Source organism: Trachypithecus francoisi, unplaced genomic scaffold (assembly GCF_009764315.1).
Source record: "Trachypithecus francoisi isolate TF-2019V2 unplaced genomic scaffold, Tfra_2.0 Lachesis_group13, whole genome shotgun sequence".
Taxonomy (NCBI): Eukaryota; Metazoa; Chordata; class Mammalia; order Primates; family Cercopithecidae; genus Trachypithecus; species Trachypithecus francoisi.
The window spans coordinates 70,352,391-70,490,772 of NW_022681458.1; the positions used below are offsets into that span (position 1 = coordinate 70,352,391).

The window sequence follows — 138,382 nt, forward strand, 5'->3', positions numbered from 1 at the left end:
AGGAATGATCAATAAACCGTTTAATTAATACCTACATGATTAACAGCAGGCATTGAGATAAGTGTTAGGACTGAGGGTATGAATGAAGGAAGAAGGATACAATAATAAGACCTGGAAGGAATGTAGAAAAATGCTGAATTAAAGAGGTGCTGAGTTATTGTTTCCATGAAACCTTTTGTTTACCATCCAGCTTAAATTGATTTTTTTCTTTGTCTAAACCTCTCTTGCATAAATTTACCACACAATTAAGAATCCTCATATGTGCATTGTTACTTAATCATTTTAGATGATTATGTTCCCTTCATATTTCCTGCTTACAGATATCAATAATAAGAAGGCACATATAGTGTCTTGGAGATAGAGTAGAACTTCATAGCCATATAGAATTCCATATGATGAAGCATCCCACTCTCCCTGCAATGTTCTCTAGTATGTTTAAAGCAAAGAAGGATTTGTCTCATCTACTGAGCAGTTGCTTCTCTGTGATCCATGCTCCTCATTACCATTCTGTTAGGTCTTGGCTTACACTCACTTAGCTGCTGTTATCCATGTAGAACGCTGAGCCTACTGTTTTTGATGAGATGATGTTGCTGCTACTGCCACATGGATCTCAGTGAAGGGGTTAGCACTTCACCAAGGAAGGTTATATTTCCTATTACTGTGATTTTTCTTCCATGCCATCAACACAACACTTGCTCACAGATAGTGTTTTATTGAAGGGTTGGGATGATTAGAGGAATTATAACTGTTGACTCCCTATTTTATTTCCTATCCTCACCCCAAACCATCCAGGCAAGCCCATTCACTCAGGGTGACAGAAGAGCAAAGTAACAGGAGAGTGAGCAAACAGCAACTGTTTCTTCTTCTTTTAAAGCAGTGATAGCAAGGCATAGTACAGGCAAGAGACGTAGTTACTCCATGATTTGTTGTCTATATTGGCTTGACTAGAGTCAAGAATTCCATAATTCTACCCACTTCTCTCCTCGACTTGTCTCTCTTCACAAGATCTGTTTCTCCTTAAGGTCTAGCTGTTTCATACTGTTTCTCCAAAACTTTCTAACTTAAACTTCCCAATTATCCTTCTGATTCATACGATTTGATACTGATCAATATTACATTACTTCTCTAACATAATTCTTCAGGAGAAGTTTCTTCCTGGGCATATCCCAATTCCTAGCTTACTTGCCTTGTGGTCTGTAGACTTCTCTTCCTTAATAAGTACAACCCTGTCCTCCCCTTTTTGGAAACCTCCTACTCAAAAGAGTTGGTGTCATCCTATGATTAGTTCTCCTTCCCCCAACAGGGCAATGCAAGGACACAATGACCAATTGCAGGATATTCCTCACCTAAGTCTGAGTTTCTCAGTCTAGAATTACATCCTGGTTGCACTTCAGTAGAGGAGTTCCAAGTTAGGCTTTAGATTCCAAGTCTGGTTCTTTCCAAGGTACCTGTCAGTATGTTATGCAAATATACTTCACATTCTTTTTCTAGTTTTCCTGTGGGTAACTATTAGACCGAACACACATATACACCCAAATGTGCGTGATCCCAAGGACATATAATTAATTCTGATGTTAAGGAAAACATTTTATTTCTCGATGCAATATATATATATATATATAATTATTTTTTTATTTTTTTATTTTTTTTGATACAGAGTCTCACTCTGTCGCCCAGGCTGGAGTGCAGTAGCACAATCTCGGCTCACTGTAACCTCTGCCTTCTGGGTTCAAGCAATTCTCCTTTCTCAGCCTCCTGAGTAGCTGGGATTATAGGTGGGCACCACCACGCCTGGCTAATTTTTATGTTTTTAGTAGAGATGGGGTTTCACCATGTTGGCCAGGCTGGTTTCAAACTCCTGGATTCAAGTGATCTGCCCACCTTGGCCTCCCAAAGTGCTGGGATTATAGGCATAAGCCACCATGCCCAGCCTTCTCAAAGCAATATAATTTTCACAGATTCCCCTCCCCATAGAAGAGGTATATTATTTTCAAGCAATTTCAGTTCTTTCTCCTCCTCCCCAACAATGCAGAGGCCTATTAGTGGTTAAGAAATAAGTCCCAGTACAATTTCTGACCAAACAACAGAATTACATACATGGATAGCCATCTTTAGAAACACAAAGACCAACACAAATTTTCCCTGACCTTTTATTATGAAAATTTTAGAACATTTAGAAAAGTTGCAAGAATTTTTTTCAGTGAACTCCTGTATACACTGCCACAGTTAGAAATCACATTCCTATTCATCCACTTCTCTATCCATCCATAAATCTTTCTTTTTTCTTTAATGCATTTCAAAGTAAATTTAAAATACTAGTATTCTCTCCCCTAAATATATCATGGGCTAGAGTTCAATATTTGCTCAACTTGTTTTTCCTTTTGAAGGATATTTACACACATTTGTAATTAAATGTACAAACCTTATGTTTACATTCACTAAGTTTTGAAAAATGCATACACCTGTTATCTAAGTCCCTAGGCAAGGCATATACTACTATTATCACTTCACATAGTTCCCTTATTCCTCTTTCTAGTCAGTTACTCTGACAATCATGGCTCAAATTTTTTTTCACCAGTGATTTATTTTGCTGGTTCTAGAACTTTGTATAAATGGAATCATATGGTATATGCTCTTTTGTACTATATGAGTCTATGCAAGGCTTCTTTCACTTAGCATGATACTTTTGACACTTGTCCATGTTGTTGTGTGTATCATCAGTTTACTCCATTTTATTTCTCAATAGTATTCCATTCTCCAAGTATACCATAGTTTATCTATTCTTCTATTGATAGACACCTGGGTTATTTCCAGTTTTGGGCTTATTTCCAGTTTTGGACTATTATGAATAAAGTGGCTGTGAACATTCTTGTACAGGTCTTTTAATAGACATATATTTTCATTTCTCTTGGGTAAATATTGGGAGATAGAATTGCTTGGTCATAGGTAGGTGTATGTTTAGTTTTACAAGAACCTGCTAGACTTTTTCTCAAAGTAATTATACCAGTTTACACGCCCACTATAGTGAATAAGCACTCTGGTTGCTCCATATCCTTGCCAGCATCTGGTGTTTTCAGTCCTTAATTTTAGCTATTCTAGTAGATGTGTAGTGGTACCTTCTCACTGTGATTTAATTTGCATTTCCCTGCTGACTAATGATGTTGTACACTTTTTCATGTGTTATTGACCATTTGTATATCTTATTTCGTGAAGTTCTGTTCCAGTCTTTTGCCAATTTTTAGAACTAGGTTGTTTTATCATTGATATCATTGAGATTTAGGATATATCCTGGATATTAGTCCTTTATTGTATATATGTTTTGCTAATATTTTCTCCCAGTTAATACCTTGCCTATTCATTTTCTTAATGCTATATTTTGAGGAAAAGACATTTTTACCTTTAGTGAAATCTAATTTATCAATTTCTTAATTTATCATTATTGCTTTTTAGGTTTTGATTAAGAAAACTTTACCTACCTCCAAGTTACAAAGATAGATCTATCTATTCTATATATACTATATGTATATATAGAATATATATTATATACATTATATATATGTATATTTTAGAGAGACAGGCTCTCACTGTGTTGCCCAGGCTGGAGTGCAGTGGCTGTTCACAGCCATGATTATCACTACAGCCTTGAACTCCTGGCCTCAAGTGATCCTCCTGCCTCAGCCTCCTGAGTAGCTAGGACTCCAAGCACATGTCATGGCACCTAGCCACAAAGATACTCTTTTATGTTTCCCACTAAAACCTTTGTTTTTAAAGCTGTTGGGGGCAGCTTTATGACTTCAGCTTTTGCATTTAGGTCTATGATTCATCTCAAATTGAATTTAGTATATGGTTTGAGGTAGGGATTTACGTTCATTAATTTTCCCACACTGATATCTAGTTATTCTAGCACCATTTGTTGAAAAGATTCCTTGCCCCCACTGAATTGCTTTGGCAACTTTGTTAGAAATCAAATGACTTTGGCCAAGCAAGATGACTCACACCTGTAATCCCAGCACTTTGGGAGGCCAAGGCAGGAGGACTGCTTGAACCCAGGAGTTCAAGAACAGCCTGGGTAACATAGTGAGACCCTTTCTCTACAAAAATTAAAAATTTAGCTGGGTATGGTGGTGCATGCCTATAATCCTAGCTACTCAGGAGGCTTCCGTCTGAGGATTGCTTGAACCCAGGAGGTTGGGACTGCAGTGAGTCATGATCATGCCACTGCACTCCAGCCTGGGTGACAGAGTGAGACCCTGTCTTAAAGAAAAAAAAGAGAGGCCGGGCGCGGTGGCTCAAGCCTGTAATCCCAGCACTTTGGGAGGCCGAGATGGGCGGATCACGAGGTCAGGAGATCGAGACCATCCCGGCAAACACGGTGAAACCCCGTCTCTACTAAAAATACAAAAACTAGCCGGGCGAGGTGGCCGGCGCCTGTAGTCCCAGCTACTCGGGAGGCTGAGGCAGGAGAATGGCGTAAACCTGGGAGGCGGAGCTTGCAGTGAGCTGAGATCTGGCCACTGCACTCCAGTCCGGGCGACAGAGCGAGACTCTGCCTCAAAAAAAAAAAAAAAGAAAAGAAAAAAAAGAGAAAAGAAAGAAAAGAAAAATCAAAAAGAGAGAGAGAGAAGAAAGAAAGAAAAGAAAGAGAAAGAAGAAAGAAAGAAAAAAGAAAAAGAAAGAAAGGTTCAATGACTTTATAATTTTGGATCTATTTCTGGGCTCTCTATTCTGTTCCATTGATCTGTTTATCAATTCGTATGCCAGCCAGCAGCACTACACTGTAGCAATTTCTTAAGCTTTAGAGTAAGTCTTGAAGCCAGGTAGTCTAAGTCCTCCAACTTCGTTCCTTCTCAAATTTGTTTTGGCTATTTTGGGACCTTTACTTTTCTCCCACACAAGTTTTAAAGTGACACTTTATTCTTTACTTTGGATCAGGTCCAAAGTATTCTTCTTCACTGACCTCTAAGTAGAAGGGAAACAAAAATCATCCAAATAAATCCACAGGGGTACAGTAGGGGTGGGTAGCTGAGGGACCTGGCAGGATGTTTATTCTCCCAGTTACATATTTCTGATTGGAGTGAGAATATGTGGCAAGCCACACAGTCTTTACCCCCTCATTACCTAAAGCTGCCTTGGGTACTGGCACAGGACAACAGGTTTCAATATCATTCATTTCACATTATTCATTAAAAAATGAATAGTAAGCCAGCCGCTGTGGCTCACGCCTGTAATCCCAGCACTTTGGGAGGCCGAGGTGGGCAGATCACCTGAGGTCGGGAGTTCGAGACCAGCCTGACCAACATGGAGAAACCCCATCTCTACTAAAAATACAAAATTAGCCAGGCATGGTGGCACATGCCTGTAATCCCAGCTACTCGGGAAGCTGAGGCAGGAGAATTGCTTGAACTCAGGAGGTGGAAGTTGCAGTGAGCCAAGATCACACCATTGCACTCCAGCCTGGGCAACAAGAGTGAAACTACGTCTCAAAAAAAAAAAAAAAAAAAAAAAAAAAACAAAGAATGGTAGCACTTGTCTCAGTAAAATATTCTCTATACTTTGGAATGATGCTATTTCTCTTATGTTTCCTGTAGCTGCAACACAAGTTTTTTTTGTTTTTTGTTTTTTGAGACAGAGTCTTGCTCTGTCGCTCAGGCTGTAGTGCAGTGGTGTGATCTCGGCTCACTGCAACCTCTGCCTCCTGGGTTCAAGCAATTCTTCTTCTTCTTTTTTTTTTTTTTTTTTCTAGAGATGGAGTCTCGCTCTGTTGCCTAGGCTGGAGTGCAGTGGCACGATCTCAGCTCATTTCAACCTCCACCTCCCGGGTGCTAGCAATTCTCCTGCCTCAGCCTCTCGAGTGGCTGGGACTACAGGGGCACACCGCCACGCCTGGCTAATTTTTTTTATTTTAGTAGAGACAGGGTTTCACTGTGTTGCCCAGGCTGGTCTTGAACTCCTGAGCTCAGGCAATCCACCTGCCTTGGCCTCTCAAAGTGCTAGGATTACAGGTGTGAGCCACCGTGCCTGGCCTCAAGAGAGTCTTCTGTCTCAGCCTCCTGAGTAGCTGGGACTACAGGTGCTCGCAACCACACCTGGCTAATTTTTGTATTTTTGTAGAGATGGGGTTTCAGCATATTGGACAGACTGGTTTCCAACTCCTGACCTCGTGATCCACCTGCCTTGGCCTCCCAAAGTGCTGGGATTACAGGTGTGAGCCACTGTACCTGGCCGCAACATGTTTTATATAAACGCAAGGCACTCAATAAATGTCTATTAACTAAAATTTGGCTCCTTTTAAATCATGAAATTAGAGTGTTTGAAGAAGCATTAAAGCTCATCTAGTTCAATCCTCCATCTGATTATATAGTGTCCTACTAAATACCAGGTTATACATAATAAATATAGTGATAGAGTATTCACAGCCATATATGTCTAGAGCAGCTCATTCCATGAATTCCTTCCAAAATTCATTGAAAAGAAAACTGTTTGTTATTGCTTCACCAAAGGAATAAAGAAGGCTGTGATCCAAAAATAAGATCACCATCATCTCCACTGCATAATTTATAGGATTTAGAGTCAGAGTATGAGGAAGACAGTTCAGGAAAAGACATAACAGCAGAAGTACAACTATTTATTCTGATTTTTGATACCCCTTTCTTCCATTTCCACCAAAACAAGAATTTATTTCAATGACAGCAAATGTTCATATATGGAGAATAGTTGTACAGTATAGAGAAGCCCTAAAGTGTGTCATTTATAGTGTCTAATTATAAGTGGCTTGGGCAAAACCCCATAGCTACTAAAAATACAAAATTAGCTGGGCATGGTGGTGTGCACCTGTAATCCCAACTACTTGGGAGGCTGAGGCAGAAGAATCGCTTGAACCCAGGAGGCAGAGGTTGCAGTGAGCCAAGATTGCGCCACTGCACTCCAGTCTGGGCCACAGAGCGAGACTCCATCTCAAAAAATTAAAAGTGAAAACACACATAGGGTCGGGCGCGGTGGCTCACGCCTGTAATCCCAGCACTTTGGGGAGCCAAGGTGAGCAGATCATCAGAAGTCAGGAGTTCGAGACCAACCTAGTCAACATAGTGAAACCGTGTCTCTACTAAAAACACAAAAAATTAACTGGGCGTCGTGGCGGGTGCCTGTAATCCCAGCTACTCGGGAAGCCAAGGCAGGAGAATCTCTTTAACCTGGGAGGTGGACGTTGCAGTGAGTCAAGACGGTGCCACTACACTCCAGCCTGGGCAACAGAGCGAGACTCATTCTCAACACACACACACACACACAGACACACATACACACAATACACATGTGATTGGGATTGTGGAGAAACATTGACCATCTGTAAGCCCCTAGAGGGTGGGGGCTATAAGTTATTTGCATTATTTACAAGCAGGACCATGTCAGGCATATAATGGATACCCACACAAGTTTGAATCAATATGTAGTCTAATACAGTCATTTTGGCAAGACTCGGGTTTAGAAACATTGTTTTGGTTCCAGATAGAGTTACTACTTCTACTTCTTAGGTAGGGCTATAAATCGAACGGAGAATTACTTTCTGTTCATGTATGGACAAGCGATTCATTGCCAGCCCTGTCAAAGACAAATGGAGTTTTTTCTCATTGTACACAGGATTTGGGTGATTAGGAAAGTGGAGTGAGTCTACTAGTAAACCGTTATAATAGGACGCAAAGCAAAAATAAATTCAGCGTATTCGTCCCATGCCAATTTAGAAACATATTTCTCAAGTTATGTTTACTTAGGTTTTCCCTAGGGTGAGTGGTTCCCAATCTTTTTTTTTTTTGTCGGTATTTGCCATCAGTTGTCATTAATTCATTGTTATTAATGGGAAGTGCTCTTGGATCCGTGGAAATCTTGCCCAATATAGGCCCCAAATGTTCCTTTAAGCCTTGGGGAAAACGACTTTGGCTGGTCGGTGCCCAAAGCCACACCCACTAAGAGGCCTTAGGAAACTCGGGGCTTTTCTGGCGGCGACCTAGCTGTGGCAACCACGCGGCGCGTCAGGATCCCACGGGTCGCGCTTGTCCTCCCCGTGGGAGGCGCGTCCCCCTCCTCCGCCCGGCCGGCCGGTGGGCCCGAGGCCAGCTGCCTTTCTGACCTGGACACCGGGCCCCTCTCCGCACGCGGCGCGTCCCGAGTTCATTTGCATAGGGACGAGCGCGGCGACGGCGAGAGGGAGGGCGGGCGCGGCCGGGGAGGCGGCGCGCGCGCGCCCTGACAGCTCGGCCCTGTTCGCTCACTCGCTCGTCCCCGGCTTCCGAGCACAGCATGGCGGTCAAGGTGACTCCAACTCTCTGCTGCTGCTTTTATTGCATAAGAGACATTCCGAGCGTCCTGCCTGCAGCCCCCCGCTGCTTCCCATTTCATTCATTGCCTAGGTCTTAGATAGCTTGTCCTGGGGCTCCGGCTCGCTGCGGGGAGAGCTGTGCGGGGCTTGGACCGGAGGAGGGGATGCCCGGCTGGGGGAGGGGAAGGAGGAGGGATTGTGAGTTGAAGAGGCTCGTATGGTAACAGTGGTCAGTGAAGGAAGAGTAATGTCCTGTCCTAGGTGCATGGGATTGTGAGCCCGGAGTTGGAGGGCATCAGAAAGGGCGTGGGAGGAAGTGGGGAATAAAGCTGGGGATATCTAGGGTATCAGTGAATTGCGGTGGGGGAGGGAGTAAGTATTGAGTAATTTGGGGCCTCAAGGCCGAGGGCAATGGTTGGCTTTTGCGTAGCAGATTGCAGGGTATCGAAAGTATTTGTATTTGTGGCAGCTCTTATATTTTAGGTTGGATGGGGAGAGGGACGCGGAGATAATTACATGTTGGATTTGCTCTTCATGGAGAAAGGCTGCTTAGACCAAGTGATTAATTTGGGTGATTTAACTTTCCTGTTGATCCACTCCTGTTAGCTTCTTGATTTGAAGGGTAGTTACAACTGTGTTGCTGGTAGATGTGGAGTAAAGTAAAAGATCCTCATTGCCTTCCCTTTCCAGTCCGGAGGAAGCGCTGTCCGGTAGATTTGCTGTGTCTTAGGCTATTCACACGTTTTTCTGCCCTCTAGTTATAGTTATCCAGTTTGACAGTTCTTATCAGCAATTAGGGCTTTTAGTTTGTTTTAAACTAAATGATAAAAGATAGGAGCATTGATTGTTAGCCATGTGAACTCTAATCTGAAGAGATTGTGTGGTCTCTGGTGAAGCATTAACTGGCTTTTTTTTTTTTTTTGGCTTTTTTGCTTACAGGTGCAGACAACTAAGCGAGGGGATCCTCATGAGTTAAGAAACATATTTCTACAGGTAAATTGGCTTGCATAGTGTGCCTTTCATTGCAAAAACAAAAAACAGACATGTCCTTAATCCTAGTCATGCCTTAACTTTGAGGAATGTTCAGTTTTCATGTATTCTTTCAAACATGACCGGACAGTATAGCTTATACTTCTCTTATTAAGTTTTGATTAAAGGCCTTCTTTTAATTAAGGGTTGGTAAAAGGTTTTCCTCAAGTTACTGCTTTTTTTTTTTTTTACATGACTTAAGATATATATTTAAAAAAATAATTTCCAGCTTAAGCACAGAGACCAAGATAAAATTTCAAAATGTATTGGCACTCTTGTATGGTTAATAGTTATGATAACTAAAATTCTCTTCCTTGAAAGTTGCATGTTTACGAAGTTCTCCTGCTTATGAGCTATCCTTCATGTAATTTGACAGATAAGAATATTATAGCTATTCTTAATTTGTGTGTCTTACTTATATTGTATCCTTAAGCCTTTGGGGATTTTGTTACAAAATGTTACCTCTTAAGATTCTTGCAATAGTCTACCTTAACTTTTAAGCTTTTAGGATCAGTGACTTGGCTGTAGACTTAAAAAGAAAAGAAAAGAAAAAAAAAGGTTGGCTTAGTTTTTTGTTTTGCTTTCTTTTCTTAAATTTCAAAAGTTTCCTATGCAGGAAGTTGTACTTAAGAAGTAGATGTAAAGGGAGGCAAGCTAAGGTGTTTCACCAAATACTGCGTTTCTCTCTGAAATCTTTTGAGAACTTTCTATTCTGGACGTAGGTTCTTATGAAGACACTTTGACCTTGGGCAGGTCCCTGCTGGGTATTATTTTCCTCTGTGAAATGAGAGGTGATCTCCAAGGTTCCTTCCCATTCCAAAAGTCTGAGTCTATATTAGGAATAGATTCTAACATATGCTGATGAGCCTGGAATAGATGACGTTTTTGAGACATGTGGTTTGCTTAAGCTATGGTTGGGGAAGACGCTGCATAGTTGACTATACGTATGTGTAGTTTATGAAAAATAATTTGTGAAAATAGGAATCTTAAAGGTTGTAAAATCTGATAAGGAAGCATTTTTTTCCAGAACAGAAGTAATTATAATGACAGAAATGGTCCATTTATGATTTGAAGACTTTATTCCTTGCAGGCATTCTTGAAAATAGCCAAAAATATATCAGTATTCACCATATCATGTGATTATACTCAATTTGTGAAGAGTTCATGTGATATAGTTAATTTTATATTCTACACTAAGTAGATGTGGAAGAAATCAGTTGAAATGCTGCATGATGTAGTGAAAAGAATACTGTCTAGGTATCTGAGTACTGCCTAGGAATACGGAGTTAATTCCCAGCCCTGCATTTATCTGGCTGTTGTACGCTTAGGCTAATCATATGGCCTTCCAGAGTTTCAGCTTCTCATATGGGACTCAGTGGTACATAAGGGAATGGGAATTGAGGTCTTTCTAGCTTTAAAAATTCTGTGGGAAAAAAACGTACTGTGATTCTGTATGGATTTGTTTTTTGTTTTTGAGTGAGGGTAGAGATGGGTTAGAGGTATGAGGAGAATGGCCAGGACTGTCCCTAGCTCTTTAACAACTTTTTAAAAAATTTTTTGAGATGGAGTCTTGCTCTGTCACCCAGGTTGGCATGCAGTGGCGTGATCTCGGCTCACTGCAACTTCCACCTCCGGTGTTCAAGCAATTCTCTTGCCTCAGCCTCCCTAGTAGCTGGGACTACAGGCATGTGCCACCACACGCGGCTAATTTTTTGTATTTTTAGTAGAGATGGGGTTTCACCGTGTTAGCCAGGGTGGTCTTGATCTCCTGACCTCGTGATGCACCTGCCTTGGCCTCCCCAAGTCCTGAGATTACAGGTGTGAGCCACCGTGCCTGACCCTGTGTGTGTTTTCATTTTTGATTTTTTGAGACGGCGCCCAGGCTGGAGTGCAGTGGCACAATCTTGGCTCACTGCAACCTCTGCCGCTTCTTTGACAACTTTTAAATCTTAGCTTTTCATTTACTGTTTTACATATTATTATCTTTTTACACATTATTTTGATGATGCCTTTATTTTTATATTGAATATTTGTGGAATTTGTAACTGCTTATTTAGCACTAAGTATGAAACATTGACCCAAGCATTATTGATAGATAAGGGAGCGATAGAATGTAAATACTCACCTTCAGAAAGGTCTAACACAGCAAGAAAGATAACAATATAGGCTGAGTGCAGTGGCTCACACCTGTAATCTCAGCACTTTGGGAGGGTAAGGCCAGAGGATCCCTTGAGCCCAGGAGTTCAAGACCAACCTGAGCAATATAGTGAGACCTCATCTCTGCAAAAAATTTTAAAAATTGGCACCAAGCCTGGTGGCATCCACCTGTGGTCCCAGCTACTCAGGTGGCTGAGGTAGGAGGATTGCTTGATCCTGGGAGGCGGAGTTTGCAGTAAGCCAAGATCATACCACCGCACTCCAGCCCGGGCAACAGAGCAAGACCTTGTTTCTCTCTCGCTCTCACCCTCTCTCTCTCTCTCTCTCTCACGTACACACACACACACACACACACACACACTACAGTATTGCTAGTTGGATCAATTTGAGGATAGTTACCAAGTAAAAGATGTTTATTCCTGGCTTGAATACTTCAAACTAGAGTTATTTGAAGCTTTGCAGTACTGTTTAGAAACAGTTTTATAGATGCATATAGTTGATTAATATTTTAGCTATAATGGAAGACAAAAATACATGCTAACCATGTATTTCTTTAGCACTTAACATATTTACCCAACCAGTATTTACAAAGGGTTATTTGCTGTGTACCATGCACTTTTATTCAATACAATACTGTGGGGAAAAGAAAGATATCAGACTGTTACTGTGTCTATATAGAAAGAAGTAGACATAAGAGACTCCATTTTGTTCTGTATTTGAGATGCTGTTAATCTGTGACCCTACCCCCAACCTTGTCCTTGCAAGAGACATGTGCTGTGGTGACTCAAGGTTTAACGGATTTGGGGCTGTGCAGGATGTGCTTTGTTAAACAAGTGCCTGAAGGCAGTATGCTTGTGAAAAGCATCACCATTCTCTTAATCTCAAGTACCCAGGGACACGTACACTGCCAAAGGTCACAGGGACCTCTGCCTAGGAAAGCTAGGTATTGTCCAAGGTTTCTCCCCATGTGATAGTCTGAAATATGGCCTCGTGGGAAGGGAAAGACCTGAGCGTCCCCCAGCCTGACACCTGTGAAGGGTCTGTGCTGAGGAGGACTAGTACAAGAGGAAAGAAGGCCTCTTGGCAGTTGAGATAGAGAAAAGCGTCTGTCTCCTGCCCATCCCTGGGCAATGGAACATCTCAGTATAAAACCCGATTGTATGTTCTGTTTACTGAGAAAGGAGAAAACCACCTTAGGGCGAAAGGTGGGATTTGCTAGCGCAATGCTGCTCTTTATGCACTAAAAAGGTTTATGGAGATGTTTGCATATGCATATCAAGGCACAGCACTTTTCCTTAAACTTATGTCACAGAGATCTTTATTCATATGTCTTACTGCTGACCTTCTCCCTATAATGATCTTATTATCCTGCCACTTCCCTTTTTCTAAGATGGTAAAGATAATGATCAATAAATACTGAGGGAACTCAGAGACCGGTGCCGGTGTGGGTCCTCTGTATGCTGAGTGCCGGTCCCCTGGGCCCACTTTTTCTTTCTCTATACTTTGTCTCTGTGTCTCATTTCTTTTTTCAAGCCTCTCGTTCCACCTAACGAGAAACACCCACAAGTGTGGAGGGGCAGGCCACCCCTTCAAATACTGTTCAGTAGCAGACACCAAGTCAAACATCAAGAGAGAGAATAGAGCCAAGACCTAAATGCTGATGGACAAGTGATTGGACTAGCTGCTCTCTGAGGCCCATTCCATCTCCAATGGTCTGTGGTTGAGGGAATCAAGAATAGTGAAGGCAAAAGACTAACCTGTGGTAGAGCAATCAAATTGGCTTCCTACATCATAGTGGCTGTGTAATAATATTGACAATGGCTAATATTTATTGATCATTTAGAGTGTGCTTGAGATTGGCCTAGTGCTTTAAGGATACTTTAGTTTTCATAACAACTTTATGAAGCAGGTTTAATATCCTTGTTATATAGATGAGGTTAAATTAATGTCAGTTAATTCAGACTATGTGGTAGAGCTCAGATTCAAATCAATTCCAGAGCCCATACCCTTAACCCTTACATTATACTACTGGTAGGATATTGAAATGGGGTGACATTTGAAAGACAGAGGTATGTCAGGGCATAATGGCAGTGTGTTTGTTAAGAAATTTTCAAAAATCTCGTTACTTAGGTGATGAAATTTTAAAAGTTTCTTTGTCCTGTAACTGTCTGGAATAGTTAGCCAAGGAATTTGGATTTGAAACAGTAGGGAGCCACTGTGGGTTTCCGAGTAGGCAAATTAGAGTGGTGAATTGTGGCAGCTTTTTGTATATGTTGGATAAAGTATGAAGAGATTGGAAGTAGGTTAGGTGATCAGCTGAGAGGCTATTGAAATAATACTTGTGAGAATTAATGACCTACAGTGGCTGATGACTGGGGAAATGAAAAGCAAGGACAGTACCAGCAACTTGTAAGGGAAGAATCTGTCAACTTTGGTATTAAATGTGGAAGTAAGGGAAGAAGTAGTGAACCTGTCAGTTTTAGGATAGATGTTAACTGATAAGGCATCTATTTGGATAATTTTTTGGGGGGGTGGGGTTAGTTTGGTTTCTAAACAAATGTATCTCACTAAGTTAAAGTTGGATTTGGACAGATACAAATTTGTGCAGGTGGTAGATGAATTCCTTGTAGTTAAAAGGATTAAATATAAAGCAAGGCAGAGAGGATCAGGGGCTGATTTAAAAGTGATATCTCCAATTGAAGTGGGAAGGAGGAGGAGGAGAAATAGGGAGAATGGTCCCATGAAAGTTTAAAGTAGCAGTTTCACAAAAAGGGTGTAATTAAAGGTTAAAATGTAGATTATTCTGTTATTACTATGATTTAGTTTGGGGAGGATTTTGGGGTCATTTGAGTTTAGAATTATTTGAGCTACGTAAAGACTATAAAGAGATGTAATTTTAAATTTTAGAATACAGTTGAAAACTCTTTGTAAAATATAGATCTGTGGCATTAACTGTCTAAGTTCACAAATAGTCAATAAAAATTCCTACTTTCAAATAAGAATATTTCGTTAAACTTTTGAGTCATGGGTCAAAAGTCATTTGTAAAACAATAAAATGGCCGGGTGCGGTGCCTCACACCTGTAATCCCAGCACTTTGGGAAGCTGAGGCAGTTGGATCACTTGAGGTCAGGAGTTCGAGACCAGCCTGGGCAACATGGTGAAAACCTGTCTCTGTAAAAAATATAAAAAATTACCAGGTTTTTGTGGTGGCGCACGCCTGTAATCCCAGCTACTAGAGAAGCTGAGGCAGGAGAATTGCTTGAACCCAGGAAGGGAGGTTGCAGTGAGCCAAAATTGTGCCACTGCACTCCAGCCTGGGTGACAGAGCGAGACTCACTGTCTCAAAAAAAAAAAAAAAATTAAAAAATGCATATGTATATATTCTTATTTGAAAGTACTGGTATATCAGATGGGTGCGGCAGCTCATACCTGTAATCCCAGAGCTTTGGGAGGCTGAGGTGGGAGGATCACTTGAAGCCAGGAGTTCAAGACCAGCCTGGGCAACAAAGCGAGATTCCATGGCTACAAAAAGAAAAAAAAAAAAGAAGTATATATATATATAAAAATTTAGCTGGGTGTGGTGGTACATGCCTGTAGTCCTAGCTGCTCTGGAAGCTGAGATGAGAGGATCACTTGAGCCCAGAAGTTCGAGGTTGTAATGAGTTATCACCCACTCCAGCATGGGTGACAGAGCAAGACTTTGTCTCAACAAAAAAAAAAAGGAAAAAAAAAAAGAAACTGGCAACTGACTTATCTATATATCTATGTTTAGTGAAATTATATGAGAATTGGTGCGAGAGTTCATAAGCAGGGCTTTATAAGAGTAAAGCATTATTATTTTGAATATAGGGAAATAGGTTCATTTTTCCTGTGGTGTTCATTACTTCTCAAGTTTTGATGAGCTATGTTTCTATTAGTTAAAAAACATCAACAACAACAATATGCACTAAGATTCTGCCTTTTTCTGCCCACCTTCACTCTGCTAAGTTCATGAAATTGGAGTACAACAAATGAATTCTTATGTGTTAGGCTGTGCTGTAATTTTACAACCGGTTCAAGCTAAGATTTTACCATTACCACCCTTACAACTGTCATTTTTTGATTTCTCCCTTTCTTCTTTTAACCTCTCTCACCCACACACTGTCATTGATCCAATTTAGCTACATCAGCAGTATACAGTAGCAAAAGGAGACAATAGAAGCAGTGAAGAAGGAGGTGAGGTGGGACAGCAGGAACATCACAGGCCGTTTGTTATAAGTCTGAGAAATTTCTAAATGAAGAGTTAATTTTGTCTGTCCCTTGTGGCAAAGCAGATTTATCAAAAACATTTAAATGAATTATTTTTAAATCTCCCTCCTTTTAGTTAATAGGCTTCTTTGGTTTGCTGGTGTATTGTATAATAAAGGCAATATATGTTAAGACTGCAACTATATTTGCCAGATCAAAAATTTACTGAAATGTAGACCTCAAATATTATTTTAATTTTGTTCTTTTTTCATTATCACCAGTGTAACAATGAAGATCGTATCCCATACAAAATTATGAAAATGTGCTTTTTTCCTGTCTTATTTTAAGTTAGAGAATAAAGAGAAGATACTGTTAATGTAAAGCAAAGAGCGATTCCTCCTTAGAGTTTTTACAATAACGTATTACTTTTTAATGGAAAGATACGTTCTTTTATTCAAATAGTTTATGTATTTTACTTACTTTTGGCAGTAGGCTGGGGCTGAGAAGGCATTAAAGCAGGGCTTTTAGAAGGAGACCCTTACTCTTTGTTGAAATATACATTAGGGCTGTGTTTCCAAAAGTGTGGAAGGTGTACCACAATATTAGAGTAACAATAAGATTATCAAGTATTAAAGGGTGATACAGTATTTGTGGAAACAGACTCTGAAAAGCAATCTGGCAGTGGTTTAAAATAAAAAGAAAATATCATTTGAACAAACAATGGTATTTTCTTTTGGATTATTTATCCCAGAGAAATAAAAATATTTGTAAAAATATAAGACTAGCCGGGCGCGGTGGCTCAAGCCTGTAATCCCAGTACTTTGGGAGGCCGAGACGGGCGGATCACGAGGTCAGGAGATCGAGACCATCCTGGCTAACACGGTGAAACCCCGTCTCTACTAAAAACTACAAAAAACTAGCCGGGCAACGTGGCGGCGCCTGTAGTCCCAGCTACCCGGGAGGCTGAGACAGGAGAATGGCGTGAACCCGGGAGGCGGAGCTTGCAGTGAGCTGAGATCCGGCCACAGCACTCCAGCCTGGGTGACAGAGCGAGACTCCGTCTCAAAATAATAATAATAATAATAATAATAATAATAATAATAAGACTATAGGGCCAGATGCAGTGGCTCACGCCTGTAATCCCAGCACTTTGGGAGGCCAAGGCATATGGATCACGAGGTCAGGAGATCGAGACGATCCTGGTTAACATGGTGAAACCCTGTCCCTACTAAAAATACAAAAAAATTAGCTGGGCATGGTGGCGGGCGTCTGCAGTCCCAGCTACTCAGGAGACTGAGGCAGGAGAATGGCGTGAACCTGGGAGGCTGAGGTTGCAGTGAGCCGAGATCGCGCCGCTGCACTCCAGCCTGGGTGACAGAGCGAGACTCCGTCTCAGAAAAAAAAAAAAAAAAAAAAAGAATATATATGTACAAGGTTAACTGCAGCACTGAATTTTTCCTCAAAAAAAAAAAAAAAAAAAAAAAACCTGGGCAACGTGGCAAAACCCCATCTCTACAAAAAATACAAAAACCTAGCTGGGTGTGGTGGCATGAGCCTATAGTCCCAGTTACTTGGGAGACTGAGGTGGGAGGGTCACCTAAGCCTGGGAGGTTGAGGCTGCTGTGAGCTATGATTGCACCACTGCATTTCAGCCTGGGTGACAGAGTAAGACTGTCTCAAAAAAAAAAAAAAAAAAAAAAGCTATTATATTAAAGAGGAGTGATAGAAGACTTATGGAATAACCATACCGTGTAAGCTATGCAGATACTAAAAAGGATGAGTTAAGCCTAGACCACCAATTTAGAGAAATTTTTGAATGTACTATTAAGTGAGAAAGATGGAAATAAGTATATATAGCATGATTCTGATTTGTAAAACAAAGTCATTTTATATATGTTGTGTGTTATGTTTACGTATAATATGTTTGTGTATGATTTAATGAGCACTGAGACTGAGAAAGGTGTGAGAGGATAAATATTAGGTTGTTAACTTGGGGGAAGAATAAAGAGGAAAATAAAAATAGTCTCAATGTGTATGTATTAAGCTTTGAGCAAGTGAGTAATTTAAAAAGGAAGAATCTAGCAATTCAGAGCCTGAAGCTAGAAGAGGATTTCCCAGCATAATTTGGATTGAATAAACCCAGTATGAGACACACAGAAAAGGATCTACAGTTTCATTAACCATGTTATTATAATTGAGGGTCTTCACCAGTTCTCAGAACTTGAATATGATAACCTATTGATTGATTGATTGATTGAGACAGAGTCTTACTGTGTTGCCAGGCTGGAGTGCAGTGGCGTGATCTTGGCTCACTGCAACCTCTGCCTCCCGGGTTCAAGCAATTCTCGTGCCTCAGCTTCCTGAGTAGCTGGGATTATAGGCACATGCCTAGCTAATTTTTGTGTTTTTAGTAGAGACGGGGGTTTCACCATCTTGGTCAGGCTGGTCTCGAACTCCTGACCTCAGGTGATCCACCTGCCTCAGCCTCCCAAAGTGCTGGGATTACAGGCATGAGCCACCATGCCCAGCCTTTTCTAAATACTTTAGAAAGTATTTACCATAAACTATATAGCGTTCTCATTAAAAAAACAAACAGTATTAGGCTTTAAAGGCAGACTAGCAGGATGGTAAGACTTTGTCCTTGAATCAAGGAGAAGGATTCAAAAATAATTGAAAAGATATGAAAATTAGTGTTATTAAATGCCATGTGATGTTCTACTACCAATCAATACACTTTTTCTTTTTTTTTTTTTGAGATGGAATCTCGCTGTCACCCAGGCTGGAGTGCAGTGGCTTGCTCTGTCACCCAGGCTGGAGTGCAGTGGCTCAGTCTCGGCTCATTGCCAGCTCTGCCTCCCGGGTTCACGCCATTCTCCTGCCTCAGCCTCCTGAGTAGCTGGGACTACAGGCGCCTGCCACTACGGCCAGCTAATTTTTTGTATTGTTAGTAGAGACGGGGTTTCACCGTGTTAGCCAGGATGGTCTCAATCTCCTGACCTCATGATCCGCCTGCCTCAGCCTCCCAAAGTGCTGGGATTACAGGTGTGAGCCACCGTGCCTGGCCAATCAATACACTTTTAATTGCCTGCTATGTACCAGGCTAAGCAGTTTACTAGGTTCTACCTTTATAGAGATAATATAGAGCTGCTTAGTGAGGGTAGGGACAATACAAAGGACTTCAGTGAAGGTAGAACCTCACATTCTTTCTTTTCTTTTTGGTGGGGGACAGAGTTTTGCTCTTGTTGCCCAGGCTGGAGTGCAATGGTGCAATCTCAGCTCACTGCAACATCTGCATCCCAGGTTCAAGTGATTCTCCTGCCTCAGCCTCCTGAGTAGCTGGGATTATAGGTGTGTGCCACCACATCTGGCTAATTTCATTTTTGTATTTTTAGTAGAGATGGGGTATCATCATGTTGGCCAGGCTGGTCTCAAACTCGTGACCTCAGGTGATCCACTTGCTTCGACCTCCCAAAGTGCTGGGATTACAGATGAGAGCCACCATGCCCAGTCTAGAACCTAACATTCTATGGGTGAGGTAGACAATAAAAAAAGCCCACAGAGCAGACCATGAGGTCAGGAGTTCGAGACCAGCCTGGCCAACAAGGTGAAACCCTGTCTCTACTAAAAATACAAAACTTAGCTGGGCATGGTGGCGGGCGCCTGTAATCCCAGCTACTCAGGAGGCTGAGGCAGGAGAATTGCTTGAACCCGGGAGGTGGAGGTTGCAGTGAGCTGAGATTGTGCCACTGCACTCCAGCCTGGGCGACAGAGGAAGACTCAATCTCGGGAAGAAAAAAAACCGGCCCACAGATTGGCTGGGCACACTGGCTCATTCCTGTAATCCCACCTCTTTGGGAGCCTGAGGCAGTAGGATCACTTGAGGCCAGCAGTTTGAGACCAGCCTGGCCAACAAAGTGAGATTCTGTCTCTACAAAAAAAAAAAAGAAAAAAAATTAGCCAGATGTGGTGGCATGTGCTTGTAGTCCTAGCTACTAGGAAGGCTGAGGAAGGAAGATCATGTGAGCCCAGGAGTCTGAGGTTACAGTGTGCTAGGGTCATGCTACTGCACTCGAGCCTGGGTGATAGAGTAAGACCCTATCTCTTAAAAAAAAAAAAAAAAAAAAAAAAAAAAAAAAAGCTTACTACAGATTGTGACACGTGCAAGGAAATAAACAGAATGATGAGAAGGGCCATCGTTTTTAAAATCATTTTTCAAGAGAGTGGTCAGTGAAGGGCCCTTAGGAGGCAATATTAAGAGCTAAGAGGGAATGAGGGTGAAGTGGTGGAGGAAATTCCAGAGGGCTCGCACGTACAAAGCTTAGATATAGAAAAGGGTTTGATGTGTTCAACAAACAGAAAGGAATGACCAGTGAGAGCTGAGGCAGAAGGAGCCACATCCAGCAGGGCCTTGTGTAGACCATAAAGAAAACTTTTGATTTTTTTCTAACACCAGCATGAAAACCACTGAAGGTTGTTCACTTTGTGAGTGGAATGATTACATTTACAGTTTAAATAGATCATACTGCAGTAAAAACTGTTTCTTATACATTTCTGTGCTTGTTTATGGATGACTGCTTTGAGTAGACAGTGATTCTTTCCATTTATTTTATTTTATTTATTTATTTGAGACAGAGTCTTGCTCTGTCGCCCAGGCTGGAGTGCAATGGTGTGATCTCGGCTCACTGCAACCTTCACCTCCCAGGTTCAAGTGATTCTCCTGCCTCAGCCTCCCACGTAGCTGGGATTACAGGTGCCCGCCACCATGCCTGGCTAATTTTTGTATTTTTAGTAGAGATGAGGTTTCACCATGTTGGCCAGGCTGGTCTCAAACTTCTGACCTCAGGTGATACTCCCGCTTCGGCTTCCCAAAGTGCTGAGATTATAGGTTTGAGCCACTGCGCCCGGCTGATTCTTTCAATGTAATGTCCTCCCGTCTATAAGAGTTCCTAGAACATCTTGAGCTGGATGAAACTCCTTTTCATCCAGGAGGCAGCAGAATGTACCTGGAGCATACATGGGATTTGTAGTCTAACCTGGGTTTGAATCCTCATTTGAAACCTTTTGGCCTCAGGTGTTTACTTTTGGAGCCTGTTTTCTCATCTGTCTAAGAAGGGATTACTACATCTAGCACATAGAGATGTTCTAAAGATTAAATAAAATAATATGTAAACTATGCAGAACCAAGTAAAGCTTAGTTCCTTGTCTCTTTCCTTCTCTTCTAAGTTGAGATTAGGGTGTTTGTTTGTTTCTTGAGTAAGATCTGAGTCCTTTGTCTTCTCCAGATGACTGTGCTGGACCTAGTCAAGAGACTAAGATGTTAATATGTATTTATGATTATGTACATATAATCAGTTAATTACTTACATTCTTGAGACATCCATCTGAAGTTATTGACAAATACCTATTTCTCCCAAGTCTATGAGGTTCTAAGATGTTGTATAGTCACAGTCTAAGGCTGGGAGACCCGAGAGACCATGGAAGATGTTTGACGTTTTCTTCTGAAACTTCATTTGCTCAGTCTGGACATGAAAAAGAGTAACAGTCCAACCATAGGCTCTGAAATCCCAAGACACAGACTTGAAATACATATTATTTTTTGTGCGTAACTTTCTTTTCTTTTTTAAATTCACCACCTCCCTGTTCTGTGCAGCATCTTCCATGGAAACCATTACTATGGCCAGCACTGGGTTTCTAGAACTGGAAGAAACATACATTTTGAAAAGATGTTAGTCAGTACTATTTCAATCTTCAGTGACAGGAATTTTGGTTAAACATGCGTAGGCCTCGAATGTATTGGCTCTAGCCATGAGTGGATCAGGAGCTTAACTGCTATCACCAGGGATCATGTACCTCTCATCTCTTAGTTTTGGTTTCTGTTGTGCTAGCTTCATTCTCAAACAGGCTTTGCCATATGGAGCATCCCCAGATTAAAATCCTACCCATTCACCTGGAAGCCTGGGGTGACTCAGGGAGGCTGGGAGACAGAGATGGCAAGAGATTCTGTGCCTCCAAGTCAACACTGCTGTATTTGGTAGCTTTCTAGAACATTCCAGTGCCGCTGTCATACTATCTGCAAAAATGCCTTCAGTGAAATGAGAAAAAATAACCAAAATTAGGACCCCTGAAGAAGAAATGTATCCTCACCTCATTTTTTCTTCGGATACCTCTCAGTCTTCTTTCTAGTCTTTTTCTTATGGTGATCTTCCTCTCCCCATCTTCTTTTCTGTCCTCACCCTACCTCTCCCATCCCATGGCTGATTATTTTCAGCAGCTCTATTCAACACAGATTGCTATTGATTGTCCTACAAAGAGCCAGGTACTGTGCAAGGTGCTAGAGGTATGAAGATGAATAAGGCATCCCTGTTTTTAAAGGACTCATAGCCTAGAGTTACTTAAATTACACATCCCTACATTAATACATTTTGTTTTGTTTTGTTTTGTTTTTAAATAGAACATTCTGTATAAAGCTGAAGGCTTGAAGTCCTTCCTGAGCTCTACCCCAAAAGCCAATAATTCCCTGCCACCTAAGAGGTAACCACTGTTCTTCATCGTGTTTCTTTCTGATCTTTCCCCATACATTTACATAGAAAATATGGAATTTTGGCCGGGCGCGACGGCTCACGCCTGTAATCCTAGCACTTTGGGAGACTGAGGCGGATGGATCACCTGAGGTTAGGAGTTCAAGACCAGCCTGGCCAACATGGTGAAACCCCATCTCTACTAAAATACAAAAATTAGCTGGGCATGATGGCGGGTACCTGTAATCCCAGCTACTGGGGAGGTTGAGACAGGAGAATCGCTTGAACCTGGGAGATGGTGGTTGCAGTGAGCTGAGATCATACCACTCCACCACAGCCTGGGTGGCTGAGTGAGATTCCGTCTCAACAACACCAACAACAACAACAAAAAGAAAATATGGGGTTTTGTGGTTTTAAAAAACATAAACAATAATAGCTAATGCTTACTGTGTCACTGTTATGTATCAGGCACTATTTTAAGTGTTTTATGTAAATCATCATATTTAATCCTCAGAACAACTCTATAAGTTAGGTACTATTAGTATTCCCATTTTACAGATGAGGAAACTAAGCCCCAGAAAGGTTAAGTAACTTGTTCAAGGATATACAATAAACGGAAGAGCCTTGCTTTATATATTTTAATGCAATTTGCCTTATTAACTTATTATTATTTGGAGATACAGGTATGTTAGTGTGTAAAGAATTGTTTAATTATTTTTCTGTAGCCTTTTGAAAAACTTTGTTATGAAAAATTTCAAACATACACAAATCTAGAGAAAATAGAATAATGATAGATAGATACCATAGATGATTAGAGGGAGAAAGGAGGGAGGGGAACAGGGTGGAAAAACTATTGGGAACTGTGCAAACTCTCTGGCTGATGGGACATGTACCTACACATGTACCCTCTGGATCTAAAATATGAATTGATATGAGCCTGGTGTGGTGGCTCATGCCTGTAATCCCAGCACTTTTGAAGGCCGAGGTGGGTGGCTCACTTGAGGTCAGGAGTTCGAGGCCAGCCTGGCCAACATGGTAAAACCCCGTCTCTGCTAAAAATACAAGAATTAGTGTGGTGGCGCATGCCTGTAATCCCAGCTACTAGGGAGACTGAGGCAGGAGAATCACTTGAACCTGGGAGGTGGAGGTTGCAGTGAGCTGAGGTCGTGCCACTGCACTCCAGCCTGGGTGACAGAGGGAGACTCCATTTCAAAAAAATAAAATATGATTTGAAATTAAAAAAAAAAAGTTTGTTGTAATTCTAACTGAATTAATATTCTTTAAAATCATACAAAAAAAAAAGAGAAAACAGTATAATGAATCACCATCTATCTGTCATTCCAGTGTCACCAATTATCATGGCTAACCTTGCTTCATCTGTATTACAGCCACACTGGCTTATTTTGAAGCAGTTCTCAGACATCATCTTGCAGTATCCATAAATAGTTCAGTATGTATCTCCAAAAGATAAGGACTCTGAAAAACCAACCAAATCATAATACCATTATCACACCTAAAAAATGTCTCATCATCAATTTCTTTTGAGTGTTGAAGTTCTCTGATTGTTTCATAGATTTTTAAGTAGCTTTGTTAAAAACAGAATCCAAGCTACGTTCATACATTGCATTTGGTTGATCTGTTTCTTAGATCCTTTAATACTTTCTGCACCCTACTATGTTAAAGGTCCTTATTTCTCTTTGGTAAAAATCTTGGTATTTAATCAAGGCTTATCAACATTGAGGCATTCCATCCCCCTAGGAGCAGCACCTTCATTGTCAAAATGACATGATTTGCCCAAGCTTATACATATATATGCTTCTTGTATGTTCCCATGGTTACATAGACCAAGAGACGAACGTATTTATTTAAGAAATGATGCAAATTAATTACTCAACTTAATCTGCCCTGGGAAGCATTCTAGTTCCAGTTATTGGGTTCTTTGGGTCATTATTTTATTTCCAAGGTTTTTGGTTATTTTGAGTGGAAAATTGTGTTGGTAGATCTTCTTTATTATGGTAGCTTCAGTTGATTTCAGTGATTAATAAGGGTCTTGACCTCCCGGCTGTGTTAGAAATTGCATAATTCAGTAGCTGACAGTGGGGCTTACTATAGTGGACAGTGAAAATATATTAAAACAACAACAAAAATAAGCACATAATATTCGTGGAAGCAATCTGAGTTAGGAAAGCAGAGCACTGAAGAATTTTTTTTTTTAGCAAAATCAGTAAAATGTTTTGTTTCTAGTTTATCCAAAATATGCAACTGAAAGTGCTAATCAAAATTAGATATATACAACTGCTTTTCCCTAACACTCAGGTAGTTGATTTTAGTAACATCGGAAAAATTTTACATTGCTAATTAAAATCCCTGTTTTAAAACATTAATATGGCTTAATAAAGTTGTTAAAAAGTCCAAGTGGCCATATGTGTTTAAAATAATTTTTTTCTTATAAAATATTTATGATAGAATGCTCTTTTATTCTAATTGAACTCACATAATAAGATAAGGCAAATTACACATTGTACTGTTTAACAGAGTTTGTGTGTCAGATCTGCTGTGGTCTTTGCTCCTTACACAGAGTGCTTGTGTAGTGAAAGGGCATGCATTCCCTACTAAATTTGGCTTCCGTTGGAAGTAAGAGCCGCAATAGTGAAGGACAGTAAGAGAACTAGCTTCATATGCTCAGTTCTTGCTTTGGTACATATCGTCTTCTTTTATTGTTCAAATAATTCATTTTTCTTTGTGGGAAATGCTCTATGAAATATCTGTAGTTACTAAGCTTCATGACATTGTCATTTGAGTTACTGAAATTAAAAGGATGTTAAGATCTGAAAATGTCAGTTCATCTCAGTTGGAACAAAGTCATGGAGGAACAGTTTGTTTTGACTCATATTACAGCCACATGTTGGTTAGACAGAGATAAAGCTGCCTAGACCAGTCAGGACTGATCTCATGGTAAGCCCAGGAATACTGGCAGCCAACCCAGGGAAACTTTGGCTTGGAGAGAGATGAAAGGTTAGAACAGTAATTTCTTCATGTTTGGGCAAAAGCAGAAAAATTCACTAAGCAAGGAGGGAAATTGAGATCCTATGCTTTTCTGTTTCTAAGCATTTTACAGTAACTATTTCAAATTATATTGTACAATTTTGAAGTACTTTGGTGTTCAAGGTGTCATTTTTGCCTCACAATAGGACAGCAGTTTTTCTGCAAACCCATGTTAAAGAAGAGGCTCCAAGAATCTGCATGTTTTGCCCAAAAATTCTTGAGTTAATGGCACAGGAGTTTAGAACCCAAGTTTTCTGACCCAGTTTTAGTGTCCATCATGCCATCATCTCTGAGCTACTTGACAACAGGCACTGTGTCTTGTTGATCTCTGCATCCCCAGTACTGGGCACCAGGCATAGTGGCTGGCACACAGTTTCAAAATCAATGCAAAATAACCTGAAAGATTTGATCTTAGCAGATTTTTGGCTTAAAAAGCAGTGTTTCTAGATATATTGCCTTAGTTTTGGTGTGCATACTTGAAAAATCCTTAATCTTGATATACCATATAATTTTTAAAAAGTAACCAGTTTTCTAGTCCTAACGCATCAGAATTTTTCTTTATAGTCTCTGGAATATCTTTTAGAGGTATAAAACATCAAAGGATCTGTTTATGAACTCAAACTATTTAAACAAGTAATTGGTATCATTTAGAGTATTTGGGCTTTATACTCATTCAAATCATTGAATTTTAAGGTAACCTTTTTTTCTTAGTGGAAATTTAGGGTTGTGTGTCAGTCTTTGTAATGTGTAGTTAATATAATATAGGTTGCATACATCCTTTTCCCGCCCCCCCCATCCCCCCCCCGGGACAGAGTCTTCTTCTGGTCCCCCAGGCTGGAGTGCAGTGGCAGGATCTCGGCTCACTGCAACCTCCGCCTCAGCCTCTTGAGTAGCTGGGATTACAGGCGCCCACCACCAGACCTGGCTAATTTTTGTATTTTTAGTAGAGATGGGGTTTTGCCATGTTGGCCAGGCTGGTCTCAAACTCCTGAGCTCGTGATCCACCCACCTCGGCCTCCCAAAGTGCTGGGATTACAGGTGTGAGCTGCTGTGCCCAGCCAGTTGCATACATCCTAAAGGTCACATAAGGTTAAATTTGGTAAGTTGCAAAGGAGTTACTGCTATCCAGTTTATTATAGTCAGTTGAAGCCTTGGTATGTTGATCTGTTGGCTTGGTAGGCAACATTTTTAAATGGCATGATCTTCTCATTTGGAGCTAGAGGTAGTTCAGTGTAATTATGATACACATCTGTATAGGAAACCCTGCCATCTTTTATAGACAATAATTTTGATTAAATATATAAGGATTCTAATCTCTCATAAGATCTATTTTATTTCTCAAGCTTTAGAATGCTAAGGCTTTCCCAAGCACATGCTAACTATACTCAATGTAAATTTAAGTATTTCTGGAAATGTCAAAGCTGTATGTTCTTTTACATTTCAGATACTTGAGTTGGACTTGGAAAAAGTTTAATAAAGAAAATGGACCAGCTATTTCAGATACTGTCAACTACTTTATGTCAATGTCTTCCATGTGTCCTTGACTTCTTGCCCAAGAGGGAATACAACTGCTTAAGAGATATCTTTGAAATGGCAAATGATGAACTCTAAAGTTACTTGGAGTGTAGGCATACTTGGGTAATTTCATCTAAAGTCATTTTAGTTCATCCTTTGAAAAGACAGGAACAAAATGAAAGTTATATTATGAAACTATTAAATTGCTTGATATACTAAGTGTGTATGTGTGTGTGTGTGGGGGGCAACCTAGTGGGACCCCATCTTTACAAAAAAATAAAAATTGAAAAACTTAGCTGAGCATGGTGGCACATACCTGTGGTCCCAGCTACTCAGGAGGCTGAGGTGGGAGGATCACTTGAGTCTGGGAGGTCGAGGTCTTCTGTGAGCCGTGATCCTGCCACTGCACTCCAGCCTGGGTGACAGAAAGAGACCCTGTTTCCCAAAAAAAAACAAAACCCAGACCCCTGATTTAAATATATCACCAATTTTTGAGGTATCAGCTTTATTAGCATAATACCTAAAATATTTTAGCATTTTTGACTGTGGATAGACAGATTCTAGTTTCAGATATAAACTCCCTCTTTGGTTCTGCTGTTCAGGCAACAGGCTTACAGACATTGCCAAGTAATTGTCTCTAATTTAATGAGTTAATTAGTTAACTGTCTCCTGTAGAAGTCAAGTACTGACTCCTTATGGATGGGAGAAGACTTTTTACCTCTAAGCTGTACACTCTATCTTTCAGTTAAAATTAAGTTAAAATAGACTAGGAGAGCTGGAGAAAACACTGGCAAAATACCTCAGGGTAAGTGGTTCTTTGGCATCATTTATAACCCCGGATACTGGCACAGCCTATTTCAGTACATGTCAACTAAAGCATTTGTTTTCTTTGTTAGCCTCTGTGTCCTTTGTGCTTTGTGCTAAGGCTGCTCTATTTCCTGATAGTTTTAAAGTCAAGAATGTTGACATCTTGGCGATTCCATACCTACAGTATACTTTAAAATTTTTTAAATTTTGGATTCAAGAGGTCCATGTGCAGGTTTCTTACAAAGGTATATTGTGTGATGCTGAGATTTGGGCTTCTGTTGATCCTGTCATCCAGATAGTGAATATGGTACCAAACAGGAATCTGTTCGCCCCCTGCCCTTTCTCTCTCTCCCCACTCTAATAGTCCCCAGTATCTATTGTTCCTGTCTTTATGTCCATGTGTACCTGTTACAGGTAGAGGGTCTTGACTGCAAGTTCTCCAGGTTCTTGGCATTTTTAACAAAGAATTGGACAAAACGCCCAGCAAAGCAAGGAAAGAATGAAGCAACGAAAGAACGAAAGCAGGAATTTATTGAAAATGAAAGTACACTCCACAGCGTGGGAGCCAATGAGCAGCGGATTAAGGGCCTGGATACAGAATCTTCTCAGGTCCAAATACTTCCTAGAGGTTTCCCATTGGCCACTTGGTGCTTACCTCATGTAAATGAAGTGGTGGCCCACGATCGGTCTGATAGGTTGCTTTTTGCAACCAATCAGAGCCTGAAGTGAAGTTGTAAAGGACACACTCCTGTGCAAACATCTGATTGGCTGCAGGAAGCAACCAATCAGAGGCTAAAGGAAAGTTATGAAGTTACGAAGTTGTACTTATATGCAAACTGCCTGCAGTCAGTCTGATTGGTTGTGAACAGCCAATTTCCAATCTGCCGTGCAGAAAAGGTAGGGGTTTGCAAAGGGAGTAGCCTCTGGTCCTTTTGTTACTTAGGTGTGGAAAGTTAGGGTTTTCCTTTCAATTTAGTTCTAGGAAGTTGGTGTGAAACGGCCTCCAGACCCTATTCTCCTGCCTCATACCCAATATTTAGTTCCCGCTTTTAAATGAGAACAGGTGATACTTGTTTTTCTGTTTCTGCGTTAATTCTGCTTAGGATAGTGGCCTCCAGCTGCATCCACGGTGCTGCAAAGGACATGATTTCAGCCTTTTTTTTTATAGCTGCATAGTATTCTATGAAGTAGATGCCATACATGCAGAGCACTTTTGTTGTGTGTTTATGTTTTCTATTTAGTGGTTGTAGTCCTGGAGGTCAAATTCAGATATTAGAGAATAGACACCTCTGTGGCAAAAAGAACAATTGTTGCCAAATTTTGTTAATACAAAATCTCTGAAATGTTTTCATGTGCTCCCCCCTTTTGTTATCTGTTAATGAAACAAAGAAGCAACACAAGCACTTGTGAAGAGAGAGAACAAAGATCACCATAATCCCATCTCTAGTATTTTCTTTTTTTAAGTTTGAGATGGAGTTCTGCTCTTGTTGCCCAGGCTGGAGTGCTTTGGTGCAATCTCGGCTCACTACAACTTCTGCCTCCCGGGTTCAAGAGATTCTCGTCTCAGCCTCCTGAGTAGCTGGGATTACAGGCACCTGTCACCACGCCCAGCTAATTAGTATTATTATTTTGAGACAGAGCTTCACTCTTGTTGCCCAGGCTGGAATGCATTGGTGCAATCTCGACTCACTGCAACCTCCATCTCCCGTGTTCAAGCGATTCTCCTGCCTCAGGCTTCCAAGTATCTGGGATTACAGGCATGCACCACTACACCCGGCTAATTTTGTATTTTTAGTAGAGACAGGGTTTCTCCATGTTGGTCAGGCTGGTCTTGAACTCCTGACCTCAGGTGATCTGCCCACCTCGGCCTCCCAAAGTGCTGGGATTACAGGCGTGAGCCACTGTGGTTGGCCAATTTTTGTATTTTTAATAGAGATGGGGTTTCACCATATTGGCCAGGCTAGTCTCGAACTCCTGACCTCAGATGATCTGCCCATCTTGGCCTCCCAAAGTGCTGGGATTACAGGTGTGAGCCACTGTGCCTGACCTAGTATTTTCTTACTTTGTATTTTGTGTTTAGTTTTTCCTTCTTTTTAATTTTTAGCAGGAGTCAGGCCCAGGATTCCTTGTCAAAGGATTTGAGCGTTTTTATGATTATATATAATGTATACTTGTGTGTATGTACCTGTATATTGCTAAGTTTCTTTTCAAAAGGACTGAATTTGACAAAAGCAAGATGTATAGGACAGTATAAATAGTATGCTATCATTTATATAAAATGAAATGGATAAGAATTTCATATATACACACATATATTTGGGTGTATATATATTAACATATACATAATTTACTCGTTTATGCATAAAACATCTCTAGAAGGATACATAAGAAATCGATTGCCTCTGGGGTGGGGAATTGAGTGGAAACAGAAGTAGGAGGAAGACTTTTCACTGTATATTCTTTGCTACCTTCTGAATTTTGAATGGTATGAATGTAATACTATTAAAATAATAAATAAAAGGCTATTAGCAATAGGTAAAAGTACCCACTGTTTTTTCTTTTTCATGCCCACTGTGTTGGTTCAGGCCTCAACCTCTTTCACCTGTTATCTTTTATTTATTTATTTTTTTGAAATGGAGTCTTGCTCTGTCGCCCAGGCTGGAGTGCAGTGGTGCGATCTTAGCTCACTGCAACCTCTGCCTCCCGGGTTCAAGTGATTCTCCTGCCTCAGCCTCACGAGTAGCTGGGACTACAGGTGCATGCCACCACACCCAGCTAATTTTTTGTATTTTTAGTAGAGACGGGGTTTCACCATGTTAGCCAGGATGGTCTCAATCTCTGACCTAGTGATCCGCCTGCCTCGGCCTCCCAAAGTGCTGGGATTACAGGTGTGAGCCACTGCATCCGGCCCTCACCTGTATCTTTGTAATAGCCACTTACTACTCTCCCTGTTCCAAGTTAGTTCCTCTCTCTTCCACTCACCTTTCATGTTGCCATCAAGGATAGCACAGATCAGATATGTCTCTCCTTCTTAAACTTTTAGTAGTGTCCCACGGCTCACAGAATAAAGTTCAGACTCTTCTGTTTAGCATTCAAAGTCTTCCACCATTTGGTCTCAAACTGCCTTTTCTTTTTTTTTTTTTTTTGAGACGGAGTCTGGCTCTGTCCACCAGGCTGGAGTGCAGTGGCCGGATCTCAGCTCACTGCAAGCTCCGCCTCCCGGGTTCCCGCCATTCTCCTGCCTTAGCCTCCCGAGTAGCTGGGACTACAGGCGCCCGCCACGGCGCCCGGCTTTTTTTTTTTTTTTTTTTTTTTGTATTTTTAGTAGAGACGGGGTTTCACCGTGGTCTCGATCTCCTGACCTTGTGATCCGCCCGCCTCGGCCTCCCAAAGTGCCGGGATTACAGGCGTGAGCCACCGCGCCCGGCCTCAAACTGCCTTTTCTACTACATGTATTTCTATATGCTGTCTTTATTATCGTATCTCTCTCCAACTAACCCTTCTCCCAGAAAAAAAGGGTATTTTTTGTTTCAACATCTGTTCACATTAGTTTTTTGTGTTTTTGTTTTTAGTTTGAAGTACCCATTCTCTCCACTTGCAATTGAAATTGGATTTAACTTTTAAGTTCCATTCCAAGTGTTGTCTTTCTCCCTCCATTCTCTGGCCCCATCCCACCAGTCCTGGGAATGAGTCACTCCTTTTTGGTTCCCATAGTATATTTCTCATGCCATTGTTTGCAACTCATATTCTAGTTACTGGTGGACAGAACTAGTAACAGTAACTAGTAATTGACTAGTAACTAACTTGTCAGTCTCCTTATATTCTGTTTTAAGACTTCCTTGTATCCATCCTTCCTTCCAATTGCGGCAGTCTTCCTCATATTGTGCCTTTCCTCACTCCTGCCTGTGCTTAACTCTGGTGGTTTTGTGATCTTGGTGGAACATGTCCAATTATCTCGTACATGTTAAGAAGAGGAAGAAAAGAAGCAATTGACAGGAATTGATGGAATCTACTTACTATTAGTATAAATATCTTTCAGTTTGCTTTTTCTTTATCCTATGTTTATATACTTATTGTTTTGAAACTTATTGTTTTTTTTTTTTTTATTTTTAAGACAGAGTCTCATTCTGTTGCCCAGGCTGGAGTGCAGTGGCGCGATCTCGGCTCACTGCAGCCTCCGCCTCCCGGGCTCACACCATTCTCCTGCCTCAGCCTCCCGAGCAGCTGGGACTACAGGTGCCCGCCACCACGCCCAGCTAATTTTTTTGTATTTTTAGTAGAGATGGGGTTTCACCGTGTTTGCCAGGATGGTCTCGATCTCCTGACCTTGTGATCCTCCTGCCTCGGCCTCTCAAAGTGCTGGGATTACAGGCGTGAGCCACCGCACCCAGCCTATTGTTTTCTTTATCCTATGTTTATATATTTATTGTTTTGAAATTTTAAAGATTATTTTGTCTTCATTGTGTAAGTGTGTGAAATATCTAGAGGCCTGGGAGGTCAATAAACTTGTCTAGGGACTCACAAAGGGTTAGTGGTAGAGCCAAGGTTTAAACCCAAAACCCCTTCAAGAATGGCTTTTATAGTCATGTGTAGAGAACATGACTTTATTTTGGGGTAATATTTCTTGAATGCTTTTGGTAGCACCAATTAGTGGAAAAAAAAAAAAGTCCACGTTGGGCTACTTCTTTTTATTTTTGTTCTGTAGCACAAGTCATCAAGCAACCCCTGGGCTACTTTTTTTTTTTTTTGAAACAGGGTCTTGCTCTGTCTCCCAAGCTGGAGTGCAGTGGTGCAATCTTGGCTCACTGCAACCTCCGCCTCCCAGGTTCAAGTGATTCTCCCACCTCTCAAATGCTTTGAATGCTAACCAGAAGAGTCTGAACTTTATTCTGCAAGCCATGGAACAATACTAAAAGTTTTAGAAGAAAGGAGAGACATAATCTGATCTGTGCTATCCCTGATGGCAACATGAAAGGTGAGTGGAGGAGAGAGGAACTAACTTGGGACAGGGAGACTAAGAAGTGGCTATTACAAAGATACAGGTGAGGGCCCGGCACGGTGGCTGACACCTGTAATCCCGGCACTTTGGGAGGCCGAGGCAGGTGGATGACGAGGTCAGAAGATCGAGACCATCCTGGCCTAACATGGTAAAACCAGTCTCTACTAAAAATACAAATTAAATGATTCTCCCATTCCTCTCAGTCTCCTGAGTAGATGGGACTAAAGGCACAGGCCACCACGCTTGGCTAATTTTTGTATTTTTAGTAGAGATGGCATTTCACCATGTTGTTCAGGCTGGTCTCAAACTCTTGACTTCAAGTGATCTGGCCGCCTTGGCCTCCCAAAGGGTTGGGATTACAGGCATGAACCACTGCATCTGGCCACTGGGCTACTTCTTATGCAGGCTGATATAGCACTTGTGGTGGTAGTCTCTGTGGCGTTTTTTGTTTGTTTTTCATTCTTTTGGACAGGGTCTTGCTCTGTCACTCAGACTGGAGTGTGGGGGCACAATCATGGCTCACTGTAGTTTCGACCTCCCAAGTTCCAGTGATCCTCCCTCCTCAGAATCCTGCATAGCTGGGACTACAGGTGTGCACCACCATGCCCAGCTACTTTTTGAATTTTTTGTAGAGACCTGGTCTCTCCATGTTGCCCAGGCTGGAACTCCTGAGCTCAAGGGATCTTCCTGCCTTGGCCTTCTAAAGTACTGGAATTACAGGTGTGAGCCACTGTGCCTGGGCTAACTCTTTTCTTATTGAAAGAACAGGTGGCTTTGTTTAGTCACATCCACAAATGGAGACACTTGCAATACTTGACCAGAAAGCAAACCAACAATCATTTGCCCTGATTCTTCTTCCCCATCTTGTTTCCCAGAAGCAACCACTTGTAACTCTCTTAGTATTTCTTTTGGTATTTCCTTTCACATTTCTGTATTGATATGTCTAGACATTTTTGACTTTCTGTTACAGTAGCTGAGGTCCTAGCTTCCTTATACTACTTCCTCTCACATTCCTCTCAGTATATTTATAATTTTTTTCTTCCAAGACAGGGTCTTGCTCTGTTGCCCAGGCTGGAGTACAGTGGCATGATCTCTGCTCACTGCAACCTCCACCTCCCAGGCTCAACCAATCCTCCCACCTCAGCCTCCTGAGTAGTTAGGACTACAGGCACATGACATCATGCCCAGCTAATTTGTGTATTTTTGTAGAGACGGAGTTTTGCCATGTTGTCCAGGCTGGTCTTGAACTCCTGGGCTCAAGCAATCATCCGCCTTGGCCTCCCCAAGTGCTGGGATTACAGGTGTGAGCCACTGCACCTGTCCTATTTATAATTTTTATTAAATTAACATTTGATATCTGTATTATTATGACTATAAATACTGTTTATTTTGAGCCAAGTCATAGATTATGATATTTTCTATTTTTGTACAATAAAAATAATTTCTCATAGTTAAAAATTACCAAACTTTTGATTTGCCTAGTTATTTGTGTACCTATTACCAATTCATTCATTTGCCAAATATTTACTGAGTGCCTACTATAAGCCAGGCATCATTCTTGGTGTTTGGGATATATCAGTAAACAAATTAGACAAAGATTCTTTCCCTTGTGACACATTCTAATTGGGAGATAGACAATAAACATAAGTAAAATATAAAGTATGTTAGAAAGAGGTGCTGAGGGAAAAAAAGCAGGACTGTTGAGGAGCATGATGCCCTTGATTCATGATTCTTTATATGTGACCTGGTTTTTCTCTCTGAAAACTTGTGGAATTTTCACTTCATTTGGATGTTCTGCAATATAACAATGATGGGCCAGGCCCTGGTGTAGATGTTAGTTTTAATTTTTCGTGCTTGACATTTTGTGAGCTCTTGTATTCTTCAGTTCTGATCTTACTGCTTTGTTGATTGACTGAAGTAATGATCAATCTGATGCAACTCAAGGAGAAGAGCTTTGGTTGTTCATGTTTGGTTATCCCATAGGATATAAAGCACTTTAATGAGTTTCTTTGATGCAAGTATTATTATTACTTTATTTTATAAAATTATTGATGTAAAAATTACTGATGTCAAAGAATATTTTAATTTATTTCCTATTTCCAGCTGCTGGAACTTGGTATGATGAAAGGTCTTGTTTGTTATTCCTTTTTCATTCATTTCACTTCGAAGGTTTGGCAGGTTACATGTCTCCCTGGTGCTCTTGTAGACGGGGAGCCTCTGGGAGTCACTTTCAGGTCCTGGCTGCCCTTTCACTTTTCTTAGTCTTTTCATATCTTTTATCTCACCAATATATGTATTTTTAATTGAGATAAAATTCACATAACATAAAATTCACCATTTTAACCATTTTAAAGTATACAATTCAGTGGTTTTTTTTAAAGTATATTTACAATGTTGTATGATATTACCACTATCTAATTCCAGAACATTTTCATCATCCCCAAAGAGAAATCTGATATCTAATAAGCAGTTAACTCCCATTCCCCCTCTCCTTTCAGCTCCTGGCAACCAATATTCTGCTTTCTGATTCTATGGTCTTGCCTATTGTGGACATGCAACGTCAATAGTGTCACATAATACGTGGCCTTTAGTGTCTGGCTTCTTTCACTTATCATAAAGTTTTCAAGGTTCATACATGTTGTGCATATGTTAGTACTATAAAATGTTTTAAAATCAGACTCTGAATATTTGATTTTTCAGTATCCAGAGAAAAATTCTGCATTTATTATCTTTATTTTGATTTTAATACTGGCCTTTAATTTACCTTTTCACAAAACATCTATTGGATATAAAATGATATTGGATAATTTTTCAGTATACATTATTTATTTGTTTTTTTAGTATGCCAGTACTGAGGTTGATGGAGAGCATTACATGACTCCAGAAGACTTTGTTCAGCGCTATCTTGGACTGTATAATGATCCAAATAGTAACCCAAAGATTGTGCAGCTCTTGGCAGGAGTAGCTGATCAAACCAAGGATGGGTAAGTATCTTCATGCATTTTCTGAAAACTAATGTTCTGGAATATATTGTTAAAAATTTAAAAAACTGGCCGGGCACGGTGGCTCACGCCTGTAATCCCAGCACTTTAGGAGGCCGAGGCAGGCGGATCAGCTGAGGTCGGGAGTTCGAGACCAACCTGACCAACATGGAGAAACCCTATCTCTACTAAAATACAAAATTAGCCGGGCATGGTGGCCCATGCCTGTGATCCCAACTACTCAGGAGGCTGAGGGAGGAGAATCGCTTGAACCTGGGAGGTGGAGATTGTGGTGAGCTGAGATTGAGCTATTGCACTTCAGCCTGGGCGACAAGAGCAAAACTCCATCTCAAAAATAAAAAAATAAATAAAAATTAAAAAAACCCGCAGGCTTACCTATGAGTATCTAGAATTTTAATATTAGTAAACATGTAATTAGTAATTACCAGTTTACTCATTAGTAATTAGAAAATATGTATTTAAAATAAATATATTATTATTATACTTTTGGGATACAGAAATCATTACGAAAAATGTATTCAAAAAAATTTTTTTGGAAAAATAATGGGAAGCTTTATGTTGAAAAGAATGAAGATACCAGGCAAGTAAGTATTCTACTTTATAGGTCAAATTGTGAGCCAATAATTTTTAAACCACACTAACTGGAGATCTATGTTTTGTTTTGTTTTGGTCTACATTAAAGAAATATATATATATATAGTTTTTTTTTTCTTTTTTTGAGATGGAGCCTTGTTCTGTTGCCCCGGCTGGAGTACAGTGGCGTGATCTCAGCTCACTGCAACCTCCACCTCCTGGGTTCAAGTGATTCTCCTGCCTCAGACCCCAAGTAGCTGGGATTACAGGCATGCGCCGCCACCCCTAGCTGATTTTTGTATTTTTAGGAGAGACAGGGTTTCACCGTGTTGGCCAGACTGATCTCGAACTCCTGACCTCAAGTGATCTGCCTGCCCTGGCCTCCCAAACTGCTGGGATTAGAGGTGTGAGCTACCATGCCCAGCCTTTAAAAAATGATATATACTAGTTGTATAATTAAACTATGTATTTTATTCAAAGTTTATAAAAATGGTGTTATTTACTGTGATTATCAAGGATACAGACGTTTCTTTTTTTCGAAAAAATATTTCATGGGAAAAGCCACATTTTGTGTTGAATAATCTGAGCAGAATGAGTTCCAAATAACCAAGTATATTTCTTTCATTCATTCAATAGATATTGAGTGCCTACTATGCCTCAGGTGCTGTTCTTCGTGCTGGGATTATTAATATATCAGTGAAAAAGCCACAAAACAATAATAAGTGAATTATGGTTTGTTAGAAGGCTATAAGTACTATGATGAAAAATAAATTAGGGGAGAGTTTAGGGAGTGATATTTAGTCATTTATCTCTCTGTTTATTTGGCAAACATTAATTGAATAGCCACTGTTTGTCAGGCACTGTTGGGCCTTACAAATACAAACATAAATTAAATGAGGCTTCTGGCCTTCAAAAGAAGGTACTAGCTTAGTGAGAAAGAAAATGACTAAACAAATGAGGTGCTGTCATAGCTATATGAGAGGTGCAGAGGTAACCCAAGAAAGCATGGTTAACTGTTTTGTGTGGTCAGGACAGCATCACAGAAGAGGTGATACTTGAGTGAAATCTGACAGGATGAGTACAAGCTTGTTAGTAGTTGGATAAGTAGGGACAAGAATTCCAGGAAAGGGAACAGGAATGGCATGAAACATTAAGGGGCACGTGTGTGTGCGCACACGTGTGTGTGCATTAGTGAATGGCAATGGAGGAGAGTTGTGTTGCAAGTACTTTGATGTGGCTGTGGCGTGGCGTGGCATTGCTTTGTTGCTGGGGGAAATGTAGTTGGAGTGATGAAGGCTTTTGACTCTGTCCTGCAGGTATTTTTGGCCTGCTAGTGTATGGGTGTACGAAAACAGAAATAACAAGGGGCATCTTGCTAGAGTGTCAGTTTACTCAACTAAGGGGAGAAAAGCAATCATTATTTGTATTAAAATCATATATGGCTGTATTATGGAGTGAATGTAATACTTGCATGAATTAGATAAAGAAAATTTTGGCTTGTTATGGCAGTTTCAATCTACATCTCCAGGCCTCCAGGGCCTAGGCTCTTTCTCCTTCCTGTTGAGGTGCTTATGTGACAACCTTTGAAAACTAGGCAGTAAGTAGTCTAAAAATTATTTCCATTGCCACAGATGTAAACAGATTTTAGAAATGGTAGATTGGAATGGGACAAGACTCATATGCAATAGAATCAATTTAGGTGGCTATTGTAATAGTTAAAGTAGAAAGATTGGTGTCTAAGTTCTTTGAGTTCAGGATTAGTAATGTATTCAGTTTTATTGTCCCATAGAACCTTGCACAGTGTGTGAAATTTACTATGTGTTCAATAAATGTTTGTTTTGGAAAGATTTTATGTCATTTATAAATGGCAGGTATTGGGGAACTTGTATACATTTTAGTTCTACTCAAAATATATCAGCTGATAAATCACTGTGGATCATTCAATCATAGGATCTTTCAACAGTGATTAGACAATAAAGCATATGAAAATTAATTATACCTATCAGAATTCCTTCTTCAAAATTAATAAAGGTAACATATATTTAGCTCTTTTAGAAATTATCAGAGTATTTATTATTAATAATTTGGTCTAAGACCTGATTTCAGAATATCCATATATTTTCAGATGTTTCCTTTTGTGACTGTCTGCTCTATTCTGTCTCAGTAGTGTATCTTCTTTGAGGCTTCATATGGTTCTCCTAGGTTGAGTTGCATTGTTAAAGTAGGACATTTTCTTTTCTATTCTCTCTCTTTTTTTTGTTGGAGACGGAGTCTCACTCTAACACCCGGGCTGGAGTGCAGTGGTGTGATCTCAGCTCACTGCAACCTCTGCCTTCTGGGTTCAAGTGATTCTCCTGCCTCAGCCTCCCAAGTTGCTGGGATTATAGGTGCATGCCACCATGCCCGGCTAATTTTTGTATTTTTAGTAGAGATGAGGTTTCACCATGTGGCCAGGCTTGTCTCGAACTACTGACCTTGTGATCCGTCTGCCTCGACCTCCCAAAGAGCTGCGATTACAGGCATGAGCCACTGCACCCAGCCCATTTTTCTTCTTATAATCATCTTTTTAAAAAGATATTCTCTGCTGAGCACAGTTGCTCATACCTGTAATCTCAGCACTTTGGGAGGCTGCCGTGGGAGGATCACTTGAGGCCAGGAGTTTGAGACCAGCTTGGACAACATGGTGAAACCCCATCTCTACAAAATTAAAGAAAAAAATTAGCCAAGTATGGTGGCGTGTGCCTGTAGCCTTAGCTACTTGGGAGAATGAGGCAGGAGGATTGATTGAGCCCAAGTGTTTGTGGCTGCTGTGAGCTATAACTGAGCCACTGCACTCCAGCCTGAGGGACAAAATGTGAGACTCTGTCTTAAAAGAAAAAAGATATTCTCTTTTCTCCCTCTTTCTGTTTTGTACCCCTTAACCCAGGGCAGTGATGAAATATTAGAATAGCTTACTTGGTACATTGTTTCCTGCCCCAAAATGTGTTCCTTGGTTCTATGGTAGTTTTTTGATGATGAGTCCTATAGATATGTTACGTGAAATGGCAACATATAATATTGCTTATAACCACTCAAGACCAAGTCTGAATAAGTGGAACTAGTATAGACAAGTTCAAGTGATTTGGTTGAGTGTGTGAGAAAAGCTGGTCTAGGAGTGGTTGAAACATGCTCTTTTGTGCTCTGCAATCCTTCCCCCATGTTTTCTAGGATGTTAACTGTTCCTTCTCTCTCGTTCCACATCTCCTTTCCCCCACTAGATAGTACAATAAGTAGGAATGTTTGGATATGGGTGCTTGCTGTAGGAAGCCGTGTAACATACAGTACAGCATTATATATTATAAATAGCACAATCAGTTGTCTAAAAGTAAAAGCCAGTAGTCAAGTATTATTTGTGGGATTGTGGCTTAAATTTTGAAGTTCTGGTATATAATGAAAAGCAAAATGATTTTATGCATTTAATACAGATCTCAGAGAGTGTAATTGTGTGATCTAATCTAAAATATTTAGACAGTTGCTTGCTTGAAATTGTAACTTGTAGAACCATAGTTTCTATATTTAGTCCTAGTCAGAATTTTATCTGGAGGTTCTGTTCTCCTGTGATGTAGAAAACTAGTTTTCTTTTCTACTAGTTTTTCCCCCAAGTGTTTTCCTTTATGTTACACAGGCATATAGAGAAATTTTTTATGCAGAAATCTTGATTGTTTTAAAAATTGTAAAATTAACATATTAATATTTTGTCATTTTATTAGTTCCTATTTACTAAATTGAAAAGGGGCTTCGTAGAAAATAAAAAACACCAAATTCAGAAAATATATTTTTCAAAGTTATAAAATGAATACGTGTTCTTTCTAAAATGTCAGACAATGGGGTAATATGGTAAAAAGTGAAAGTACCTCCTTATCCCCATTACAAGAAAAACGAATAGAGTGTGAACTAATCAGTAGTTTCTTCACTCAACAGTTAGTAGCTTGTGGTTTGCATATGTTCTATTAAAGTCTTGATTGGGCCCTTCTAGCAATAAAGGAATCCATGGCAGGATAAAGGGAAAAGGAGCCTTAAAAATATTCTGGAGCCAGGCATGGTGGTTTACGCCTATGATCCCAGCACTTTGGGAGGCCAAGGCAGGAGGATCTCCTGGGGCTAGGAGTTCAAAACTAACCTGAGTAACATAGCAAAACCCCATCTATACAAAAACATTTAAAAATTAACTGAGCATCATAGTGCTTGTCTGTAGTCCCAGCTACTCAGAAGGCTGAAACAGGAGGATCACTTGAACCCAGGAGTTCCAGGTTCCAGTGAGCTCTGATTGCGCCATTGCTCTCGAGCTGGGAGACAGATTGAGACCTTGTTTCTTAAAATAAGTAAATAAATAAATAAAATTCTGAAACATGCTTGCTTTAAGCATTGCAGACTATTTCTTGTTTTCAGAAAAATATTGTTGCATTGTGATGCAGTAAGTATATAATGACTGTGGGCTTAAAATAGAGGAGAGTATCAGAGAGACTGTCAAGTGGCCTGTTTTTCTCTCATTCCTCCCAACATTTTATTATGAAAATTTCCAAGCATTCAAGAAAGTTGAAAGAATTTTATAGTGAACACCCATATATCTACCACCTAGACTACCACATAGATTATATTTATTATTATTTTATTATTAATTATTATTATTATTGAGACAGGGTCCCACTCTGTTGCTCAGGCTGGAATGTAGTGGCGTGATCATGGCTTACTGCAGCCTCGACCTCCCGAGCTCAAATGATCCTCCTACCTCAGCCTCCCAAATAGTTGGGACCACAGGTGCCTGCCTCATGCACAGCTAATTTTTATTTATTTTGGTATTTTTTGTAGAGATAGGGTCTTTCTATGTTGCTTAGGCTGGTCTTGAACTTTTGGGCTTAAGCAGTCCTCCTCCCTTGACCTTCCGAAGTGCTGGGATTACAGGCATGAGCCACTGCAGCTGGCCAGATTCTACTATTAACATCTAACTATTCTTGCTTTTTCATAAATCCATCCATCCCTCTATCCTTCATCAGTCCATCTTATTTTTTTATACATTTCAGAGTAAAGTGCAGACATTGATACAGTTCTTAAATATTTTAGCATGCACATTATTTACTAGTGTTTAATACATGTTTTGAGGGTTTTTTGTTGTTGTTTGTTTTGAGACAGAGTATGTCTCTGTCACCCAGGCTGGAGTGTAGTGGTACGATCTCGGCTCCCTGAAACCTCCGCCTCCCGGGTTCAAGCAATTCTCGTACCTCAGCCACCCAAATAGCTGGGATTACAGGCATGCGCCACTATGCCAGGCTAATTTTTCTTTGTATTTTTAGTAGAGACGGGGTTTCACCATGTTGGCCAGGCTGGTCTCCTGACCTCAAGTGATCACCCGCCTCAGCCTCCCAAAGTGCTGGGATTACAGGTGTGAGTCACCATGCCCAGCTTTTGAGTGTTTTTCTTTAAATGTAAGACTCACACACAGTAAGAAAATGTGAATCTCAAAGGTGTATTTGCTGAACTTTGACAAATGTACACACCTAGGTAACCTCAAGTGACTTTTTTTAATCGTGTTAAAATATACGTAACATTTACCATTTTAATCATTTCTAAGTGGACAGTTCAGTGGCTTTAAGTACATTCACATTGTTATGCAACTATTATCGTATGCAAGGCCAGGCGCAGTAGCTCATGGCTGTAATAATCCCAGGACTTTGGGAGGCCGGGGTGGGCGGATCACCTGAGGTTAGGAGTTCAAAATCAGCCATGGTTAACATGGTGAAACCCCGTTTCTACTAAAAATACAAAAATTAGCTGGGTGTGGTGGCACGCACCTGTAATCCCAGCTACTGGGGAGGCTGAGGCAGGAGAATCGCCTGAACCCAGGAGGCGGAGGCGGAGGTTGCAGTGAGCCGAGATCGTGCCATTGCACTCCAGCTTGGGCAACAAGAGCAAAACTCCGTCTCAAAAAAAAAAAGAAAAATTATCATATCCATTTGCAGAACGTTTTTATCATTCCATACTGAAACCCCATACCCATTACATAATGACTTCTCATTCTCTTTCCTTCCACTCCAACCAGCCTCTGATAACCAGTACTCCACTTCTTATTGCTGCTATTTTAGCTGCCTCACATATGTGGAATAATACAATATTTGTCCTTTTGTGTCTGCCTTATTTCACTTAGCATAATGTTTTCAAGGCACATCTGTGTTGTAGCATATGTCAGAATTTCATTCCTTTTTAAGGCTGAATAATGTACTCAGTTGATTTATTTATTTATTTATTTATTTTTTAGAGAGAGAGTCTCACTCTGTCACCCAGGCTGAAGTGCAGTGGCACAATCACAGCTCATTGCAGCCTTGAACTTGTCCACCCAAGTGAGCCTCTTGCCTTAGCCTCCTGAGTAACTAGGACTACAGGCATGTGTCACCATAACAGGCTGATTTTTGACTAATTTTTAAGTTGTTGGTGCGTTTGTGTATTTTCATGATACATCTGAATATATATCTCATGTGATACAGATCTGAATATATCTGAAGGTAACTGAGTTTTTTTTTTTTTCTTTTCTTTTTTTTTTTGAGACGGAGTCTCGCTCTATCGCCCAGGCTGGAGTGCAGTGGCCGGATCTCAGCTCACTGTAAGCTCCGCCTCCCGGGTTTACGCCATTCTCCTGCCTCAGCCTCCCGAGTAGCTGGGACTACAGGCGCCCGCCACCTCGCCCGGCTAGTTTTTTGTATTTTTTAGTAGAGACGGGGTTTCACGGTGTTAGCCAGGATGGTCTCGATCTCCTGACCTCGTGATCCACCCGTCTCGGCCTCCCAAAGTGCTGGGATTACAGGCTTGAGCCACCGCGCCTGGCCGGTAACTGAGTTTTGAGGGATGGCTGAGTATTACCCCAATAGCTTCTTATAATAATGGTCTGCTTACTAATGCCAGATACCCTTTCTGGTTTTCAATTATAATTTTAAAATTGGGAGAGGGTTAGGAGATATACAGTAATGGAAGAACACCAAATTGAAGGCAGGAGTTAGGAGTCTTCAGGTAGCCTCACTGATTTGCTGAATGTCTTTGAGGAAGATCACTTAACGTTTGCCTTTCTAAGGGTCCTTCTGGCTCAAAAGTTGCGTGAATATATGATTTGCCTTTTGAATATGCTGGCAGACAAAATGTAGATAATTTAGTAAATTCCATAGACTTTCTATTTTAAACAAAGGGCTACTTAATTGGAAACCTATGTGACAGGAGTCTCAAATCCACAAGGACAGTGTGGTCTGTAGATTATGACTGATGAGCCCTGTTTGGTTGCTTTTCTGAAGGAAGAAGACTGCTTGTCTTCAAGGGGCTGGTGCTACTTGGGACTAGAAACCTAGTGTTGTTTACACTTGCAGTTTATCAAAATAAACCAGAAAAATTGAGTATATATGGGAAATCGTGTGATTTCTTAATGTCAACTAATGCAACTAAAAAATAGTACTTTTCATGCCAAAGAAAACACATCTTTGGACCAAATTCAGTCTGCCAGCTAATACTTTGTGACCTTTGCTAGTTAAGGAAGAAGTTTTTGGCCTCTTCTCATAAATATAGAAGGTTTTATATTTATGAGAAGGTTTTATATTTATAAGGTTTTATATTTTTATATTGGTTTTACTACTGAGCATGAAATTTGTTTTAAAGGTACATATTCTGTATTTCAGGGTAGGTGTATTTTTTATGTCTTGATGCTATTTTGTAAAAACCAATATGTTATGCCTTTTTAAAGAAAACCCATAATCAGCCTATTTTTTATTTTTAAAATTATTGGCCAGTCTGTTTTTTTTTTCCTCAAACAGAAATCACATGAAAGATATACTATAGAAAATCCTTGTGTCAATTAACACATTTTGAAATATATAGAATAATTAACACTGGACAATCAAGGAAAGATGAGTTTCATAGGAAAATACTTCATTGAAGACCAGTATGCAGATCTGTGTGCATATGAGACACATTTTTATAATGCTGTTACTTGGACACTCACTACTAATGAGCAGCAAGATGGTATGGAATCTTTGTAGCAAGCTTGCTGTGAAAGATCTAGCATATGCTGGCTTTGTAAGGTCACTGAAGGCAATTTCTGTGTAGTTTTGACCACTGGTTAATTTTATAACCTTGAGTATGATAGGACACGTTAAGTTCTAGAAACCCAACATATGAGTTTCTCCCACTTTTTGTTAAGTTTTGTTTTGTTTTGAAATGGGTCTCACTCTTTCACCCAGGCTGGAGCGCAATGGCTATTCACAGGCACCAGCATTGCGTGCTACAGCCTTGAACTCCTGGGCTCAAGTGATCCTCATGCCTCATCCTTCTGAGTAGCTGGAACTACAGGTGCAGGACATTGCACCTGGCTCCCACCGTTTTTGTTTTCATTTTTCCTTTTAACATTTTTATTTTTAAAAAATTAAAAAAATTTTTTTTGAAACAGGGTCTGGCTCTGTTACCCAGGCTAGAGTACAGTGGCATGATCTCGGCTCACTGCAACCTCTGCCTCCTGGGCTTAAACTGCCCTCCCACTTCAGCCTCCAAGTAGTTGGCACTACAGGTGCACACCACCACGGCTGGCTAATTTTTGTATTTTTTGTAGAGATGGGGTTTCACCATATTGCCTAGGCTGCTCTTGAACTCCTGAGCTCAAGTGATCTGCCCGCCTCGGCCTCCCAAAGTGCTGGGATTACAGGCGTGAGCCACTGTGCCCTACCTCTAAACGTTTTATTTTAGTTTAATTAATTTATTTGCTGAGACAGAGTCTGGTCTGTCACCCAGGCTGGAGTACAGTGGCATGATCTTGGCTTATTACAGCCTCTACTTCCTGGGCTCCAGCAATCCTTCCACCTCAGCCTCCTGAATTGTTGGGATTACAGGGTGTGTGCCACCATGCCCAGCTAATTTTTTATTTTTACTTTTTGTAGAGATGGAGTCTCCCTATGTTGCCCAGGTTGGTCTTAAACTCCTGTACTCAAGCAGTCCTCTTGCCTCATCCTCCCAAAGTGCTGGGATTACAGATGTGAGCTTCTGTGCCTGGCCAAAATTTTTATTAGTAATATTTCAAACATGTATAACACAGAGAATAATGTAAGTTCACCTGCTTTTAATCATTACCCAAATAATTATTTGTTTTTTTATATCTCCATCTTTTCTTCATCCTCTCGATTATTTTGAAGTAAATTCTAGATGACGTATTTCATTTGCAAATGTCTCACTGTGTATCTCTAAAACACAAGAATGCTTAACAACAACCAAAAAACCTCCTAAAAACATTGATTTCTTAATATCATCAAGCATTTGCGTTATGTTGGTATTTCCATTTCCCAAATTGTCTTATAAATTAAAAAACTTTTTTTTTACTTTGTTTAAATTGGAATCCAAATAAGGATGTATATTGTGATTCATTGTTATATCTGTTAGGTCTTTTAAGATTGAGATTCCCTGTGCCTCAGCAGCACATATAATAAAATTGGAATGATACAGAGATTAGCATGGCCCCTTAAAAAAAGAAGAATCCTCTTCATAGCTTCATTAAAAATTATTTTTCAGCAACTATGGAATGTTTCTTCTGTCATTTCCTACAGTCTGCATTTATGTGGTGGTGGTGAATATGTTCCTTTGTTCGTTGTATTTTCTCTAAATCAATGACTAGTTGTAGAGCAGTGGCTCTCAGCAGGGGTGATTTTGCTCTCCAGGGGATATTTGGCAATGTCTGGAGACATTTTTGCTGGTCACACTGGTCACAACTTGGGGATGCTATTGGCTTCTAGTGGATAGAGGCCAGAGTTGCTGCTAAACGTGCTACAAAGCACAGGAAACCTGCACAGCAAAGAATTATCTAACTTAAAATGTCAACAGTACTGAGGTTGAGAAACTGATCCAGAGACTTGATCAGATTCAGGTTTAATTATATTTTGCCTGGTTCTCTCTCTTTTCATGATGTTAGGAGCTATTGATTATTGCCCAGTTTCATTAATTTGCTAGGGACTTACAAAAGTGTAATATTCTAATTCTCCCTTCCTTATCTGAAGTACCTCTATAAAAATAAACTACCCTTTATCAATTAATTGGTTACCCTGAGCTACAGTTCATATAGTAAAGGCAGATTAAATGCCTGATGCTTTCCCTTTCTTCACCAGCCAATGACATTTTATATTTTATTCCAGGTTGATCTCCTATCAAGAGTTTTTGGCATTTGAATCTGTTTTATGTGCTCCAGATTCCATGTTCATAGTGGCTTTCCAGTTGTTTGACAAGAGTGGAAATGGAGAGGTGACATTTGGTAAGGGAAAAAGAAGATTATAAGTGATAAGTTAATGATGCTGGTCCAGTCTTCAATTGCTAAATCTAGTAACTAAACATAGATTACTGCTTATTTAGGACCTGATCCACAATTGAGTTTCCTAAAAGGATTTATGCAGATAAAGATGGCTTTATTTTTTCAAAGCATTAAACTGTTGCCAAAGATGAGAAAGTGTAGGAATGCTGTTGCTTTAGCTCATTGAGTCACTGACACTTTCACATTCCTAAAATAAATGGTGTAAGATTTTCTTGTTCTGGGCCAGCCTGGGCAAAATTCCTTACGAGGTAGATTTTGAACAACTTGAAACAATTTTCTCATTCTTTAAGTGATTTTTAGATAGGGAGTTTAGAGCTTCTCTTGTAGCATCCTTGGAAAATTGCTGCTATGTCATTGTAACACCAAGAATGGAACTGAAGGAGTATATCAAGGCAAAATTAGTGTTCTCTGAACCTGAATTTTAGATTTCAGTTTTAGGAAAGAGGCTAGAATATTAAAATTGCCATCTGACTTGGATGTAGAAATTTATTTAAATCCTCTAGTAGACGCATAATCTAACACATTGTTGATGTTTCACAGGTGTATACACTAGGATTTTTATTTGTAACTATATATTAAAGACACTTTTTTACAGAAATTAGTATATGTTTAGTAAAAGTATTGGCTAATTTTTCTTGGAACAATTTTTTAAATAAAAACCAGGTAGTAGTTCAAGGACCTTGAGTACTGTCCCCACCTTTTAAAAATATTTGAATTGTTTTTGTTGTGGCAAAAAACACGTAAGATAAAATTTACTGTCTTAACCATTTTAAATGTACAGTTTAGTAGTATTAAGTATATTCACATTGTTGTGAAAGAGATCTCCAGAAATTTTTCATCTTGCAAAATTAAACTTAAGCCCCCTTTTATAGTGTGAATTGGCATGGATATTTGTAGAAATACCCTTGAAAAATCAGACTTTCCCTGAGCTATGACACTAAACACTTATTCAATCAGAAGGACCAGTAGTGCCTTGACTGTAATTTTGGTGAACACATTTTCTAGCTTGGCATTGATTGTTTTCTTCTTCCTTCTGCCCATTGACTCAACTATCTTTTGTATGAGAAGACTTTCCAAGAAAATGCTATGCAGAGTTTTTGTTTTGTTTTGTTTTTGTTTGTTTGTTTGTTTGTTTGTTTGTTTTGAGACGGAGTCTTGCTCTGTCGCCCAGGCTGGATTGCAGTGGCGTGAACTTGGCTCACTGCAACCTCTGCCTCCCGGGTTCAAGTGATTCTCCTGCCTCAGCCTCCCAAGTGGCTGGGATTACAGGCATGTGTCACCATGCCCAGCTAATTTTTGTATTCTTAGTAGAGACGGGGTTTTACCATGTGGGCCAGGCTAGTCTCGAACTCTTGACCTCATGATCCGCCTGTCTCGGCCTACCAAAGTGCTGAGATTACAGTCCTGAGCCACCGCGCCTGGCCCGCTATGCAGAGTTATTTAGATTTTTGCATATAAATCTTGGCATCCTCCTCCTTTGGAGCAAGCTTCAGCCATCTTGCCTCCTGAAGAATGTTGGCTTTCCTCAGAAACACCTAGATTCTGTAGTTTAAGGCACAAAACCTCCATCATCTCATTCAGCATTAACCATGTACTACTAGTAATGCTGCGTTTTCTATTTTCAGTAGGTATCACACATGCTCACATATCTCACAAATGTGATGCAGAAATGCTTGGAAAATAACTCGATTCAGATGTCTGAGTTAGTGAGAGTGCCCTGTGCTTATATCCTGTGTGCATTAAGAATTAGATCTCACAATCAAATTCTAATTTTTGTCCCTCTACCTTAATATCATGGTTCTTTGTGTCTCCTCCATTTAATTACTTTTCCTAATTTCTATTATTATAAAATTAGTAACTCAAGTCACTTCATCCAACAGACTGTCAAGACCAACTTAATAATAAAGACACATGCCATTGTTGATAAACAGATTAAAATGAGTGTAGGAAGTAGCTAAGTTTATATATGCCTTATTTAATGTAAATGAAAGCTTGTAGTTATTAGATCTCAACTTTAGGGTTTTTTTTTTTTTTTTTTGGAGGTGGAGCCTCACTCTGTCACCCAGGCTGGAATGCAGTGGCACTATCTTGGCTCACTACAACCTCTGCCTCCTGGGTTTAAGCGATTCTCCTGCTTCAGCTTCCCAAGTACCTGGGATTACAGGTGCCCGTCACCAGGCCTGGCTAATTTTTGTATTTTTAGTAGAGATGGGGCTTTGCCTATGTTGGTCAGGCTGGCCAGTCTCAAACTCCTGACCTCAGGTGATCTACCCACCTCGGTCTCCCAAAGTGCTGAAATTACAGATGTGAGCCACTGTGCCCAGCCAACTTTAGCTTTTTATAGGTCTTCTGTTTTTCTTTCAGACTATTATTTATGAGTTAGAATTTTTAGAAATATAGTTAGGATTAAACACAAATCAGTTTTAGTTTTTATAGTACCGGGTATAAACTGAAGAACATATGAGCCCTCAAGAATCTTGCTTTCATTCTTTTCCTCCATAATCTAGAGACAGGAATATTATTATGGAATAAGAAAAAGATGAAGCCAGGTACGGTGGTGCATACCTGTAGTCTCAGCTCCCAAAGGAGTGATTTCAGCTCCTTGGGAGACTGAAATGGGAGGATCTCTTGAGCCCAGAGTTTGAGGCCAGCTTGCACAACATAGTGATACCCAGTCTCTAAAAATTAAAAAAAAATTTTTTAAAGCCGTACCCTGTTTCTGTTCTGGGTTCCCTGGCTAGCTGGTTGGCTCTCTTGATGGTGCTCACCTATTTCCTAAGGACTTTGACCATTTTACCTTCTGTCCCTGCCTTCCTAGTTTTAAGGATCCACTTTGAGACAAATTTTCTTAAGTAGAATGAGAGAAATAATAAAAGAAAGTTTCCTTTCATATTTTTAAGAAGAAAAATATTGAAATCTTGTTAAATGCCATTTAACAAGATTTCTAGGGACTGCTTATTTCAAGCCATATTCAAGACTACAGAATTTCTACATAAGGAAATAATTAACTTGGAGTTTATTTTTATAGGATTTTGGATCTGGGGTGAAGGTCAGTTTTCATGTTTGTACCCACTTAATAAAATGAATTGTGCTTATGTATTTATAGGCACATGTTTAGGTAAATGGGAATTTTAGATCAATTCTAAATAGAGTTAAATCCTTTTCCACCAAATGGCCTTCTGTTTTCTAGTTTGGAGCTATTTATAGTTTTCTCTTGTGCACATGAGAGAAAGTTGGAAGACAACATTAGATGCAAGGTGTAAGGAAGGGGAGAAAACCTGTTATGCCATCAGCATCTCTTCTAGACTATGATGATAATGTTATCTCTGTACTTCCTATATATTCTCATTTATGCTTTTTTTGATATGATTTTATACTCATCAAATTATATACTTAAACTGTGTGCATCTTTGCAAGTATTTATATAAGTAGTAATATTGAACATTTACTTGAGTGCTTATATGAGGTTTTTTGTTGTTAAAGATACCTCTGCTGTGGGGAGAAGCCTTAGATTGAGGCCTTGGAAATCTGTTTCAGAATGTGAAAGCTCAGGAAAGGGTTCTGGAGTTTTTTTAAGAGTGAATAAAATATTAGTTAATTGTTTCCTCTTTGATGTTTCTTTAATAAAACTTCTAATGCATGCTGTGGATAATTACTTAATGGCTTGTATATCTGTTACTGCCAGGTGGCATGAGCCTTGTAGAGGCCATTGCATGACTGGTGTGTGCTAGCTACAGTGTAAGTTTGCCTTGGTCTCACCATTATCCACAAGTGTACTGGAGATCCTGTTCAGTACTATTAGATTCAGGTAACCTAGACAAGCAGTTATACTACATTGTGTTGTCAGTAGCTGCTGTGCATTTAAAATCCAAGTTAAAAAAAAGGCCGGGCGCGGTGGCTCATGTCTGTAATCCCAGCAGTTTGGGAGGCCAAGGTGGGCAGACTACTTGAGCCCAAGAGTTCCAGACCAGCACGGGTGACAGAGTGAAAACCCATCTCTACTAAAAATACAAAAATTAGCCGGGCATGGTGGCACATGCCTGTAGTCCCAGCTACTTGGGAGGCTGAGGCAGGAGGATAGCTTGAGCCTGGAAAGTAGAGGTTGCAATGAGTTGAGATTGTGCCATTACACTCTAGCCTGGGGGACCAGAGTGAAACCCTGTCTCAAATTTTAAAAAAAGGCCTATTGCCTTACTAAAGATTTAATCTTTTTTTTTTTTTTTTTTAAAGGGGCCAGGTGCGGTGGCTCACGCCTGTAATCCCAGCACTTTGGGAGGCCAAGGTGGGCAGATCACAAGGTCAGGAGTTTGAGACCAGCCTGGCCAACATGGTGAAACCCCGTCTCTACCAAAAATACAAAAATTAGCCAGGCGTGGTGGTGGGTGCCTGTAATCCCAGCTACGTGGGAGGCTGAGGCAGGAAAGTAGCTTGCAACCGGAAGCCGGAGGTTGCAGTGAGCTGAGATTGTGCCACTGCACTCCAGCCTGGGTGAAAGAGTGCAACTCTGTCTCCAAAAAAAAAACCAAAAACAAACAAACAAAAAATCCACAACAAACTGTTGTCTATTTACTAATAAAATGAGTATGAAACATGTTATATGTTCTGAGTTCTCTATTAAAATCAACATTGTGTTCCAAATTTGGTGTTTGCCTAGGGATGGACACTCTTCAAAGTAAGTTTTTCCATGGACACATCCTCACCCTCTTACTGAAGAAACCTCAGAAAGCAGAGATTCCTTTAAATGTAGTACTATGTTTGACAGTTAATACATATAGCAAATAAAAATGTGTTCCATTTCTGCCCCTGAAATAGGCTGTTTTTCCCTGAAGGAGAGAATAAATTGGGGTGGGTTAGGCACAACCTCTGTTATTATTTTAAGGAGCCAGGAGATGGAAGTGTAGTTATGAAAAATGTACCCTTTCTCACTGGAAGCAAAGCTATAGACATGGAATAATATGAAATTCTGTGGTGGCCAGGTGCAGTGGCTCACGCCTATAATCCCAGCACTTTGGGAGGCTGAGGTAGGAGGATCACCTGAGGTCAGGAGTTCAAGACCAGCCTGGCTGGGCTGGGTGCAGTGGCTCATGCCTGTAATCCCAGCACTTTGGGAGGCTGAGGCAAGCGGATCACAAGATCAAGAGTTTGAGACCAGCCTGGCCAATATGGTGAAACCCCGTCTCTACTAAAAATACAAAAAAATTAGCCAGACATGGTGGTGTATGCCTGTAATCCTAGCTACTTGGGAGGCTGAGGCAGGAGAATTGTTTGAACCCAGGAGGCGGAGGTTGCAGTGAGCCGAGATCAGGCCACTGCACTGCAGCCCAGGCGACACGTAGCAAGATTCCGTCTCAAAACAAAAAACAAAAAACAAAAAACCCAGCATGGCCAACATGGTGAAATCCTGTCTCTAGCAAAAATATGAAAATTAGCTGAGCGTGGTGGCATGCGCCTGTAATCTCAGCTACTTGGGAGGCTGAGGCAGGAGAATTGCTTGAATCTGGGAGGCAGAGGCTGTAGTGAGCCAAGATCATGCCACTGCATTCCACCCTGGGTGACACAGTGAGACTCTGTCTAAAAAAAATAAAGGAATTCTATGGTGGCCAGGCATGGTGGCTCATGCCTGTAATCCCAGTACTTTGTGAGGCCGAGGCAGGAGGATCACTTGAGGCCAGGAGTTCAAGACCAGCCTGGGCAACATGGTGAAACCCTGTCTTTACTAAAAATACAAAAAAATTAGCCAGTTATGGTGGTGTGCCCCTATAACCCCAGCTACTTTGGAGGCTGAGGTGGGATAATCTCTTGAACTCGGAGGCAGAGGTTGCAGTGAGCCAAGATCACACCACTGGGCCGGGCGCAATGGCTCACGCCTGTAATCCCAGCACTTTGGGAGGCCAAGGTGGGCGGATCATGAGGTCAGGAGATCGAGACCATCCTGGCTAATAGGGCGAAACCCTGTCTCTACTAAAAATACAAAAAAATTAGCCAGGCGTGGTGGCGGATGCCTGTAGTCCCAGCTACTCAGGAGGCTGAGGCAGGAGAATGGCATGAACCTGGGAGGCTGAAGTTACAGTGAGCTGAGATTGTGCCACTACACTCCAGCCTGGGCGACAGAGCAAAACTCTGTCTCAAAAAAGAAAAAAAAAGATGACACCACTGACTTCAGCCTGCATAACAGAGAAAGACTTTCATAAAAAGAAATGAAAATTCTATGATAATAAATATGTACTTTAATTTGGTAAGAAGTAGAGCTCACCCGAGTATTCAGATTAAATCAGGAAGAATTTTTGATATTTTTTTTCTTTGTGTTGTTTTTGGATATTGCAGAGAAGTTTTTTGGGTTTCGCTTTTTTTTTAGTACTCAAGGCTATTAGAGTAGCTTAAGAGTTCAAGGTTAAAAAAAGATGGATTGTTATTAGTTTTTATGCTATTTGATAATAGACTGTTGAAGCATCTAGCTTCAATAATAATAGTATGTATGTATGTATGTATTTATTTTGAGACAGAGTCTTGCTGTGTCGCCCAGGGTGGAGTGCAGTGGTGTGATCTTGGCTCACTGCAACCTCCACCTCCCGGGTTCTAGTGATCCTCCTGCCTCAGCTTCCCGCGTAGCTGGACTGCAGGCATGTGCCACCATGCCCGACTAATTTTTTGTATTTTTGGTAGAGATAGGGTTTCACCATGTTGGCCAAGCTGATCTCAAACTTCTAACCTCAGGTGATCCCCCTGCCTTGGCCTCCCGAAGTGCTGGGATTACAGGCGTGAGCCACCATGCCCAACCGATAGATAGTCTTTAAATATGAACTCATCTTTCCTGAGAAATAGACCTTTACATATATTTGACAGCAGGACTACTCTATTGACTATGCAGTAGTCCCTTCTAGAGGTAGGTAAAGGGCTAATAGAAATACTTTCTCTCAGAGAAACAGGAGGTCATTCAGAAAACTAATGACCATCTGAGAGTAGAACCCAGAAGTCTGGGACTGAGTCTGCATGCCATGTTGGTTGGGACTTCCTCTACAAGTTCCTGTTGTTGGTCTTTTTGTTGTTGTTGTTTGTTTTCCTTTGTTTTCTTTTTTGGCTCCCAGTTGTGCCTCCTCTTTCCTCCCAATTTTTCCTTCACTGAAAAACTCACTTCTACAAGCCTCACCATTGTTTTTGTTCAACTATATACAAGGATATTCACCATTCATGGTGGGAGTCCTAAAAACCTCTCTGACTTCACTTTAAGAACTGTGCAGGTGAAACTCAGCTACTGAGGAACTATTCCCCCGACAATAAGAATGTTTGGTCTCAAGCCTATAAGTTGGTTGTAGTGGCTCCTGCTGGGCTGGAATCCTTGGAATAAGGATGTCATTGGGCTGATGGTAGGTGGGCTGTGTCACAGGGCTGATGGCTTGTATACCTACAGGAGGAGTTCTCTGGCCACACCGTTGGTACAGCAGCTCCTTCCAGGCTCATTCATGGAACAGGCATGGTGGCAGTCTTGGAGAAGAGTGCCAGCCCCGGTCAGAGGTAATTTTGTACTGCAGAAAGGTGAACAAGACCAGTAGGAAGTGCCCATAAGAACCAGGGGAGGGATGAGGGTGGATGAGATGGGGAGACACAGTATGGGCTGCTGGGGAAATTAAAACCTCTGTTAAGACATATTTACATAATATATATGATTTAATGTGTATTTCATCTAGTCCAATCATCATAAGTGACTGATACAGCTAAAGTGACTAATGTTACACATCTGTGAACATTTTTACTTAATCACAGTTGTCACCATTACCTGCTCTCCTGACAAATCATTGTGCTCCTCTCCTTTGAGCAAAGAGAACATAATGACAGGCTACTTTTGTATCTGGCCCCAGTTCCCTTTTCAATGGAAGTATAAACCATCCCTTTCATAAGCCCATGCTCTGCAGGAAGTGAAAAAGTTGTCTATTGTTCTCTATATGTCAGAAAACTAATGGATTCCTGGTTCTCTTAGCTATGCCAACCTAGTATAAAATACTATATCGTGATTTTGCTGCCAATAAGTTGTGACTGTCATTTCCCTTTCTTCCAGGCCAGAACTATGCTACAGAAATAGCATTCTTAAACATGGCAAAAAAGATCCTTGTTTGCCACTGGAAAGATGGGATTCTCTCTGGGGGTGGGTGGAACTTGCTATGCAGTTTCAGTTAGATGTATTTGATGTATTTGAGACTCTTGGTGTTCCCTTTCATGTCATGCAGGATCTGATAAAGCTGGGTAACATAAAAACACCAGTTGTTTGAGTTATTACCTCATACAAGTATAAGCTCTCCAGTTCTGGAGCTTTTATATAATTTTATTTATCACATTCTGATAAAAGTAAAGTGGCAATTTATGAATTGGACTTGAAAACAATAGTTTTAGTAATTATGTCTGTGTATCTGAATCAGCCTCAGGCACTTGGTAGTAGAAACAATAATAACAGAAGAGAAGTAGAACACATTTCCAGAAGTGCCAAAGTAGGTTTGTAATCTTACTAGTTCTAGTAATTATAGTAGTCCATGATGTGGCTTAAAAAAACCCTAAAAGTATCAGAGTAAATAAACCACAGCATGTAATAGTGATCATAACAAAACCGTATACAAAACTCTCAAGTGACCACTTTGGGAGAAGTAGAAAATGTCCAAATACTCATGGAAAATGACACTTCTGTATTTGGGGAGATCACTATGACTAATTTAGTCCATCATTTTGATTGTTTCAGAGACATTCTAAGATCTTATTTAGAGATGGCTAAGAAGTTTATGAAATAGGATATCTAAAGTTTTTATTACAGAGATATTTTCCAGATGTAAATTATACATTATAAATTTAGTTCATAAATATCTTTTTTGTGATAATAGAAATAATTTTTTGTTTGTTTGTTTTTGTTATGTGACAGAGCCTTGCTGTGTCACCCAGGCTGGAGTGCAGTGGCATAATCTCGGCTGACTGCAATCTCCGCCTCCTGGGTTCAAGCAATTCTGCCTCAGTCTCCTGAGTAGATGGAACTACAGGTGTGCACCACCATGCCTGGCTAACTTTTGTATTTTTGGTAGAGGCAGAGTTTCACCATGGGGGCCAGGTTGGTCTCCAACTCCTGACCTCGTGATCTGCCTGCCTTGGCCTCCCAAAGTGCTGGCATTACAGGTGTGAGCCACTGTGCCCAGCCAAAAAATTTTTTATAGTTAAATTTTCTTAGCTTGGATGCTTTTGCATTTTGGACTTTATTTTATATAGTTTCGCATTTGAAGTTCTGATATTTTCTTATTATATAAAAGGGATTCAATTTCATTCTACCATTATATAAAAATTATCTAGGTAGTAATATATACATTTATTATCAAATAATTGTATTTTAACTTTTGAAATAACCTTTAAAAGGTTACCATGAAATAACTATTCCCTTTAAAAATTGTAATGTTACTTAATTAAATAAATGTAATTTGTTCTAATGTGCTTTCCATTTTTTATTTTTTTTAACTTGAAGATGAAACACTTCTTTTTGTTAGACCTTAAAAGTAATAAATTAATTAATTTGGGACTAGAAACAGCTAATTAAGTTAGATCCTAAAAATCTTTAATGATCTGCTACAATATTTGTAGCCCTGAATATTTTCTGCTATCTTTATTATTTTAATTGTTTTATAAACTTTAACATCTTTTACAACTTGGAAATTTCACATAGATTTAAGGATCATCTTTTGTGTTGGTTCGAAACCAGGATCCCACAAATTGCTATTGGGTTAATTCTTCGCTTTTTAAATTTGTATTTATGTAAGGTGAAAATGCTTGACCTATTTGAAAACTCTGAAGTATTTGTCCCTACTTAGGGAGGAAATGAATCCTGCATTCCATTTGAAAGAAAAGATGAGAATCCCATCTCCCCAGTGACATCCAATGCCTTCTTCCAACTTTGCTGATTGCTGCAATCTATTCAGAGCTATTATATTGACTCTAGGCTGGTAGAATGTTCAGTTCAGAATTCTTACATTCCCCTATCCCAATAGTAATGCTTTTATAAAGAAAAAGTGTATGTATATAAAACTAAAGGGAATCCATTAAACCATTTACAATATGAGATCAGTATCTTCTTTAAAGAATTTGCAGAAATTAGAGAAAATAGCATAGTTGGAGATTATAAAACCTTAAACGTGTATTTACTGATTCTGTAGTATAACTGATAGCTATTGATGGCAAAACCCTTTCACTAATAAAATTGGCTGAAATTTGAAAATAATTTTGTTCTTAAGACATCAGTAAAACAGGCTTCCTGCTTTCTTAACTTCGTTCATGATTTTTTTTTTTTTTTTTTTTTTTTGGCATGAGCTTCTAAATTAGTTTATCCAAGTCTATGCTTGTTAAAGTACCAGTCATTTGTGAATTGACTTTTATTGTAAGTATAGATCTCTGTAAGAATGTAAATGACGTTGTTAGTGCATGAAGACAAGCTGTCAGAGGGTTTTGGGTGTATGTTACACAGTGCGACTAGTTCCTATCTAAAAATTAGTGTACTGTATTTAACTCTTTATTTAAAAGTGAATCACTAATTTAACTTATCTTAAAATATTTTAATAGTTCAGACTAATAATCATGGATTTTATGGGGATTTCGAAGCTTTGTGTCAAGACCATATTTTTAACAATATCAGAAGCTTTTAATAAGGTGCTTGCTGCTGAGCTAATGATACGCTTTTGGTAGTTTTTCTTATACCTATCTTCAATAGACATTCAGGCTAGTGTGAATGTAATAATCAAGCCTCAATCAAACCATACTTAGTATGACAAATATTGCATTATACTGTAATTTAGGTATTCATGCTTCTGATAAAGGGTTTAATTCGACTCCTTGAGGAACTGGGAAAACACTATTGATTTTGTACAGGATGTAAAGTAGCAGCCATTTATAATGTGAGAGAAATCACTTTCTAATTAAAATTAAATAAAGAAAAATTAAGAATCTCATGGCCTTATATGCAATGGTACATAATCTTAAGTGTAAGATTATATTTTTTTGTATCAATTGTGTTCCTGTGCATGGTTTCTGGGCACAAAAAAAATTGCAGTTATTTTAATAGAAGCAGATAATACTGACTTTTAAAACTTCTCTTAATTTTTTTCTGTAGGAACATTGCAGTGGGATAAAATACTTATTCTAGATGTAATTGATTTACTTTTGTTTTCCCTTTTAAGAAAATGTCAAAGAAATTTTTGGGCAGACTATTATTCATCATCATATCCCTTTTAACTGGGACTGTGAATTTATCCGACTGCATTTTGGGCATAACCGGAAGAAGCATCTTAACTACACAGAATTCACACAGTTTCTCCAGGTAAGCTTAGTTTTCATAACAGGTATCAATATATACTATTCTTCTTCTGTCTCCTTCCCTTTTGTATTTATTAAGCTTATTACAAAAATAGAAGTTATCCATGGTATTTCACCCCTAGTTTTTAAATCTTCCCCTCGCCAGAGGCAACTTCTTTAAACTCTTAATAACTATTTCTTTCAGTGTTTATTTCCATTTATTTAAATGGTAAAGCACTTCTACTTTTTAATTTTCTACTTTTAAGTATTTTTTAATTGTATCCTAACTATAGAAGATTAGAAGCTAGTTCTTTCACGACCGGGTGCAGTGGCTCACGCCTGTAATCCCAGCACTTTGGGAGGCCGAGGTGGGTGAATCACAAGGTCAGGAGATCGAGACCATCCTGGCTAACACAGTGAAACTCCGTCTCTACTAAAAATACAAAAAATTAGCCGGATGTGATGGCGGGCACCTGTAGTCCCAGCTACTCGGGAGGCTGAGGCAGGAGAATGCCATGAACCTGGGAGGTGGAGCTTGCAGTGAGCTGAGATCGCACCACTGCACTCCAGCCTTGGTGACAGAGCAAGACTCCGTCTCAAAAAAAACAAAACAAAAAAAGAAGCTAGTTCTTTCACTTCTCTCCTCTCCCTGTCTATCACAGACTTGGACTTCTGTCCCCTTTCCCCCTAATATAATTATGTCATGATTCTGCTTAGGTCAGTAATCCTATGAGTTATTAGAATTTTGTAAATACTATTGGTGGCTGAAGTTATTACTATTATATATTTTTTTGAGACAGTCTGGCTCTGTCGCCCAGTCTGGAGTGCAGTGGTGTGATCCTGGCTCACTGTAACCTCCAACTCTTGATTCAAGCAATTCTCATGTCTCAGCCACTCAAGTAGCTGGGATTACAGTAGTGTGCCACCATGCCTGGCTAATTTTTATATTTTTAGTAGAGATGGAGTTTTGCCATGTTGGCCAGGCTGGTCTTGAACTCCTGGCCTCAAGTGATCTGCCCACCTTGACCTCCCAAAGTGCTGGGATTACAAGTGTGAACCACCGTACCTGGCTTAATGTTATTGTTCTTGGAGTTTCTAGTTTTCATTTGTTTAGTTTTCTATGTACTAATACTAAGTCATTCTCAAACCTTGGCCCTATTATTAAGATCTCTTTTTAATACGTTTAAAACACATTAGGTATTCTGTTAATTTCATCTTCTTGGAGCTCTCCAGGAGCTTTCTTTCTTTTTTAAAAAAAATGAGGTAAAATTTGCATAAAATTAATCAATTAAAAGTGTACAATTTAGGTCAAGTGTGGTAGCTCACGCCTGTAATCCCAGCACTTTGGGAGGCTGAGGTGGGCAGATCACTTGAGATCAGGACTTTAAGACCAGCCTGGCCAACATGGCGAAACCTTGTCTCCACTAAAAATACAAAAATTAGCCAGGCGAGGTGGCAAGTGCCGTAATCCCAGCTACTGGAGAGGCTGAGGCAGGAGAATTGCTTGAACCCAGGAGGTGGAGGTTGCAGTGAGCTGAGATTGCACCACTGTACTCCAGCCTGGGTGACAGAGCGAGATTCCATCTACAAAATATTAAAAATAAAATAAAAGTGCACAATTTAGTGCATTTAGTACATTCACAGTGTCTTGTATCTAATTCCAAAACATTTTTATCATCCCAAAAAGAAACCTTGTCCATTAAGCAGTCACTTTCTATTTCTGCTTTCCCCGAGCTCTGGCAACTTCCAGCCTACTTTCTGTCTCTATGGGTTTACCTATTGTGGATATTTAATATAAATGGAATTGTACAATATGAACTTTTTTTTTTTTTTTTTTTTTTTTGAGAGACAGAGTTTTGCTCCTGTTGTCCAGGCTGCTGTGCAATGGCACGATCTCAGCTTACTGCAACCTCTGCCTCCCGGGTTCAAACAATTCTCCTGCCTCAGCCTCCTGAGTACCTGGGATTACAGGCGTGCGCCACTATGCCTGGCTAATTTTATATATTTTTAGTAGAGACAGGGTTTCACCATGTTGGCCAGGCTAGTCTCGAACTCCTGACCTCAGGTGATCCACCCACCTCAGCATCCCAAAGTGCTGGCATTACAGGTGTGAGCCACCATGCCTGGCCAAACAATATAAACTTTTGCATCTTTTTTTTTTTCCACTTAGCATAATGTTTTTAAGAATTATCTATGTCAGCCGGGCGCAGTGGCTCAAGCCTGTAATCCCAGCACTTTGGGAGGCCAAGACGGGTGGATCACAAGGTCAGGAGATCGAGACCATCCTGGCTAACACGGTGAAACCCCCTCTCTACTAAAAAATACAAAAAACTAACTGGGCGCGGTGGCGGGCGCCTGTAGTCCCAGCTACCCCGAGGCTGAGGCAGGAGAATGGTGTAAACCCAGGAGGCGGAGCTTGCAGTGAGCTGAGATCCGGCCACTGCACTCCAGCCTGGGCAACAGAGCGAGACTCCCTCAAAAAAAAAAAAAAAAAAAAAAGAATTATCTATGTCATCGTATATAGCAGTGCTTTATTCCTTTTTTGGGGCTGAATACTATTTCATTGTATAATATAGTATAAATGTACTGTATTTTGTCTATCCGTTCATCAGCTGATGGACCTTTGAGTTGTTCCCACCTTATGGTTATCGTGAATAGTGCTGCTGTGAACATATGTATACAAATATTTGTTTGAATACTTGTTTTCAGTTCTGTCGGCCATATACATAGGAGTGGAATTTTTGGGTCATATGGTAATTCTGTTTAACTTTTTGAGGAACCACCTGACTGTTTTCCACAGCACCTGCACCATTTTCCTATTGCTTCCTGACCTAGTTCAGGGCCAGAAGCCAGACTGTGTAAGCTTGCTGCATGGGAGTAATTCTGTGATCGCCCTTCACTTTTATCTTGGAGAATCCATTTGCCATTCTGTTACGTTGAACCTCCTGTTTGCTGCATGTTGTCTCTTCTTTTATGGTAGTTTACTTATTTATGGTAGAATACTTCCTGCAGTGGCTTCCTGAGGAAAGTAGAATAAAATATTTTTGAGACTTTTCATATGTAAAAACCTCTTGTTCTAGCTGAGGGCAGTGGCTCACACCTGTAATCCTAGCACTTCGGGAGGCCAAGGTGGGCAGATCGCTTGAGCCCAGGAGTTCAAGACCAGCCTGGGCAACATGGCACAATGCCATCTTTACAAAAAATACAAAAATAAGCCAGGTGTGGTGGCACATGACTATAGTCCTAGCTACTCAGGAGGTGAGATGGGAGGATCGCTTGAGCCCAGGTAGGTAGAGGCTGCAGTGAGCCATGATCCCACCACTGCACTCCAGCGTGGGCGGCAGAGTGAGCCCTGTCTCAAAAAACAAACAGTCCGGGTGTTTTGGCTCATGCCTATAATCCCAGCACTTTGGGAGACCGAGGTGGGCTGATCACTTGAGGTCAGGAGTTCAAGATCAGCCTGGCCAACTTGGTGAAACCCCGTCTCTACTAAAAGTGCAAAAATTAGCCAGGTGTAGTGGCAGGTGCCTGTAATCCCAGCTACTCGGGAGGCTGAGGGAGGAGAATCTCTTGAGCCTGGGAGGCAGAAGTTGCAGTAAGCCAAGGACAGGCCACTGCCCTCCAGCCTGGGCGATAGAGCAAGGCTCCATCTCAAAACAAACAAACAACCAAACAAACAAACATATCCCTCTCGTTCCACCATTACACTAAGATGGTTTGGCTGGTTATTGAATTCTAGTAAGAGTTTATTTTCCTTATAATTTTGAAAGCATTGCTCTTTTGTTTTCTAGTTTCCAGTGTTGCCACAGTGCCATTCTCATTCTTGATTTAGTCTTGAAACTTTTTTCACCCCGACTCTGGAGTGTTTTAATATTTTTTTCTTTTCTTTGATGTTTATGAAATTTCATGATGGTATTCCTTGGTGTGAGTTTATTTTTATTCATTGGTCTGGGCTTTTCATTCATTGGGCTTTTCTAATCTGGAAACTTACGTCCTTCAATTCTTGAAAATTTTATTACTTTTCTTATTGTATTTTCTTAGTTTCTAGGACTATTAAATGTTACATTTATGACCTTTTAGTTTTCTTTTCTCTCCTATTTTCCTTCTGAGCCTTCTATTTTGTATTTCTGCTGTATTTCTAATTTTCAGGAGCTCTTTTTGGTTTTTCTGAATATTCCTTTTAAAAAATAGCATACTGTTCTTGTTTCATGGATGTACTCTTTTCTTTCACTTCTTCAAAGATATTAAAGACAGGTTTCTTTATTGTTGTTTTTTTAAAGCTTTCTTCTTGCATAGTGTCTGCTTTCTCCACATTTTTTTTTTTTTTTTTTTTGGGGTCAGGGTCTTGCCCTGTCCCCCAGGCTAGAGTGCAGTGACAGGATCAGAGCTCACTGTAGCCTTGGCTTTCCCAGGTTCCAGCGATCCTCTCACCTCAGCCTCTTGAATAGCTGGGACTCCAGGCATGTGCCACCATGCCTGCCTAATTTTTTGTTTTTTTTGTAGAGATGGGGTTTTGCCAGGTTGCCTAGGCTAGGTCTTTTATTTTGGATTAGGGAATCAGGGGAAAATTATCTGGTCTCCAATCTGGAATATTAGATCTGGCTTTTGATGTTTTGGTTGCTGAGTAATAAGTAGTTGGAGGTCTCAATGTTCAATTTTGCAGAAGGACTTTCAGTTTATTACCTTTTTTCACTGTAGTATTCTCCCTCTCAACTGTGTGTAGTCTATGCTGGTTCAGAGGTCCTTTGTTAAACTCCTCAGACAGTAGACCTCTAGTCTTCTGCCAAGGTTGGGAAAGGGTGGAGGCCTTGTTTGGAGTAAGGCAGGTAACTAACTGCTTCTTAAACAGACTTCCATTTAAGCCCCTTGTTTTCAGCTCTACCTTCACTATCACTTCCAGAGGTACCAATGCAGCTAATAACTGAATCTTTGGGGGGTCCTATCATGTACATTGGTTTCCTTTTTGGCTTTTTCTGCTTAGTTTTTTTGAGTCCATTAAGTCGGTTGTCATTTGCTTTTCTGCTTTCTGATCTTAAAAATATAGTTGTTATCTTCTTTTCTGTTGTCTTTGTCCTTGCGTTTCTGTTTTATTTTGTTTTGTTCTTTTATTGTTAATTAAGTGAAGAGAGGCGTTTTGGAAGACAGTGGAGTTAAATGTACAAGTTCAGTCTCATCCAAAGTCACACTGTTTCTGAAGTTCTGCTAATTTTCATCTCATAATTAGATGAAATGCATTTTCAAGGGCATGGGATCTTTCCCTTCAGCATAACTGCCTTTCTTTACCTTCCCTTTAATTCTCCTATCCACCCACCCACCTACCTACCTACCTACCTTTTAAACCCAGGATTTATTTATTTTACCTTTTATAAGCCCACAATATTGTTTTTCTTCATTAGGACGATCACAGATTTGAAAATGTGGGCTTTAGGTGTGGGTATTTGGAGATGCCAGTGCTTGTTCTAACACTTTCCCTTTTAGGGCTTATCTAACTCACCTTATAAAATTCTCAAACTTGAAAAGTTGAAAATATATGCATTTGAGAGCTGACTTTTTTATTTTATTTTATTTTATTTATTTATTTATTTATTTTTGAGACGGAGTCTTGCTCTGTCGCCCAGGCTGGAGTGCAGTGGCCGGATCTCAGCTCACTGCAAGCTCCGCCTCCTGGGTTCACGCTATTCTCCTGCCTCAGCCTCCGGAGTAGCTGGGACTACAGGCGCCCGCCACCTCGCCCGGCTAGTTTTTTTGTATTTTTTAGTAGAGACGGGGTTTCACCGTGTTAGCCAGGATGGTCTCGATCTCCTGGCCTCGTGATCCGCCCGTCTCGGCCTCCCAAAGTGCTGGGATTACAGGCTTGAGCCACCGCGCCCGGCGAGAGCTGACTTTTTTAAAAAAGAAAATGTCTGCCTGACTAGTGTTTAAGATTCTTCCAAAGATTACTTTCTCTCTCTTTCTCTCACTGTTTTCCTTGCATTTACAGAGGCTATTTTACAATATCTATTATACCCTGATGTTTTAATTATACTATGTAAACTGAGAGCCGCATGTATGTAATTCCTTTTTTTTCTGTGTTTAACTTCTCATTTTTAAGTCATTAATTTTATTTTTTAAAACCTTTTTATTTTGGAAGACTTCAAGTATACTTAAAATCAGAGAGAATAGTGTAATGAACGTCCTGCACCTATAACCAGCTTCAATAATTACCACTTCTTGGCCAATCTTTTTTATGTATACCCTTCACCCTGCCTCCTGCAAGATCATTTGGAAGCCAGATGCACATACTCTATGATTTTTTCATCTATAATCCTTCAAATATGTGTCTTTAAAACATAAATAAGAGTCCTTTAACTGTTGACCTTTTAGAAAACAGACAATCTATTCTACTAACACTACTCCTTCAGTGAGCGTTCTGCTTCATCTTGAAGGTAAAGGTCCACATCTTGTTTAGTACTGAGTGTTATTAATAAGGCTAAATTGTACCCATGGCTACCATTTGGTATTTCTGGGAGGTTAAGACATATAGGGAAGAAAAAGACATAAGAAAGACATAGAAAGGAGGTAGAAGGAAAGAGAAAGGTATATAAGACAGGGGGTGAACCTGTGTCTGCTTTTGATGCTCTTTAGGAATATCTTTGCCATGGGGACCATTTTCAATCCATCTAATGATGTAGATGTATACACTTTATTTGAAGGGTGAAGTGATTGGAACTGAGGTCATGGGAAAATGGAGTGAGTTATCACAAGTCCATAGGAAATATAATTAAATAAAAATGGTGAGACTTCTATAAAAAACATTTTTAATGCCAGGAAAAGGTAAAGCAACATTAATTTGTAGTCTTTGATAAGTAAATGTGAATGAAAATTATGTAATCTTATCTTTAAATAATATGTATATACTTAGATATGACTATTATTTCCAGAGTTGCAAAGAGTATGACGGTGGCATCCAATAGCAACACCATTATTATGTTTGCTAACAAGTTTTTTGGATTTAGTCATGGATCCCCACAACAGAAATGCTCTGATTTTGACTTTTATGTGGTATACAGGGGATTGCTGGCACATTTTGTTGTTTTTGTGGATATCACTTATTACAAAGTTTGATTGCCCAATAGTTCAAAAGTTCAGAGATATTCTGGACTGTCTTACAGTTTATGAGTAACGGTGCCCAAAGCCAGTGATAGCTCAACACTACTTTTGCAGTTTGTTATTCCTGACTTTCATTTTAGAATGACTGAATATTGCACTTACCAGTTGGTAGAGTTTCTCACTGAGTTTATTTGAAAAATTTGTTTGAAAAAATGGTCTCTAATTCATTTATAGAATGAGAGAGAGAGAGAGAGAGACTTTGATTGCAACATTTAAAATTGAAAAACTGAAAATGAACCTAAACTCTTAATTCATGAAGTACTCTTTGATGATAGGTAAGCCTTCAAGCAGGAGAGATAAATTACTGTATATTTTAAAGGCTGAAATGAAGCACCGAAAACATTATTCTCTGTTTTCAGTAATGAAAACTTGTCAAGTAAAATCTAAGGGTTATTTTTTCCTACCTTTCCTTTATTGACATGCTCTCATTCATTCTTTTTCCTGAGGAGTAATGTGTAGTACATTTTTAAGAACAAAGAAATTAAAAGCTTTGTTATAAATTCAGATCTGTGCATTGTTTGTTTTGTAGCATGTGTGGGAAGGATATCTGTCCTTCCTTCCTTTCCAGACCATGTACTTGGAATGTTTTAACCAGCTTAATGCCCTGTTTCTAATTTCCTCACAGGAGCTACAGTTGGAACATGCAAGACAAGCCTTTGCACTGAAAGACAAAAGCAAAAGTGGCATGATTTCTGGTCTGGATTTCAGTGACATCATGGTTACCATTAGATCTCACATGCTTACTCCTTTTGTGGAGGAGAACTTAGTTTCAGTAAGTAAAAAGCAAGTTCTTTAACTTTCTGTTTCCTCAAACCTTTTGATCCATTGAGTCCTGGATTGCCTCCAGGGACTCATATGACTCTCAACTATTCAGATTTCATGCTTGGTTGGTAGAAAGTAAACAAGTGTGTGTGTGCGTGTGTATGTGTATATGTGTGTGTGTGTAAGGGAGGTAGAGGTGATGGTGAGTTATCTTTTCCCAGATCATAGCTTTATTCAGAGCCACCATCTTGCTCTCATGTATTTCCAAATTGTTTATTTCCATTTACAGAGTCCAGTTCAAGGGAAGCAAGAGTTTATAGACAAGGGTGAGCAATTACTTTTTCCAGTGGGCAGTAACTCTCCCAGACACTACTGCCTTCATCTTGACCTCTTTCCACACCACCAGGCTCCCAAGGTCTTGCTACAAAGATGGCTCCTTCTTTTGTTGCCTTCAGGGTGCTATCTGCCGGAGGGATCGTCACTGGCTTCTGCACTGTTCTAATAACCATACCCATGGCAGAAGGTATGGAGGAAGTATGTGGCCATCAGCCTCTGTGGCTCACTACTCCTCTCTCTGCCCCTTCACCTGTGCATTCAGTCTGTATGCACCAGACATAGTTTTTTGTTCTGTCAAACTGCTAATCTCTATAAAGTAATCATCTGGACCAATAGCAAACTCATGTCATACACTTCCTCACATAGAGTGGTGAAACTTTCCTCACTTACCCGTTTTCTTGTCCATGCATTGTACTTATGTGTAAGTTTTTGATTACTGCTTGTTTTGAATGGAGGGAAGCCAATGAGTGCCTTTGTTGTTTCAGCTGAAGATCATTATCCCTGATTTAGACTGGGGTAGAAAGATCAACTTCTGTTCTTTTTCTTCAGTGAATCTGAACATGGAGCATGTCACTTTCTCCTACACGTTTCACCTCCTTGACACCTTCCCCCACTCCCCTGCCCTCACCTCCTACCCCAAGAAAAAAATGAAAGAAGGAAGGAAAGAAGGGGATAAAGTGAGAGAGAAAGAGAGAAAGGAGGGAAGGAGGGAAGAGGGGGGAGGTGAGGGGGGAGGTAAGGAGGGAGAAGGGAAGAGAACCCTAGAGGGAGGGACTCAGTACCTTAGTGGGAAGGGACTCATTTAATCTTTTCCAACTAGGTTAGATAGACCTACTATAATACCCTCAGTTTACCAAAAGCCAATTCTAATCCTCAGAGGAATATATGAAATAATTTGAGTCCAACTTTTGGGTTGCTGATATCCAAATTCAGGCTAACAAACAAATATAAACTGTATTTAGGTTAAGGCATGTGTGTGAGGGGTGGTGGGGTGGAATATATTTGCTCATCATTACCTACACTATTTGTATTAGACCTTTATGATTAAAGTTGTCACATTGGTATTTACATAAGCATTTCTTTGCATTTTTAAAGGAGAATGTTTTCAATCATATGGGTTCCTCTGACTTGTGGCTTGGGAATGAAGCTTTTGCAAACTATGCAAAAGATTCTCTTTTGAGTTTATGTCCAAGTGGTAGGCAGAGAACAAATTACCTCTTCATCCTGCAGAGGTAATGAAGACTACGTTGCCCCCCATCTCATGCATGAGAGAGCCTCTTTTGCACTATTCCATTGAAGACATAACTCAACAGTGAATAAATTCTCTCCAGATTTTCTACATTTTTTGGAGTTTTGATAATTGTACCCTTCATGATCCAAATTTAGAGCTTAGCACAGACTGTTAAGTATTTTAATTATAACAATGGCCTTAACAATTAGGAAAAGTTGATGTAATAAAATTGTCTTAAAATTTAAAGTCATCAGTTGGGTTTTGTGTATGTGTATGAAGGAAGAAAACAAGGTTAAAAAGTGTTCCATAGATTGTACAGTGATGTTTTGTTTATCCAGGACTAGCAAGAGTTTCACAGTTGAGGGTCTTGAAGATCCTGTTTAAATAACTATTGTTTTGATCTGTGATAATTATATTTGTTGTTTTTGACCTTATAGGTAGATGAACCATAAAGTCCAACTTCCAGATGTTGCTTTCTTCCTTCAGACCTTAATTACATAGGCTTCCCTGAGGACATGCAATGCACTGTTTCAGTGTGATACTTTCCTTGTATTTATGGACTGGTTGTTAGCATCATTTTAATAATGAAGACTCCTTTGAATCCTCTTTGAGAAAAGTACAGTGTCCATAAATGTTTGTCTTTTTGTTTTTGTTTGTTTTTTAAACTTTTTGTGTTGTCATTTTCTAGGCAGCTGGAGGAAGTATCTCACACCAGGTTAGCTTCTCCTACTTCAATGCATTTAACTCTTTACTGAATAACATGGAGCTTGTTCGTAAGATATATAGCACTCTAGCTGGCACAAGGAAAGATGTTGAAGTCACAAAAGGTAAGATTTTAAAATATATATAAATAAGAATCTCAGCATTTTCACTTTTCTTCATTGAGGCATGATGTTAATCTAAGCTTACCACTCTAAAGCCAGATCTAGAAAGTATGTTACCATGTATATGTATGCTTTACTTGGGCTCCAAAAATCCAGGTGGATTTAATGTGATACTGAGGTCAGGAATGGAAAAGTGGCTTTGACAGTTTTGAAAAGAACCTTGGCCCAATCTGTCAAACAGGTCAGTGGCACTGTGGCAGCAGCTTGTTTGTACTAGGAAGGAGTTGCCACAGAAAGATGGGCAAGCCTACTCCTTTTGGTGAGTGGTATTAGGATGCTTTGAATGACTGGAGAACACCTACATTTTTTGCATTATAACTCTGGAGACCAAAGTGAATAAGCAAGATAAGAGGAGATTCTAAAGAGATTGTTTTATTCTTGAAGTTAATTTATCTTTTACTAGCCTTCAGAAATGCATATTCTTGTAGAGTTGAACTTAAATATTTAAATTCAATTTTAGATTTTAAAAATGATACTAAAATGCCTGTAGCTTTCAGGTTGTATTATAGTTGGTGAAGGTAGAACTTTGTTTTATATTAAGAATCATTCAAGACTTTAACATTTTTCTTTCTCTGTTCCAGAGGAATTTGCCCAGAGTGCCATACGCTATGGACAAGTCACACCACTAGAAATTGATATTCTATATCAGCTTGCAGACTTATATAACGCTTCAGGGTAAGTATTTCAATAATTCTTCATGATATTTATTATAGAGTATCTCTAAAATGTGAAGCTGTGGTGTCCTTTTAGTTCATTCTAACATGAGTTTATTCCATGTATTTGAATAGTTTATATTCAGAATATAAATTCCAAGAAAGACAAGCAGATGTAACAAAGGAGAAGAAAGAAACACAAGAAGACAGATAGAGATAGAAGAAGATGGAGGGAGGGAAAAGGAGAGAGAGAACAAGGGAGAGGAGAAAGGAAGGGAAGGAAAGGGGAGGGAAAAGGAGGCAGGAGTGAGGTGAGATAAGGGAGTAAGGGGTTGAGGTGCATAAGAGAGGGAAATGGGAGAAGAAAAAAATCTGACAGAGAAGAGAAGGGAAATGAGAAGAAGAAAGGGAGGGAAAAAGATTGATTTAATCTGGGCTCTCTGGAGGTGTTACTAATTTCAAGAGATTTGTGGAAATTTGCCCAAATTTTTAACTTTATAAAATAGACTAAGATACATGGAAGAATCTTGTAATCTTTTTGGTTCACTGTAAATGATCCTTCACTAAACAGTATATGCCATTTTGTATTGGAGAGTATCATTTTCTTTCTTTTTTTCTTTTGTTTTTGAGATGGAGTCTCTCTCTGTCACCTAGGCTGAAGTGCAGTGGCACCATCTCGGCTCACTGCAGCCTCTGCTTCCCAGGTTCAAGCAATTCTCCTGCCTCAGCCTCCTGGGTAGCTGAGATTACAGGTGCATGCCACTACACCCAACTAATTTTTGTATTTTTAGTAGAGACAGCGTTTCACCATGTTGGTCAGGCTGGTCTCGAACTCCTGACCTCCTGATTCTCCCACCTCAGCCTCCCAGAGTGCTGACATTACAGGCATGAGCCACTGTGCCTGGCCGAGAGTATCGTTTTCTTGAGATATGCCTGTGACATTGTCATCAGAGTTACCATCATAGACAAGCTCAGATGTTTTATGCCTTTACTTTATAAACATAAAAGAACAAAGCACACGCAAATCCAAAAGAAAAACCTTTGTCTATGGGCATCCAGAAGGATCTGTGGGAAATGGGACTTATGGCTGTTTTTGTTTTGTTTTGTTTTTGAGATGGAGTCTCGCTCTGTTGCCCAGGCCGGAGTGCAGTGGTGCGATCTTGGCTCACCACAACATCTGCCTCCCGGAATCAAGCTATTCTCCTGCCTCAGCCTCCCGAGTAGCTAGAACTACAGGCGTGTGCCACCATACCCAGCTAATGTTTGTATTTTTAGTAGAGATAGGGTTTTACCATCCTGGCCAGGCTGGTTTTGAACTCCTGACCTCATGATCCCCCCTCCTTGGCCTCCCAAACTGCTGGGATTATAGGCGTGAGCCACTGAGCCTGGCCAGCAACTTACAGTCTATTAAGAGACATGATTTTTAAAAGTCACCTCTAGTAGTTCTTTCAGTATGATAATATCTAAAAAATGAGCGTTAACCCTACAACTGAGTACTAATAGAAGCTGGGTCTTCATAGGTGATTCGTTGCTTTCAGGCTTTCTAATGAGTTGTGGGACTGAAGATGATACTAAGTATCAGCCAGTCTTTGGTGATTGACATGTAATACCAGGCCACATCTCATTCATCTGTAATATATATATATATATATATTTTTTTTTTTTTTGAAATAGAGTTTCACTCTTGTTGCCCAGGCTGGAGTGCAATGGCATGGTCTCAGCTCACTGCAACCTCCGCCTTCTGGGTTCAAGCAATTCTTCTGCCTCAGCCTCCTGAGTAGCTGGGATTACAGGCACCTGCTACCACACCCAGCTAACTTTTGTATTTTTAGTAAAGACGGGGTTTCACAATGTTGGCCAGGCTGGTCTCAAACTCCTGACCTCAGATGATCCACCCGCCTCAGTCTCCCAAAGTGTTGGGATTACAGGCGTGAGCCACTACGCCCAGCCTGTAATTCGTTTTTTTAAACAAAGGTTTTGATCTTCCTTCATGATGACACATTTCAAAAAGTAGTTCTCAAAATTGGATGTAAAGTGACCTTATAGCTAGTTCATGGAATTTAAGGTTTTGGGAAACAGTAGTAATTAACATTGTTACCAGTAGAGGGTCTTGACTATGAGTTGTTCATGTTCTTGGCATGTTGAACAAGGAAATGGACAAAACCCGCAAAACAACAGAAGACAAAAGCATAGATTTATTGAAATGAAAGTATACTCCACAGAGTGGGAGTGAGCTGGAGCAAGCAGCTCAAGAGCCCTGGTTGCAAATCTTCTGGGGTTTAAGTACCCTTTAGAGGTTTCCTGTTGGTTACACCCTATGTAAATGAAGACGTGGCCCGTGACCAATCAGAGGCTGAAGTAAAGTTACCTATGGAAATGAAGACTTGGCCCATGACCAATTGGAGGCTGAACTGAAGTCTCAGCCTGCAACCAATCAGAGGCTGAAGTGAAGTTACAACCTATGCAAATAAAGGCTTGGCTTGTCTGACTGAAGTGAAGGCTCCTTGTGTCCAGACCCTTCCTGTGTTTCTTTCTTCTCATCTGTTATATCTGCTTGTCTTTTTTTCTTGGAATTTATATCCTAAACTATTCAAATAAACTGTTCTTCTGCCTCATCTCCCCCTGAGAGGCATGATCCTCATAAATCCTTATGGGAGGCAGAAGGACCAATTGTCTTTCTTCTGTAACTACTTCATGCTGATTGGGGCACAGTCCCTACCTATTGGGGACCATGGAACTCTAGCACTGCTCTGTCTAGTGGAGATAGGGTTACTTCTTGATGGCCGGGGTGGGCGTCATCATCTGGAACTGGCTGGAAGCCCTGCTGCATGATCATTTGAAGCTTATTCATCTCTAGGTGAGAAGAAATAATCTGGTAAAAAGAGTTAACAAACATGATCCAAAAAGTCAATGCAAGTATAATTATTAACAATGGGCTGGCTAAGGGAAGGAGCCATGAAGCCCAGCTTAGTGCCCTTGACCAGGAGCCCTATGATGTGGACAGCTGTTGTTATTTTAGAAGTCCTGTCAGCTAATTTTCGAGTGGCATCCCTAATTAATCCTGATTGGTTGATATAAAAACAACATTCTTGTAGGAAAACACATAAGCCACCTTTTTGAGCAGTTGGAGATCCAGTCCCCTTCTATTTTGTAAAGTGACTGCTGCCAAGGAGTCTATTTGATTTTGTAAGGTGACAATACTTTGGGCAATGTCTTCCAAGCTGTCTGAAAGATCCTTGGACGAGCATTGGTAATAGGATAGGGAAGTTGGAAGCCCGCTAACTCCCATTGCTATTCCTGCAGTTATTCCTAGCCCTACCAAAAGGGGTATGAATTGGATGGCTCATTTGTGCTTGGCAGTTGCAGTTAAAGGTATAATGAGAGACTGGTTATTGGGAGCTATGTTGATTTTGAGGGGGTAAATATACAAGGGTACAGGTTCCAGTCCAGTTGGCTGATAAACATAAGTACAACTAGTTCCACACAGGAAAAAGGATCTTTGTTTTTTGAGACAAAAATTGTTGTCTGTGGTGAACATATGGGTTAGCTTGTTTTCACTTTCTCAAGTGATTAAGGTCCCTGCTAAGGTGGCCCCGGTTAAAGGCTGGAAAGGACCTTGGGAAGTATCCTGAGTTGCCCCAGCAGAAATTTTCCAGTGGAGGTAGTTACACTTAGTGTCCACCAGCAATGACTTAGAGGTATTTTCGTACTGGAGAATGAAAAGACAACTAGATGTCTCAGGATTAGTATAGTTTTTCCCAAGGGAAAGTGTGAACACAGCTACTGGGCCTATCTTGGCAGTACTTAGACTGTGTATCCTTTAAAGTGTCCTGAACTACAAATGGTTTCCATGAAACCATACAGGTTTACCAAATGATGCACTCTGGGTAACTGCATAGCTTACATGACCATGTGAAGGGTTAATCTCTAGGGTGTAGATTTTAAGCCAATTAGAGCTCCTTTGTATGAACATCACACACACAACACTTGTAGACAGGAGAAGATCTAGTTGTTGTAAGTTTTTCTTTCCCTTTAGTTTTTTTTTCTTTTCTTTTCTTTTTTTTTTTTTTTTTTAAGACAGAGTCTTGCTCTGTCGCCCAGGCTACAGTACAGTGGCACGACCTCAGCCCACTGCAACCTCCGCCTCCCGGGTTCAAGCGATTCTTGTACCTCAGCCTCCCGAGTAGCTGGGACTACAGGTGTGTACCACTATGCCTGCCTAATTTTTGTATTTTTAGTAGAGACGGGGTTTCACCATGTTGGCCAGGCTGGTCTCAAACTTTTGACCTCAGATAATCTGTCCACCTTGGCCTCCCACAGTGCTGGGATTACAGACGTGAGCTACTGGGCCCAGCCTCTTTCCCACTTTATGAATCCTATCACAACTTCCACAGACGATCTATGACATACTTAGACTTTCTGACTTGTCTTGTCTTTCCCTCTTTCCTAAATAATTAGGCATTCTACTTTAGGACAAGAATTTGCCATACAAGATCCTTTCTCATATAAAATTTCTTTTCTTCATAACCTTCCTTACCATAAATACATCTTCATAGCTGTAACTTTCTTTATATCTCTCCTACTAATTTCTGAAGCCCCCAAAAGTCAAAAAGGTCAGGTAATGTGATGCAAAACTGAGCAGAGCCTTAGATTTTGAGGGGGACCTGTCTGCCTACATTTCTTAGGATTCCATGAGGAAAACGGGGGTTTCTCCTAAAATGAGGTCTGTGGCACCTTCTGTTTTTCCCAAGGAGTCCCAGGCTGTCAGAAATTACCTTAGGTCCTTTCATGGGCATCAAGAGTGGCAAGAAGATAGACTGGGGAAATAGTCCAGTCAACTGAGAAGAGAAGCAAAACTTCATTGTAAAGATGGATAAACTGAGGCACGGTGCAGTTTAAAAATTCACATTCTCATAGAGCTAGGCTCCGCAGCTCACTGCTCAGTCACTGATGCACTTGTATGGTAGCTCATGGTGTACTTCACCAACAGTTTTCCTGCCCCCTCAGAGCTTACAACCTGGGTTTCATTTCCTGCTCTATAGCTATATAATTTAACAATTTTCCTCTCAATGTGTTGGATTCTAATCCTATATATCTCAAATTTTATTAATATTACTGAATTTTTTTTTCATTCAAGAGAATTAAATCGTTTATTGATTACACATGATAATGGATGATACACAAGCTTCATTCCCATCTATAATTTTATCTGGTACCATTATTCAATTTAGATATATTGCATAGGATGTGCCAACAATCACTTTTATAACCAATAATTCCATGATTTTGCTTGGGTAATCCCTTTTAATGGTGAACTTCAGGTCACAACAGTAACTGTCAGTTCAACTACACCAAGGTTTCCAAAGACAATGGTTTCTCCACCCAAGCAGGTTGTATATAAATTCCAAATAGAACCTGGCATCACCCTGAAGGGATGTCTAACTTCACACTGTTGGGGAAATTTACCAAGATGGCTTCATAGTAGACTAACTTTACACAGCACATTAAAAAAAAGACATTTAGGCCGGGCGCGGTGGCTCAAGCCTGTAATCCCAGCACTTTGGGAGGCCGAGATAGGCGGATCACGAGGTCAGGAGATCAAGACCATCCTGGCTAACATGGTGAAACCCCGTCTCTACTAAAAAAATACCAAAAATTAGCCGGGCGAGGTGGCGGGCGCCTGTAGTCCCAGCTACTCTGGGAGGCTGAGGCGAGAGAATGGCGTAAACCCGGGAGGCGGAGCTTGCAGTGAGCTGAGATCCGGCCACTGCACTCCAGCCTGGGCGACAGAGCGAGACTCCGTCTCAAAAAAAAAAAAAAAAAAAGACATTTATTCAGCATCACGATCAGACTATTGCATTTAGCAATCAACAGCATGGGTGCAAAAAAAAAAAAAATCTACATTAAAACCCTTTGTTGGGATGCTTTACACTTTCCACGGAACAGAAACTAAAATAACCTGTTATACAATTAGTCACAAATACAGTCCTCAAGTTTTTTGCTCATACACATGAGTATTTGTCTAAAACATGTCTTCTTTGTAGCAGTTAGGCCCTGCCACCACTGTGCTTGGCTGAGTTCACAAATCTGTTGTAACCTGTAGCTTCCCTGTCACTTCTCTGGCTCTCTTCTCCTGCTAAGCTTTGTGTCCTAATTAAAATCTTCTGCCACTGCCATAGCTACTGCTGCTGCTGGAACCGCCATAGCCACCTTGGTTTCATGGTTTTGCAAAGTATTGGCCTCCACTGCCATAGGGGCCAGAGCTTCTGCCTCTAAACTTTCCTTCCTTCATGGGTCCAAAATTTGAAGACTGATTGTTGTAATTGCCAAAATCATTGTAGCTTCCACCACCTCCAAAATTGCTTCCATCATTACCAAATCCATTATAGTCATCCCCACTGCCACCATATCCACCACCACCACGGCTGCCACCATAGCCACCACGACCACTGAAGTTTCCTGCACGACTGAAGTTATTCCCACCGAAACCACCTCCACGACCACCATCAAAGTTTCCAGAACCACTTCGACCTCTTTGGCTGGATGAAGCACTAGCCATCTCTTGCTTTGACAGGGCTTTCCTAACTTCACAGTTGTGGCCATTCACAGGATGGTATTTCTGAATGACAGTCTTACCCACGGAGCCATGGTTGTCAAAGGTTACAGAGGCAAAGCCCCTTTTCTTGCCACTGCCTCAGTCAGTCATGATTTCAGTCACTTCAATTTTCCCATACTGTTCAAAATAATCTCTTAGATGATGTTCTTCAATGTCTTCTTTAATGCCACCAACAAATATCTTTTTCAGTTAAGTAGGTACCTGGTCTTTGAGAATCTTCTCTTGAGACAGCCCTCTTTGGTTCCACAACTCTTCCATCCACCTTCTGTGGCCTTGCATTCATAGCTGCATCCACCTCCTCCACAGTGGCATAAGTGACAAACCCAAAGCCCCTGGAATGCTTGGTGTTTGGATCTCTCATTACCATACAGTCTGTGAGCGTTCCCCATTGCTCAAAATGGCTTCTCAGGCTCTCATCAGTTGTTTCAAAGCTCAACCCTTCAATGAAGAGCTTCCTCAGCTGTTCAGGCTCTTTAGGAGACTCTGACTTAGACATGACAGCAGGGAGAAGAGAGACTTTAACAATGCTTCTTTGGCGGCGTCCACAGGCAGAAAAGAGCAAGCTGACGAACGTATCAATATTACTGAATCTTAAAGGGAGCCATGATGTCTTTAATCCTCAGAAACATTAACCTGGCCAGGTGTGGCGGCTCACACCTGTAATCCCAGCACTTTAGGAGGCCAAGGTGGGTGGGTCACAAGGTCAGGAGTTCGAGACCAGTGTGGCCAACATAGTGAAACCCTGTCTCTACCGAAAATACAAAAAATTAGCCTGGTGTGGTGTGCGCATGTAATCCCAGTTACTCTGGAGGCTGAGGCAGGAGGATCGCTTGAACCTGGGAGGTGGAGGTTGCAGTGAGCTGAGATTGCGCCATTGCACTCCAACCCGGGCAACAGTGTGAGACTCCGTCACAAGATAAATCAATCAATCAATCAGTCAACCAACCTGTAAACAAAGGAATACGTGAGGTTAAACAGTATTCAAATTTCCATATGCTTTAAAACATTGAGAGAGTATATTGAGAAACACACCTAAGAAACTGCAGTCAATCTACTGTTAACAAAAATTTAGAGAATATCTCTTCAAAATAAGCTATCTAGTGGTATTTATACATATTCTTACATATATCACCTGTGTTTTACATGCTTGTAACATTAAACATAATTGAAAACTGTCAAGATTGTAGGGCTTATACATTTCTGTGGGCTTGAAAATGATGCAATATAGATTATTTGTTTCTATAAAGTAGTAAAAAGTACAAACTTATTTTTTTTTTGAGACGGAGTTTTGCTCTGTGCCCCAGGCTGGAGTGCAGTGGCGCGATCTCGGCTCACTGCAAGCTCCGCCTCCCGGGTTCATGCCATTCTCCTGCCTCAGCCTCCTGAGTAGCTGGGAGTATAGGCGCCCGCCACCGCGCCCGGCTATTTTTTTTTTTTTTTTTTTTGAGACAGAGTCTTGCTCTGACCCCAGGCTGGAGTGCAGTGGCCGGATCTCAGCTCACTGCAAGCTCCGCCTCCCGGGTTCACGCCATTCTCCTGTCTCAGCCTCCCGAGTAGCTGGGACTACAGGCGCCCGCCACCTCGCCCAGCTAGGTTTTTGTATTTTTAGTAGAGACGGGGTTTCACCGTGTTAGCCAGGATGGTTTCGATCTCGTGACCTCGTGATCCGCCCGTCTCGGCCTCCCAAAGTGCTGGGATTACAGGCTTGAGCCACCGCGCCCGGCCAATTTTTTGTATTTTTAGTAGAGACGGGATTTCACCGTGGTCTCGATCTCCTGACCTTGTGATCCGCCTGCCTCGGCCTCCCAAAGGGCTGGGATTACAGGCGTGAGCCACCGCGCCTGGCCAAAAGTACAAACTTCTAAATGGAGTAATCACTAACAAGAGAGTTCACACTGAAGGTAGTAATACTAGGAACAAAAGAGGGCTCAACACTGCCTTCAGGAGAGGAAGGGTCCAGATTGGTATATTTTCTAAAGGCTTCCTCCAGCCTGCCATAAAACACGGCTAGATTTTCCTCCTTGCCTTGTGCAACCTCCCTTACTTTATCATAATTTACTGCCTTAGTTATTCCCTTTTTCATTCCTCCAAGGAGAGCCTTATGAAATTTGGCCTGGTTGTTCATTCCCATGGGGGTGTTATAGTCCCAGTTAGGATCAGTAGCGGGGACTGTGTCTGGGTTTGGGCGATAACCCTGAGGGTTTTGGGCAAGTAAATTGTCTGCTTCTTGGCAAGTGGCCTCAAAGATTCATTCCTTTTCCAAGGGGGTGCAACAAGTTGCTAGAATGAATTGAACATCTCTCTATGAGAGATGAAAGGCCAAGGTCAAAGCTTGGAATCTATCTGCAAGTTTTCTGGGGTTCTCTGAATAACTTCCTAGCTTTTTCTTTACATTGTTGTATGTCATTTATGGAGAAGGGGACTGACACTCGGACCAGCCCCTCGGCTCCTGCTACTTCCCTAAGGGATAGCAGGGCTATAGAGGTAGTTGAGTAGGGTGTTCCCCTCTGAATGTGAGGGGGACTTAGCAGGGCCCTTGGCTTTAGCTCTTGGATTTGAGCTTCAGAAACACTTGGCAAGGGGTTATATGGGAGTGGTTACCATTGCCCCAAGAGACAGGTGGCCCTTGCATAAAGGAGGTCATCCACAATATCCGGTTCTGCCTTAGAACCTTCCTTTTGTGGGTAGGTTCTGGGAGTTTTGCAGATGGTTGGGTTTTGACATATGGCCATAAAGGCCTGCACGTGTAGGATTTCTGACCATTTACACTGCCTTTTGCAAAATAGGTCTAATTGCAGGATGGTGTTGTAATTAAGACTTCCCATTATTCCCGGCTGTCCAGCTAATTTTGGGGCCATACAGTATTACAGTAAAAAAAAAAAAAAAAAAAATCAGGTTTTTTCTCCTTAGATTGTCAGGGTCAAATTGATTCCAGTGGTTGAGAATGCAGCCAAGTGGGGAATCAGATGGAATGGATGGAGAGTTGCCCACAGTGGTCTGGAAGAAAGAAGAGAACCTAGCTTATTTGGTGACTCATATTTTACCGGGGCATCCCCCTGCAAAATCTCTGGGCCTTGATTGGGGTCCTCAGGGGTGTCCCCCTTTAGGGCCCCATCTTAGTCTGACCTTAGGTGGGTGCTGGTACCACTTTGGGAAGGTTCTCTCCACCACTGATGACCCACTGTGAGCTTTCCTTTTGTCCCCGCATGAAGGCCTTGACTTCTAGCATCCTTATAATTTGATAAGGCCATTGTTTCCTGTTCTACTGGAGTGATAGCCATGAACTTTAATAATAAGAACTAGAGGTTGGATGGATTTCTTTTGTTGTGTGGATTACAGGTAGTCTCAGGGGGGAAAGGTAGATTTGGAGCATGAAAAATGAAATAATAGGGTTGGCTATTCCACTCAGGCCCTCAACAAGAGAGGAAATGTTTAAAAATCCACCATCATGACAGTGGACCCCATATAAGGGCAGGTCATTCTATAAAAGTAATAGGGTGATGACAAAAGAAACTAGATGTAGAATGTATTCTAAAGATTGTGGGTCCCAAAAGTCCTCAGCAAGTTGAAGGGAAAGTCAGAATGCCTAAGAGATATCTTTTGCCATTACAAGCTAACTCTAGGAGAATTTGGCATAAGGAAAGAGGGCTTAAGTTGACTGAAACGTGTGAGTTTGTTCTAGAAGAGCTGCCACTGTCAATTTCATCATATGTAGGGATTAGGGACTGTAACCAAGAAAGAAAAGAGTACTTACCCATTCTGGGCAGGGCAGCTATCTCCATTCATTTCTTGGCCTTCAGGTAACACCAGAGAGTGGCCCTGGCTAGTTGCCCTCAATTACCAAGGATCTACTAGGAAACAGCCTCTGAAAGACTGAAAAGAAGAAAAGGACTCAGGTCCCTCACCCAAACCAGGCAGTGGTGGTCAGGTGCTTCCACATGGATACCTTTCAGTCTCCCAGGAGAGTGGCCCTGGCCAGACACCTGCTGTTGCCTTCATGCTTAGATGCTGTCTTGGAGAATCCTGTGTTGGAAAAGGGAAAGACAGCGGAAAAGGTTCCCCTCTGTGGAGTGGAGGGAGCCCTGCATGGAGATAGCTCCAGCCTGTGTCTGAAAAGAAAAAGGGAAAAGGAAAAGAGAAATAAATCCCCAAATTTGGGCTTACCTCCTGGCTGACTTGCCAAGGTATGTTACCAGTGGAGGGTCTTGACTATAAGTTGTCCAGTTTCTTGGCATGTTGAACAAAGAATTGGACAAAACACACAAAGCAATAGAAGACAAAAGCATAGCTTTATTGAAGCAAAAGTATACTCCACACATCAGGAGCAGGCTTGAGCAAGCAGCACAAGAGCCCTAGTTGCAAATCATCTGGGGTTTAAGTACCCGTTAGAAGTTTCCTATTGGTTACACCCTATATAAATGAAGACTTGACCCACAACCAATCGGAGGCTGAAGTGAAGGCTCAGCCTGTGATCAATTGGAGGCTTAAGTGAAGGCTTAGCCTGCAACCAATCAGAGGCTGAAGTTATCCTACGCAAATGAAGAGTTGGCCCATGAGGCTGAAGTGAAGGCTCCCTGTCTCCAGACCCTATTCTCCTGCCTAAAAATGGGTCAAAACTCAAAGGCTTGGAAAGAACATATCGTTGAAAAAAAAAAAAGAAGTCTCCCTCCTACCCTTGTTCCTTTCCTTGGAGGCAACCAGTATTTATCAGATTTATATGTATCCTTCCCAGATACTTCGCACCTGTGCTTTAAATAGATATCCTTAGGGGACACATTTAGTGGGTACGGACAGTCAACCTCTATATTTTGCTTCTGGCAGTAATTATTTGATTTTAATATCTATCACTGGAGTCTTACTAAATTCATGCACTCCACATTATTTCTCTGGAGTCTTGGTTTTTGTTGATGAAAACAGAGTTAAAAGGTTTTTTGGTCACTAAAATGATTTGTGTAAATAGGGAAGTAATGATTTTAAACTATAGTTCGGAGTTTTTTTTGTTTTTTTTTTTTTTGGAGAAAAGATGATTTTGGCATGAGCAGTTTGTCAGTGTCTAACAATTCTTTCCTATATTTTTCCTGAAGGCGCTTGACTTTGGCAGATATTGAGAGAATAGCCCCATTGGCTGAGGGGGCCTTACCTTACAACCTGGCAGAACTTCAGAGACAGGTATGAGTAGTCTCATAAATATGATCACCTTAAAAAGTGCTGAACTAGTAGCCTGAGTAGGAGCTGACAGCTTCTGAATGCTGTAAAAATTAAAAATTACTTTCCAGAGAAAGACTTTACTTAGCTTAAAGATTACCTTTATAGAACTACTGTTACCCCCACTTTTATAGAATATATATGTGTATATATTTTTTAGATGGAGTCTGGCTCTGTTGCCCAGGCTGGAGTGCAATGGTGTGATCTCGGCTCACTGCAACCGCTGCCTTCTGGGTTTGAGATTCTCCTGCCTTAGCCTCCCGAGTAACTGGGATTATAGGCATGCGCTACCACAACTGGCTAATTTTTGTATTTTTAGTAGAGACAAGGTTTTGCCATGTTGGGCAGGCTGGTCTCAAATTCGTGACCTCAGGTATCCATCCACCTCGGCCTCCCAAAGTGCTGGGATTACAGGCATTAGTCACCACGCCCAGCCTGTAGAATATTTTTATGAGATAACTAGATTTATGTTTGTGTTTTGTTTTTTGTTTTGTTCAGATAAGGAAAATAAGAGTTCAAACATACATCGGTTTGACCCCCTTCCCCTTAAAATTAGCATTCTTTTCATTTGCCTCGTCACATTTGAAGATTATTGTTAGGTTTACTTTGTATCATTAAACTGGCATTTATAGGGTTTCTAAAATAAAAAAACTTCCCTCAAATGAAATAAATGATTCACTCGGATTATACCTTACAGATTACAACCTGGGAAAAAAAAAAGTAGTGAAACCGGAAAGAAAATCTTGTCTGTTATTACATTTTTGATAAATATTAGTTTTGTTTTTTATAAATGTTAAGAATGATTAAAACAGTAGCTTCTGAGTCCTATAAAATTAATACAGTCCCATTTCTGATTACAAATTATCTTGATAAGAAAAAGAAATGAAGAGTGCAATGGAACAGTTTTTAACAAATCTTGTTTTAAGTTGAAACCTCTACTTCCATAGCACTCACGAAGTTTCAGTGGTAGCAGATGATCACATTGCTTTTGTGTGTGGGTAAGGGTTAGGAGGGCCAGTCATTGTCCTCCTGGTACTTTCCTGCTCTAATAGACATGGAACCTGCGTTCCTCATAATTCTCTAGGAGAGTGTGATGCCATACTAGGGTAGGCAACGTGGGGAGGGCATGGATAAAGAAGACAGGATACAGAGAGAAAGACAGAGAGAGCGCGCGCTACTAAATGTGCATGCTGTAGAAAGAGGCTATGTCTGCTCTTTCTTCATTGCCGCCACATTGGTGAGTAGCCAGGGTTGGTTTGCTGTTATTGTTCACCTTCACCAAATGTGTTAATGAAGCATCAAGATATGTTTAAGTGTAGTTCACTTTGGGAAGACTTGGTAGGAAACCTTTCTTCTACTTGAGCTCCATGGAATGATGATTCTGCCTGTGAAACTAATTAGAATTTCCAGTTCTACTTTACATAAGGAACAAAAACATTTTGTAGTCAGGTTGAAGCAAATTGAAAATGGAAAAGAAACCATTATATCTACGTTTTATGTTAATACTTTGTTTACTTGATGTGTAATAAAGCTTCCTACAGATTAAAATGTATTGTAACTCATTGCAATTTAGCTTCTTTAGTATCAGAAAAACTCATCTACCTGCTGCCATCCAAGTTTATTTTCAGGCCGGGCCCAGTGGCTTATGCCTGTAATGCCAGCAATTTGGGAGGCTGAGGTGGGCAGATTGCTTGAGCCCAGAAGTTCCAGACCAGCCTGGGCAACATGGCACAACCCCATCTCTACCAAAAAAAAAAAAAAAAAAAAAAAGCAAAAAATTAGCCAGGTGTGATGGCATGTGCGTGTAGTCCTAGCTACTTCGGAGACTGAGGGGGAGAATCACCTGAGCCCAGGAAGTTGAGGTTGCAGTGAGCCATGATTGTGCTACTGCACTCCAGCCTGGGCAACGGAGTGAGACCCTGTCTTAAAAAAAAAAAAAAAAAAAAGAAAAATGTTTATTTCCATTATGAGGTCTCAGATCCTTTAAAAATAGATGGATTTATTTCAATTCAGTGATTTTTAAAAAATAACATTTTATAAAATTACAACATTTAATAAAAGGAAAGAAGGTGAAAAATTTTTAATAAAATTAAAAAAGACATTGAAATATTTAAAGAGCTCTTACTGAATTTAATTTTATTTTTTGTAGTATATACATTTGTGAAAATTTGCTCTTGAATTTTGAAAAATTGCATTTCAAAAGAAGATATTTTGCAGTGTTACATGTGTCTATTGATATAACTCTCCCTGAAGGTGTCCTTAATATTTGTAATTGGGAAATATTTCATTTAGCTTATTAAAAACATTGTAAACTGAATTTGAAAGTCTCAACTCATTTCCTCCTCCTCAGTTTTTCTGCCCACCTGTCTTGCCCCTAGCAATTTTCCTAGAGGCCATATCTGAAGCTTGTTTTGCAATCTTTGGCATCCTGAGTCTGTGTCCTTCACATTTCTTCATCCTTAGGAAAGTGATGTAATTTTGCTACTGCTGTGAATTCTTTTTAAGACAGATTCAAGATGATTTGCCTGTCTTCAGTGGCGGTGCTGATGCTTTTATGCTGGGGTGGTTGGCCTCAAGGGTCTTGTCAGATATTTAGGAAGTAGGCAGTGATAAAAACCACCATTTTCTTCTTCCCTGGGTCTCTGATTGGTATCCAGAGTGATGGGGAGTGCTTTCTCTGACTTTCCTTAACCGGTGAGATGGTACAGGGATCTAGAATTTCTAGAGAGCTGGTAGAGGTCTTAGGTATTCTTACATTGTCCCCAAAGGAAGAACCTCAGAGTCTCAGGACACTTTTTCTTTTTTTTTTTTTTTTGGTGGAGACAGAGTCTCACTCTGTCACCCAGGCTGGAGTGCAGTGGCGCAATCACTGTTCACTGCAGCCCTGACCTCCCTGCCTCAGGTGATCCTCCCACCTCAGCCTCCTGAATAGCTGGGACTATAGGCATACACCACCATACTCAGCTAATTTTTTTTCAGTAGAGACAGGGTTTAGCCATGTTTCCCAGACTGGTCTCAAACTCCTAAGCTTACATTAATCCACTGGCCTTGGCCTCCCACAGTGCTGGGATTACAGTGTGCATGAGCCACTGCGCTCAGCTAAAATGTTTAATGTTTCCTCTCACATAGAAGACAGTCTTTCTACTGAGGCTTAGGTACAGAGAAATAAAAATTAAGATCTTAAGTATATATTTTCCTGTACATTATTATAGGAACAAAATCTGAGAAAATAGAACTCAACCGAAATAATAAATAATTATTAAAGTTTTATAGAAACAGATTTGTGAAGGTTAAGGATTCAGATTAATGTCCACTAATGGCCATTGTGAAATCTGACCTTTACTGTCCTTGAGATCTGATACAAGTTTATTTGGGCCTCAGTTTTCCCTTTAGTAAAGTGAGTATCTTCATGTATTTCTGAGAAGCCTTCAAGCTCCTGCATTCTGTAAAATGGTATGTATCAATGGATTTTATTTTCAGAATTCTGAATTTATCCTCCTTTTTCCTTTGTAACATTTAAAATTTTGTAAGGAATTCAGGCTGGACTCAAGTAGAATAATACGAAAATATGCTTAAGTTCTTATAGCAACCAAAGTAATGGAATAAACTTTCTTCAATTTTCAGCCTTGAAAAAACATTCTCAGTTAACATATTTCAGGTTTATGAGGCATTCTAAGGCAGCCATATAGACTACAATCCTAGTGACTCAGTTTTTAACATTCTTTAGTTCACAGAATTACAGTAATGCTAGCCATAGCTATTCCCATATTACTTCCAGAAGATATCTTGATGATTCTCTTGTGATTTTTCCTATATTACCAAATTAGTAGTACATAATTACTTACATTTATTATGCAGAGTATTCTCTTATATGAATCTATTAGAAACCTAAATATAAAATAGGAAGAAGGATATATGTTTTGTTATCTCACCTTATGAAAGGTGTTATGAAAACACTTGTTTATGATGGAGAATCTGTGAGTCCAGAAATAGAAGTTATGAGGGAGACAGTAGTTAAGAGGTTGGCCACTGATTATGTAACATCCTCTCATTCTGTTTCCTCGTTTATTAAATAGGGACAGTACGCCAGGCACAGTGGCTTGTGCCTATATAATCCCAGCACTTTGGGAGGCCAAAGTGGGCAGATTGTTTTGAGCCCAGTAGTTTGAGACCAGCCTGGGCAATATGATGAAACTCTGTCTCTACAAAAACATACAAAAAATTAGCCAGGCATGGTAGAATAAGCCAGGTACATGGTAGCACCTATAGTCTCAGCTATTTGGGAGGCAGAGGTGGGAGGATTGCTTGAGCGCAGGAGTTTGAGGCTGCAGACAGCTGTGATCATACTACTGCACTCCAGCCTGAGTGACAGAGCAAGACCCTGTCTCAAATAAATAAATAAGTAAATAAATAAATAAGGATAGCAGTATTCATCTTTACAGGATTATTATGAGAATTACATGAGTAATAATACACTTACATTAAGCCTAACACCTGGTAAGCATGCAACAAATGTTAACTGCTACTATTGTGCTTATTACTATTATCAAATATGAGAAGCCTATATAAGCAAACTCCAAGATCGGCTGAAACATATATGTGACACAATCGCTTAATCTACTCTCATCTACTTCCATTAGGTAAAAGGGGATGAGAAGTGAGGAAAAAGTATTCATGTATCTTTGTATTTTTTTAAGTGCCTGAAATGTTTTATATTTTAATTTTTTGATACTGGTTGAAATTCTACCAGGCCTATTTTTAAAAATTTTTAGTTAATGGTGGATATTCAACAAAGAAAAAAAATCACTACCCCATACCATACACAAAAGTCTTTTCCTGTTCCTAAATGTGAAAGATTAAAGAGGGTAACACGAGAGATTCTATTTATGATCTGGAGATAAGCAGAGATTTTGTAAATAGTACAGAACACCAGTCATAAAGAAAAAGATTAATAAGTTAAACTTCATTAGATTTAAGAACTTTTATCAAAATATACCACTAAGAGTGTGAAAAGACAAGTTACACAATAGGCAGAGATATTTGCAATACATTTAAATAATAGAGGATCTGTATCCAGAATATATAGTATAATAAACTTCTGCAAATTTATAAGCAAAAGGCAGGCAATGCAATAGAAAAATTGGCAAAATGCCTGAAGAGAAACCTCACAAAAGAGGATATCCAAATGGTACGGAAAAATAATAGAAAAGTTTACTACCATTAGTACAAGAAAACACACACTAAAACTACAATGGGATGCTATTTTATACTATCCAGATTAATCAAAATTATACTCTGACAATGGCAAGTGTTGTTCAAGAGGTGAAGGAATGGAAATTGCTAGCATCACAACTTTGGAAACTATTTGTCAGTACCACTGCAGTTGAACAAACACATACCCCGTGACCTGTCGGTTCCTCTCCTAGGAGTAGTCCCTAACAAAAATGTTTACACAAGTGTGTTAAGAGATATGTACAAGAAAGTTTAGGCCGGACGTGGTGGCTCACACCTGTAATCGCAGCACTTTGGGAAGCTGAGGTGGGTGGATCACTTGAGGTCAGGAGTTTGAGACCAGCCTGGCTAACATGATGAATCCCCATCTCTACAAAAAATACAAAAAATTTAGCCAGGCATGGTGGTGTGCACCTATAGTCCCAGCTTCTCGGGAGGCTGAGGCATGAGAATTGCTTGAACCCAGGAGGTAGAGATTGCAGTGAGCCAGGAATGTGACACTGCACTTTAGCGTGGGCAACAGAGAGAGACTGTGTCTCAAAAAAAAAAAAAAAAAAAAGAATGTTTATAGCAGCATTACTTGCAATTGCAAAAATATTAGAACAATCTAAATACCATCAGTAGAATGGATAAATATGTTGTGCTATTAAGATGACCTACAGTGAGAGAAATGGAAATTTTGATTTGAGGGAAGTGAGATAAAAGAGAAAATGGATTGCAGAAAGAAGATGATGTATATTTTTGAAGCATGTTAATAGTTTGGATATTAAAACCAGGTTATAGACCAATTTTGGCCCTATGTGAAAATGGGAAAACCCTCTCTTTTTCTTTACTGTATATTACATAATTACTTTTTCAACTGTATGGGATAAATGATCTGTGATGGACCTGCTTGGGTATATATGTACTTTCTTTAAAAAAGTTTTGTTTCTATGGGAAATTATATTAAAGCTATAGGCCACTCACTAAAAGAACTATGGAATATAAGCTGGATTGTGTCCTGTCAAAACATTATTAGAATTATTAAGAATTATTATTTTAACTTTTAAGTTTGGGGGTACATGTGAAGGTTTGTTACATAGGTAAACATGTGTCATGGGATTTTTTGTACATATTATTTCGTCACCCAGGTATTAAGCCCAATACCCAATAGTTATCTTTTCTGCTCCTCTCCTTTCTCCCCTACTCCTCTCTCAAGTAGACTCCAGTGTCTGTTGTTTCCTTCTTTGTGTTCATAATAAGCTCTTATCACTTAGCTCCCACTTGTGAGAACATAACGGTATTTGGTTTTCTGTTCCTGTGTTAGTTTGCTAAGGATAATGGCCTCCAGCTCCATCCATGTCACTGCAAAAGACAGGATCTCATTCTTTTTTATGGCTGCATATTATAATTATTTTAATCTTTATTTTGTGTATAGCATTCCTTAGACATAGGACTTTGTTTTCTTTGTGTAATTTGCATTTCTGTGGCCCTTCTTTGAATTTTGGATTCATGAGCACAAACAGGAAGACATTACAGTCCATTTAGGAATTCCTTTTTTTGGAACATTTTACTTCTTTCACCTGTGATATTTTACCACAAAAGGAAGTCTGTTCTCAAAAAGAAAATTAGGTTTATGTATTAGCTATTATTTATTAGTCATTTAACTCATTTAAATTACTAGATTTGAAGACTTACTGTAGTCTTTAACACAACTTAACTCCCTTTTTACTGAGAGAAAAGTATGTATTATTTAGCATTCAGCATTCTCTTCATCTCCTTCTCCTAACTGTCATGGCTTTAGGTTTTAATCTTACTTTGTAAGGCCAAGAATATTGAATTCAAATTCCAGACTATTGAAGTCATAGATGTAATTTGCAGACAGGAAAATTTTGTTTTGTTTTCCCTAGCCTTATTTTGCCATTCCAGTCATACATTTTTGTTTTTATAGAATCTAGCCTTTTTCCCCCCTTCCAATGCTCGAGATAAAAACTTTAGCTATTTTTCCCTTTTATTCTACCCATTAATAGTGTGTCATTTGAAAGAGGTAGTTCTCCCTATTGAGTTGGCAGTGTGGTTTGACTTGTTAACTGACATAATCTTGCCTTATCTAATGCATCATCCCTGCTCACTGCAGCCTCAACCTCCCAGACGTAAGTGATCCTTCCACTTCAGCCTCTTGAGTAGCTGGGACCACAGGCATGTACTACCATGCCTAGCCATTTTTGTATTTTTTGGAGAGATGGAGTTTTACCATATTGCCCAGGCTGGTCTTGAACTCTTGGGCTCAAGTGATCTGCCTGCCTCAGCCTCCCAAAGTGCTGGGGTTACTGGTGTGAGCCACCTCACTAGACCTAATTCTCACTTACAAAATGAGATACCTATAACAAAAAAATGAAGAGAACATCTCTTTAAATGAGGTCTCAACTTATTTCCTATCACACACATATGCTTAGGGAGTAGGTTAAAAATCATTTAAGATTCTCAACTCTTGTTTTGAAAAACACTTAATTAACCTTGTTAAATATCAAACTTTATGATCATAATCATAACCTTAAGGGAAAGAGCGTCTTTTCCTTTGGCACATTTGCTCACGGCAGGCAATCTTCTTAGTGCTGAGTGTTTTCCTTCAGCCTAAATGCTAAAAATTCAGTACACAGTCATTAATAGGGATGACAGCGATAGCATTTCATTTATGAATATTCATGAAGTGAAATCCATAGCATTAATTACATTAATTTACATACCTGAATACAAGCAGGCCATAAGTGATAACTAAGCCTTAAAAAAAATGTTGCTGACCATATATTGTATATTTTCTTTTAAATGTTATTTAATAAGGGTGAAGGTGACATTTCTGTCAAAAGGCATTTGGGTATTTATAGTTAGAAATGTTTTTAGCAAAGAATTAAAACACAGTATAATCCTTCAGTTTTCACAGGATTTTGTAGGGCTTATAAACGTTCTTTAAAGGAAGAAAGTATAAAGAAAAATACATGTGGTTGAATACAGGAGAAACCTTTTATATGAATAAGGTAATTAGTGGTTACTTGATGCTTATTTAGGATCATAGGCTTTTTATTCTATGAGTTTTAATTCAACATATTTTGAAAGGATACATGATTGAAAATAATTCATAATCTATGAGAATGAGATTTATTTTCATCCAGTTTTGTGATTGAGAAACTCTTAAGTGGGGGAAATAACGTTCTATATACATTTTTTTTTTTTTGAGGCGGAGTCTTGCTCTGTCACCCAGGCTGGAGTGCAGTGATGTGATCTCAGCTCACAGCAACCTCCACCTCCAGGTCCAAGTGATGCTCCCACTTCAGCCTCCCAAGTAGCTGGGATTATAGGCACCTGCCACTACACCTGACTAATTTTTGCATTTTTAGTAGAGATAGAGTTTCACCATGTTGGCCAGGCTGGTCTTGAACTCCTGACCTCAAGTGATCCGCCCACCTCAGCCTCCCAAAATGCTGAGATTACAGGTATGAGCCACTGCGCCGGCCCAGTACATTTTTAAAGAAGTTAAAAACATATGCCAATGTGTTTAGTAGGTAGCATAATAGCTATATAGATTTTAAAATGTAAGCTAAAATGCCTATCTTTGTTTGGGCTCCTATTACAAATTACCATAGGTGGTTTAGATAACAAACATTTATTTCTCATAGTTCTAGAGGCTAGAAAGTACAAGATCAAGGTGCTGGCTGATTCATTTACTGGTAAGGGCCCTGTTCCTAGTCTGTAGACAGCAGGCTTCTTGTTATATCCTTGTTATATGAGGGAGAGATAGAGGGAGGTCATCTTTCTTGTGTCTTTTCTTATAATGGCACTAATCCTATCATGAGGGCTCCATTTTCATGACCTAATTACTACCCAAAGTTGCCACCTTCACATACTATCACACTGGGCAGTAGGGTCTCAACACATGAATTTTGGGGAGTCACAAGCATTGAATCCATAGCAATGCCATAACTTGAATTCCTTCAAAGTATATGAGATTAAATATCATCACTGCCTTGAAAGGACAGATTGTGTTTATGTTTTCAACTGTTGTCTTTGAAACAAAGTATCAGAATTAACTGGTTAATCAATATTTTAGAAACTCATTGAAGCATATTCAGTTAATTATACTGAAGCATATTCAATATAGTGGGCCCTCTATCTGCTTGAGTGCCATGTCCTTGGATTCAACCAACTGTGGATGGAAAATATTTGGGAAAAAACAAAATAAAAAATAACACTACAACAATAAAAAATACAAAATTTAAAAACACAGCATAACAATTATTTACATCTTATTTACCATATAGTAGGTATTAGAAGTAATGTAGAGATGATTTGAAGTATACCAGAGGATGTGCATAGGTTATATGAAAATACTACACCATTTTAGATCAGGGACATGAGCATCCATGGATTTTGATATTGGAAAGCAATATCAGGAATATTTTTGTGCCAGGTGAGGTGGCTCATGCCTGTAATCCCAGCACTTTGGGAGGTTGAGGTGGGAGGATTGCTTGAGCTCAAGAGTTTGAGACCAGCCTGGGCAACATAGACAGACCCCATCTCTACAAAAAATTTAAAAATTAGCTGGGCATGGTGACATGCACTTGTAGTTCTAGCTACTTCAGAGGCTGAGGCAGTGGGATGGCCTGAACCTGGGAATTTGAGGCTGCAGTGAGCCGTGTTTGTGCCACTACATTCCAGCCTGGGCATCAGAGTGAAACTCTGTCTGCAAAAAAAAAAAAAAAGAATATTTTTGCATTAATTAATACGTGAAATATAAAATTACTTAGAAACATTTATCTCATTCTTTTATAATTTCTATTTTTGTATATACTTTAAAATACATCTTATATATAATTGTATAATGTATATTAGATTTTTGTATATATAATTAAGACATTGGCAAGTATGTTAACTATTTAGTTTATTCTGTCATTTCATACTGTTTACATAGTATAGAAGGTCTTTTCATAATGAAAATATTAAAGAACAAGACGGACACACTAGTATAGACAAGTTATCTTAGATCCTTTCTTTATGCTATGGGATACCTGTGAAATAACATCTAGTGGAATTTTTCTCATTATTATTACAGATTTTATGTTAGAACTATGACAGTAGTCATTAGAGATGATAGATTATGATCGATATTCTCTGATTTAAGAATCAAGTTAATTTTTATACACTTTAGAAAGCTTTTTAAATTTTAAGTCAAAGAAGGAAAAAAATTTTATAACTGAAATGCTTGTTTACCTGAAAGATTCACTTCTGTAAACTGATAGTGTATTCCCCCAAGAGTAGCAGATAAATGAGGCATTAATAGGCTTGTAAAAATTGGGGTAAGGGGCCGGGCGCGGTGGTTCAAGCCTGTAATCCCAGCACTTTGGGAGGCCGAGGCGGGCGGATCACGAGGTCAGGAGATCGAGACCATCCTGGCTAACACGGTGAAACCCCGTCTCTACTAAAAAAATACAAAAAACTAGCCGGGCAAGGTGGCGGGCGCCTGTAGTCCCAGCTACTCCGGAGGCTGAGGCAGGAGAATGGCATAAACCCGGGAGGCGGAGCTTGCAGTGAGCTGAGATCTGGCCAGTGCACTCCAGCCTGGGCGGCAGAGCGAAATTCTGTCTCAAAAAAAAAAAAAAAAAAATTGGGGTAAGGGGGAAGCTACTGTGTATTTGGCTTAATATGGTTTTTAAATGCTGATGATAGAGTTATCTATTTTTAAATACATTGCTTTCGTTTTTGGCTGCATGAATATCCTATTTTCTTCTTTTGGAAAAGATACTACTGCATTACCAATATCACTTTTAGGTTTTGTTTTTTCTTGTCTTAAAATAGTCAAATTGTAGTTTTTTTCACTTGCTGTGTGCTCTTTCAAGATTTTTTTTTTTACTTGCTTTCTTCTTCTCCGCAGCAGTCTCCTGGATTAGGTAGGCCTATCTGGCTCCAGATTGCCGAGTCTGCTTACAGATTCACTCTGGGCTCAGTTGCTGGAGGTGAGTGACATGTCTGTGTGCTGTTTGAGGCTTGTGTTAATGTAATATTATCTCACTAGACTGTGGCAGATCAGCAAAGGTGTAGTTCATTGTTCCCATGGGTCATGACTTCAGGGCTTTCTGAAGTGTTCTTTATTTTTACCTATGATCAGGGGACTTGTAATAGCAATGACTGTGGACCATCTGGCTCCAGTCTGTCTTCAGGACAAAACCTCTGTAATGATGTGAAAGTCTGGGATATAGTGCTGCACTCACCTTAATCATACTGGCTAAGGCCAGTATAAAAAAATGGAAAATGAGACTGTGTTTATGGGGCAGGTTAAGAAATTGAGATTTGCTATTATCCTTATCATACGCAGGAACGGAAAACCAAATACCGCATGTTCTCGCTTATAAGTAGGAACTAAATAGGAACTTATGAACACAAAGAAGGAAACAGACGCTGGGATCTACTTGCTGGGGAAGGTGGCAGGAAGGAGGGGAGCAGAAAAAATAGCTATTGGATACTGAGATTAATACCTGGGTGATGAAATATGTACAACAAACGCCCATGACATGTGTTTATCTATGTAACAAACGTTCATATATACTCTACACCTACAATAAAACTAAAAATAAAAAATAAAAAAGAGATTGAGATTTGGGATATGAATCCCAGAACCTCATGAAATAAAACAGCCTCTCAAAGTGATTCACTTGTGCTTTTCTGCTTATATGTTTTCCTTTCCCTTATCACTTGTTTGACAATATCTGGACTTGATGTTTATTTGCAAAAATGAACTTCCCTTCCCTCCCTGTTCACAGTCAAAATTTGAGAGACTGTTTTTGCTTAAATACTCTACATAGAAAATGTGTACAATCTGAAGTTGCTTTGTTGAGAAGAAACTAGCAGGTGTGATTAAAATGCTTACGATTTTTTAAGACAAGCCTGAACTCAAAATACTTTTTTTTTTTCTTTTCACTCTCAGTTTTAGAAGTTGCAAACCAGGTTTCGGCTTTCAGCAGTCAAAGTGTGTAATACTCTCGTTCATGTAAATAAATTTTTCAGTCCCTGAGAAATTCTAAAGCACAGCCGTATTTTCTTTCAAACCAAATTCTATACATAGGGATAGGATAATGTTGAAATGTGTCTCCAATATTATGGTTGTAACTATGATTAATTTACCGAGATGCTTTATTAAACTAAATTTTAAAATTGTAGCCATCTAGTGTACGGATATAGTCATTTTAAGAAGTAACTGGCATAATATTTAGGCATTTAATGGAAAATATAAGTAAATGTTTTATATAATAGTTTAATGTTATTATTATAGAAAACTGAGTGTTAACTATCTAATTTGGGAAGTGACTCGATAATCCACTCTGTAATTTATGAACCTAAGATATCAAAGAGCATTCTTGACAGTTGTTCTCTGAAGCAGCTGTATTTATGGATTTCAGTGGTTGCTATAGCCTGCTATCCCTAAGGTGTGTGTGAGGGAAAGAAAAATACTAACATAAAGTCTCTTTTGTGAGAATACATATTGTGTTTTATTTCTTCATCCTTTAAGATAAGATTTGTCATCCTTATGGACTCTCCATTTAATTGTGTTCTTTTTTAAGCCTAAAAATTGTTCTGTTTGTAGCTGTGGGAGCCACTGCAGTGTATCCTATAGATCTGGTGAAGACCCGAATGCAAAACCAGCGTGGCTCTGGCTCTGTTGTTGGGGAGCTGATGTACAAAAACAGCTTTGACTGTTTTAAGAAAGTCTTGCGTTATGAGGGCTTCTTTGGACTCTACCGGGGTGAGTAAGCAAATCCCAGCTGCTGAAGTTAGTGATTTGATCTCACCAGCAGCAGATTTTAACTCACTAATTATGGAAGCCAATATGTAGTATGCCTAACCAGACTAGGTCTGTTTCTCTCTTTTTATTTTCTCTTTGCTCATTTCCCTTCTTACATTCTTTCTGGTGATTAGCAGTATTAATCTGCAAACAAGGTCTTCATTTCTTCTTCTTGCTATTTATATTTCTTGGTATCCAAATTATGTGTTTGTCCCAACATGGGTCTATGTCACCACGCTTCTACAAACCAAGGCACATATCTGCAGGTGGAATACAAGGATGATAGCTAAGAAATATAGAGCTGCTTTTCTCAAAGAATTAAAGAGGAGAAAGACATCTCTTTTCTGTGAAAAAGAAGCCAGGCTACCACTCAAAGATGAGTTTACCCTCCATATATTTGTTTCACCTGAAAGAAATATCAAATGTTTTTGTCTCTTTCAGGGAACATTTATAAATTTTTTCCAATGAGTCATCTGAAGGTTTAAAAAAAAAAAAAAAAAAAGGGAAAACCCTTTGGTTCCAAGTCTAATTCTTGCTCCTTTCCCCCAGTTATCTCAGAGGTGTACAGTCAAAACAGGGATTTTCTTTTGCAGGGAATATTAGCAGCCATTCTAGACTGAGCCCAGTGCAGTTGGCAACAGAGGTAGCAGCCCCATGCAGAATTCTCCCCACCCCCAGTTGTCTTTGTAGGAACTTGTCTCTTTGGAGAGAGAATGACTTTCATGTATGTGTTTTCACATTAGAATATAGGGTTTCCTTTGGGAGGGAGATTAATTTTTTAATCTCTTTGGGCGCCACTTGGGATTCTTTGCAAATGCTCTCTACATGCTCAAGTCCAGGCCATTTATGTAATTTACTGTACTTGTTTGTTTGCACACACAAGCTCATTAATCCCTAGCCTATTCTGAGCTCTGTTGAACTATTTGGCTTAGAAATCTTCCTAAGAAAGCCTGGGCCCGAACAAAGCTTTGGGCTCATGGACAGGAGAAAAAAAAAACACCTCTGGTTAGCATTATATACAGGTATTCAATCAAAAAATATAACTCCGATAAACTCATAATTGAAGTAGAGGGTCACAAGGATGTTCATTTTTAGCATTATGTATAGAATAAGAGGAGAGAGTCATTCTGAAATCAAACTAGGCTCAAGTACCCTGCTCTTGAGAATGAATGTGATGAGTTTTCCTCAAATATTCAGAACTGTAGACTCTTTGAATTCCACCTGTACAGCATGTACCCTGTGGAAAGGGGTACAATATCCAGAACGCAGATCTTTCCGTGTGAATGCTTGTTTTAACTGATTAAACCCTGTATATCCATATTTTATTTAATGGGGAATCAAGGTTAAATGGCATTAAGGTTGTTTTTTTCCTTGATATCTCCAGTGTTTCTTTGTTGAATAATGATGTTTCTCCTCTTTGGTATACTTTTAAATTGCAAAGAAAATGTCCCCTATTAAAAGGAACCTAGATATTTACTGCACAGTTTAGCCTTCTCAATGAATAGGTGCTTACAGAAGATTTCATTTGAGAGGGATGTCATGTTAATTAAATGGATGCAATATAGCAAGTAGGGGAGGGGATTGTTGGCTTTATTCAGGATGTAAGCTCAAAAAAGCAGTTCTTTAAATGAGAGACTTTTGTATTAGGGAGAAGATTGTAGGAGTCCTGTATGTGAGCACTATGATTATTGAGATTGTCATATATTGCTTGGAACTGGTCCATTATTCTGTCAGATGATTGACAAAATTGTTGACAGATTAGCTAAATTTCTTTGCAGGCAACAATGATAAAATGACACAAATCAGTACTTTATTAAATTCCATGAGCCTTATTGAGGCGAGTTGTAAAACAAATATGCATGCTGACATGGTTGTATGGGAGTTAGATTAAAAGTAATTGAGTCTGATAATCACGAGGGTTAGAAAGTTAAGACTGCCATCTGCTGATTTGTTCTTTTAAATCAGTCTGCTACCCATGAAAAGTGTGTGTGGATTTGTGTGTATCATTGATAATTCAGTCTGACTGACAGTAGCCAATATGTATGATTACTTGCTGGCTCTCAGCTTATGGAAAGTCACTCAGCAGTATCCTCAAAGCAGGCTGCAGATCAGCAGTCAGCAAGCAGGCAAACATATATAACTCCGCTTTGGCTGGATGATTTAAAGAATATAAAATGTTTATTGTTAGCATCTTTTAAAAATGGATGAAAAAAGTATGCTAACAATTCGGATAAGCTGTGTGCTTTAGAAAGCTGAGCCCAACAGATGTTGTTTATTTTTTTCTTTTCCAGTTTACAACCAGCCTGGGAAATTTAACTTTCTAAGGATTATGATTTCCTTTGTTTTGAGGGGATTCTTTTAAAATGTCTTAAGCTTGACATATATTAGTAAATAAGAATACAACAGGCATATGTTTTTGCTTATAGGAGATATTCATTAAACAATACTTAAAACTGCATTTTTCTTTGCAGTTTTGGCTTCCTCCTTTTAAATAAATGAATATTGAATGCTGTGTTTCTCTGAAGAGATTATAGGAGTTAGTATTCTATAATAACCAAGCCACTGTATGCCATTATGTAGGTAGTATAGTTTGTGGCAAAATCTGGGTATGCTTAACAGCATGCTTTTCAGAGCTTTTCCAAGTGTACAGTGTCTGTGTATGTTTATATGTTTTTGGTTATAACAAGGGAGGGAATTTGGTTACATTGTTATTGGCAGTGTTCCCAGAATAGAGAAGACCCATGGCTCTGTTTCTTCCTCATGGACTTTTTGGGAAGTGTTGGATAACCGGGCTTTAAAGTAAGCATGCTTAAGAAGAGGATTTATAGCCTCAAGAAAACATGACATTATACTGCATTTGTAAATAATTATTACATATGTATACAGAGTTTTCAAGATAATCTTTTTCCCATTTTAATGAAAACTCTAAAATGTTTGATGGGTAAATAATACGGGGGAAACTCCTTGTTGGGCTTGTGTTTTCATGTCTGGTACGTCTATATTGCTGATAATTCTGTCCCTTTACCTAGGTCTGATACCACAGCTTATAGGGGTTGCTCCAGAAAAGGCCATTAAACTGACTGTAAGTTTCTCTCTAACTGAATTTATGTCATTTGTTTAGATTACCATTAAGCCAAAAAACTGAAGTCAAGGCTCGGCATGGTAGCTCATGGCTATAATCCCAGCATTTTGGGTGGTGGGAGGATCACTTGAGACTGGGAGTTCCAAACCAGCATAAGCATAGTAAGAAATCAGTGGTACCAAAACAACAACAGCAACAAAAATTGAAAATTAGCCAAGTGTGGTGACGCATGGCAGGAGGCTGGTATGGGAGGATTGCTTGAGTCCAGGAATTTGAGGCTGTAGTGAGCTATGATCATGCCACTGCACTCCAGCCTGAGCAACAGAGTGAGACCCTGTCTCAAAAACAAAACTAAAATTGATGCTGCCAACACTGGCACACTATCACAGAATTTGTAAAACTTTAATTTTACATGTAAGCATTTGATAATTTTTAATTTTATCATAAGACAAATATTTTGCTGACTTGGAAAAGCAACAGTGTGCCAGAAGAGAAACGGTTGGGAATTTTGGTTAACTGATGTTGTCTTTCTAATTAGGTTAATGATTTTGTTCGGGACAAATTTACCAGAAGAGATGGCTCTGTTCCACTTCCAGCAGAAGTCCTTGCTGGAGGCTGTGTAAGTATTACTCTTAGGCGCTTCTTGTGACAATATATTCTGTTAACCTTTTTGCACAGATATGGTAGATATCTGAGTGGCATTTCCCTTGAACTCAAGGGATTCTAAGCAGGTTTTCTCAGTAATCATATGGAATAACTTTTAAATTTTATTGTAAAAGCTAACTGGTTTTGAGTATAGAAAAGAGATAGCATTTTCCGCCAATTAGAATGGTGATCATTAAAATGTCAGGAAACAACAGATGCTGGAGAGGATATGGAGAAATAGGAACGCTTTTACACTGTTGGTGGGAGTGTAAATTAGTTCAACCATTGTGGAAGACAGTGTGGTGATTCCTCAAGGAGCTAGAACTAGAAATACCATTTGACCCAGCAATTCCATTACTGGGTATATAACCAAAGGCTTATAAATCATGCTGCTATAAAGACACATGCACAGATATGTTTATTGTGGCACTATTCACAATAGCAAAGACTTGGAACCAACCCAAATGCCCATCAATGACAGACTAAGAAAATGTGGCACATACATACCATGGAATACTATGCAGCCATCAAAAAGGATGAGTTCATGTCCTTTGCAGGGACATGGATGAAGCTGGAAACCATCATTCTCAGCAAACTATCGCAAGAACAGAAAACCAAACACATGTTCTCACTCATAGGTGGGAATTGAACAATGAAAACACTTGGACACAGGACAGGGAACATCACACACCAGGGCCTGTCGGGGGTTGGGGGTTTAGGGGAGGGATAGCATTAGGAGAAATACCTAATGTAAATGATGAGTTGATGGGTGTAGCAAACCAACATGGCACATGTATACATATGTATCAAACCTGCACGTTGTGCACATGTACCCCAGAACTTAAAGTATAATGACAAAAAAAAAAGAGGTAGCATTTTCATCAGCTCTATCTCTTTGATGCTCCTAAAGCATTACCTTCCAGACTTTTTTAAAAGTTCTAATTCCTATTCCTTTTAAGAAATGGAGTACAGAAAATATAGTAGTGGGTAGAGTAACCATTCGTATATGTTAACTGGAACTTTAAAACAAGTGTGAGATGGCTGATTAATTGGGCGCTTATATCTTAGGTATAGGACTGAGTAAGCAATTGTTTAATTATAATTTTTCTTCTTTAGAGGCCAGAGGGTATGGCAAACAATAATAATGGTAACTACATTTCAGCTGTTGACAGAAATTCTGAACCCAGAGACTCTGCTATTTACTTAGCGCACAAAGGTTTCTGTCTTTAAAGTGTAAGCATGACATTGGCTTTGGACCAATTCTTAAATCTGTTTGCAACTCAACTAATTTCATTTGTGGTATTTGTTTCATATTTGATAACGTATGGTTCGTTTAAGACTTGTTTAGTCCATTTTATTCTTGGAAACATTAATAACTTCCAGTTGAATTGGCTGACAGTCTTGGCTAAAACTTCCTCAGTTGCCTGTGAAACCTGAAGTGATGAGGTCAGTGACCTTGGCAACGTTTAATTCAGAGACACTGCCTCAGGGGTCAGAGAGAGAGAGAGGTTGCGTCAGGTTCTCTTTGATATGTGTCAGTGTGGCACATACCTGAGTCCTCACCTTTCTGCAGAGTTGCTTTGGTAGAGGTGGACTGCTGTGTGGGTGTGTGTGTGCCTGTATGCATGCCCCAGCACATTCTCAGGAAGGAAATCTCTTTGGCTACATTTCTTTTTTAATGAAGAGTAAACAGTGGACATAGAATAAAACTTTTGCTTAGGTGGATCACCAAAAATGAAGTTTCTCTTTTTCCTTTATTCCAATTAGATTCTGTAATTGGTTCTTGTCTAGAGAGAGAACCTTTGCCAATCATAAATATTCTTTTTCTTAGTCGTTTTAAGTTTCTGTTTGGTTAAGCTTTCTAACTCATTTTTATCACAGCACATGCATACCTTTGCCAGAAATCTTCTAAGTCATGCTCTTTCTGTTCCATATAACGAATTATTTGTTTCCATTTGCAATATCCAGGTTTTTGGCCATGAAGCTGACCTGTTTCCATGTCTAACATGTGACCTAAGTGGTTAAACCAAAATAAGATATTTAGTTCCTTTGTTCTTCCTAGCTACAGACCCTGTTTATAGGTTTGAACTTTAGGAATTCTTATTGAAGTCTAGGGTGCCTTGAGGGTTGTGCTGATACTCTAAATCTCTTCCTTAATCATGAGTCATTTCTGGAGGCTTTGATGGATTATCTAGTGAGAAATTGACAGCATGAAAAATAGATTGGACTCTAGGCAGAATGATAAGGTTGTCTGCAGTTCTTCACTACAAACGTTTTCTGCTTCCCCCTTTACTCTAAATCTCTTCTTTCAGGGGAGAAGAAAAAAGTGCAATTATTGAGTTTCTACTGACAAATTCAGTTATACTATGGTATAAATGATTGTTAAAGCATAATTCAGTGTTTCTCCCCAAAGTCTATAAATTTCAACAGAGAATAAAGTCTTCAAAAGGATGAGTCTCTCTTTATAGAATATCAGGCTCTGTGGGACATAGGATACTCCATTTCCTAAATGATACCTGGCAAACAGCCACCAGATTAACCCTGTGAAGAGTGGCTGCCTGTGAGCCTGACCCTGAGTCCTCACCATCCTGGGTAGTGGTGGTGATACGATGTATGAGGTCCTTGTGGCTTTTGGCTGAGTGCTGTCAGTGCCACTAGTGAGAAGAATACTGCTGTTCTTCCAAAAATTACCCAATTTTAAAGATGCACCTAATGCGTTAACCTAATATAGGTTAATTAGGAAGAAATGTCTCAGACTGAGTTCTAGGCATTTTTTCCCAGAGGAAGGATTAGCTAGAACCTAGGCCTTGAGTTCCCTGTAGATGAGAGGGAAATTTTATAGCCATCTTACTGGGTGAAAAGTGATACCTTATTGTGGTCTAATGACTGACAATGTTGAGCATCTTTTTGTGTGCATATTGGCCACTTGTATATCTTCTTTGAAAAAATGTCTATTCAGAATTTTTGCCTATTTTTAAATTGGATTGTTTTTTGGGTTACAGAGTTCTTTATATATTCTAGATGTGAGTCCCTTTTCAGATTTTTTTTACTTTCTTGATGATGTCTTTTGAAGAACTGGGCTTTAATGAAGTTCATTTAATGTATTTTTTCTTTTGTTGTTTGTGCTTTTGGTGTTATATCTAAGAAATCATTAATCCAAGATCATGAAGATGTATGCCTTTTTTTTTTTTTTTTCTGGTATATAGAAATTGACTTTATATGTTTGCCTCCTTTTTTTCTTTTCAGAGTTTTATAGTTTTAGCTTTTACATCTAGGTCTTTTCCGATTTTTAAGCCTTAGTTTTTTCGGTTTTTTTTTTTTTTTTGGCCTGAACAGAGAGAGATATTACTAAATGTCAGTTTTGTTTTATTTTTGATTGCTAATGTTTTGGTGTATTTCCTTCTAATGTTTTCATATACATGTGTACGTGCTCTTGTGCATAGACATATGTGCGCACATGCATATACACACACATACATACACACACACTTTTTAAAACCAGATGGAAGTTTTGTTGACTCTGACTTCCTGATTGGAAATGCAAGCAACTCTCACTTACCACAGGAAAGAGGGAGTCACAGTGGAATGTCTTATTTTAGAAGTAGTATGTAACCTTTGGGAATAGTAGTATAAACAGATTGTGCATTTTCAGATTTTTATCTTTTTGAGACGGAGTCTCGCTCTGTCGCCCAGGCTGGAGTGCAGTGGCATGATTTCGGCTCACTGCAAGCTCCGCCTCCCAGGTTCAAGCGATTCTCCAGCCTCAGCCTCCTGAGTAGCTGGGACTACAGGCACGTGCCACCAAACCTGGCTAATTTTTTGTATTTTTAGTAGAGACGGGATTTCACCGTGTTAGCCAGGATGGTCTCCATCTCCTGACCTCGTGATCCGCCTGCCTCAGCCTCCCAAAGTGCCGGGATTACAGGCATGAGCCACCGCACCCGGCCCATTTTCAGATTTTTAAATCTCACTGTGAACATTAACCAAACTTTTGTTTTATATCTATATCAAAATCTTCTCAAAAAACTTACTAGTTCAGAATTTATGATAACTTAGATGTTCTATCCCAATATGTTTTTTGTTTTTTTGTTTGTAGTATCTATAAATTGACCTCTAGGTTAAATTGCCTGACCTTGGCTAAGTGTGGTAGCTCACGGCTGTAACCTCTGCACTTGGGAAGGCTGAGGTGGGAAGATGGCTTGAGCCCAGGAGTTCAAGACCAGCTTGTGCAACATAGTGGGACCCCCATCTCTACAAATAATAATAATAATAATTTTAAAAAATTGCTTGACCTTTCTTTAGGTGGAGACGGGGTAAGATTGTATGTGTGTGCATACAGTTGCTCAGTAAATATCTCTTATGAATGTTGAGTGTTGTATGAGTATTAAATATGTAACAATAGGTTTTAAATAATTTTTCCTCTTGTTCTCATAGGTAAACCATTCTTATCAGACCATATATTTTTCTGTTAGAAAATCTCTGTCTTTCTCTACACACACACATACCCCCCACACCCAGATGCTCCTTGACTTACAATGAGGTTACATTGTAATAAACCTATCATGAGTTGGAAATTTTTAGGTCAACAATGCACTTAATCCACCTAGCCTACTGAATGTCATAGCTTAGCCTATCGTACCTAAAACATGCACAGAACACTTATGTTAGCCTGTAATTGGGCAAAATCATAAAGCACAAAGCCTGTTTTATAATACAGTATTGGATATCTCATGTAATTTGTTGAATACTGTACTGAAAGTGAAAAACAGAAAGGCTTTATGGGTACTTCAAGTATTGTTTCTACTGAATGCATATTGCTTTTGCACCATCGTAAAGTCAAAAAACCATAAATTGTATCATTGTTAAGTTGGGGACCACCTGTATATATATGTTTATATGTAATATATGTACAAATGTATGTTTATTAGAAGACACAAATATAATTGAATGTTTGATTATGATATCTGCTGTGGGCAAAAATAGTACCTTAATGTCAACCTAGAATTTTCAAAGTACATTATTATGCATTATTGTCACCCTCTGTAAAATAGGTAGATGAGAAACAGAAGTCCAGAAAGGCTAACTCTCTTACCCCAATTTACACAGCTAATATATGCTGGAGGTTTCATGTGAACCCAAGTATTCTGATTTTTTTAGACCAAGTCCTTTTATTCTATAATGTCCTCTTGGGGGAATCAAAGCATTGATTTGTGTCAAAATAAATCTAGATGACCGTATTCCACTTTATAGTGACTTTCTTGCTTCTTTCCTTCCTTCCTTTAATAAATATATGAATATGACATATTTATATATTTGGTTGTTTTTTTAGGTATAATTACCATTTTTAAAAGGAACAGATTTTAGGTATTCAGCTCAATGAGTTTTGACAATTGTATACACCCATGTAATCACCACCTAAGATAATGAACATTTCACCCCAGAAAATTCATTCATGCCTCTTTCCAATCAGTCCCTTCTCCCTTACTCCATGCAACCACACTTCTGATTTCTGTCTCAAGGTTTGTTGTTCTTGGATTTCATGTAAATGCAGTGCACAGATGCATTCTTTCATGGCTGGCTTCTTTTGTTTAACATGTTTTCAGAGAGTCATCCTTGTGTGGGTATCAGGTTTGTGTTTGTTTTACATTTTGCTGAGTAGTATTTCATTGTACAAATTTACCACAGTTTATCCATTTTTCTATCGATAGATGTTTGAATTTTTGTCTGTTACAAATAAGTTTGCTATAAACATTCTTGGACAAATCTTTTTGTCAACCTATATTTTCATTTTTCTTGGGTATCTAAGAGTAAAATAGAGTCAATGTACATTCAATTTAAAATAAACTACCAGTTAGTTCTTAGAAGTGGGTGGATCATTTTATAGTCTCCTCAGCAGTATACAAGTATTCCAGTTGCTCCACATCCTCACTGATGTTTGATAGCTGTAGTGTTTTTGATAGTAATCATTGTAGGTATGTGAAATAGTATCTTATTGTGGTTTAAATTTGCATATTCCTGATTCCTAAAGATGTTGATTATCTTTTCATGTGTTTATTGGCTATTCGTGTGTGTGTGTGTGTGTGTGTGTGTGTGTATGTGAAGTATCTGTTTAAATCTTTTGCCTACATTTTATTAGGTTTCATATTTTTTACTATTTGTAGAAGTTGTTTATATGTCATGGATACAGCCCTTTGTCAAATAGATGTGTTGTGGATATTTTTTTGCCAGTCTATGACTTGTTTATTACTTTTATTAATGATGTTTGTAGTAGTTTTTAAAGAAAAAGTAATTATGTAGTTTTTTGGATAGATCCACAAACTTAAGTGAGAATAAATTTAAATGTCTTTCCAAATTAACAAAACAGAATATTAAAAAAATCTAAATGGACTAACCTATATGTACTTTCTAATGGTCTCTTTGGTAGGTACCTGTTCTTTTTTAATTGTTAAACTCAAATCAGAGATTAGCAATAAACTTACCTAGCTGACTGCATTACCTCTTTCAGAGAGTATATACCCCTGAGTGGATGGAAGTCATGAAACTCAAAACTTATTGCTCAGCAAAGTGCTAATGTTGCAGGTGAATTTCCACAACCCTATGCAAACACACTTTCTGGAGAACACATTCTTTCCCTTTGTGTTTTGCTTTCAGTCTGCATGGTGCTCTCACATGAGTTAGTAGTGCACAAGACCTCTGTGAGGCAGATAGCACGGTTGTGGGAATGGAATGGTTATGCTGAATGCAAAATCTATGACAATCTAGGTCAGTAGTCTTCCAAACCTAGAATCTTTCAATTCTCCCATGCTTTTTCTCAGCTTAAGCATGTGTGTGCCCACACTGCATACACACACCCTCCCTTCATATTGATAAAGCAAAAAGCCCACATGTTAGGTGGAGCAGTTACTAATCCTGGGGTCCAAGATCTGTAACTAGCCAGCTCCTTATGATGAAGAATTCTATGTCTTCCTCAGCAAGCCGAGCTTGTATATCTCTAAAGAGTAGTTTGGAAACAGCTCATCCACCTCCCATCCCCAGGAATTAGTGTGGTCCAACTTTATGCCTACATACTTAATGTGAACACATATAGATATGCATACAAGTTAAAAATCCTTAGATATTTATGTCAAAAGTGGCTTATGATAGGTACACAGGGATTTTCATTCTTGCTGTCTTAGTTAATTGTGGCTGCTATTAAAAAATACCTTCGACTGAGTAATTTATAAACAACAGAAATTTATTGCTCACAGTTCTGGAGGCCGGAAGTTCAAGATCAAGGTGCTAGCAGATTCAGCGTCTGGTGAGGGAGGGCTTGCTCTCTGCTTCCAAGATGGCACCTTGCTGCTGTGTGCTCGTATGGTAGGAACGACAAGGCAGCTCCCTTCAACCTCATGTATAAGGGCACTAATCCTATTCACTAGGGCAGAACCATCATGACTTAATCACCTCCCAAAAGGCCTTACTTCTTAATACTATAATGTTGGATATTAGTTCCAACATATGAATTGGGGGAAACACCAACATTCAGATCATAGCACTTCCCTTACCCTAGTTAGGGGTATATGTAATGTTAATTCATAACAACCTCGCATATATCATCACTCAGCAATGAGCACATTGCAATTTATTTCTTTTAAGCTATCACTATCCTATTTTAGAAAGAACCATAGCATTTCCTATTGCTTTACAAAAATATGAATGGTTGGTGGTGTGCAAGGCTGACTCACTGTCTGTTCCTGTTCCTCTTGAGTCAGTCCTAGTGACACCTAGTTCTGTGACTTTTATTGTTTATCTGGTTATTTTATGTGCACATATGGTGTTCATCTGGAGTTGATGTGACCTTAAATAAATTGAAGTTAGATTTTCATCAGTCTCTATAAGGGAAGACTTTATAATGAGTTGCTTAGATTGGATATTTTGTGGTTGGAGGGAAATCATTTCAATCTATAGGAGACAACAGATCAAAGAAGGAAATAAACAAAGGACTTGGCACAAACAGGGCCCAGTCTCCAACCTCTTTGTGAACCTTGCCCGGGGGGTAGGATTGAAAGGGCAGAAGGTTGAATAGGCCTAATCCTGTGTATAGCCCCTCGGCCTTAGGCACTGTGGAAGCATGGTGATATCTCAAAATTACATCCTTTTCCCCACTAACTTTTGCTGTCAGCTTTAGTTGATTTTCTCATTTAAAAAATCATATAAGATTAAATGGAAGTTTTTTATTCTTTCCATTTCTGTTATATATGGGTAACCCTCATTCAAAATGAGATTTGTTCCCTTTTATGTATCTTTTAAACTCAGTTCTAGAACAAAGAAATGACAACAGAATACTGAAAAATAGAAAGCATCTAAGTCTGTTTTAATATTAATGCTTGTATCTCTTTTAAAAAAATAAGCTGCAAATTTAATGAGGGAAATTTAAGCAATTAGAGAATTAGAAGCTAATTTTGGTGATTTCATGAGTGAAAAAAATTCAGCAAAGGTATGGTATTGAATGGTATGTTATCTAATATAAGCATTAGTAAAAGAAGCAGCAGGATGTCAGATTTAGCAATGTCCATTTAAATTTATGTAGCTGTGTATCATTGTGGTTTAATTTAAAATTTTATATATCTTAGTATTGATTATTTCAGATCACTAGCTATATTTGGTTAGGTTTTTTGATGTTCATATATAATAAGCTTTTTAAAAAACCTTAGGTCCACAGTAACTAATGCCAACTAGTTTAAAAAATATATTTGCCAAATTACCAAATTTACCATGAAGAAGAATATGCGAGAGAAGACTTAGTCTATAAAGAAGCCATTGTTTCTAAGACCAAGTCTGTTTCTTGTTGTTGTTCAATAGTTAATACATTCGTATGTTTTGAAACTTAAAAGGTACAATAGAGTATGCTATGAAAATTATTTCTCCCAACTATTCAGTTTCTTTTTCCAGGAGGCAATCAATGTTTTAATCTTTAAGCCACTTTGATTTTGAGAAACTTAGGTAAATTTTGACATATTTATGATCAAATGTGTACCTAATATCTTATGTTCTGTTTTTGTCATTTGGCATGATTTTATTATCAAATCATATTGCCCAATTAACAGCATAAAATTGTATCTACTTGGCTGTTTTATTGGGAATTTGAATTTCTTCCTGTTCAATTTTGCTATTAAAAATAGCAAATGTTAGCATATTTGTAGAAATACAGGTACTATTTTTTATTGAAAAGTTACTATATTTATGGAATTCTATATATTAAAGATTATATTTACTGCAAGCAGTGGTTTTCCACTTTGGAAAGCTGTTATTAATGATATCATTTATAATCAATAGAGACTTGGAAGAAATATGCTATTTCTCTGTATTTGTTTCTCAGAGAGGAAACACCCAGTTCAATAGTTTGATAACATCATAGTCCCTCATTCTGTGTTGCTTGATTTCTTACCAGTATAATTGAACTAATCTCAGATTTTACTCCCCCTTCCCTATCCCCAATTTAATATGTAGGAGAGAGAGAGACAGAGTGATTAACCTCAGAATTTGAAAAAGAACAGTGCATATTTGCCATGCATGTTTCCCTTTAAGCATTATAAACATACAGAGTTTTAGACAAACTATTATGTTGGTACAAAAGTAACTGCGGTTTTTGCAGTCTTTATCTCTGCTAAAATTATTCAGCGTTTCTGGAAAGTATTTGCCTTATGTTCCTAGGCCCATCATGAGGTTTTAAAAATGTATACTAATTACTAAAAAAATTTAAGAGGTAGGGGTCTTACTCCATTGCCCAGGCTGGCCTTGAACTCCTGGGCTCAAATAATCCTCCTGCCTCAGTCTCTTGAGCAGCTAGGACTACAGGCATGTGTCATTGCACTTGGCGTGTATGTTAGTTTTTAAAGCATATACAAATGATGTAATTGTTAGAAGTGTTCCTCCTTCAAACATAGGCATGAAACAAACGTACAGATGTGTGCCTTGCTATAGTGTCATTGTTTGCACTCTTACTTGCCAGATTATATGTGTTTATAAATGCACATCAATTGAGTTTCGTGGTTATGTCCTGTGCATTGTTGGGATTTGGTATGTGTGCTAGGTAACTAATCTTCAAATCATACAGCAATTAAGGTGTATGTGTTTTTAAAATGTATTCCCACCTGGGTGCAGTGGCTCACGCCTGTAATCTTAGCACTTTGGAAGGCCAAGGCAAGTGGATCGCTTGAGCCTAGGAGTTCGAGATCAGCTTGGGCAACATGGTAAGACCCCTATCTCTACAAAAAATACCAAAATTAGCTGGGCGTGGTGGTGCACGCTTGTAGTCCCAGCTACTCGGGAAGCTGAGGTGAGAGGATCGCCTGAACCCGGGGAGGTTGAGGTTGCAGTGAGCTGATCCTGCCACTGCACTCCAGCCTGGGTGACAGAGTGAGACCCTGTCTCACAAACAAATAAAACATCAATTATTTCTCTTTATTGTACCATTTTTGTAGTTTCAGTAGAAAGCCTGTTACTTGTATACTTCAAAAAATTTGAAGCATTGTTAAAGGAGTATAAATCTCAATCAATTGGCAGTTATTTCTAAAAGGGTGCATGAGAGAAGGAATGGGAGGAGGCAGCTGTGAGGCACAGGTGGGGGACACGGATTGGAGTACTCCTGTCCAGCAGGATGTTATAATTTACTAATGATTACAAACATGAAAGACCTTTGTATTTATTTAAACATAATGTCCACATTTAACACTTGACACCCAGGGACTGACACTGTCTGGTAGTGGCAAATTTGGGGGAATTAGAATAAAAATTTTCAGTTCTATTCATTTTTAAATCTGCTTTAGTTAAAACATAAAGCACATTTTCCAAAAGATAGTCTTTGCAACCATTATTTAAACAAGAGATTTCAGAGAAGTAGTAAACTTTTTCAATTGATTTGGTCTTTAATACTAGCTACAGGAGCAATTAGTTGGATTATCATTTTAACATAATTTTTCACCCAGCAATCCTTTTGAAAGTATTGTTTGCTTAGATTGAAACATTAAAGTGCTTCCTTCTGCCTGCAGTGCAACAGATTAAAAGAGAGAGAAACGCAGGCAAATGAACATGTAAAATTGGGTCAGTACATAGTTGGGGGACCTGTGTGCCAGTGGTCTGGATTGTGTTGAGTTGAGGAGTTAGAGGAAACCATGAGAGAGAGACAGCAAATTGCTGCGCCTCCCTGCTTGAAGGACAAAAAGGGGATTGAGGCCCTAGGGAATCCAGAACAATAAGCTGTCCACGAAGAGGGAAGGCATTTAGTATCAGTGCTGGCAATTTTGAATATTGAAAGGAGTTAAGGAGTCAGGATTGGAATAGGGGTAGTTGGGGGATTTATAGTCCCAAGGCAATTAGGAAAATGGACTGAGCCATGTTGCTGCCCCTTGGAAGCGGGTCTGGGAGGGCTTTGGGTTTTAGATAAACGAGCAGGAATGTGGGCAAAGGTTGAGCAGTGAAGTGCCATTGAAAGCTGCATGTGAATTTTTAGGCATTGTTTTTAATCTTTCTGTACCTGTGGAATTACAGTGTCCCAGATTTCATATTTCACGTGTGATTATATACAATGATTATGATATGAATATCATTATGAATATTATATGAATATGGTTATGATTACATAATATAAACAGCTACAGTTGAAGATGTACAAATGGGATTTTTCATTTCATGAAAGGAGATATATATTTTATTTATTTTTAGATATTCATGGTCACACATTTTTTTCTTTCTTGTCTTACAGAAGCCAAAAAAAAGAAGTTGGTAGAAGTTTTTGTTAAACTTTTTTTTTTTTCTCTACTAGTTAACAGATTTCAGATGCAAATATACTCTCATTATCCAAATTCAAATCTCTGTCACTCACCACAGGAATATGGAATGTGGCTTTGATCTTGAGGGTGTTGTACTCATGGTAACTAGATATTCCATTTCTCAGCTTTACCTTGAAGAGTTTTTCTGGTTTTGTCTTGAAATGATACTGAAATTTATCTTTCTAAATTCTTCCCTTTTGTGTGGGTGTAGCCATGTACCTGTATCCGAGTTTTGCTTAGGATAATACGTTTTAGAATTTGAACTGGAGGAGACTTTTCCCCTTCTGACTTAAGGCACCAAAGTAGTTTTAATTGCTCTACAATCCAAGGAAGCAGAAGCAAGTGGGTTTGCTGCCAAGAATGCTTACCACAAAGAGGAAAAAAATAATTGTAGCTCTGAATTTTAGCTCTGGCTTGTAAAATATGACAGTCTTCTACTCTCTCTTTTTCATTCATTGAGTTACCTTGCTGCCACATCTGTCTCTACTTTTTTTTCCAAATGGGTTTATTAGTTTTGTTATTTTGAATATGGCTGGGGTGATCCTGGAAACACTGGTCTGAGAAATAGTCTTGACATTTCAGCTAGAAACAAACCTGGGGGTAGATTGATCTGAGACAGAGTTTGAGACCATCCCTCTGAACCTCTCCAGGGTGGGCCTAAGTGTCAAACTGTCATTCACCTTCTTCTTTTCAAGATAGCAAGATGTTGAGGCTTTGCTGGATTTTCCTTTTTTACGCTGCCAGTTGGGCTCTGATATGGAATCTGCCTGTCTCTTCTCCCTTGCCTACAGGCTGGAGGCTCTCAGGTCATTTTTACCAACCCATTGGAGATAGTGAAGATTCGTCTGCAAGTTGCTGGAGAGATCACCACGGGACCTAGAGTCAGCGCCCTGAATGTACTCCGGGACTTGGGAATTTTTGGTCTGTATAAGGTGGGTAGGTTTAGGTTATAATGTACTCAATAAAATGTGAAAGAATGTGGAAACCAGACTTCTTCCCTCCAAGTTGAAAAGCAATCTTGTCCAGCAGGGTAGTCTGTGGAGTAGAAAATCAAACAAAAGAAAAGAATCAGGACACTTATATGAGAGGCTGTGGGATACACATGCAGCTTCTCCTGTTGTCATCTTCAGGCTTTTGTGAAACTGCCAGCGAGGAGGCCGGCACCGCAGACCTACTGGCCTCAGGCTCACAGCCTTTCATTTGCTGGGGGGTTTGGGAAGACTTTCCTTGGTGCTGTCTTTGGGCTGGTTTAGGGCTTCAAAATAGTCTTATGTTTATTTTCAGTCTGAGTTATCTCTATTGTTAACTTCCCAGTGGGAGCTTTTCTTTGTCTTAATAATTTGACCACAGTAAAACAGTAGTAGAGTTTGGTAGGATTCAGGTCTTTAAGAAGTTAAGTGGTAGGATTTGTCAATAATGAATTCCATTTAGAAAAAAAAAAAAAAAACCCAACAACAACAGAGTATACTGTACTTTAACAAAATGCCAGTCAACAGATTCCTTCCCTGCGGGCATACTTACTCCCATCATTACGGATCAGATGTAATGGAGCAGAAGCTATTATTTTTCTTAAACAAGGAAGAGTATTTCTTTCCATTCCTTTGCCTCGTATAAGAGGAATACGTAAATTTAGCCCCCATAGACAACTGTGTTTCCACAGCATCTGATATAGATCCATCACTGCAGAAATGTGTAAATTTGTTTCTGTAACTACAAATTAGAAATTAGAAATTCTGTAGATTGGAATCACACAGCTACAGGGTTCTCTGGAGATCAGCAAACAATGATGCCTGTCTCAAGAGAGTTTCGTACACATTTTTGCTTCCTCCTCCCCAATCCCAATTTCCATCCTTTTTGAATTCCCTTTGAGAGATGAATTTATTAATATTGCTTCTCTCTGTATTATCCTTTAGTGAGTCCTTGGATTTTTTTCTTTTTTCAATGTTTGAGTTTGTCTTTTTAAAAAAAAGCCAGGGCTGGGAGCACTGGCTCACACTTGCACTCCCAGCACTTTGGGAGGCCGAGGCAGGGGGATTGCTTGAGCCCAGGAGTTCAACCAGCCAGGGCAAAATGTCTAGACCTTGTCTCTACTTAAAAAAAAAAAAATTAGCTGGCACAGTGGTGCACACGTGTCATCCCAGCTACTCAGGAGGCTGAGGTGGGAGGATCACTTGAGCCCAGAAGGTCAAGGCTACAGCAAGCTGTGATCGCGCCACTACACTCCAGCCTGGACAACATAGTGAGACCCTGTCTCAGGAAAAAAAAAAAAAGAATAAAACAGAGTCATTAAAAAAATAAGCGCCAAGGTGGAGTGTTTGCCTAGCTAGGTAGTGGAATGGTGTGGGCTTCTGACAGAGCTGAGAGACGTGTTCTTTGAGACCTCACTCATTGGGACAAGCTGCCCCTGGGTAATGATTTTCTACTCCTGTGGAAATCTGCTGCTAAAATATTTTGTCTGCTATTTAGGACATGGGGAATGAGGAGGGAAGATTTGGGTTTCTTTTCCCCGTGCTCTAGAGTAGTTACCTTCCTTCACCACTGCCTCTAGCTTTTTACCTGGCACTGCGGGGACTCTCACCTGATGTAAAAATTTAAGAGGGTAGATCTTGTGTGTTTTTACCATAGTAAGAGATTAATTGATTTTGAAAACCCTGAATCTATATAAAAAATGCCAGAAAGTTCTTAGTTTTCAGATAGTATCATTACCCAGTTATTAACTCTAGGACTGCAGGATTCACCATGCTTTCACAAGCTTTGAGATATACGGATTTCCTGATTCCCCACTCATCTCCTGCCTCCCCCATTTCCCTTGCACATCAGTTCTAATGCTGTTTGAGGGACACCTCAGGCTGGTCACTGAAAAATGTCACACGGATCCCATGTGGGCATTCATGCTGAGTTTCGCACTGTTTAGCGCTGTCTCCTCACTGTGTGACAGGGCGCCAAAGCGTGCTTCCTGCGAGACATCCCCTTCTCTGCAATCTACTTTCCTGTTTATGCTCATTGCAAGCTACTTCTGGCTGATGAAAACGGACATGTGGGAGGTTTAAATCTTCTTGCAGCTGGAGCCATGGCAGGTAACTACGAATTTTTTTTTTTAACTGCAAGAATTCTCCCATTATTTAAAAAGTACAGAATCTCTATGTACTTTCCCCTTTTATTTCTGGAAGGATTATTGTTTGTACCTGACTTAGTTTAAATATCACTTTTTCTCCTTTGTGGGATGTGCTGTAATTCTGATGAGAGTTAATTACATTTGCATCATGTGGATAAACAGCTTAATGCAGCTTAGCAACTCAGAGCCAAATTAGATCTGCCCATCTAAATTGGGCTTTCATCATTAACATGTTTCTTAGTCTCCTGTGCCCCTGAAACCTTGAGTACAGCCAAGCTAAGCATTAAGGTGGGAAAGTTTTTCCTCAAATCAGTTGCTTTGCTGTATCTCATGCTTATGCACAGATCTAGCATGCTCTTACTTTCTCTCTCTGTATATTGGAATCTACATGGTTTGGCCCAAAATTGAGCTTTTGTCATGAAGGTGTCCCTCTTTTTCCTACCATTGCCCTCATTAGACCAAAGTAAGCAGTACCCCTCAGCAAACCACCGTGAGCTCAATTTTTATACTTTTTCTAACCCTTAACACTTTGTCATTAGCCAGGTGTCGTGGTGCGTGCCTGTAGTCCCAGCTACCTGGGAGGCTGAGGTGGGAGGATCACCTGAGCCTGGGCGGTCAAGGCTGCGGTGAGCCGAGATGATACCACTGTACTCCAGCCTGGGCGACAGAGGGACAGCTTGTCTCAAAAAAACAAAAAAAACAAAAACAGTTTGTCTTTTATTAATTGGTATTTGCATAAGTGTTATCCTCTGTACTAGGCTAATAGCTTCTTGAGGGCAAGAGTTTCATTCTCTTCATCCTTGCCTTTCCTATGTGGCCAGTGTAATAGTAATAGGTGCTCAATAAATGTCAATAACATGAAGGAAAACCTTCATCTCATCTAAGACACCAAATTAGGCACAGAAGAGATTCCATTTGAAAGAGGAGCCTTGTAAGAGCAGGGAGGTACTAAGATGCTTCCTTCTGACCTCATAGGTACAACCTGACTCTTGAGTTAGGAAGGAGCTGACTTGGAATAGAAGGAGAGAACCAGGTGTCTTTGGCTGCACCAACACTCTGAAAAGACAAAGGAAGGAAGGGGTGCATGTTTGCTCTTTATACAACCAGTAGTGAACCATTGCAGAGCTCAGTGTGGCTCTGACCAGCCAGGCTTATGTTCACTGTGTGGCTCTTCATTGCTGGGCTCATTCTCCTCTGGAGGCTCTGGCTAAACATCGGGGCAACCTGAGCAGCTCCTGGAGTGTGCTGTGCTTGGTGTGTGGCAGAAGCCCTTGGGCCTGAGAGTGTTGGGATGGACCACATTGTTGTTCTTGCTTGTGAAGACAGGGATGACTTGTGATCATTAAGAAATGGCCCCAGGGACCTTACCGCCCTTACTTGGGGCCCAGCAAGTCCTTTCTTCTCTAGCGGTGGTGATTTCAGTAAGTTTTGTGTTTAAAAGCCAGTAAAGTTACCTGCTCAGTCTTGGCAGTGAGTTGGGTGTAGCAGCCCCTTTCTGGTACTTAACCAGTCTCCCACTTTTTTTTTTTTTTTTTGGTGAGACGGAGTCTTGCTCTGTCAACCCAGGCTGGAGTGCAGTGGTACAATTTTGGCTCACTGCAACCTCTGCCTCCCGGGTTCAAGTGATTCTCCTGCGTCAGCCTCCCAAGTAGCTGGGACTACAGGCGTGTACCACCATGCCTGGCTAATTTTTGTATTTTGGATAAAGACAGGGTTTCACCATGTTGGCCAGCACAGCTGGTCAGAGCCACACTGAGCTCTGCAATGTTTCATTACTGGTTGTATAGAGAGCAAACATGCACCCCTTCCTTCCTTTGTCTTTTTGGAGTGTTGGTGCAGCCAGGGACACCTGGTTCTCTCCTTTTCCAAGTCAGCTCCTTCCTAACTCAAGAGTCAGACTGAGGCCAGGCGCGGTGGCTTATGCCTATAATCCCTGCACTTTGGGAGGCCGAGGTGGGCAGATCACGAGGTCAGGAGATTGAGACCATCCTGGCTAACACAGTGAAGCCCCGTCTCTACTAAAAATGCAAAACATTAGCTGGGTGTGGTGGCAGGTGCCTGTAGTCCCAGCTACTCGGGAGGCAAGGCAGGAGAATGGCGTGAACCTGGGAGGCGGAGCTTGCAGTGAGCCGAGATCACGCCACTGCACGCCAGCCTAGGCGACAGAGTGAGACTCCGTCTCAAAAAAAAAAAAAAAAAAAAAAAAAAGAGGCTGTACATGTAAGGTCTTAGACTCCTGACCTCAGGTGATCCACCCATCTTGGCCTTCCAAAGTGCTGGGATTACAAGCGTGAACCACCACACTTGGCCCAGTCTCCTACTTTTAAATGGGGGCAACATTTGCCTTCCAGGCTTTTCCTTGTGCTTTCCAATCAACAACGAAAAACAGCCAGAGAAGAAGAGTCTAATTGTGAACAGGCGTTTGCCAGTGGTTGACTGAACCAACTAAATATTTCCATGGAACTGTCAGCACCAACTTTTTCCCCATAGACATTTGATGTCAGTTTTCAGAATGAAATTATTTTTTCTAATTTTTACCAGTCAAGATTTGCTAGCAGGAACTGAGAACATTCAAAAGTCTGCCTCCAAAGGCAGGCAGTTTACCTAGTTTCATCTGAATAGGGTGCAAGGCCATGCCAAGGGGAGGTATTTGCATTCTTCTCTAGCAGAACCCCTACAAGGCTGCCAGCTCTATCTGCCTAGTGAGGATACAGTGATATTCAGGCCAAATTGAATTTCTTTCCCCTGGGGAAGATTATTTTGCTCCTTTGCTCTCCGTTTTATTTTATAAGTAAAAGGTGTGGTTGTGAAATCCGTCTTCTATGTCCTGCTGCTGATCAATCTCAACATGACCCCAGAGAGCTCGGGCACAGGGGCCTTTCCCTGACCAGCCCCCTATTGTTTCTTAACTGACTGCCTGGCCACCTCTCGCTCCAGTTGTAATGACTTTTGTCATGTAAGCATGTCTGAAAGGAGTCACAGTTAACTCTCAAGGTAGCCCTTCAAACAAGCGAGTCATTATGAGTATTGATATTCACCTCCCACGCTACAGTTAACAGGAATCAGGAAAAACAGTAGTTTGGTGTCAGATACATTTAGTGACTCACTAAAATGACATTATCCTTTTTTTATACATAAAAAATACTTGTATCTTATTTTAAAAAAAAGGGAGGTAAAATAATTGAAACTGAAAGAAAACACTTGGGAATTGTCTTAATAATATTGCTACTTTTTTTTTCCTTTCACAGTTATTTGGGATCATGCAATGTAGAGTGATTTTTTTTTTAATTCAGGAAAAAAAATAATTTTCCACTGATTACACTGAAACAGCTAATAGGCTTCTATGTCCTTTTCCCATTAATGGCCAGACATCTATTTAAAGAGTTTTGAGTTCCGCTCAAGTGATTGAAGTTGCAGACTCTATAGTAGATGTTAGCAGTATTCCTATCTTTTATAAGGTACTCTAGATAAATTAAATGTAGTTTTCTTCTGAAAGGTGTCCCAGCTGCATCTCTGGTGACCCCTGCTGATGTCATCAAGACAAGACTGCAAGTGGCTGCTCGCGCTGGCCAGACGACATACAGTGGTGTCATCGACTGTTTCAGGAAGATTCTCCGGGAAGAAGGGCCCTCAGCATTTTGGAAAGGGACTGCAGGTAGGCAGGGGCTGGAGCCATACAGAATAGCTGGCTGGCTCTAGCATCCTCCCCTGTGACTCAGTGGCTGTCTTTACCACATTTGTTCTGGCTTTAAGTCTCCCCTGCCCCTGCTTCTCTTTTTCAGCTCGAGTGTTTCGATCCTCTCCCCAGTTTGGTGTTACCTTGGTCACTTATGAACTTCTCCAGCGGTGGTTTTACATTGATTTTGGAGGCCTGTAAGTCAGCTGCTCAACTCCTTTACAAAGAAATCACTAAAACCAAAACAAATGTTTGCTCTGTCTACAAAGGCTTTGTTGCAACTCTTAGAAAACTGATAAGACAGAACCTTTAATAAGTTCTGTCTTATCAGAATAAATGATAAGACCAATAAATGATAAGACCAGTGCATTTAAAACAGTGAGCTTAAGAGGCATTTGTGTTAAGCGAGTAAAACTGTGACAGAGTGACATCATACATAATATTAAGCAGCTATTGGGGGATTTTAGGGAAGCAGCAAATTTTTTTTAAAAGACAGGATATCCTCTGTTGCCTAGGCTAAAGTGCAGTGGCATGATCTTGGCTCACTGTAGCCTCAACCTCCCGGGCTCAAGTGATCCTCCCACCTCAGCCTCCCGAGTAACTGGGACCACAGAGGCATGCCACCACACCCAGCTAATTTTTGTACTTTTTTATAGAGATGGGATCTTGCTGTGTTGCCCAGGCTGGTTTCGAACTCCACCAGCCTTAGCCTCCCAAAGTGCTGGGATTATAGGCATGAGCTACCGTGCCTAGTCAGGAGGCAGCAGATTAAAATGCTGTGTAAATAATTGTCTTTTTTCATGTAAGCAGATACTGAACTTCATGGCATTCTCATTATGTGGATTTTATTATATGGCCCTTTCACAGAAGTCATGTAAATGTATACCAGTAACACTTCTGTGCATTTTCTTTAAAAGTCCCAAGCCTTTTTGCATCTCTGGTACTTCATTATTCACCACAACTTATTATTAGTTAGGTGTAGATGTTCTGGAAGCTAATTTACTGGAAAAACCAATAGGCTTGAAGAGAGATTTTGCCCATGGATATAATCACTAGTGAGCTGTAGGCCAGAAATTGGGCTTCTAAAAGTTTATCACTTGAAGCTTGCACTGAGAAGAGGAATTATTAGTTGAATTTTCTGGGTGGGGAAGTTGTACCCAAAGCAAGCAATTATTAGCTTTTCAGCAGAAGACCAAGTACCGTTCCTGAGTCCTCACATCAGAAGCCTGTGAACTCCTCTGTGCCCAAAGGCCATATATGGAATCAGCTGTTGAACCAAGTGGAGGGACCTATGCAAAAAAAGTGAGAACAGTAGTCTTACAGTTGCACTGTAGAAATGTGAAGCTTCAGGCTTTTCCATGCTTTCATCTTCTGTGAAAGAACTAAAGCTATTTATTTCTCTCTCTCTCTCTCTTTTTTTTTTTTTTCCCCTGGGTCTTGCTCTGTCGCCCAGGCTGGAGTGCAGTGGTGCGATCTCGGCTCACTGCACCTTCCACCTCCCAGGTTCAAGTGATTCTCCTGCCTCAGCCTCCCGAGTAGCTGGGACTATAGGCGCGTGCCACCGTGCCTGGCTGATTTTTTAAAAATATTTTTAGTAGAGACAGTTTCACCGTGTTAGCCAGGATAGCTTCTATCTCCTGACCTCGTGATCCACCTGCCTTGGCCTCCCAAAGTGCTGAGATTTCCGTGCCCTGCCTATTTCTCTTTAAATAATTTAATTTATAATCTTTATGAGTCTACTACGTAAAAAGTTAACTTCTAAAGTTATGTCAGAAGAAAAATATATACTTTAAAAATTACTTTCATATATGCTAAGTGCAGAAAATTTGGAAAACCATAAAGCATAAAAGAAAAAAACCAGCCTGGGTATGGTGGCTCACACCTCCCAGTGCTCTGGGAGGCCAAGGCAGAAGGATCGCTTAGACCAGAAGTTCGAAACCAGCTTTGGCAACATAGCAAGGACCCCATCTTTACAAAGAGAAAGAAGAAAAAAATCATCCATAATCCTACTTCCCAGAGAGTCTCCATATTTGAGTGTCTTTTCTTCTGACTTTTTTTCTATGGATCTGTTTATATACGTATACAAGCGTTGGAAATAAGGCCATTTCTCTTGTAAATCAAATATGTAGATAAGTTGCTGTCAAAGCAGCCATAAATCATGACTGTGGTTTCTAGTCATGCAGCACAGGTGCCATGGAAATAGTTGAGACAAACACTCTTCTTTGTGGCACATGGGTCAAACCGAAAATGTCCAGCTGTAAGCTGCCCTCATCCACCTTCAGCATGCTAACCATTGGCTTTTTTTCTGTCAACAGCAAACCTGCTGGTTCAGAACCAACGCCTAAGTCACGCATTGCAGACCTTCCTCCTGCCAACCCTGATCACATCGGTGGATACAGACTCGCCACAGCCACGTTTGCAGGCATCGAAAACAAATTTGGCCTTTATCTCCCCAAATTTAAGTCTCCTAGTGTTGCTGTGGTTCAGCCAAAGGCAGCAGTGGCAGCCACTCAGTGATGAGACAACTGTTGAGTGTGGCAAAATGGCACCTTGAAGAAAGAGGCCTAGGAGAGCAGCCCTGTAATGTATCCAGTCAGCTGCATGGTGCTGACTGAGCTGAGGAGTCAAACTATTCTTTCTATATGACATATACATATACTTGTTTATAAAATAATCATTTGCCCAGGGAAAAAACCACAATGCTGTTTCAAGCTTTAGTCTTATGTGTTGAAATGTTTTTGTAAGCCTTGGCATGAATTAGTGTTCTAGACTCTGCTTTGCACAGCTTGCACTTACAGTGATTGTACATATTGTACATCTTTGTACAGAGACATCTTGGCACCTCATCCCAACAAATCACATTTGTAGAAATGTAATGCGGTTCTGAGTGGCTTGAAATGTACAGAATGTTTTGAAAGTGTTTTATTAAGAATCACACAAAAATAAATGTATTAAAATTAAATTCATTCTCTTATTGGTGACTTATGAAAATAAAGCATCAATATTGGATGTATTTAATTCCTAGTTTGTTTTCCATTCTGGAATAAAAAGGTATTTGCTGATAAAAGGCATAATGAGACATAGTGCTGATACCATTGAATAAGTGATACTTTGGAAAGATGCATGCCAGTGGATGCCAGAGGACCAGGCTAATGACTTGTGTGTGCTGATATGTTTCCATTTGTATTTAATGTGTGTGTAGACCCTCCTCTGTTCATCAATCAAAAAGCATTTCCTAGGCAGCTCCTCTCCTGTCAGTGTGCATATAGAAACAGGGACATCTCCATCATTACTGGCTTAGTTTTGCTTTCCTTTGACACAGCAAGGCAAAGGCCAAGCTTTCAAAAGAGTAAAGGATACTTCGACAATTTTCCTTCATATGGATATGATTCCAGTCAAAAATAAAATGCACACCAAAATGTATACATGTAGTTTGATTTTTCTTCGTAAATATACTGATAATGCTTTTTGTTCTGATTGACTACTGATTCCAAAAAACTCATGATCAGGTTCGCCCTTTCTTCCACCTTTATAGAAAATAGAAAAATTAGTTTTAGAAAGGGTAAGCGCAGAGTGAAGGGCGGGAAGAAGAAAGAGAAGAAAGGCTCTATATGGTGATTTAGTGGGGTCTAGGTTCTTACTTTAGAATCCAAATGCAAACTGTTCTAAAAGTCACTCACCAAAGGCATGATTACTAATTTGGATCTAAACATACATCTTGACAGCCACATCTACACTTTGATATGGATGTGATTTGATGTGCAGCATCAGAATTTATTTACCTTACCAAAGTGCTCTTGGAAGACATTGCTACTGCCAGTAAGCTGGAATATGAGAATGTATGCAAATATTTTCAAGAGGTGAGCCTGGAGACAGACCAGGTTACTTAGTATCCTGCACAGGGCTCCTTGATTGATGGCTGACAGCCCTGTGACCACAACTGTAGGCTGTTTGAAGGCCCTCCAGGAACAAAAGAGTTAGCTTTGAAAGCAAGTTATTTTCAAATGTATCAGATTGATCTCATAGGAATGGAACAAATAATAATACAGTTGTTTTGCTACTACCACTTGTTAGAAATATATGAGTAGTCCATGGATATGTGATTACAAAAGAATCCTATGTATGTATCTAGAGTAAGATGGGAAAGTGTCCCGCTTACCCTCCTTCTACCTCCACCACTTCCTGGCCCAGAGGTAATCACTGCTAATAGGTTACAGCATGAATCTGTAGTCCGTTTTTCATAACTCTATATAAATATATGTACATACTTATATTTTAACAGGATTATGCTGTGTGTGTGTGTTATTCTGTGTCTTTTGTTTACTTAGTGTGTTTTGGATATCTTTCCATGTCAGTTTATAAAGTTTTATTTTTAATGGATGCATAGTATTTCATTGTATGGGTTATGATACTTTTCATAAATCTCCCCTTATTGATATTTATTCATTTTTTTCACTATGGCAAACAATGCTGTAGTGAGTGGCAGACATCTTTGTACACATATCTTGAGTGCTTGTGAATTTCATTAGGATAGATACTTGGAATTGAAAACTTTTAAGACAACCTTTATGTTTTTATACATATTGCCACATTGGTCTTCAAAAAGGAATTATTAATTTACTTTCCTATTGACAGCATATGAGAATGCCTATTTCTTTGCAAACTCAGCAAAGAGGGATATTATCAGTCTTTTACATTTTCAGCAAATCATGAGAGCTGATCATGGTTATTTTATTTTTCTAATTACTAGTGAGATTGAATGTCTTTTCATATTTACTGGTCATTTGTATATTTTCTTATTGTGGGATATAGACAGAGTACGTGAAACATGTATGCATGTATACAACAGATATGTACACACATATATATTTTTAACATATCATAATGTGCATACCATATGACCACCGGGTAAAGAAATAGAACATCTCCAACACCTCAGAAGCTCCCTATATGTCCCTCCCTAACACAACCTGCCGTCCACTTTAACATCATCCCTACTCTTCGCTTTGCTTTTCTTCACAGTTTTACCATCCATGTATATGTCTCTAAAGACCATATTTAGTTTCTGTTTTTGGAATTTATGTGAATCATATGTACACTTTTGAGACTGGTTTCTTTTGCTAAGCATTATGAGATTCATCCTTATCATTGAATGTAGCTATAGTTTGTTTATTCCATTGTATGAATGTATTACATATACTTTTTTCATTTTACTCTTGATGGACAATCTGGATTTTTTCCACTTTGGGGATATTTCAAACAGTGCTTCTATGGATATTTTGAACATGTCTTCTGGAGTTTGCATCTTTAAAAGGACATATACATAAGAGTGGAACCTAGATCATGCCAACTGTTTCCCAAAGATTCTTGTACTGATTTACATTCTTCCCAGGGTGTATTGGCTTTCCCCCAGCCGCCCCAATCTGGTAGATGTATAATGGTATCACATTGTAGTTTAAATGACCATTTTCCTTATATGGAAAAAATATGAAAGGTGTTCATGAGGCTGACCACATTTCATATATTTTTTGGCCATTTGGATTTCATCTTTGGTGAATGAAATATGTTAAAATTTGACTATTTTTCTCATTAATTTGCAGGTGATTCTTTATATATTCTGGATACTACTCCTTTAAGAGTTGTGTTGGCTGGGCGCGGTGGCTCAAGCCTGTAATCCCAGCACTTTGGGAGGCCGAGACGGGCGGATCACGAGGTCAGGAGATCGAGACCATCCTGGCTAACACGGTGAAACCCCGTCTCTACTAAAAATACAAAAACTAGCCGGGCGAGGTGGCGGGCGCCTGTAGTCCCAGCTACTCGGGAGGCTGAGGCAGGAGAATGGCGTAAACCCGGGAGGCGGAGCTTGCAGTGAGCTGAGATCCGGCCACTGCACTCCAGTCTGGGCGACCGAGCGAGACTCCGCCTCAAAAAAAAAAAAAAAAAAAGTTGTGTTGCAGAATCTTTTCCCACTTTGTGGCTTGTCTTTTCACAGTGTTTATAAAATATATTAACATTTTAATTTTAATATCTTCAAATATATCAATAGTTTTCCTTTATGGTTAGCTCACTTTTTTAAATCATTACGTTAAAAATATAGTTAATACTCTCTTGTTACATGCTTTGTAGTTTTGCCTCTCACATTTTGGTTTCATCCCACTTGAAACAATCTTCAACATATAGTATGAGGTAATTTTTTTGCTGCTTTAAGTCTAGTCTGTTGTGCCAGCACTGTTTATTGGGGGAAAAAAAAAAAAACCTTCCTTATCCTATTGCTTTGAAGTGCCTTTTCTGTTATATATTGTCCATATATGCAAAGATCTTTTATGAGTTCTTTATTATATTGTTTTTTCCCCTGTGCTAATGTACACTCTCTTCATTACTCCATAATCTTCAAAAAAATTTTTGATATATCAAAGTCCTTTCACGTCCTTGTTATTCATCAATAGCTTGTGGCTCTTCTTGGTTCTCTGCTGTTCTTTATATATTTTAGAAATAGCTCATCACGTTACACTAAAAAATACCAAACACATTGAAAATTTGATTGGAGTTGCAATGAATCTATAAGCTATTTTGGGAGAATTTATATCACAGTGGGCCTTTCAACCCATGAACATGATATATCACTAAGTCCTTTTAATGTCTTAATAAAATTTTATTAATCGCCAAGACGGTCTTGTAAATCTTTTGTTACATATATTCCTAGGTACATCATACATTTAGATACCGTTATAAATTTCTTTTTTGGAAATGTCATTTCTGGTATGTGGGAATATAACTCAGTTTTTTCATAATGCTGGAAGCCAGTTGTCTTACAGAATGTCTCACATTGTTTATCTGATTGCTTCCTCCTGGTATCGTCTGACTTGTTCCAGTACAATAAACTGGAAGTTAGTCTAGCAGTACAGTTTTCTTTCTGACAGCTTTACTGAAGGGGTATTTACAGAGCTACGTAACCATCACCACAATAAAATTTTAGTGCATTGATATCATGCTCTAGATGTAAAATGTATCACTTTATACTCCCACCAGTAATGGATGAGTGTTACAGTTTCTCCACATCCTTACCAATACTTAATTATTGACTATCTTATTATAGCTATTCAGTGGATGTGAAGTGATACCACATTGTGGTTTTAATTGTGTTTCCCTAATAACTAATGTTGAATGTTTTTTCATGTGCTTATAGGTATCTATGTTTCTTCAAATCTTTTATCTATTTTTTAATTGGGGTTTGTCTTTTTATTACTGAGCTGTAGTTCTTTTTTTTTTTTTTTGAGACGGAGTCTCGCTCTGTCGCCTAGGCTGGAGTGCAGTGGCCAGATCTCAGCTCACTGCAAGCTCTGCCTCCCGGATTTACGCCATTCTCCTGCCTCAGCCTCCCGAGTAGCTGGGACTACAGGCGCCCGCCACCTCGCCCGGCTAGTTTTTTGTATTTTTTAGTAGAGACGGGGTTTCACCGTGTTAGCCAGGATGGTCTCGATCTCCTGACCTCGTGATCCAGCCGTCTCGGCCTCCCAAAGTGCTGGGATTACAGGCTTGAGCCACCGCGCCCGGCATGTAGTAGTTCTTTATACGTTCTGGATGTGAGTCCTATATCAGATTTGCAAATATTTTCTCCCAATCTGTTTTCTTATTGGTGTCTTTTGAAGCACAACAGCTTAACATTTCTATTAAGTTCAATTTCATGTTTTTGGTGTCATCTAAAAACTGGTTAAACTAAGGTCATGAATATTTTCTGTTTTCCTTGAGAAGTTTAATATTTTAGTTCTTACATTTAGGTCTATGATCTATTTTGAGTTAATTTTTGTATATGGTATGAAGTAAGGATTTAAATTCATATTCTGTATGTGAATATTCAATTGTCCAATTACCTTTTTTTTTTTTTTTTTTTACTTTTTGTGGAGATGAGGTCTCACTATGTTGCCCAGGCTGGTCTCAAATTCCTGGCCTCAAGCAATCCTCCTTCCTTGGCCTCCCAAAGTGCTGGGATTACAGGTGTGAGCCACTATGTCCAACCTCAGCACCATTCTTGAAAAGACAATCCTTTCCTCAGCCTTGGTGTTCTTTAATCAACAATAAATTGACAATGCCTGTAAGAGTTTATTTCTAGACCCTCATTTCTGTTCCATTCATCTATATCACTATACTTAAGACAGTACCACAATCTTGATTACTGTAGCTTCACATTAAGTTTTGAAATAAGGAAGTGTAAATCCTCTAATTTTGTTCTTTTTCAAAACTGTTTTGCTTATGTTGGATCTTTTGTATTTCCATATAAACTTCAGGATTAGCTTGTCAATTTCTTCAAAAAAGTCAGCTGTTCTTTTTTTGGTAGGGATTTTGCTGAATGTATAGATCAATTTGGGAAGAACTGCCATCTTAACAATCTTGAGTTTTCCAATCCACACACTTGGGATCTCTAATTAGATCTTTAAAATTTCAGCCATGTTTATATTTTTCAGTGTACAGGTCTAATACCTCTTTGTTAAATTTATTCCTAAATATTTTATTTATTTTTTTGAGACAGAGTCTCGCTGTGTCACCCAGGCTGGAGTGCAGTGGTGTGAACTCAGCTCACTGCAACCTCTGCCTCCCAGGTTCAAGCCACTCTCCTGCCTCGGCTTCCTGAGTAGCTGGGATTACAGACATACACCACCACACCTGGCTAATTTTTGTATCTTTAGTAGAGATGGGATTTCACCATGTTGGTGAGGCTGATCTCACACTCCTGACCTTGTGATCTGCCCGCCTTGGCCTCCCAAAGTGCTGGGATTACAGATGTGAGCCACTGCACCCAGTCCTTAAATATTTTATTTATGATGTTTTTATTAATGCAATGTTCTTCATTTTCAGATTGTCATATAAACAGCTGATTTTTATATGTTGATCTTGTATCTTACAACCTTGCTGAACTGACTGGTTTTGATAATCGGGTTTATTTTCTATGTCTCTTTTTTTCTTGTTCCTTTCTTTCTCCTTTACTGCTTTCTTTTGTGTTAAAAATATGTATTTTATAGTGTTCCATTGTAAGTTTTTTGTTTTAACTATTTTTTGGAGTTATTTTCTTAGTGATTTATCTAGGGGTTAAAATATATATCTTAATTTATCACAATGTACTGATTAATATTTATTCTGGAAAATATATTCCAGTAAGTTCCAGTAAAATATAAAAACGTAGCTCTAATATAGCTCCATTTCTTTTCCTCCTTTTGCTATTGTCATATAACATTTGTATATGTTATAACCCCACAGTAAAGTTTTATAATTACTGCTCCTTGCAGTTGTATTTTAAATCAATTAAGATAAAAAAATGTAGTCTTACATTTACCTATGTACTGCCTTTATAGGTGTTTTTCATTCATGTGAATTCGAGTTACCATCTGCTATGGTTTGAATGTATCCAACAAGGTTCATGTGTTGAAAATTTAATCCCAAATGCAACAGTGTTAAAAGGTGGGACCTTTAAGAGGTGATTAGGTCATGCAGGCTCTGCCCTCATGAATGGATTAACATATTTATCTCAGTAGTTGGTTATCACAAAAGTGGGTTTGTTATAAAAGTGGTTTGGCCCCTCGTGCTCTCACCCTGTCTTGCCCTCCACCAAGGGATGATGGAGCATGAAGGTCCTTGCCAGATGCCAGCACCATGCATGCTTTTGGACTTCCCTGCCTCCAGAACTGTGAGCCAAATATCTGTTCATTATAAATTACCCAATCTGTGTCATTCTGTTATGGCAGCATAAATGTTCTAAAACACTACTGCTATTTCTTTTCAGACAATAGGACTTCCTTTAATAATTTCTTGCAAGGTAAGTCGTCTAGCAACAAATACTGTCAGTCATTTGTTTAATGATGTCATTATTTTAGCTTCATTTTTGAAGACTAATTTTGCTGGACACAGAATTCTTGGCTGACAGTTTTTTTTTTTTTTTTCTTTCAGCTTTGAATATGTTATCTTCCTGCATTATGGCATTCATGGTTCCTGATGAGAAATCAACTGTTGATCATATTGTTGTGCCCTTATATATGGTAAGTCATCTTTCTTTTATTGCTTTCAAAAAATCCTCTTTTTGAATATTACATGCCTAAATGTTGATCTCTTTTTATTCCGTTTGCTCACTGTCTTTTTTGTTTGTTTTCCTGAGATGGAGTCTTGCTCTGTCACCCAGGCTGGAGTGCAGTGGCATGATCTTGGCTCACTGCAACCTCCACTTCTTGGGTTCAAGTGATTCTCCCACCTCAATCTCTCAAGTAGCTGGGACTACAGGCATGCGCCACCAAGCCCATCTCATTTTTTTATTTTTAGTGGAGATGGAGTTTCACCATGTTAGCCAGGCTGGTCTCAAACTCCTGACCTCAAGTGGTCCGCCTGCCTCAGCCTCCCAAAGTGCTGGGATTACAGGTGTGAACCACCGTGCCTGCCCTCATTTTCATATATTTCAAAATATTTTAAATTTTCTCTTGAGATTTCTTCTTTGACCCATGTGTTATTTAGAAGTGTGTTGTTTAATCTCCAAGTATTTTAAGGTTTCCAGCTATCTTTGTTACTGATTTCTAGTTTAATTCCTTTGAGGCCTGAGAACAGACATTATATATTTATTCTTTTAAATATTTTAAAGTGTGTTTTTTATGGCTCAGAATGTGGTAGTTGTGAATGTTTCATGTAAGCTTGATAAGAATATGTATTCTGCTATTGTTTTAAGTAGTAGTCAATAGACATCCATCACATCCAGTTGATTGATGGTGTTGCTGAGTTCAACTATGTCCTTACTGATTGATTTCTGCCTGCTGGATCTGTCCTTTTCTGATAGAGGGGTGTTGAAGCCTGTAACCGTAATAGTGAACTCCTTGAAGTTCATTCAGTTTTTGCCTCACATATTTTGATGCTGTCTTGTTGGGAGCATACGTAAGAACTGTTTTGTCTTCCTGGAGTATTGACCCCTTTATCATTATATAACGCCCCTTTTTATTCCTGGTAACTTTCCTTGCTTTGGAGTATTCTCTGTTTGAAATTAGTATATCTACTCCTGATTTCCAGGATCCCTCACAAATACCAAAATTCAAGGATGCTCAATTCCCCCAAATAAAATGTTGTAGTATTTCCATATAACCTACGCTCATACTCCTATGTACTTTAAATCATCTCTAGATTACTTGTACCTAATACAATGTAAATACTATGTAAATAGCTGTGTTGGGTTTTTATTTGCATTATTTTTATTGGGTATTGTTATTTTTAATAGTTTTTTCCCCAATATTTTCAAGTTGGTTAGTTGAATCCATGGATATAGAACCTACAAATATGGAGGGAAGGCCAGTTGCAATATAAAGTAGCATTTAGGAGAGCAAGTTCACCTTCAGTGTTCACTTTCAAAATTATGTTGCTTATTTTTCTATCATTTCTCTTGCATGAGTTACACAATCAACATTTTTTCAAGTTCTAGTTAAAAATTCTGTTGGAATTTTCCTTGGAAAGTTATAATTTGCTTTAGGATGTATACTGATTTTATAGTATGGAATCTTTCCATCTCAGGTCTATTTTTTAGATTTTAAATATAAAATTCAGCAAAATTTTATATTCTTAAGTATTAAGTAGGTTTTACAAACTCCTTTTATTGTAGTATGCTTAGGTTTAAATATTTTCATTCCTATTATGAACAGAGTTATTGCCCATTACATTTTCTAACTAATGTAATAGGCAATTTGGATATGCTAATCTTATACTCAGTCATCTTAATGAACTCTTGCAATATTTTTCAGTTGACTGATTATCTTGTCCTCTTATGGTTAAAAATTTTATCTGCAAAGGTGGTTTTGTGTCTTTTCAATATTTACATTTTATTTTCTTAATGCAGATGCTTGGACTTCTACCACCATGTTAAACAGAAGGAGCATGATACTAAGCATCCTTGCATTTCTCTAGCATTAGTGAGAATGATTCTAACATCTCACCCTTAAGTGTGATGCTTTGATGCTTGCTATAGATTTCTGATAGATACAAATTGTTTTTTTTTTTTTTTGAGACAGAGTTTTGCTCTTGTTGCCCAGGCTGGAGTGCAGTGACATGATCTTGGCTCACTGCAACCTCTGCCTCCCAGGTTCAAGCAATTCTCCTGCCTCAGCCTCCTGAGTAGCTGGGATTACAGGCATGCACCATCACGCCTGGGTAATTTTGTACTTTTAGTAGAGGTGGAGTTTCTCCATGTTGGTCAGGCTGGTCTCGAACTCCTGACCTCAGGTGATCTGCCCGCCTCGGCCTCCCAAAGTGCTGGGATTATAGGTATGAGCCACCGTGCCGGGCCAATAGATACTCTTTATTGACTTAAGAGTTTTCACTATTCCTAATTTATTCTGGTGTTTCTTTTTTCTTTTAAAATCAAGAATAGGCATTAAATTTTATCATATACTTTTTTCCCTCCACTGAGATTTTCCTCTTTAATTTTTACATGTGATTAGCAATATTAATACATTGTCTCATAGTGAAACACTAAAAAATTTCTAGGATTAACCCTACTTGGTTGTGGTATCTTAATCCTTTTAAATAGTGTTATATTCAATTTTTGCATTTTTGTTCATTCCTGAGATTGGCTTATTCTTTTGTTTTGACTTTGTACCATCCATGTCTGATTTGGTGTTCACTGCATTTTCCATCATTTTCTAGTTTCTGGAATAGCTATTACTAAAGCTCTAGAAATTGTGCCTTTAAAGCTTATGTCTTTCAGCCAGGCGTGGTCGCTCGTGCCTGTATTCTCAGCACTTTGGGAGGCCAAGGCAAGTAGATCACTTGAGCCCACCAGTTCAAGACCAGCCTGGGCAACATGATAAAATCCTGTCTCTACAAAAAAGCCCAAACATTAGCCAGGAGAGGTGGCATGCACCTGTGGTCCCAGCTACTGAGGCTGCGATGGGAGAATCATTTGAGCCCTAGAGATAGGAGGTTGCAGTGAGTTGAAATTGTGATGCTGTATTCCAGCCTGGGTGACAGAATGAGACCCTGGCTGAAAAAAAAAAGCTTATGTATTTCAAGGGAGTAATCTTTGGTAACCTTTTCAACTTCTTTTTGGTTTACTGGTCTATTTAAATTTTTACTTCTTAGATCAACTTCACCAATTTATATGTTCCTTAGTTTTTCTTCTATATTGTCAAGGCTTTCAAATCTATTAACAAAGGTATATGCTGTATTGACTTAACTTTTGGAAAAATTCAAACGTATACAAAGTAAACAGAATACTGTAATATTTACAATTTTTACTCATCACCCAGCTTCAAAAATGATCAGCTCATAGCTAATCCTGTTGCAATTATACTTCATCCATGTCTCTTCCACCCTTACTGAATTATTCTGAAACAAACCCCAGATATCAGATCATCCAGAAATATTTCCTTATATACCTCTAAGTGTTAAGGACTTTTGAAAAAAATACATAACACCACCATTTCCCCAGCTGTGTCAGTCTCTTTCCTTCTCTCTGTCTCTCTCTCTCGTGTGCGCATGCACACAGAGACACACAGACACACACACACACACACACACACACACACACACACAGAGTTTGAATCAGTATCCAAGTAAAGCCCATACATGGAATATAGTTGATATCTCTCTTAAATCTAACACCATTTCCCCAACTGTGTCTGTCTCTTTTTCCTTCTCCCTTCTCTCTCTCTCTCTCTCCTCTCTCTCTCTCTCACACACACACACACACACACACAGTTCAAATCAGTATCCAAGTGAAGTCCATACATGGAATATGATTGGTATCACTCTTAAATCTCTTTTTAGCTTTTGGTTTCCCTCTCCTCCTCTTTTTTACTTGCACGTAAGACTTCAGCCTGTTTGTCCCATAGTTTCCTACATTCTCAGTTTTGGTGATTGCATCCTTGTGGTAGTGTTTAGCTGTTTCTATTTCCCTGAATTTTGTATAAATTGGTAGTTATATTCTAGAGGCTTGACAACACTGAAGACTTTTTTTTTTTTTTTTGTAAGAATACTTTGTGGAGGCCAGGCGCAGTGGCTCACGCCTGTAATCCCAGCACTTTGGGAGGCTGAGGCAGGCGGATCATGAGGTCGGGAGATCGAGACCATCCTGGCTAACACGGTGAAACCCCGTCTCTACTAAAAATACAAAAAATTAGCCAGGAGTGATGGCGGGCACCTGTAGTCTCAGCTACTTGGGAGGCTGAGGCAGGAGAATAGTGTGAACCTGGGAGGCAGAGCTTGCAGTGAACTGAGATTGTGCCACTGTACTCCAGCATGGGCGACAGAGCGAGACTCCGTCTCAAAAAAAAAAAGGAATACTTTCTGGGTGTGTTACGGGTACATCCAAAAGAAGGCACATAATAATGTCTCTTTTGGTAATACTAGCAGGCCTTGATAATTACCTTCAACCATTATTTCATCAGGAGTTGCAAAATGGTGGTATTCTATTATAGCTTATATATTAGCTGAGATAGTTTTACAAAGAGAAACGTAACAATTATTTGGTAAAACAGGATAAATGCTTGATTTTTTCTATTTTCAAAATATTTCCCCAGCATCTTCCAGAGATGATGAGAGTTTCTTTGAAAAGCGTCAAAGAATTAAACATACTTGAAAACCTTTGGGTTTTTTTTCTTTTTTCAGACAGAGTCTTGCTCCGTCACCCAGGCTGTAGTGCAGTGGCATGAGCTCAGCTCACTGCAGCCCCGACCTCCCAGGTTCAAGCGATTCTCGTGCCTCAGCCTCCCAAGTAGCTGGGATTACAGGCACCTACCACCACACCAGACTAATTTTTGTATTTTTAGTAGAGACAGGGTTTCACCATGTTGGCCAGGCTGGTCTCCAATTCCTGACCTCAGGTGATCTGCCCATCTCAGCCTCCCAAAGTACTCAGATTACAGGTGTGAGCCACCATGTCTGCCTGGCCTGCAGTTGTTTTGTTTGTTTGTTTGTTTTTAATACTCAAGTTGTCACATTTTCAGCTAGTGGGAGCCTCTTGCAATTAACTTCTGAGTCCTACTGATATTACCTCAGGATTTTTTTTTTTTTTTTTTAAGAGATGGGGGTCTTGGTATGTTGCTTAGGCTGGTTTCAAACTCTTTAGCTCAAGTGATCCTCCTACCTCGGTCTCCTGAGTAGCTAGGACTACGGATGCATGCTACTGCACCTGCTGGGTTTTTTTTTTTTTTTTTTGTACAGACAGGGGTCTTGCTATTAGGTTGCAGTTTCCACAGTTACTTTTGCGCCAACCTAATATATTGCTCAGGTTGGTTTCAAACTCCTGAGCTCAAGCAGTCCTCCTGTCTTGGCCTCTCAAAGCACTGGGATTAGACATGAGCTACTGTGTTTGGCCCTCAGGAATCTGTGATAGCTTCCTAGCTTTCTGGTATGACAAGATGCTCCAAACTCTTGCTTTTATTTCTTGCCAAGACCAGACATTAGTCATTTCTCCACAGAGCCCTCATTCTGTATTAATTATTTTTTAATTAATTATTTGTAATTAAATTATTTTTTATTTACTTTTACCTGAGTTATTTAGAAGGGAATTTGAAAACTTTCTTTTCAGCAAGCCTTGCATTTAAAAATACATTTTAGTGCACTATGGTAAAAATATACCTACAATCACTCCTGTTGAGATATTGACACTTTTGGTCAATGATTCATATTTAAAAGAGATAAATTCTTTTATAGTCCTAAGACTTGTACCTTTTCAAACCAAAGAAAGCTATTCTAGTCTATATTTTTCTCTCTATGTCCCATCTTTTATCTCCTATTTAGATACTGGAATTTTGGGACACATTCCTGCATCGTTGAGCTTTCCTTGATACTTTCTGTTACTACTTTTTGGTTGAATCTGAGAGACACCTTGTGATTATTCTACTGATAGCTTTACTCTTCAGCTGTATCCCTTTACTATTTAGCTTCTAAAACAACTTTAACAACCATAATTGTAATATCTAAGATTGGATTGGTTCTTTTATAATAACCTGTACTTATTTTATGGCTGTATCATCCTGTATACTCTTGGGATGTTAAATACACTTATTTGATGTCTTCTTTAATATACTGTTATTTGGGCTTCTTTTAAAAAAGGTTTGTTCAGGGCCTTCCATATTACTGGCTTTCTTCAAATATTTTAGTGATTCATAGTTGTAATTTTAAGTTATTTAGTTGCTCATTTTTGTATCTGAGAGCCTCTTTTCATGGATGCCGTATTTGTTTATCATAGCCTGTGATGAGACTGGTGGGCTGTGCTGTGTTGAGGATATGCCAGTATTTTGGCTCTGGGTACAGCAGTCCCCCTTATCTGCAGGAAATATACTCCAAGACCCCCAGTGGATACCTGAAACCATGAATAGTACCAAACCCAGTTGCTGTCAGTTGGAACACTTTCCATTCACGTCTGCCATCCACAAGTTTAATGCTCTTTACACCTTAACGAAGTGCTTACCTGCACTGTGGAGTAACTTCCACAGTTTAAGGTGCAGAGCAAAACTAGCATGAATTTATCTTTCCTTCTTCACAATTTCACGGATGGAAGATTTGTTCTTACCTTAGACCTAAGCCATACTTTAGATCTTAGCAACCTCAGCATACAATTAAAAAATTGTCAAGAACTGTTACATTTTCACTTAAAGGAAGCAATTTACAGTTTTTTTGGCACATCTGAATTGCCAGCATCACTACTGGCATTTTGAGGTCATTATTAAGTTAAATAGGGGTTGCTTGAATGCAAACACTGAGATACTGTGACAGTTGATCTGATAACGAGGACAGCTACTAAGTGACTAACAGGTAGGCAGTGTAGACAGTGTGAATACACTGGACAAAGGGATGATTCACATCCTGGGAGGGACAGAGCAGACGGTACAAGATTTCATACCACTACTCAGAATGACCTGCAACTTAAAACTCATGAATTATTTCTGGAACTTTCCATGTAATATATTAGGACTGTGTTGACCATGGGTAACAAACTGGGGAGAGCCAAACCATGGATAAGGGGTAACTAGTGTATGGGCTTCTGTTCTCCTCTTGCGGGTCAGCAAGTGTCTGGGGGTATTGCCCTGCTTTCCCAGCTCCGGTGGCATCACTCAGTTATGTTATAGGCTGGCCAGAGACACTCCTTTTGTCTACCACTCGGTCTGTGGTTGGGGAATGGGACTTGCGTAGCTATTCTGAATCAGCTCCTTCATGAATCACCCTGTCCGGTACTCCAGGGAACCCTCCTGCTCTTTGCATCTGTTGACTCTGGGTTCCAACCCATGCCTCCTTTCATAGTAGTCTTGCCTGTTTTGAATTATGATTCCCTATCATTTTGTTTGCCTGTAACTCTGATCCTACCAGTTTTTGATGTTTCTGGCATTCTTCCAAATTTCTATTCCATTGCTAGCCCTCTCATCTTTCAGTGCTATAGCAGATTTCTTATTTTTCTTCTGTTTTATTATAGCACTTTATGGAATTTAGAGTTTAGAGGGAGAGCAGATACTTCTGTTTGCCATCTTGATCCAATCTCACTAACAGCACTTAAAGCAAACAGAAAACTCTTTTCTTTCTCTTGTTGAAGTGACCCCTGGGATGATCCTATAGTTACAAAATGTGCTGTGCAACTAGTAATTCGCAGAACATATTTACAAGGTTTTATTAAAATATCAGCTCTTTTCCCTGCTTCCTAACACACATTTTGTGATGAATCTGTTAATACTTAACACCGATTTCTAGTAGTGAATACTCTTAGGAGTCATGAAATAGTATTCAGTGATAAACAATTTTATTTGCATTGAAAAAATAACATTAGGGACAACAGAATTATCTTTTAAAAAGTGACTCAGTTGACTTTAGGAGAAAAGACAGGTCCAGCACTGCCCTCGGGTGCCTCATTTTAGAGGCCCTCCTGTAGCTGTGTTCTTTCCCAGGGGGCAAAAAGTCTGCAGGGCCAATGGGTTATGCCTACCGGGAACTCACTTCATTCTCTTCTAGACCACGTTCAAGGTACCTGGAACCCTGATTTTCCTGCCTAAACTGCTCAACTTCCAGGGCTTTCACAAGGCCTATCTTTTGCCCAAACTTACCCTGGTCGAAAAGGTGGCCAAGGGGCAGCAGCAAGACTGTGGAAAAACTTAGGCATGTAGGCTGAAGAATACACAAGTGTTCCTGTGAAGCCCTTCAGAATATTGAAGGAGCTGGTGGAAAAGAAGGAGGGCAATGTGCTGCAGGCTGGCTCCCCGCTGGCTGTCATCTTTGGGAATGGAATTCTGAGAAGTATGAAAATCCAAGGTGGACTTGCATGTTGTGCATATAATTTAGGAGCTTTGAAGCTTGATTTAGAACACTGAAATATCTTGACCTACCTATTGCTTCAGGGCCTGTAAATTTTAGGGGAGGGCCTAGGAAGGAGAAAGAGTGATTCCTAAGTGGGTCCAGGCAGCATACCTGCAAACAGTGATGTCATAAAGTCGTCCTGCTGAGTTGTAGGTAAGCCACTTATAGCTACTACCATTTTTTTCAGCCAGTGGAAACATATTCCATATCTAACTAGTTTCTTCCAGTAGTTTGAGCTAACGAGAAGAGGAGTAAAAAGTTCTAGAATCGACTGCTGGCAAGATGGCCAAATAGGAACAGCTCCAGTCTGAAGCTCCCAGAGAGATCGACGCAGAAGGCAGGTGATTTCTACATTTCCAGCTGAGGTACCTGGTTCATCTCAATGGGACTGGTTGGACAGTGGGTGCAGCCCACAGAGGGCGAGATGAGGCAGGGTGGGGCGTTGCCTTACCCAGGAAGTGCAAGGTGTTTGGGAACTCCCTCTCCTAGCCAAGGAAAGCCATTAGGGACTGTACTGTGAGGAAGAGTGCACTCCGGGCCCAGATACTGCGCTTTTTCCATGGTCTTCACAACCTGCAGACCAGGAGATTCCTTCCGGTGCCTATACCACCAAGGCCCTGGGTTTCAAGCACAAAACTCGGCGGTTGTTTGGGCAGACACCAAGCTAGCCACAGTTTTTTTTTTTTTTTTTATACCCCAGTGGTGCCTGGAATGCCAGTGAGACAGAACCATTCACTCCCCTGGAAAGGGTGCTGAAGCCAGGGAGCCAAGTGGTCTGGCTCAGTGGGTCCCAACCCCATAGTGCCCAGCAAGCTAAGATTCACTGGCTTGAAATTCTCGCTGCCAGCACAGCAGTCTGAGCTCGACCTGGGATGCTCGAGCATGGTGGCGGGAGAGGCGTCCACCATTGCTGAGGCTTGACTGCACAGTTTTACTCTCACAGTGTAAACAAAGCCAACTGGAAGATGGAACTGGGCAGAGCATACTGCAGCTCAGCAAGGCTGCTGTGGCCAGACTGCTCTCTCTATTCCTCCTCTCTGGGCAGGGCATCTCTGAAAAAAAAAAAAAAAAAAAAAAGGCAGCATCCCCAGTCAGGGACTTAGAGATAAAACCACCATCTCCCTGGGACAGATGTCACCTTCCCCCAGGTGAAGGGACAGCTGTGAACGCAGCTTCAGCAGACTTAAACGTCCCTGCCTGATGGCTCTGAAAAGAGCAGTGGATCTCACAGCACAGTGTCTGAGCTCTGCTAAGGGTCAGACTGCCTCCTCAAGTGAGCCCCTGACCCCAGTGTCTCCTGATTGGGAGACACCTCCCAGTAGCAGCTGACAGATACCTCATATGGGAGAGCTCTGGCTGGCATCTGGCGGCTGCCCCCTGGGACGAAGCTTCCAGAGGAAAGAACAGGCAGCAATCTTTGCTGTCCTGCAGCCTGGGTGATACCCAGGAAAACAGGGTCTGGAGTGGACCTCCAGGAAACTCTAGCAGACCTGCAGCAGAGGGGCCTATTAGAAGGAAAACTAGCAAACAAAAAGGAATAGCATCAACATCAACAAAAAGGACGTCCACTCAGAGACCCCATCCGAGGTCACCGACATCAAAGACCAAAGGTAGATAAATCCACGATGGGGAGAAACCAGCGCAAAAAGAGTGAAAATTCCAAAAACCAGAATGTCTCTTCTCCTTCAAAGGATCACAACTCCTCGCCAGCAAGGGAACAAAACTGGATGCAGAATGAGTTTGACAAATTGACAGAAGTAGGCTTCAGAAGGTGGGTAATAACAAACTCCTCCAAGCTAAAGAAGCATGTTCTAACCCAATGCAAGGAAACTAAAGAACCTTGAAAAAAGGTCAGACGAATTGCTAACTGGAATAACCAGTTTAAAGAAGAACATAAATAACATGATGGAGCTGAAAAACACAGCATGAGAACTTTGTGAAGCATATGCAAGTATCAATGGCCGAATCGATCAAGCGCAAGAAAGGATGTCAGCAAAGGATGTCAGCAATTGAAGATCAACTTAATGAAATAAAGCAAGCAGACAAGATTAGTGAAAAAAGAATGAAAAGGAATGAACAAAGCCTCCAAGAAATATGGGACTATGTGCAAAGATCAAATCTATGTTTGACTGATGTACCTGAAAGTGACGAGGATAATGGAACCAAGTTGGAAAACACTCTTCAGGATATTATCCAGGAGAACTTCCCCAACCTGGCAAGACAGGCCAACATTTTAATTCAGGAAATACAGAGACCACCACAAAGATACTCCTCAAGAAGAGCAACCCCAAGGCACATACTCGTCAGATTCACCAAGGTTGAAATGAAGGAAAAAATGTTAAGGGCAGCCAGAGGGAAACTATGGGTTACCCATGAAGGGAAGCCCATCAGACTAACAGCGGATCTCTCTGTAGAAGCCCTACAAGCCAGAAGAGAGAAGGGGCCAATATTCAACATTCTTAAAAAAAAGAATTTTCAACCCAGAATTTCATATCCAGCCAAACTAAGCTTCATAAGTGAAGGAGAAATAAAATCCTTTACAGACAAGCAAATGCTGAGAGATTTTGTCACCACCAGGCCTGCCTTACAAGAGCTCCTGAAGGAAGCACTAAACATGGAAAGGAAAAACTGGTACCAGCCACCGCAAAAACATGCCAAATTGTAAAGACCATTGACACTATGAAGAAACTACATCAACTAACGGGCAAAATAACCAGCTAGCATCATAATGACAGGATCAAATTCACACACAATATTAACCTTAAATGTAAATAGGCTAAATGCCCCAATTAAAAGACACAGACTGGCTGGGCACAGTGGCTCACGCCTGTAATCCCAGCACTTTGGGAGGCTGAGGCAGGTGGATCATGAGGTCGGGAGTTTGAGACCAGCCTGACCAACATGGTGAAACCCTGTCTCTACTAAAAATACAATAATTAGCCAGGCGTGGTGGTACAGGCCTGTCATCCCAGCTACTCAGGAGGCTGAGGTGGGAAAATCGCTTGAACCCGGGAGGCGGAGGTTGTGGTGAGCCGAGATTGTGCCACTAGACTCCATCCTAGGCGACAGAGCAGAGACTCTGTCTCAAAAAAAAAAAAAAAAAAAAAAAAAACAACAGACTGGCAAATTGGATACAGAGTCAAGACCCATCAGTCTGCTGTATTCAGGAGACCCATCTCAAGTGCAAAGACACAGGCTCAAAATAAAGGGATGCAGAAATATTTACCAAGCAAATGGAAAGTAAAAAAAAAGCAGGGGTGCAATCCTAGTCTCTGATAAAACAGACTTTAAACCAACAATGATCAAAAGAGACAAAGATGGGTATTACATAATGGTAAAGGGATCAATGCAACAAGAAGAGCTAACTATCCTAAATATATATGCACCCAATACAGGAGCACCCAGATTCATAAAGCAAGTCCTTAGAGACCTACAAAGTGACTTAGACTCCCACACAATAATAGTGGGAGACTTTAACACCCCACTGTCAATATCAGACAGATCAACGAGACAGAAAATTAACAAGGATATTCAGGACTTGAACTCGGCTCTGGACCAAGCAGATCTAATAGACATCTACAGAACTCTCCACCCCAAATTAACAGAATATACATTCTTCTCAGTACATCACACTTATTCTAAAACTGACCATATCACTGGAAGTAAAACACTCCTCAGCAAATGCACAAGAATGGAAATCATAACAGTTTCTCAGACCACAGTGCAATCAAATTAGAAGTCAGGATTAAGAAATTCACTCAAAACCACTTAACTACATGGAAACTGAACAACCTGCTCCTGAATGACTACTGGGTACATAAGGAAATGAAGGCAGAAATAAGTTACTGGAAACCAATGAGAACAGACACAAGGTACCAGAATCTCTGGGACCCATTGAAAGCAGTGTGTGGAGGGAAATGTATAGCACTAAATGCCCACAAGAGAAAGCAGGAAAGATCTAAAGTCGACACCCTAACATCACAATTAAAAGAACTAGAGAAACGAGCAAACACATTCAAAAGCTAGCA

At 39.7% G+C, this 138,382-nt stretch overlaps 1 protein-coding gene, 1 non-coding gene and 1 pseudogene across 5 annotated transcripts; 2 read left to right on the forward strand and 1 right to left on the reverse strand.

Annotated features, from left to right (window-relative positions):
* The first annotated feature begins 8,004 nt into the window (after window positions 1-8,004).
* On the forward strand, window positions 8,005-119,477 carry SLC25A12 (solute carrier family 25 member 12). 4 transcript variants are annotated; one of them, XM_033231132.1, is made up of 19 exons: window positions 8,021-8,304; window positions 9,251-9,304; window positions 22,177-22,256; window positions 35,451-35,593; window positions 46,369-46,484; window positions 57,734-57,873; window positions 65,623-65,769; window positions 68,015-68,153; window positions 68,792-68,885; window positions 80,564-80,648; window positions 91,822-91,903; window positions 93,529-93,687; window positions 96,756-96,808; window positions 97,347-97,427; window positions 110,055-110,195; window positions 112,202-112,340; window positions 115,875-116,033; window positions 116,161-116,251; window positions 118,370-119,477. In XM_033231132.1, exons 4-19 carry the CDS (start codon window positions 35,484-35,486, stop codon window positions 118,569-118,571), a joined length of 1,938 nt encoding a protein of 645 aa, XP_033087023.1. In that variant the 5' UTR covers window positions 8,021-8,304; window positions 9,251-9,304; window positions 22,177-22,256; window positions 35,451-35,483; the 3' UTR covers window positions 118,572-119,477. The 4 variants fall into 4 exon arrangements, with proteins under 4 accessions (XP_033087021.1, XP_033087022.1, XP_033087023.1 ...); XM_033231134.1 differs by lacking the exon at window positions 22,177-22,256 and adding an exon at window positions 53,950-54,053; XM_033231130.1 differs by lacking the exon at window positions 22,177-22,256 and having other exon boundaries at window positions 8,005-8,304.
* LOC117095469 lies at window positions 45,646-45,747 on the forward strand. The gene has a single exon (XR_004442010.1). It is a non-coding gene; the product is annotated as a U6 spliceosomal RNA (small nuclear RNA).
* Window positions 74,675-76,014, reverse strand: LOC117094862 (annotated as a pseudogene).
* Window positions 119,478-138,382: the final 18,905 nt, after the last annotated feature.

Excerpts from the sequence above, each read along its gene's own strand:
- SLC25A12 (XM_033231130.1), top strand. Across the intron at positions 9,305-35,450 it reads TAAGAAACATATTTCTACAG|TATGCCAGTACTGAGGTTGA; the intron begins GTAAATTGGCTT and ends TTGTTTTTTTAG. Across the intron at positions 96,809-97,346 it reads AAAAGGCCATTAAACTGACT|GTTAATGATTTTGTTCGGGA; the intron begins GTAAGTTTCTCT and ends CTTTCTAATTAG.